Raw genomic sequence first — 144179 nt, 5'->3', positions numbered from 1 at the left:
AACGTTGCGCTGTCGCAAATTTGATCTGTATTTTGTTTTGTTTTTTTACAAAACATCCGCGACTAGCTTGTAGCCCGTAGCCCGCTAGCATCACCTACCGCTAGCCTTGTTTACGTTTCACATTTCTCTCTTACCGCTGTTCTGTTTTAAAAACAAAAACAAAAACAAATATGTCTGCTGTCTCTCCGGTTTTGAGTGCAGATGAGGACTCGCTTGAGCTTCACATGGTGCGGCTGGAACTGGAGGATGTGGAGAAGCAGATCCGCGGCCTACTCGACAAGCAGGCCCAGCTGCTGGAGCGACAAACTGCGCTGGAAACATCTTGTGCCTCTGCCCACATATCCAAGGTAAGCACACAGCGTGGTATTTCCACTCTCAGCCCCTCTACGCCGTGTGTTTCTCTGTGCAGGGACCGTGTACCTAGGACTTTCCCAGCCGTGGTCTCCGTCACGCCGGCGCCAACACACCGCGGGCCTTGGGTGAACCAGCGGCGAAAGGCGCGGGCTGGACCCTCTCCACCTCCAGTGTTCGAGATTCCAACCAGGAACCGCTTCGCCCCTCTCCGCCAGACCAGACCCAACGCTGTGATCGTCGGGGACTCCATTGTGCGGAACGTCCGTGTAGCCTCATCTAAAGGTAAGGTGCGCACACACTGTTTTTCTGGTGCTTGTGTCCTTGATGTCGCTGCGCAGGTATCCGGGATCCTGAAGAAGGACGAGCGCATTGGAGCGGTTGTGCTGCACGCGGGGACGAACGACACCAGGCTGCGGCAGACGGAGGTTCTGAAGAGGGACTTCTCCAGCCTGATCGAGACGGTACGAGGCAGATCACCCACCGCGAAGATCATCGTCTCTGGACCTCTTCCCACATACAGACGTGGAGCAGAAAAGTTCAGTAGACTTCTAGCATTAAATGATTGGTTAGTCTCTTGGTGTAATGAGCAGAATCTGGTGTTTGTCAATAACTGGAATCTGTTCTGGGAGCATCCTAGGTTGTTTCGTCCTGATGGCCTGCACCCCAGCAGCCTTGGAGCGGAACTGCTTTCAGACATCATTTCCAAGGCGCTACACTCCAAGTGACTGCCTACCGTAAGTACATCTTCCAATAATAACAACATTCAGTATAATCAATGTTCAACTAAAAATCCGGCAAAGGTAATACATACTATAGAGACTGTGTCTGTTCCCTGAGTTATACAAATATATAGAAAATCTCGGAAAGTCTATCTTCGTAACCTAATTAACATAAAATTAAATCATATTGAATGCACAGCCAGCACTTTTGATCTGAGGCTAGGACTATTAAACATTAGATCTCTTGCGTCTAAGGCTCTTATTGTTAACGACATCATTACTGATCAGGAATGTAATTTAATGTGTTTAACAGAAACTTGGATTAAACCAAACGAGTACATAGCATTAAATGAAGCCAGTCCTCCTGGATACAGTTATGTACATCAGCCTCGTTCAACTGGTAGAGGAGGAGGTGTTGGACTCATCCATAGTAAAAATCTAGTCGTCACACAAAAACCTAAGCATAAATTTAATTCTTTTGAAATTCTTTATACCAGTATAAGTTATGTAGCCACAAAAAATAAGTCAATTCCTCTAATTATTATTTACAGACCCCCAGGGCCATATACTGAATTTCTTAGTGAATTTGCAGACTTTGTCTCAAACCTGGTTGTGTCTGTAGATAAAGCATTAATTGTCGGAGACTTTAATATTCATTTTGATAACCTGGAAGACCCTCTAAGAATAGCGGTTGTGTCCATCTTAGATTCAGTAGGGATTAATCAGAATGTAATCGTGCCTACTCATAATGGTGGTCACACTCTTGACCTCATACTAACATACGGACTAAGTATAGAAAATATTATCATTTTTCCGCAGTCTGAAGTTGTCTCAGACCATTATCTTATCTCGTTCATAATACGTATTGATCATAATATTTCCACCTCGTCTCGCTACCGCGTAAAACGTACCTACACATCAGCTACTGCACCGAGCTTCATAAATAACCTCGCAGAAACATCAATTAGAGTTGGATCACCGTCAGATCACACAGAGCTCGATCAGGCGACTGAAAGCTTGGAGTCAACACTCCGCTACACGATAGATAGAGTGGCTCCACTCAAAAGGAAAATAGAGAAAAAAAATTAGCACCCTGGTATAACGATCAAACGCGAACCTTAAAACAGACAACTCGACAATTAGAACGTAAATGGCGTCAAACCAAACTGGTGATATTTCAAACAGCATGGAAGGAGAGCCTACTGAAATATAGGAAATCTCTTGGCGATGCTAGAAAAATCTATTTCTCCACCTTAATAGGAGACAACAAAAACAATTCTAGATTCCTTTTCAACACAGTAGCAAAATTAACTAGGAATAAAACCACTACAGAGAGAAACACTCAATCATTACATAGCAGTGAAGATTTCATGAAATTTTTCAATGATAAGGTTGAAAATATTAGACGTGAAATACAGGCCATTAAATTAAAATTGGACAGTACTGTAACAAACCCATTACATGACAATGTAGCAATATCAGATCAATGTTTTGTGTTTTGCTCCGCTTAGAGAGACCGAACTAGCTACATTAATCTCTTCAGCCAATTCATCAACTTGCATACTAGATCCCGTACCTACATGTTTATTTAAACAGATTGGTCCAGTAGTAATTGAACCATTTCTAAATATAATCAATTCTTAAATCACTTAAATTAGCAGTTATTAAACCCTTGATTAAAAAACCTGATCTTGACCCGTCTCAATTGTCCAACTATAGACCAATATCAAATCTCCCCTTCATCTCTAAGATTTTAGAAAAGGTTGTAGCAAAGCAGTTATGCTCGTACTTAGATAGGAATAACATTCATGAAATGTATCAGTCAGGATTTAGACCTCATCATAGCACAGAGACAGCGTTAGTTAAAGTAGTAAATGACCTTCTACTGACTTACGATCAGGGTTGTGTCTCGCTGCTTGTGTTACTCGACCTTAGTGCAGCTTTTGATACTATAGATCACACTATTCACCTTGATAGATTAGAAAATGTTGTTGGTATTAATGGAACAGTCCTCTCCTGGCTCAGGTCTTATCTGACCGATCGTTATCAGTTCGTAGATGTAAATGGTGATTTCTCCATGCGTACTGAGGTTACTTTTGAAGTTCCACAGGGTTCTGTTTTAGGCCCACTGCTTTTTACTTTATATATGCTACCCCTAGGTCAAATTATTCGTAAACATGGAATTAGCTTCCACTGTTATGCTGATGATACACAGCTGTATGTTTCAGCAAAGCCAGAGGACAGACAGAAGCTTGGTAAAGTTGAGGATTGTGTAAAGGACATTAGACGTTGGACGTTAATTAACTTCCTTCTACTTAATTCTGATAAAACAGAAATACTTTTATTAGGCCCACGTGTAGCTAGAAGAAATCTTTCTGATCACATGGTTACTCTGGATGGTCTTTCTGTTTCATCATGTACAGCAGTTAAAGACCTTGGCGTGATTATTGACTCCAGCCTATCATTTGATGCTCATGTAGATAATATTACTAGGATAGCTTTCTTTCATCTCAGAAATATTTCTAAAATAAGAAACATATTGTCACTACATGATGCGGAAATACTAGTTCATGCATTCGTCACCTCTAGATTAGATTACTATAATGCCTTACTGTCTGGATGTTCCAGTAGGAATATAAATAAGCTCCAGTTAGTCCAGAATGCAGCTGCTAGAGTCCTAACTAGAACTAGAAGATACGACCATATCACACCGATATTATCAATACTGCATTGGCTCCCAGTAAAATCTCGCATTAACTATAAAATACTTTTATTAACCTATAAAGCACTAAATGGTCTCGCGCCACAATATCTAAGCGACCTTTTGGTTTTATATGATCCGCCACGCCTACTTAGATCAAAAGATGCAGGCTATCTGACGGTACCTCGAATAGAGAAGGCTACAGCAGGGGGAAGAGCTCTTATAGAGCTCTTATAGAGCCCCACAGTTATGGAACAGTCTTCCAATTCGTGTTCGGGACTCAGACACAGTCTCAGTGTTTAAGTCTAGGCTTAAAACGTATTTGTTTACTCAAGCCTACCCTGACTAGATTCTGTTCTATTACTTCGCAGTCATAATTATCTTTTTTCTCCCTCTCTCCTTTCGCCGAGCCCCACACAAATTTATGGAGATACTACAGATCCAGATCCTTTCTGCCTCTGCATGGAGCTCAAATCTTCTCTAATTCCAGAATGCTGGGACTACGGCTGCTCCTAAGGCCATACAGACTTCATATAAATCCATAATGAACTTTTTCACACTAACTGTTGTTACCCAGATGAGGATGGGTTCCCTTCTGAGTCGGGTTCCTCTCAAGGTTTCTTCCTCTTAAAGCATCTTAGGGAGTTTTTCCTTGCCACCGTCGCCACTCAGTGCGGATAAATTTGCACCTTTAATATCTGTATACCATGTTGATATTTCTGTAAAGCTGCTTTGAGACAATGTCTATTGTAAAAAGCGCTATACAAATACAATTGAATTGAAATATGAGTTTGTTAGAAAAACCACTTTCCTTTGCTCCTAGCGCCTTCTTGTTCGCTGTATAGCGTTTTGAGCGGATAAAGAGCACAAGTGTGTAAGGGGACACAGGATGAATGGGAAGTAGTTTTGTTATTGCACTTTTGATGAAAAGTGACTTTCTAGACATAAATGTCACTTTTTTCACATTATGACACTTTAACACCAACTTTTACATTTTAATGTAAACAATCAAATTTCGTAATATTTTAGGTCAGAAACATTTCATAGTACTATATTATGTGTAAATATGTGAAAAATAGCATATTGGAGTAGGTCGGGCAATTGTTTATGAGTTTGTTAGAAAAACCACTTTCCGTTGCTCCTAGCGCCTTCTAAAGCACTGTATAGCGTTTTCAGCATATATGTTGTTATTCTGTGTTTCACATGTTTATGACTCAATATGTGAAACACAGCATAGTAACATATTAAGTCAGACACGTCAGACAGCTCATATTGTTTCATGAACCTATGAAACACATCATATTAAGAAATAAATGTCAGCCAACTCATATTGAGTCATGAACACGTGAAACACATCACAGTATCATATTAAATCATAAACAAGTCAGACATCTCATATTGAGTCAAACACATGTGAAACACATATCATGTGATAAACAAGTCAGCCATCTCATATTGAGTCATGAACACATCATAGTATCATAAGAAATAAACAAGTAAATCATATATTGAGTAATGAACATTTAAAACACCTCATAGTATCATAATATAAACAAGTCAGACATCTTATATTGAGTCATGGACAGCAATAGGACTGATTTATCACCCTTGGCCAGAACTATGGAAACTGTTGGTCTGGCCCCTGTGGGGCACCAGTTCATAGATTCTGGTCTTACAACTGAGGTTGTAGAGACTATGTTAAACGCTAGAGCACCATCCACAAGGAAATTGTATGCGATCAAGTGGCGGCTTTTTGTCTTGTGGTCTGAGGAACGTCAGCTAGACCCAGTAAACTGTGCAATAGCTACAGTCCTGGAGTTCTTACAAGGACGTTTCTCAGTAGGGTGGCTCCTGCTACAATCAGGGTTACGTAGCCGCTGTTTTGGCCAGCCACGCCCCTGTTGATGGAGCCTCTGTGGGGCAACATCCTCTAACTTTGAGGTTCATGCGTGGTGTCAGATGGCTGAGGCACTTCTGCAGGCCATGCATACCTTCCTGAGACCTTTCTGTGGTCTTGGAAGTTCTGTCAGGGGCCCCATTTGAGCCCTTAGAGTCAGTCTCTGAGAAGCTTCTGACTCTAAAGTTAGCTCTTTTACTGGCCCTGACATCTCTCAAGCGACTGGGAGGTCTGCAAGCTCTCTCTGTTGCCCCTTCCTGCCTTGACTTTACCCCTGGATTAGCCAAGGCCCTCCTGTATCCTAGGCCGGATTATATTTCTGAAGTGCCTACATTGGCTGCCCACCCTGTGGGGTTGCAGGCTTTCTGCCCTCCTCTGTTCCTCACACTGGAACAAGAGAGGATGCACCTGCTTTGTCCAGTAAGGGCTCTCTGTACTTATGTCCACCACTCCGGCCAGTGGCGTAAGTCGGAGCAGCTACTGGTCTGCTTTGGCAGTGACAGGAAAGGTGATGCTGTGTCAAAGCAGCGCATCTTGAATTGGATAGTGGAAGCAATCTCTAGGGCTTACGACACACGTGGTCTCGCCACGCCTCTGGGCATAATTCCACTAAGGCGGTCGCCTCCCAGAAGGCTTTGTCCAAAAGGGTATCCTTGCAGGATGTGTGTGCGGCTGCAGGGTGGTCTATGCCACACACATTCATTCGTTATTATAGCCTGGATATTCATTCCATCCCAGGCTTGAGTGTCTTGCAGTGACCCTCGGGCTTGGGTATTTTTGAACAGGCCGTACCCTCGGTATGATGGAGTGGGTATTCCCGTTCCCATACTGTTATGCTAAATGCAACGTCGAAGTTCCCTTTGAAAGGGAACGTTGTAACCCTGTTCCCTGATAAGAGAACGAGACGTTGCATAGCACTGTCATACAAGGGCAGGCCTGAAAATTGCGTCTTTGCTTCAGATAATAGAGGCTGGCGGCATGGTTCACAGGTGCCATATATATATATATATATATATATATATCATGCAACATGCTTAATTGCCACGTCACCTGGTCATGGCAGGTCTATAAGTAGAGGCATGATTTTACACAAGCTTCAGATACCAGTCACGCGCGCAAGGCGTTCCCATACTGTTATGCTAAATGCAACGTCTCATTCCCTTCTCAAGGAACAGGGTTACATGCGTAACCCTGACGTTTTCCAATAAAAATTCTATGATTTAAAAAAAAACAAGAAAGTCATCAGGTGTGGCGAGGAAAGACTAAAGTCTTGAAAGGTTCAGCGATGTGTCATTTAATCAAATGAAGACTAGGCTGGTTTAGTTTTTGCCAGACCGCTAACCCAAGATGGCCGTCACATCACCAGAGGAACTGCTGATATGAAATATTCTGTTTGATAGCCTACAAACCCTTTTTTATTATTTTTATTAAACGCAGAGAGATACTGATAACTCGGTGGTTATCGTTTTTAGGGATCCAAGCAGTGAACGTACTGTTCCTAATAAACTGCTATAACTGTTTCCGTTGGCAAGCACATTACCAAAGTTATCTGGAATTATGTGCATGCGTGGAGCCCGGTTTAATGTCAAATTTCACCTTAACACCAAGCCCAACTTTTTAATCGCGCTGCTTAACGAGTTTTAAATGAATTCTGTATCACCAAAACATCAGGAACGACCCGGCTAACCCCTCATACTCCTCTTCATCTTCCTCCACTGGCTTTCCTGTAGCCGCCTGCATCAAATTCAAGGCCTTGATGCTCACCTATAAGACCCTGTCTGGAACAGCACCCTCCTACCGCACCTCCCTCCTGAAGGCTTACGTTTCCTCATGCAATCTGCGATCAATTAGCGACCGGCACTTAGTAGTACCTTCTCAGTGTGGCTCAAGGTCCCTTTCAAGAACGTTCAAACTAAATGTGGTGGAATGAACTTCCAACCTCAATCCAGACCACAGAATCTCTCACCATCTTCAAAAAACAGCTAAAGATCAACTTCTTCCGTGAACACTAACCAACCCATTAAAAAAAAAAAAAAAAAATTCACGTACACCTCTACTCTGCACACTTTGCTTCATAAGGAACTCAATTAATGGATCTTGTATGGTAGGACTACTTGCATTGTGCTCTACTTGATATATCGCTTTGCATGTATTTTCTCATTTGTAAGTCGCTTTGGATAAAAGCGTCTGCTCAGTGAATAAATGTAAATGTATGTGTAATTTGTTGGCATTTACTGGCCCTGATCAGCATTGGGACAGCAGGGCTGACAATGTTTTTGCGGCCTTAAAATCCACCTTGTCAGCCTTTTTGGTCCAAAGGTAGAAAGTTGGATTTAATGGTTGCTGAAAGATTCTTGGCCCAGCTGAAGCAAAATTCCCCCAATGTTGACAAAGTGTATTTACATGCAGCCTTTCATGATCAGCATTTGTTGGCATTTACTGGTCCTGATCAGCATTTGTCTGCATTTACCGGCCATGATCAGCATTTGGTGGCATTTTTCCAGCCGTGATCAGCATTTGGCAGCATTTACTGGCCCTGATTAGCATTTGGCAGCATTTACCGGCCCTGATCAGCATTTGGCTGCATTTACCGGCCCTGATCAGCATTTGGCGGCATTTACCGGTCCTGATCAGCATTTGTCTGCATTTACCGACCATGATCAGCATTTGTCTGCGTTTACCAGCCCTGATCAGCATTTGGCGGCATTTTCCGGCCCTGATCAGCATTGGGACAGGACAGTTGATGATGTTTTTGCTGCCTTTAAATCCACCTTGTCTGCCTTTTTGGTCCAATGGTAGCAAGTTTTATTTAATGGTTGCTGAAAGATTGTTGGCCCAGATGAAGCAAAGTTCCCCCAATCAGCATTTGTCAGCATTTACTGGACGTGATTGGCAATTGGCGGCATTTACCGGCCCTGATCAGCATTTCTCTGCGTTTACCGGTCCTGATCAGCATTTTGTGGCATTTACAGGCCCTGATCAACATTTGGCGGCATTTACTGGCCCTGATCAGCTTTTGTCTGCATTTACCGGCCATGATCAGCATTTGGTGGCATTTTTCCAGCCATGATCAGCATTTGGCGGCATTTACTGGCCCTGATCAGCATTTGGCAGCATTTACCGACCGTGAATAGCATTTAGCGGCATTTACCGGCCCTGATCAGCATTTGGCGGCATTTACCGGCCCTGATCATCAGTGGGACAGCAGGGCTGACAATGTTTTTGCCATCTTTAAATACACCTTGTCGGCCTTTTTGGTCCAATGGTAGAAAGTTGGATTTAATGGTTGCTGAAAGATTGTTGGCCCAGCTGAAGCAACATTCCCCAAATGTTGACAAAGTGTATTTACAACCTTTCATGATCAGCATTTGTCTGCATTTACCCACCCTGATCAGCATTTGGCAACATTTACCGGCCCTGATCATCATTTCGTGCCATTTACCGGCCATGATCAGCATTTGCCTTCATTTACATGCCCTGATCTGCATTTGGCTGCATTTACCCACCCTGATCAGCATTTGGCGGAATTAACAGGCCCTGATCACCATTTGTTGGCATTTACCAGCCCTGGTCAGCATGTGTCTGTAATTTACAGGCCCTGATAAGCATTGGGACAGCAGGACTGACAATGTTTTTGCTGCCTTTAAATCCACCTTGTCTGCCTTTTTTGGCCCAATTATAGCAAGTTGGATTTAATGGTTGCTGAAAGATTGTTGGCCCAGCTGAAGCAAAGTTCCCCCAGTGTTGACAAAGATCAGCATTTGTCTGCATTTACTGGCCCTGATCAGCATTTGGCGGCATTTACTGGCCCTGATCAGCATTTGGCGGCATTTACCGGCCCTGATCAGCATTTGGGACAGCAGGGCTGACAATGTTTTTGCCGCTTTTAAATCCACCTTGTTTGTCTTTTTGGTCCAATGGTGGCAAGTTGTATTTAATCATTGCTGAAAGATTGTTGGCCAGGTGAGTGACAGACAAGAAGAGGGAGAGACAAGGAGGCAGACAAGGAAAGGGAGAGATTAAAAGAGGGGGAGAGACAAGAAGACAGGCAAGGTGAGGAACAGAGAAGGAGACAGACAAGGTGAGTGACAGACAAGGAGACAGATAAGGTGAGTGACAGACAAGGAGACAGGCAAGGAGAGGAACAGACAAGGAGAGTGAGACAAGGTGAGTGACAGACAAGGTGAATGACAGACAAGGAGAGGGAGAGATAAGGAGAGCGAGATACAAAGAGACAGACAGGGAGAGGGAGAGACAAGGAGACAGGCAAGGAGAGGAATAAACAAGGAGACAGACAAGGTGAGTGAGAAAGAGAGGGAGAGACAAGGTGAGTGACAGACAAGGAGAGGGAGAGACAAGGAGACAGACAAAAAGAGGAACAATCAAGGAGACAGACAAGGAGAGGGAGAGACAAGGAGACAGACAAGGTGAGTGACGGAGAGGGAGAGTCAAGGAGACAGACAAGGTGAGTGACAGGCAAGGTGAGGAGAGGGAGAGACATGGTGACAGACAAGGAGAGTGACAGACAAGGAGAGGGAGAGATAAGGAGCCACACAAGATGAGTCATAGACAAGGAGAGGGAGAGACAAGGTGAATGACAGACAAGGAGAGGGAGATACAAGGAGACAGACAAGGTGAGTGACAGACAAGGAGAGGGAGCCACACAAGATGACAAACAGACAGACAAGGAGAGTGACAGACAAGGAGAGGGAGAGATAAGGAGCCACACAAGATGAGTCATAGACAAGGAGAGTGAGATACAAGGAGACAGACAAGGAGAGTGACAGACAAGGAGAGGGAGAGTCAAGGAGACAGACAAGGTGAGTGACAGACAAGGAGAGGGAGCCACACAAGATGACAAACAGACAGACAAGGTGAGTGACAGACAAGGTGAGTGACATCAAGGAGACAGACAAGCAGAGGGAGAGATAAGGAGACAGACAAGGTGAGTGACGGACAAGGAGAGGGAGCGACAAGGTGAGTGACAGACAAGGAGAGGGAGAGTCAAGAAGACAGACAAGGTGAGTGACAGACAAGGAGAGGGAGAGACAAGGAGAGGAACAAACAAGGAGACAGACAAGGTGAGTAACAGACAAGGAGAGGGAGAGATAAGGAGAGTGAGATACAAAGAGACAAACAGGGAGAGAAAAAGGAGAAAAGGGGAGGGAGATACAAGGAGAGGAACAAACAAGGAGACAGAGAAGGTGAGTGACAGACAAGGAGAGACAGAGACAGGCAAGGAGAGGAACAGACAAGGAGACAGACAAAAAGAGGAACAATCAAGGAGACAGACAAGGTGAATGACAGACAAGGAGAGGGAGAGACAAGGAGACAGACAAGGTGAGTGACAGACAAGGAGAGGGAGAGACTAGGAGACAGACAAGGTGAGTGACAGACAAGGAGAGGGAGAGACAAGGAGACAGACAAGGTGAGTGAGAAGGAGAGGGAGAGACAAGGAGACAGACAAGGAGAGGGAGAGACTAGGAGACAGACAAGGTGAGTGACAGACAAGGAGAGGGAGAGACAAGCAGATGGAGAGACAAGGAGACAGACAAGGAGAGGAAGAAACAAGGAGAGAGACAAGGTTAGTGACAGACAAGGTGAGTGACATCAAGGAGACAGACAAGGAGAGGGAGAGATAAGGAGACAGACAAGGTGAGTGACGGACAAGGAGAGGGAGAGACAAGGTGAGTGACAGACAAGGAGAGGGAGTGACAAGGAGACAGACAAGGAGAGGGAGAGACAAGGAGACAGACAAGGAGAGGAACAAACAAGGAGACAGACAAGGTGACTAACAGACAAGGTGAGTGACAGACAAGGAAACAGACATGGTGACTGACAGACAAGGAGATAGACAAGGAGAGGCAGAGACAAGGAGACAGGCAAGGAGAGGAACAGACAAGAAGACAGACAAGGAGACGGACAAGGTGAGTGACAGACAAGGAGCGGGAGAGACAAGGAGACAGGCAAGGTGAGTGACAGACAAGCAGAGGGAGAGACAAGGAGACAGACAAGGTGAGTGACAGACAAGCAGAGGGAGAGACAAGGAGACAGGCAATGAGAGGAACAGACAAGGAGACAGATAAGCGGCCTTTGTCGGCATTTAGTGGCCCTGATCAGCATTTGTTGACATTTACCGGCCCTGATCAGCATTTGTCGGCATTTACCGGCCCTGATCAGCATTTGTCGGCATTTACCGGCCCTGATCAGCATTTGTCGGCATTGACCGACCGTGTACAGCATTGGGACAGGAGGGCTGACAATTTTTTGTCGCAATCCACCTTGTCTGCCTTTTGCCGAAAGGTAGCAAGTTAGATTTAATGGTTGCTGAAAGAACGTTGACCGAGCTGAAGCAACATTCTCTCAATGTTGGCAACATAGATTTACATGCAGCCTAACTTTGCCAATCGGAATTTCAGGGCAGGGGAAAATATGTCAGCCTTGATGGTCCAAAGGGTGGAAAATGAATTTAAAGGCTGGCCATCACCCCTTGGTCCTGCTGTCCACCCCTGCTTGACTGGTAAGCTGGACTTAAAGCTGGTGTAACATTTGGCAAGGTGGATTTTAAATGCATCTGGCCCAATGTTGAAAAGATGGATTTAAATGTGGCTGAATCTTTTTCAGCCCACCTGGCCAAATGTTGTATTGACATTGGCACAACACTGGCATTATTGGACACAAAATCTGTTGTCCCTGCTGGAATAAGGTTTGCCTAAGATTGTCAAAAGAATTTTTCCAACTTAGGCCAACGTTGTCCCAACAGGGCTAACAGACAATTCGTCACCATTAAGTCCACTTTGCCAATGTTACACCAGCAGAGCCTGAAATTCAAAGTGTCTGACAGTTTTGATGTACTTGGCATAAACCGGGACATGATCTCTACCTAAATGACACTGATCAACAGAACAAGGCCCAGTTTATTTTTAGAATACACTACAACCACTCCAAAATAGATACATCCCCAAACGATTGTTTGTTTTGGCGCCATAAGTCGTCACTGACTTGAAGCCGAAAGCCCTAGACAATTACCTACTCTGCCTATATGCAGCGCCAGCCCTGCTTATGGTCTATTAGATCCTGGTTGGTTTATTAGGATCCTATTTACCTACTAATCTAAGATATTTTCTCTTTTTTGGGGTTATTCTTTGGTATTAAAATTTCAATTAACTCTTTTATGCTCAGTCTAGGTCAATTAAATTTTATTTGTATAGTGCTTTTAACAATGGAAATTGTCTCAGAGCTGCTTTACAGAAACATTTAAACACAGGTTACAGATTTTAAGTGTGTGAATTTATCCCTTTTGAAAATATTTAAAATGATTTCTCAATCGGATACCTTCACTTCAGATAAATTTGAGTTTGGTTCAGCACCATTTAAGTTCAGATTCAAAACCCAATATCTTCTCTGAACTTGATTTTGCAGCAGTAATGTTTTGTACTTGCAGTATGTTTTGCAGAAAACTACTTTAACTGGCAAAATTGTAATTGCATGAAATTGTTTTGCACTGTCTTTCACAATGATGTTTGTTGGTAAATATGTCATTTTAGCTGTACCCATGTTCGACACATGAATCAAAGAGGGCTTTGGCTGACTGCTTGTTGTGATGTCATCACAATGCGCCATATGACGCCATTACATGACATGTCTTGGCCAAAATCTGTGGCAAATCTACTGTCATTTTGAGAAATTGCAAGCTCCTGCACATATTGTGGTGTTTTCTTGATTTTGCATTATTTTCTCTGATCGCAATACCAATAGTTTTGGTATCAAATCTCAGCTCAATTGTTCACCAATTTCAAAGCGTGAATAATATCCACTTTTCTCATGGATTGTAGCTAAAGATCTTTCAATATGATGAAATGACATTACAGTTCTGGGACATACGATGATTATTTGATCTACTCCAAGAATCCAGGGACAGGATTAATCCATCTGAATTGACAAAGTATCTATTTATCCTACCACTGTTGATATTTATCACTGAAGTAAGTCTCTTTCCTAAGTCACAGAAACTCCATAGGTTGACTCGCCAGTCCTGTCACAGCGTCAATATCCATGGATCACAGATGGGGACAATCTTCAATCCAGAATATTCACTGTGGAGGATAATCATCCAAGGAGAACAGGAATAAAAAAAACAAACAGAAAAGACAAGGAAAAGAAAACGTCGGGGTTATGCATGTAACCCTGTTCCCTGAGAAGGGAACTTCGATGTTGCATTTAGCATAACAGCATGGGAGCACCTTGTGCGCGTGACTGGTATCAGAAGCTTGTGTAAAATCATGCCTCTACTTATAGGCCTGCCGTGATCAGGTGACGTGGCAATTAAGTGCGTCACATGGCACCTGTGAACCACGCCGCCAGCCTCTATTATCTGAAGCGAAGACGCAATTAACAGGCCTGCCCTGGTTTGACAGTGCTATGCAACGTCTCGTTCTCTTATCAGGGAACAGGGTTACATGTGTAACCCCGACGTTCCCTTTCAAATGGAATTTCGACGTTGCATTTAGCATAACAGTATGGGAACAGGAATACCAACTCCGTCATACCGAGGGTGCAGCCTGTTCAAAAATACCCAAGCCCGAAGGTCACTGCAAGACACTCGAGCCCGGGGTGGAATGAATAGCCAGGCTGTAATAACGAATGAATGTGTGTGGTGTAGACCACCCTGCAGCCGCACACACATCCTGCAAGGATGTCTTTGGAGAAAGCCTTCTAGGAGGTGACCACCCTAGTGGAATGAGCTCTTATGCCCAGAGGCGTGGCGAGACCGCGCGCCTCATAAGCCATAGAGATTGCTTCCACTATCCAATTCGAGATGCACTGCTTTGACACAGCATCATCTTTACTACCAAAGCAGACCAGCAGCTGCTCCGACTTACCCCACTGGCCGGAGTGGTGGACGTAAGTACAGAGAGCCCTTACTGGACCCAGCAGGTGCATCCTCTCTTGTTCCAGTGTGAGGAACAGAGGAGGGCAGAAAGCCTGCAACCCCACAGGGTGGGCAGCCGATGAAGGCACTTTAGGAATATAATCCGGCCTAGGATACAGGAAGGCCTTGGCTGATCTAGGGGCAAAGTCAAGGCAGAAAGGGGCAGCAGAGAGAGCTTGTAGATCTCCCACTCGCTTGAGAGATGTCAGGGCCAGTAGGAGAGCTACCTTTAGAGTCAGAAGCTTCTCAGAGACTGACTCTAAGGCTCTAAGTCTGGCTCATTTGAGCAAATGGGGCCCCTGACAGACCTTCCAAGACCACAGAAAGGTCCCAGGAAGGTATGTGCAGCCTGCAGATGGGCCTCAGCCGTCTGACACCACACATGAACCTAGAGGATGTTGCCCCACAGAGGCTCCATCAACAGGGGCATGGCTGGCCGAAACAGGGGCCACGTAAACCCTGATTGTAGAAGTAGCCAAACCTGCTGTGAAACGTTCTTGTAAGAACTCCAGGACTGTAGCTATTGCACAGTTCACTGTGTCTAGCTGACATTCCTCACACCACAAGACAAAAAGTCGCCACTTGAGTGCATACAATTTCCTTGTGGACGGTGCTCTAGCATTTAACATGGTCTCTACAACCTCAGTTGTGAGACCAGAATCTATGAGCTGGTGCCCCTCAGGGGTCAGACCCACAGTTTCTATAGTTCTGGGCGAGGGTTATAAATCAGCCCTCCAGCTTGAGACAGTAGATCCACTCTAAGGCTCAAACGGGGCACCTGTCAAACCTTCCAGGACCACAGAAGATCCCAGGAAGGTATGCGCGGCCTGCAGAGGGGCCTCAGCCGCGTGACACCACGCATGAACCTCAAAGTTAGAGGATGTTGCCCCACAGAGGCTCCATCAACAGGGGCATGGCTGGCCGAAACGGCGGCCAAGTAAACCCTGATTGTAGAAGGAGCCCACCCCACTGAGAAACGTTCTTGTAAGAACTCCAGGACTGTAGCTATTGCACAGTTCACTGGGTCTACAGTGGATCCCTGCAGATGGGAATCTCCCAAGGAGTGCCATCTCGCAGGGATATTATGTCTCAGAACCATATTCGAGCTGGCCAATAAGTTGCTACTAGCAGCAGACATAGACTGTCTTGGCGAACTCTCACTAGAACTTGTGGGAGCAGAGCGATCGGGGGAACAGTGTACAGATGTGACCTCGGCCACATGTGCACCATTGCGTCCAGCCCTAATTGTGCGGGAGGAGTGAGGGCGAACCACAGCGGGCCATGTGTTGTCTCCTCGGAGGCGAACACATGCCATACCGCTTGGCCAAACCTTGCCGTATGGACTCCACTACTTGTGGATGGAGCCACCCTGCTCCAGATGAGGGCCACACCAGAGACCGTGAGCTGGAGAGCTGTCTAAGTCTGCGCTCCAACCCGTGAGGGAGGCGTCTCTCATTACCGTCTTGCGCTAATGAGACACCCCTAGAGTGTGACCCAAGGCTAGAAACCGGGGACACTCAAATTCTCAGAGCACGTAGGCATCGCCGCATGACACTGATTATTCTCAGAGGTTTTGTCCTTGGACAAAACCCTCAACTTCTCAGCCACCACTGAACGGTCTCCTGTGCAATAGGCCCATAAATGCCAATAGTCTCCCAAGATCCAGCTTTATCTTGCTCAGTGTTGATAGGATTGACCCTATGCATGTTGGGGATAGACATGCTCTCATCGTAGTAGAATCCTTATAACCCCTAGAAAAGTTGTCCACAGCACTGGGGAAAGCATACTTTTCTGAGATTCAACCTGAGCCCAAAGCTCTTCATGTGGGCGAGAACAACATCTTGATGTTGAACCGCCAATTCCCTGGCTCGTGCTAGAATTAACCAGTCATCCAGGTAGTTTGGTACACAGATGCCCTGGAGTCACAATGGAGCCAGAGTGACATCCATGCACTTCGTGAAGGTGCGAGGGGATAAAGTTAGCCATATTTCTATGTGGAAATATGCACCTTTTAGATCTATCGCCACAAATCAGTCCTCGAACTGAATCTGTGGCACGATAAGTTTGAGCGTCAGCATCTTGAACCTGTATGTCCGAAGAGTACGGTTCAAATGACGCAGATCTAAAATTGGCTGCATACTCCCATCTTTTTTGTGGACCAGGAAATAATGGCTGTAAAAACCTCCCTCCCTTAGGGAGTGGGGTACATTTTCTATGGCCCCATTGTCCAAAGGGGAACTTACTTCCTGCGCTAATGTCGGGGTCTGGTCTGTGCTGACTACTGTGGTGAGCACACCTCTGAACCGGGGGAGTCGAGCTATAAACTGGACCCGGTAACCCTTTTCTATGGTAGACGTAACCCATGGAGACACACTTGGCAGTTGTTTCCACATCTTTTAGTGACGTTAACTATTCCACATTTTATTGGAGGGAAAGCATTAAATTTTCGTTGCCCTGTGATAGCTCGCTGACCAGAGAACACTGAAAACTTTGGGACTGCCTTGGCTAGGGGAGGCCCTACAGTAGCACTGGGGACTACCTGCCCTAACAACCTCATGTCCCCTCAGGACCGCTCTTCTTTGCCTACTTGGCCTTTATGACCATTCTCAGATCAGGCCTAGTAGCAGGCCGTGACTGTGGCCACCTGGTTCCCCTGGCTGTGTGCGGGGGTTGGCGGGCTGCCATACTCGCCTTCTGGGCCTCCCTTGCACTAGTGAGCTCGAGACAACAGGGAAGGAACTGGCTTTTTTGAATGCTGCCATATGTCAAGCTCACTCAGCAGGTCTGCTTGGTAGGCCTGCAAAACTGTCATTGTCTGCAGTGACCCACAAGATAGACTACTACTGCGTAGCCTTGCCCACTAATGCCACATTGGCCTTATGCGGTGGTTTGGATGCAAAGCCGTCCCCCCAATTACCTGCCGTCGATGGAGAGAGGTAGCTCGCAAGCGCCTCCACCACCTTCAGCATAGCTAAATAGCCATGCCATTTATTTCCCACAATGGCTGAGTAATCCAACATTGTGGGGTTATAAATATGGCTTATGCATGGTTTTCCCCCCAGAAGCCTGATATTTTGTAATGCACTTCTGGAAGACAGGGGAGTTTCTGCAGTGTGACGATTTACTTTCACTGGTGAGAAAAAGGCTTAGCCAGCCTTAGTAATCACTTCAAGCAGCTCTTTATATGCTGCACTCAGTTTTTAGCACATCCTTCTGGCTCCTCAGAGTCAGAGAGAAATTATTACTCTTATTTGTGTGTGTGTGTGTGTGTGTGTGTGTGTGTGTGTGTGTGTTTCTTCCCCTTTTGGCTTTCCATAGCAGAAGGAGGAGTCACGACGTGAGCTCCAAAATCCAGTGGAGAGCCGAACCCGGAAGACAGAGCAAGAGAGAGAGAGCAGAGCTCATCTCCGGCTCCTCTTCGGATCCATAAAAGATCCCCCGAACCTGAGATGGCTAGCTGCCTCGGCAGCGGCCGGCCCAGATCCGCAAGGTTCAGAAACCCAACTCGCTTTGGCTTCCGGGAAGAGCGCGAGTCACGAGCCGAGCTGCTTAATGTAGGTGTTACCATGCTCAGCCTATAAGTAGAGGCATGATTTTACACAAGCTTCAGATACCAGTCACACACAAGGCGCTCCCATACTGTTATGCTAAATGCAACGTCGAAGTTCCCTTTGAAAGGGAACCCTGGCCTTACAAAACACATATCCAAAAGTACAATTAATTCTTGTTCTTGTATCAACATTAAAGCTCGTTATAATAATATTCAACTTATAATTCACTTAAACATTTCAGTCAACATGTAAATTTATTAACATTCACTTTGTACTCTATCATTCTAAATTAATACATACCATCCATAAAATATATTTTCATTGGTCATGGTCATTTTTCTTACTTTTTGTTTAAAATAAACCCTTTTAAATTTCATATATTGTGGATGTGGCCAATTTAGTATTTATTTGTTCACTTAGATCAGTGTATAACTCATCCCATGTGCCAATACAACACATACCTTTCCACTAGCAAAGCTAGCTTCCTTTAAAAAAAGCTAATCTAGAATATCCTTTAAAGTATCAATTTTCACAATTAAAATATTACTGTACCTAGTATTGTAAATATTCATAATCCAAAGCAGACATATGACTGCTCGGGTCCTCAATCCAGCGAGAAAGAGGAGAGTGCCTGCGCTTACACATTTGAGAGACAGAGGTGGAGCTAGGTTGCAAATACTCCAAATATAGTAGTTATTTCATTAAATTTCAGGGTACCTTGTACCTTAGTACCCTGGATACACAATGTTGGTCCAACACTGTGTAATGTTGGAAGATGAAAGTTTTCATCTTTCATCAGTTTTCATCTGTCCAAAGTCCGCAAAGGTAATTTAAAGGCTTGTCAAAGCCTCTTGACCCAGTTGCCCAACACTGCCCAAATAGTAAGGTGGACTTAAACGTGGCCTCACATTGGCAAGGTACATTTTATAGCAGCTTGCCCAATGTTGGCATGATGAATTTAAAAGCGGCTGAAAGTTTTTTTGCCAACTGGCCAAACATGGTGCCAACATTGGCCCAACATTGGCATGATGGAGCATAAAACTCTGTTGTCCCTACTGCCACAATCTTGGCCCAATCATGGTAAAGACGTTTTCAAGCTTGGGGCAACATAGAATTTACACCACCTTTTAATCTCTCTTGCTAACATTGGGCTAATGTTAGCCAAGCAGGCCGAACAGACTTTGAGCCGCATTTAAATCCACCTTGCCAAAAATCAGCCAATTTTGGGCCAGCAATTCTGATAGCCTCTTTGCCACCCTTAAATCCCCCTTTCCTACCCTGTGGCACAAAGTTGGCCCAATGTGAATGTCGGCCAAGAAGGATGATTTAATGGTGGCTAAAATACTACTGGGCCATTATGAAACATTTGCTCAATGTTGGCAAAGTGTATTTAAATGCAGCTCAACTTTGGCAAGAGGAATTTAAAAGTAGATGAAAGTCTGTCAGACTTTAAGGACCAACATTGGCAAAGTGGATTTAAAGACTGGCCAAAGCTTATTGGCCTTGCTGTTGAATGGTGCCCAAAAAGCAAGGTTTATTTAAAATTGGTCCAATCTGGATTTTAGTCTTTCGGCACTATTGGCCCAAATGGCCAAGAGTTGTGCTGATGTTTGCCCAGCATTGGCAAGTTTGGCAACATTGTTTTTAAGCATGAACCAATGTTGTGCCAAACGGGCTAGTTTTTCATCAACTTTAAAGCCACCTTGCCAATGTTATACCAGCAGGCCAATGTTATGCCAACAGACTTTCAGCCAACTTTATTTCACCCTGCCTACATTGAGCCAGCAGGTCAAACAAACTTTCCACCATCTTTAAAGCCACCTTGCCATCATTGGGCCAACATTCTTCAGGCAAGGTCAACAGACTTTCAGTCACCATTAAATCAAGCTTGCCAATATTCAGCGAATGTTGTATGTAATGTTAGTATGGTTGATTTTCAGGCAGCTGACTCAACATTTGCCCAACATTAAGAAGATGAATTTAAAGGCAGCGGAAAGTCTTTGTGCTATTATTGGGCCAGCAGGGCAGACAGAATTCAGTAACCTTCACATACCCCTTGCCATTGTTGGGCCAGTATAGGTGAGATATTCTGTAGCCTTTATTACCACCTTGCTAATGCTGGGCCAGCTTGGCTGACAAAATTTCAGCAGTCTTTAAACCCATCTTGCTAACATTGGGCCCATGTTGGGCAAACAGGAACAATAGACTTTCAGTCTCCTTTAAATCCACCCTGACAACTTTCAGCCATAGTTGGGCCAAAGCGGTTGAAAGACTTTATGCCGCTATCAAATGCACACTGGCCCAATGTTGAGAAGTGGATTTAATGGCAACTGAAATTCTAATGGCCCTGCCTTTCCAATTTTAGCTAAGTGTATTTGAAGGCAGACAAAAGTATGCTGATCATGCATCCCAACAATAGCCCAGAGTTGGCAATGTGGATAAAGATGGCTGAAAGACTGTTAGCCCTGTTGGCAAAATGTTGGTTAAACTTAGGCCAATGTTGTGCCAACAGGTCTGAAAGAATTTCAACCTTCTTTAAATCTACCGTTGGGCCAGTGTAAGTGGAACATTGGGCCAGCCTTTCAGCAACATTTAAATCCACCCTGCCAGTGTTGGGGCTGCAGTCAGCTTTACACCACCTCGTGAAAGTTGGGCCAATGTTGGACCAACTTTGGCAAACTGGATTTAAAGGCAACCCAGAGTCTGTTGATCCTACTAGCCCAGTGTTGGCAAGGTGAATTTGAATGTGGCTGAATGTCTATCTGCCCTGTTGGCCCAACATTCCCCAAACATTGGCCTAACATTTGTAAGGCAGATTTAATGTAAGCTGAAAGTCTTTCAGCATTTCTGGAAAAATACTAATCCAAAATTGGCCCAGCAAAATGATTTAAAGGTTAAAGGAAAATCGCATACTAAATTGTTTCAGAAATTAAAACAAAATTTAAGATAAAACAAAGGCAACCTGAGTAAACACAAATACAGTTTTTAATTGATAATGTTATTTATTGAAACAAAAAAGTTATTGAATACCCACTGGGCCTGTGTGAAAATGTATTTACCCCTGTAATGACTAATTCCACAAATCTATGAAACTGCATTCATAATGGAGTTCAGCCGTACTAGATGCAACCGGGCCTGATTACTGTAAACCCTGTTCAATCAAATCAACAGTTAAATAGAACTTTTTCCAACAGCATGAAATTGGTTAAAAGGTCTTACCCAGTAACACACTATGCCAAAGCTGAAAGAAATTCCAGAAATGATTAGGAAGAAGGTGATTGAAATACATCAGTCTGGAAAGGTAAAGCTATTTCAAAGCTATTTCAAAAGCTCGGGGACTCCAGAGGATCACAATGAGAGCCATTATCTCCAAATGGAAAAACTCAGCACAGTAGTGAACCCTCCCAGAAGTGGCCGACCTTCCAAAATTCCTCAAAGTGCACAGCAACCACTCATCCAGCAGGTCACAAAAGAGTCACGGACAACATCCAAGGACTTCTCTTGCATGAGTAAAGGTCACAGTCCATGACTCCACTATCAGAAAGTCACTGGGCAAAAATGGCATCCATGGAAGAGTGGTGAGGTGAAAACCACTGTTAACCCAGAAGAACATTAAGGCTCATCTGAATTTGGCCAAAACACATCTTGATGATCCTCAAACCTTTTGGGAGAATGTTCTGTGGACTGATAAGTCGAAAGTGGAACTGTTTAGAAGACAGGCATCCCGTTACATCTGGCATAAACCAAACACCGAATTCCACAAAAAGAGCATCATACCTACAGTCAAGCATGGTGGTGGCAGTGTGATGGTGTAGGTTCAGGGACTGGTGTGCTGCTTCAGGGCCTGAGCAACTTGCCATAATTGAGGGAAACATGAATTCTGCTCTCTACCACAAAATCCTAAAGGAGAATGTCCAATCTTCAGTCAGTACGTTGAAACTCAAGCACAACTGGATTATCCAGTAAGACAATGATCCGAAGAATAGTAAGTCCTAGTCCTAGAAGTAAGTGAAAGACTGATCTCCATTTATCGGAAGTGTTTGGCTGCAGTTACTGCTAAAGGTGGCAAAACCAGATTTTAAGTTTAAGGGGTCAATTAATTTTTCACATGGGTGATATGTGTTAGATAACTTTTTTGCTTCAATAAAAAAAATTTTAAAAATAAAAACTGTATTGTGTTTATTCAGGTTGCCTTTGATTTATGTTGTATTTCGTTTGAAGATCTAAAACTATTTACTATGAGATATGCACAAAAACAGAAGAAATCATGGCCAAGTCAAGACCTCAGCCCCATTGGGATGCTGTGGTGGGATTTTAAGAAAGCTGTACATAAGTGAATGCCCACAAACATCAAAAAACTAAAACAATGTTTAAATGGTGTGAGAGACTCCAACAGCAAATGTTTACTTCAGGTTATTGTTGCTAAAAGTAGTTCTAAATGTTACTAAATTATAAGGTGTACTTATTTTTTCCACATGGTTTCTGAGTGAGGGAAAAAACATATTGAAATATGTTGTGTTTTTGTTGTCATCTGATGTTATTTGTTTGTTCATAGAAGTTGGTGAGGACCACACAATTGTTATTTAGGACCTGATAAATAAAAACATAGAACTGAAGGAAGGTATACTTTCTTTTTCTCATGACCAGGTATATATGCTCTGTGTGTGTGTGTGTGTGTGTGTGTGTGTGTGTGTGTGTGTGTGTGTGTGTGTGTGTGTGTGTACACCATAGTATATTGCCGTTTAAATAAATTTGAGTAAGAGCTTTCATTTTAATTTTAGGGTACTTGCATTTAAATTGTGTGAATGGTGTAGGAGTTACAGCACTTTATACATGTCGTGTCCCCTCCTATTTCAGGGACCAAAAGTAATTGTACAAACTAATAATTATAAATTAAGTTTTCGTTTTTAATACTTGGTTGCAATCCACTTTATTTAAGGACACTTTCAAGAATTCACGAAAAGTTTTTAAATGCTTAGAGGTTTCTAAACTCATTTGCAGTCCCCTCTTCTCACTGTTAACTTCGTGCTTTTTGTCTGTTGTCATGACTATATATCATTCTGTAAATTAATCTGCTGCCATCATCAGGTGACAGCAAAAAGTGCAATGTGTTGGTGTGCCTCCTATCATACATTGTAAGAGAGAAGCCACAGGTCACATTTGGCCCTGGGGCAGGACTTTAGACACCCCTGCCATTTATCAGAACTGTAATTGCCAATAATGGCTTTGCAATAATGTGCTAATGTTGTTCAGTTGTGGTGTCTGAATACTATACACAAACAGAGACACACACACACACACACACACACACAGTCAAACTCTCATTCACACCTGGGGGAAATGTGGAGTAGCCAATACACATACACACACGTTTTTGGATGTTGGTAGGAAGCTGACAACCCGAGAGGGAACCAAAACCTATGCATTTGAAACACAAGTTTTTGTTTCACATTATTATTCTTTTTTTTAATCATAACATTCAGACTGATATTTCAGCTTATATAAATATACACTTTGGGCACTAATAACTTCCTCCGGAAAATTAAAAGAACCATTCCGGCATAAAACTAGAATTTAAAGTATTATTTGTTAAGGTATACAGTGTTCTATGTACATTTACATTCATGGCATTTGGCAGACGGCCTTACAGAAGTGTCTATCAAAAAAACATACCACACATAGGCTACCATGCAGTATATGGTATTGTATTGCTCAGTGTCGGAGTTTTAACAGAATTCATGCTTTTGTATCGATTTCCTGTTTTGTAATACCCAGCATGAAATGTGTAAATACATAGGCTACAGTAATAATTCATCAATTGGTAATTCCTACTATGCTCAACCATTCTTGTTTCCTCCCCCAGTCCAAAGACATGCATGGTAGGCTGATTGGCATGTCCAAAGTGTCCGTAGTGAATAAACAGGTGTGTGATTGAGTGTGTGAGTGTGCCCTGCGATGTATTGGCACCACGTCCAGGGTGTACCCCGCCTCGTGCCCCATGCTCCCTGGGATAGGCTCCAGGTTCCCCGCGACCTAATAGGATAAGTGATATAGAAAATGGATGGATGGATGAAATTCTCTAATATTCACGTGTGTAATATTTACACTGATGATTTGTCCGGCCCAATAAGTAATCTGATTAGTCTACTTTCTCTTGCGAATTTAAACTTTACGGGTCATTTTTTTATGCACAAATAATTATTGGCAAGATATTACCAATATTATAGACGTGTATACACAAACAAAAAACGTCCTCAGAAGCCACTGAAAGATGAGCGTTTTCAAGGCTTGGCCCATAGCTCATTTGTGGTTTTGGTTCTGAGGAAACCCCCCTGTTTAGGGATGTGTATATTAGCCAGTCCTAATCATTCGTGGTGTGAGCATTTCTCCAGATTAATCAGTACTGCGACTTGAGACAAAAATCGCATTGACTCCGCCTGAGTCAGCGTTTCGGCCCCGCCCCTTCAATGCCCCGCCCCCGGTAAGCTTTGTGCGTGCGTGTGTGGGTTTCGCGACCGTTCGCTGTCCGGCAGATCGCGGTGCTGAAATCACGGCGCACAACAACAATGTAACGGCGATGAAAGACACAAGAGTAGATTTACATCATGGACGATGACCTGTTCCAGCTTAGACAGCTGCCGTGAGTGTAAAGCGCAATTATTCCTGTTTTATTTGTGATTAATTAAACCTGGGCCATGTTGCAGGCTACACAGCCTTCTCGCCCTTCTCTCTGTTATTCATTTAACTCTAGCGTTTCAGAATCCATGAATGTAAATGCTACAGTACAACTGTATGCTACTGATAATATATTTTTGCTTTCATTTTCAGGGGTGTGTGAGAAAGAAAGAAAGAGAGAGAGAGAGAGAGAGAGAAAGAAAGAAAGAAAGAAAGAGAGAGAGAGAGAGCGCGCGCGAGCTTTGTAAACAGCGTAGGTTGGTTTCTAGCCTGTATGTATCACAGACATAGGGTTTGTTTGTTTGTTTGTTGTCCTTTCCTTGAGCCAGCCATTTTTTTTTTAAACAAAGTCAAAGACGTGTTGTTTATTTCATACACACATCACTCGAGGGTGTAAGCAGTACAAACACATAAAATGGAGACATTTTTGCACCGTGTTGTTGTTGAAAATCAGCCAGCTACGTCCACTGTATAGTCGCCTATTTCAGAACATATCCATGAAGAACCTGGCATGGTATTAGGCACACACACTGTTTAGTATGTTAGTAGGTATACAGCTGAGAACTGAGAACCATGGGTACCCAGAGAACGCGTACTATTCAATGGTGCACTGTGTAGTACGGATAGTATGAAACGTTAGATGTAGCCTGAGCATCATCACATTTTAATGGCTCAGTTCACGTGGTATCATATCCTGTTAGCTGTATTTACAGCTGTACTCATAGTTGAGTGCGAAAGTTGAGCACATATACAGTACACTAGCCTACAGGACAAATATATTTTAAAAAAATTATTTAAAAAAGACAGTGTTCATTGTCACTGTGAAAAAATACGCACTGTCCTGTACTTTTCCTTGTCAATGGGGTGGCACCATCACTGGTGCATGTTTTGCCCCTTTTGGTATTTATATTTTACCTTTAAAAATAATTTAAGGTACTTAATTAGTCCACAAGGACCACTACAGTAAAATAAAACATTTTAGCTCTTTGCTGAAAACAACAACAACCCCTAATAGAAGCTATCACAGAAATCGTAAGGGTTTCCACTACAAGTTCCATTAAAACCATTACCATTATTGGTCCTTTATGGTACGGTATGGTATTTATGGCCACTAGACATAACATGCCATCAATAGAAGGCAATAAATTACCAGTAGATACCCATGGGGACTGTTACAGTTTCCATTAAAACCAATGCAATTCCCATTATTACCATTGAAACATTACAAATTCTGTGAGGGTTCTATTGTTTTGAATTGTTTTTCAGCAGGGGTGTACCACATGTACTTTCCCAAGTACAAAATCATGCTCCCTTTATGGTACAACTGTACATCTTGAAGTTCAGCTTGGTGTGTGTATGTGTGATGGTCAGTGTATGTGTATGTGTAAGGTGTTATAGTGAAAAAATAATCTAGATCACTTTAATTCTCATAATAACTGATTTTTAAAAATTATTTTATGATTCTCTAAGTAAGCTTTTGAAATCTGTCATTTGTAATGTTCACAGGGTAAATTACAAAGTATGCAAACTTCTGCACCCTGCTGTACGTTAGCCTGCAAATACTCTATATCTACAGAGGATATAAAAATCTACACACCCCTGTTAAAATGGCAGGTTTTTTTGGTGTTAAAAAAAACATGTCCAAAACATTTTCACATTTATTGTGAAATTGCAACATATAAAAAAAGAAAAACAAGACACTTCCAATACCCAGCTTACATAACTGTGTATACCCTTTTATAATTGGGAATGTGGCAGTGTTCAGAAACAACCAGTCACATTCAAATTCATGTTAAATACTAATTAGTATACACCTACCATCAATTAAATGGACTGATTACGCCCAAATAAAGTCCAGCTTTTCCTATAGGATTTTCCTGACATGTTCTTGGTAACGTACAACTGGAAAAGCCACGGGCCACAAAGAGCTTACAAAGCAGGTACGGGAACTCAATGTTGAAAAATATCAGGAGAGGGTTACAAAAAATTTCCAAGGCACTGGATATACCATGGAACACTGTAAAGACAATAATCAATAAGTGGAGAAAATATGTCATGGCAGTGACACTACTAAGAACAGGACATTCCTCTAAAATTGATGAGAAGATCAGGAAAAAAGTGATCAGGGAGGCTGCCAAGAGGCCGACAGCAACATCAAAAGAATTGCAGCAAGTATTGGTAGCTCCCTTCACGTGACAACAATCTCCCCAATTGTTAAATTGCTGGGCTACAGGGTAGGGTGGCAAGACAGAAGTCTTTTTTAACCAAAAGAAAAATCCAAGCCAGGCTAAAGTTTGCACAAAAAAAATGCATCCAATCTCCCAAAACTATGTGAAATAATTGGTCATGGTATGATGAGACCAAAGTTGAACTTTTTGGCTATAATACCAAAATATATGTTTGGTACAAAAAAACTACAACAAAACCCACATCTCATCACTAAAAGTACACCATCTCCACAGTGAAATATGGTGGAGGCATCATCATGCCTTAGGGCTGCTTTTCTTCAGCTGGAACTGGGGCTTTAATCAGAGTGCAGGGAATAATGAATATCTCCAAATACCAGTCAATTTTGGCAACAAAAAAAAAAAAAAAAAATCCCTGCTAAAACACTTCAGATGAAGAGGAATTTTACCTTTCAGGATGACAAGAACCTGAAGCAACACCTCCAAATCAACAAAAGAATGGCTTCAGCAAAACAAGATCAGAGTTTTGGAATGGCCCAGCCAGAGTCCAGATCTAAATCCAACCGAAAATCTGTGGAGTGACCTGAAGAGGGCTGTGCATAGGAGATGCCCAGCCAATTTGCCAATTTAAAATTTTTTTGCAATGAAGAATGGCAAAATACTACAAGTCAGGATGTGCCAGATTGATTGACCTAAAAAGATTGAATGCTATGGTAAGATCTAAAGGTGCTTCAACTAAGTATTATTTTAGGGGTGTGAAGACTTATGCAGCCAGGTTATTGTACTTTTTTTTTTGCCTTAGAAAAGGCCTAACAATTACTAGGACCCATGTCACCAAAAAATCCACGATGGTAGCAGAAATCAATTACTTGATAGTTATGTTTGGTTGGTAACCAGGACAAAATTGAAGAAGCACATCTCATGCACAAAACATATCAGGGCTGACTGAGTACTTCTCTATTCCACTCATTAACCAAATGAATGGTTACCAAAGCTATCAAATTAAAACTTTAAAGAATTAAGTGTAGAAGCACTTCCCCATAATGCTTTTATTACTTGACTAGTTAGGCACAACTCTAGTGGTCAGGCCTTTGTTTAGGACCTGGTTTGGCCCTGAACATCAATTGGATACCATGAGACCCTCCTCCACAACACAGTGAGGAATGGAAATATTGCTGATGCTATTGGCGTCCTCTTTCTGCTCTCAGACTGTGACACTGGCATGGTGCCCAGATACTATCTGACCCAGCAGGGGTCAGGCATTCAGTGGTATTCAATCAGATCTCCAATATGGGAGATAAGATACTTAGCATTTTAGCAAGAAATAACAGGTGTGATCACAGATGTGTTGGGCATGTGAACCTTTTCTGTTCACAATAACTTGCTAGCTTTTAAGCTTAGATGAAAAAGCAGCTTTTTATATTCTTCATCACACAAATAAACTAAATAAACACAAAATGACTGTCAGTCAAAGCAGGTATCCCAGTGGGATCATTAACTTCTTGAAAGGTCTATCTATGGCCAAGTGTTTACCTCCTGGCAGAGGCACCCATATTTTGGGCTAAAATATTTCCATGAAATCCTTTTTTTTACTAATCCACACCTGTGTTCCCTTTCAAAGGGAAATTCGACGTTGCATTTAGCATAACACTATGGGAGCACTTCTCTTGCGTGACCGGCATCAGAAGCTTGTATAAAATCATGCCTATTTATAGGCCTACCATGATCAGGTGACGTGGCAATTAAGCGTGTCGCATGATATAAATATGGCACCTGTGAACCCCGCCAACAACCTTATTATCTTTAGCGAAGACTGCATGTCGGTTGTTTGGGTAAAGAAACAAAAAGATGCTTCATTTCTTCTCTATCTTTTCTCAAAATCTCTGGACTTTTCTATCCCTTTTAAAAAAGAGAAGGGGGAAAAAAAGGAATGAGCGAGAGAGAAAAATATGAGTGAGAGAATTCAGGAAGTGTGTTACGGCTTGCTCCCTTTTCATCACGGGAGTACTGCACCCTTTCTGGGTGACGTGTCTAAGGGTTGGAGCATGCGATGACAACCTTGAGAGGCTGCACTTGGTAATGCCTACATTAGGTAGCTCTGCTCGCGACTCGCTCTCTTCCTGGAAGCCGAAGCGAGTTGGGTTTCAGAGTCTCGCGGATCTGGGCTGGCCGCTGCCAAGGCAGCTAGCCGTCTCAGGTCCGGGGGACCTCTTATGGATCCGGAAGAAGAGCCGGACACGAGCACTGCTCTATCTCTTGCTCTGTCTCTGCTGGATTTTGGAGCTTGCATTGCGGCGACTCCTTCCGCTATGGAAAGCCAAAAGGGGAGGGAACCCCCCCCAAAAAAACCCAAAAAAACCACACAAACACACACAAAAATAATAGTAATAATTCCTCTCTGACACCGAGGAGCCAGAAGGATATGCTAAAAACTGAGAGCAGAATATAAAGAGCTGCTTGAAGTGATTACTAAGGCTGGATGAGCTTTTTTCTCCCCAGCGAAAGTAAATCCCTCACACTGCAGGAACCTCCCATATTTTCCAGAAGTGCATGACAAAAAATCAGGCTTCAGGGGGGAAACCATGCATAAGCCGTATCTATAACCCCATGAGGTTGGATTATTCGGCCATTGTGGGGAATGAATGGCATGGCTATTTAGCTATGCTCAGGGGACATGAGGTTTTTAGGGCAGTTAGCCCCCAGTGCTACTATAGGGCCTCCCCTAGCCAAGGCTGTCCCAAGTTTTCAGTGTTCTCTGGTCAGCGAGCTGTCACAGGGCAACGGAAATCTGATGCTTTCCCTCCAATAGAATGTGAAATAGTTAACGTCACTAAAAGACTGTCTGGCAGCGTGGAAACTACTGCCAAATGTGTTTCCATGCATTCTGTCTACTGTAGAAAATGGTTACCGGGTCCAGTTTAGAGCTCGACCACCCCGGTTCAGAGGTGTGCTCACCACAGTAGTCAGTACAGACCAGAGCCTGACATTAGCGCAGGAAGTAAGATCCCTCTTAGATATAGGGGCCATAGAGCATGTTCCCTGTTCCCTGAGGGAGGGAGGTTTTACAGCCGTTATTTCCTGGTCCGCAAAAAAATAGAGGAGTATGCGGCCAATTTTAGATCTGGATCATCTGAACTGTACTTTTCGGACATACAGGCTCAAGATGCTGACGCCCAAACTTATTGTTCCACAGATTCAGACTGAGGATTGGTTTGTGATGATAGATCTAAAAGGTGCATATTTCCACATAGAAATATTGCTAGCTTTATCCCCTTGCACCTTCACAAAGTGCATGGATGTCACTCTGGCTCCATTGTGACTCCAGGGCATCCGTGTACTAAACCAGGGGTTCCCAAACTTTTCCAGGGCAAGGCCCCCCAAATGTCATTAACATTTGAAAGAGGCCCCCCTTTTGCAAGATGTCTTTAAAACACATTAAAAATAAAGACTTCTGAATATATCCCCCTTTTTTTAAATTAATAATCACATCTTACATCTTTAAATTACATTACATTAGGAATTGATTGTGTGTGTGGTTGTCTGAGAGTGAGAAAGAGAAAACATACTAGTGGGAGGGATGGGCTTGGTGGCTCTGACCAAATTGTTGAGGCCCCCCGGGTGCCCCCTGGCAGCCCCCACTTTGAAAACCACTGTACTAAACTGCCTGAATGACTGGTTAACTCTAGCACGCTCCAGGGAACTGGTGGTTCATCATCGAGTTGTTGTTCTCGCCCACATGAAGAGCTTGGGGCTCAGGTTGAACCTCAGAAAAGTATGCTTTCTCCAGTGCAGTGGACAACTTTTCTAGGGGTTATCAGGATTCTACTATGATGAGGGCGTTTCTATCCCTAACATGTGTAGGGTCAAACCTATCAACACTGAGCAAGATAAAGCTAGATCTTGGGAGACTATTGGAGCTTATGGGCCTGTTGCACAGGAGACTGTTCAGTGGTGGCTGAGAAGTTGGGGGTTTCGTCCAATGACGAAACCTCTGAGAGTAATCAGTGTCACGTGGCAATGCATACGTGTCATGAGAATCTGAGTGTCCCTGGTTTCTAGCCTTGGGTCACACTCTAGGGGTGTCTCCTTAGCGCAAGACGGTAATGACAGACACCTCCCTCAAGGGCTTGAGCGCAGTCTTAGACAGCTGTCTAGCTCACGATTTCTGGAGTGGCCCTCATCTGGAGTGGCATATAAATTGCCTAGAAATGTGGGCCATATTTCTAACACTGAAATTCCTTCTTCCTCAATTGAGAGGTCACCATGTGTTTACAGACAATACACCGGTGGTCTCATATATTGACCACCAGGGAGAATTATGCCCCCTGTTCAGGCACGGGCAACTAATTCTACTCTGGGCAGAAGGAAAGTTTGTCAGTGAGTGCAATGTACATTCTGGGAATATGGGGGCAGACATCCTGTTGAGGCAGGGGCTGAGGCCCAGGAAATGGTGGCTCCATCCACAAGTGGTGGAGTCCATATGGTGAGGTTTGACCAAGCGGGACTGCATGTGTTTGCCTCAGAGGAGACAACACACGTCCTGCTGTGGTTCGCCCTCACTCCTCCCACACAATTAGGACTGGGCGCCATTGTGCACATGTGGCCGAGGTCACATCTGTACGCTTTTCCCCCGATCACTCTGTTCCCACAAGTTCTAGCTAGAGTTCGCCAAGACAGTCTATATCTGCTGCTAGTAGCAACTTATTGGCCAGCTCGAATATGGTTCTGAGAGATAAAATCCCTGCTAGATGGCACTCCTTGGGAGATTCCCATATGCAGGGATCCACTGTAGACCCAGTTAACTGCGCAATAGCTACAGTCCTGGAGTTCTTACAAGAACGTTTCTCAGCGGGGTGGGTTCCTTCTACAATCAGGGTTTACGTGGCTGCCATTTCGGCCAGCCACGCCCCTGTTGATGGAGCTTCTGTGGGGCAACATCCTCTAACTTTGAGGTCCATCTGCAGGCCGCGCATACCTTCCTGGGACCTTTCTGTGGTCCTAGAAGGTCTGTCGGGTGCCCCATTTGAGCCCTTAGAGTCAGCCTCTGAGAAGCTTCTGACTCTAAAGGTAGCTCTTCTGTTGGCCCTGACAACTCTCAAGTGAGTAGGAGATCTACAAACTCTTTCTGTTGCCCCTTCCTGCCTTGACTTTGCCCCTGGATTAGCCAAGGCCTTCCTGTATCCTATGCCGGATTATATTCCTAAAGTGCCTAATTCGGCTGCCCACCCTGTGGTGTTGCCGGCTTTTCGTCCTCCTTTCCCCACACCAGAACAAGAGAGAATGCACCTGCTGTGTCCAGTAAGGATTCTCTGTACTTACGTCCACCGCTCCGGCCAGTGGCGTAAGTCGGCACAGCTGCTGGTCTGCTTTGGCGGCAACAGTAGAGGTGATGCTGTGTCAAAGCAGCACATCTCTAATTGCATAGTGGAAGTAATCCCTAATGCTTATGAGGCACGGTCTCGCTATGCCTCTGGGCATAAGGGCTCATTTGACCAGGGCGGTCGCCTCCGCAAAGGCTTTGTCCAAAGGGGTATCCTTACAGGATGTGTGTGCTGCTGCAGGGTTGTCTACGCCACACACATTCATTCGCTATTGCAGCCTGGAAATTCATTCCACCCCGGGCTCAAGTGTCTTGCAGTGACCCTCGGGCTTGGGTCTTTTTGAACAGGCCGTACCCTCGGTTTGACGGAGTGGGTATTCTCGTTCCCATAGTGTTATGCTAAATGCATTGTCTAAGTTTCCTTTGAAAGGGAACGTCTGGTTTACGCATGTAACCCTGTTCCCTGAGAAGGGAACGAGACGTTGCGTAGCTTTGTCATACCAGTGCAGGCCTGTGAATTGCGTCTTCGATTCAGATAATAGAGGCTGATGGCGTAGTTCACAGATGCCATATTTATATCATGCGACGCGCTTAATTGCCACGTCACTTGATCATGGCAGGCCTATAAATAGGCATGATTTTACACAAGCTTCAGATGCCGGTCATGCACGAGAGGCACTCCCATAGCGTTGTGCTAAACGCAACATCTCGTTCCCTTCTCAGGGAACAGGGTTACATGCGTCGTATCTAAAACAACTAGGTTGCTGAATTTCCTCTACTTAGTCAATACAGTAATCTTCAATTTACTGATCAAAATGAAGCCACAAACAAGATAGATGAGAGAAGCAAAAGTCCAGTTTATCATTCAAAAAACATGAGATCCCTTCGTGAGACGTCCCAAAAGTGATCTGACTCTAATCACAGATTCAGTGCCCTATTTATACAGTCTTATATACAGATTAGACCCAATTATCTCATTCTTTTGGAATCCTAATATGCTTTATTAACGTCTTTTTCTGATTCTCCTTAAATCCAACTTTCCTCAATTTTGAAATACCATTAGAACAAGCTTTTCTCGTTCTGAAATCCTCTTAAAACACATTTTCAGTTATTGGATATCCCCTTATCTTCATGTTTTTCTTTTGGGGTATTTAAAACATTTTCCAAGGCCCTACTGCCATTCCCAATTCCGGTAATCGAGCTGGGCGCATCTCATCGCCCGTTGTCCTGAACAATTTGGATATTTTCATCATTTCTACATTATGGGTGAGATATGTTTTTATTATTGCTTAATGTTACACGTATTTTTCCTCTAATTCTAAGTATGTTTATGTTTTTTTGTGCTTCTTAGACATTCTGTGAGTATGTGTGTGTGTGTGTGTGTGTGTGTGTGTGTGTGTGTGTGTGTGCGCGCGTGTGTGTGTATGTGTGTTTCTCTTGAACATTTTTGTGAGTGTGTGGGTGTGTGTTTTTCTGAAAACATCGTATGAGTGTGTTTTTTTCCCCAGTTTTATGCTTTTTACATGTCATGTATTGATACCTGTTTCCTACATTCTTTGCATGTGCTTGTACATATATTTATGTGAATATATTTTAAGTGTTACCACTACTGTTTTATCTAATTTCCGTCCTTTCTGTCTGATCTCCGTCCAGCTGATCATCGCCCTCCTGCAGCTGGTCTTTCTCGCAGCTGCTCAATTTCACAGGCCTGGGTGGCCTGGGTGAATATATATGTCATCAGCTGGCTTATTTGGCCATTGATGTGACAGCTGTGCTGGAAAGTCTCTGCTCCTCACCTGCACCAACTGGGCCTCCCTATTCTCCCGCCTATCGTATCATTCCATCGGTGACCTATGTTCATGCTTCCACTCAAACTGAAGCTCAATTTCTTCCCATAACTTCTGTGGAGGGCCCGTTTATTATTTCCCCTGATGATGATAGTAGCTTTGCTACAAACACATCATATGACCTCTCGCCTACAAATTATTCTCCTACAAGCCCTATTAACTCCCCATTATGATAGTGATTCTCAATAAACTACATAATCTGTTACCCTTGTGTTTTCCTGTGTCTTAAATTTATTCCCACAGTAACCCAGACTTTTTATAGTATGTATGTTTTTTTCTAGTATACATTCTATTGTATTAATTAATTTGTTTGTTTGTTTGTTTACAAAACAAATGTATTACATATGTGTACAACCTCATATTTGGCAAAAGCAACGATAGAGTTTCAGGAGATGTTTTTATCACATAGACTTGTGCTTAAATCTGATGGGATTTATCCTAAAAGTGCTAGAAAACAAATGCTCATGGCGAGTCTAAATCTACCTAAAGCTCTCAGTGGTAATAGCAGGTACATCAGCAAGCACTGAACCCTATAGTCTCTACTCTAAGGGACTGTAAATGCAATAAGATGGAAATGGAGAAGGCATTTAGCAAAGAGCATGCTACTTTTCAGGATAATATAGGTATTTGCTCTAGTTGGTGGCATGGCTGTGAGAAACTGAAAATGTAGTTTAATAAAAACTAATTTATTACTGTAAAATGTTTCAATGGTGGAGAAACACAAAGAAATTAGCTGCATTACCAGAATCTTAGAGTCTTTGACCAATACATTATTCATATTAGGACAGGTAGTTGAAAAGTATTGACTTTGGCAGTGGTATAGCTTGTCTCTGTGGGCCACTTTAAGCAGATTTCTAGTTTTAAATTGAAATTTTAACATTTGAAAATTTTGCAGTGCATCTGAAAGATCTGGTTATCCATCACCCACCTGGACACAGTGCAGGTATTTTGATGAATTTAGGGAACGACCTTTGAGATTATTGAGATTATGATTAATTATGATTAAGCTTTAATTACTGAAGAGTTTCATATTCATCTGAATATGCTGTTGCTTTTACCAGATACATGTTGCAGGCTACACCACCATCTCAGCATTCTCTCTGTTATTCAATTAACTCTAGTGTTTCAGAATCCATTAATGTAAATAATACAGTATAAGAAGGTTTAATGCTAATGTTAATATATTTTTTCTTTTATTTCTTCAGAACAATGGTGTGTGTGTGTGTGTGTGTGTGTGTGTGTGTGTGTGTGTGTGTACTTTGCCACAGATGGAGTTTTTTCTGTGTTTTATTTTTCCTTTTACCATATACACTACGTGGCCAAATGTATGTGGACACCTGACCACCACAGCCTTAATGAGCATCCCATTCCAAAACTATGGGCATTAATTAATATGAACTTGGTTTCCCTTTGCTGCTTTAACAGACTACATTCTTCTGGAAAGGCTTTCCACTATATTTTGGAATATGGCTGTGGGGATCTCTGTGATTCTCTGTGATGAGAGCATTATTAATGTTGGTTGAGAAGGTCTGGCATGCAGTCAGAGTTCCAATGTATTCCAAAAGTGTTCAGTGGGGTTAAGTTAGGGTTTGGTGCAGGACAGTTGAGTTTGTCTACAATGATGGGGGCATTGTCATGCTGGAACAGGTTTGGGCACCTTAGTTCAAGTAAAGGGAAATCATAAGGCTACAGCATTCAAAGCTATTCTAGCCAATTGTGTGCTTCAGACTTTGTGGCAACAGTTTGAAAAAAGGCTGACATATGGTTGTGATGGTCAATGTCCACATACCTTTGGCCACATAGTGTATTAGATGTGCCAATGTCTGATCCATGTTGTGTCTTCTTTGAAATGGTAATCTGTACTAAGACATAAATTGGGCTAGTGCCAAGAAGTATCTTAATGCAAGTGACCTTCATCTGTCTCTACCTTCTCTCACAGCCTCTTCTTGCTAATTTCTTGCCAAGATTTTTTTAAATTCCGAAAAAAGAAAAGCAGAAAGGCAATAGAGTTGGACAGATAAAAAAAAAGATAAAAAAAACAAAAACTTATCTATGAAGGCAGTAGCAAAACTCTTACATCTCATGTAATTTATTTTCAGTTGATAGAAGCAATGTGTTTCTGAAACTGATAAAATTCCAGCTACTAGGAAAAAAAAGGCATGGTTTTTTTACTCCCGCTCCACAAAAAGCAATATGCCCCTTTTCATTTATTCATCACAAACCATTCAACAAAGTCATCATTCCTGAACTCCTCAGCTATCTTCCAGCTTCAGCTATCTTCCTATATTATCAGTTATCAGTGAATGTGTTCTGAGTATCGTGTTTTGATCACTACAGCATAGGATTTATACACACTGTCTGAAAAGAACCGTCATATGACTTAAAAAATGACTCACACTCACTCACTTTACAGTCTTTATCCTTGCCAGGGTTGTAGTGGATCAGAAGCCTTTCCTGGGCACAAGGCGGGACAAATCACGCCAAATGGGACACCAGCCCATTACAGGGCTAAATATATATATATATACACTTTCATGCACTCATTCATACCTAGTGGCAATCTACGCCAATCCAATCTGAGGAAACTGAGGAACTCAGTGAAGACCCGTAAGTTTGGAGACTAGAATAAAGGTCACATACAATAGGTATAAATTTATATCTTTCACTATCTCAAAGGCTCATGGTTGAAATTTGTTTCACAGTGACATAAATGTCTGTGTATAAATTAAATGAAAATGAGTAGTTTCTATTTAAAATAAAAGAATTTCCCCCAAATTAGCTGTTTAACAGTATGCTGTCAGTCCAGAAAGCAACCAATCTATTTTAAATGTTAATTTCTTTTATTTATTTTTTTCATTTTTCTTTAGATTTTAGCCATTGGGCTGACCTCTGGCAAAGGGTTAGATTGGTTTCGAACAGTAGATGGTTTAGCATTCGGTCACAAATACTATGTTGCAATGGATACTCGTGTTTCTACACACGGTCTTTCTTTTCAACACACAGACAGATGACAGATTAAGGCAATGGTCACTCCATTATGCTGCAGGGGGGGGCATTTCTTCTGACTGATCATGTGTGTTATGAAACATTTCTATCCTGATGGGCGTGGTCTCTTCTAGGATTTCTCCACCACTATACACAGGATGTGAGGGCTCACTTAATGGTTTGACGTGGATGAAAATGATGTAAATCATGTGCTATGGCCTTCACAGTCAACAGACCTCAATCCAGGTGAACACCAATGGGAGATTGGGGAATGACATGTTAAACAATGCTCTCCATTGAGGGAAAATCTTTTAGAAGAATAGTGTTCGTTACTCCAGTACAGTTCCAGTGACTTGTAGAATCTACACCAGGGAGCACTGAAGCTATTCTGGCAACTACACATTACTAGCATGTTATCTGTTTTTTTTCCTTTAGAAAGAATAGTTTCAACTAGTTAGACGTAACATGGTATGTCATATGTGGTTACCTAATCTGCTTAGTTTGTCAAAGTTGTATATATACACGCCTACAAAAAGAGGTTTCACCTAAAGCTTTCCCTATGTATCTATTCAAAACTACTTTAAAAAGCTAGAATGCTTAACCATCCAAAGAAACCTGGAGGCAATGCCAGTCATGATTGGTAATTTCTTTATACCATTGTTTAAACCCTTAATCATGCAATGCCTCTTCTGAATAGCAGGCATGGTGAGCAGAAAAGCAGCACTTGATGTTAGCCAGCTCTTTTTTTCAAATCATAAAAAACCTATGATTCTATGAATTGTCCCATTGTGGAATTTGTACTTTGATTGTACAAAGTGTGCTATGTCCATTTACTTGCTGCCACTGTTGGGCCCATGAGCAAGGCCCTTATCCCTCTCTGCTACAGGGGTGCCATATCATGGCTGACCCTGCTCTCTGACCCCAACTTCCTGACATGCTGGGGTATGCGAAGAAAAGAATTTCACCGTGCTGTGACCAATAAAGACTTTGAAGACATTACATTACATTAGTTCTATTTTCTCTTCCAAAAACTTTTTGTAAAACGAGTGATTGAGAAAGTGATCCACCTCGTTCCTGTTTATTACACGAGCCAGTGAACCTTCTCTATCTGGATATATCAGCAAGGAATATTCTGGATATAACAGCAAAGAATTTAACATCACCCTCAACAATATGTAAGAACCACAATTCTGCTCCAAAACGAGCCCCTTTCTGGAAGCTGCCAGTAAAATAAATGATATTTTGAAGTGTCCACATTAACAGTAGTAAGCCTGAGACACTATACAGAAGTACAAGTATACTGTTGCATTGTGTTTCTTTCTCCAGTCTTGTTCTGTGCTGTATTCAGATCATTGGTGAAGTAGCATTACCGGTTTGATGAAGGCCCTTTTGCTATTAGAGCCACTAAATGAAGGCTTCTGCTTAATTACACTGCCTGTCTCTGCATGAGTGCTTTGTTCGTCCATGATAAGACTGAGAGATGTGATTACAGTCATTAGGAACACTGGCAGTTCTCAGCACTCTCTCTTTATCTAACAGCTCTCAGATCAGTGCTCAGCAGTGGCCCCACACTTCACAGTGCTGAGTTGCAGTAAATAAAACCCAGGCTCCCTTTCGTGGACGTGTACCCGAATATGTTTGTATTTAAGCTTAATAAATTACAACAGTTTGGGGACTCTGGTTGGACAGTGATGACTTCCTATTCCTTCCACTTGTACTACTGTTATGACCACACGGGTGAGTTAGTCACCCTGTAAAAAGAACGTGCCAGGAAATGGAACCGGTATTCTGAATTTTGAACTTTTTTTTGTGCTTCATTGTTGTTAGTCTCCTGCAGGGAGAGGTATTTTCTCTAGTGAACTAGGAGGGTTTCAACTGTTGTAGTTACTAGGACTACTAACCAAGATCCTATGGCTAGTATTCCCCAGGTGTACTTTGTACTTGTTCTTACTTTCTGTACTTTGCTGATTATGCTGAAGTTGGAAGGGAGTTAGAGCAGATGTTTGATAGTTGTGCTTGAAGAAAAGGCAGAAATGTGCAAGGAGTTTAACCTCACAAACCAGATAGAGTGCCGTTATTCTGCCTTGGAGAAATGTGTGAAGAAAAAGGACTTTGAAAGAGCTGTGCAGGTTTCCGGACAATGACACTCCTTGCTCATGAATGAGCAACATGAGAAGATTTCTGCTCGGGTCTAAGAACGATCCAAATTGGCACAAGAATGTTCTAATCATAAACCTGCAGCAGTTTCTGCTCAAAACACCCCCTGAATGCTCTGTTGATGCCCTTCGAGTCAAACTTGAACAGCTTGACAAAGAAAATGTGGAGATAAAAAAGATGAAGTCAAAATTTCCTATGAAAAAGAGGATGCATCCTCTCCTTAAGGAGCTTAAGTCTTCATCCTCTGATAAGGAGATAGAGGATATGTGATGGGATCCTGCAGCAACTATATAGGTGCGGCTACCGTATAGGTGCATTCTTTGTGATGGATTCTAAGTTAAAAAGCAATGAATCAAAAGTAACCCTCAAACACAAACCTCTGAGTCCAGAACTGATAAATTGCTTGGCAAAAAAGTTCAAACATTCCAGTGAACAGGGTGTTGGCTCGTTTTTGACACTACTGACACATAAATTCGAGTTGTACTAGCTGCATTCTCTGAATGTGTTATGAAGTGCATATGCCAGATGATTTAGACAAAGTAAAGGCACAAAGTAAATGACTCATGGGGCGTACGGTGGCTTAGTAGTTAGCACGTTCGCCTCACACCTCCAGGGTCCGGGGTTCGAGTCCTGCCAGGGCCATGTGTGTGCGGAGTTAGTATGTTCTCCCTGTGCTGCGGGGGTTTCCTCCCCTAGTCCAAAGACATGCGTGGTAGGCTGATTGGGGTGTCTAAAGTGTCCGTAGTGTATGAATGGTTGTGTATGTGATTGTGCCCTGTGATGGATTGGCACCCTGTCCAGGGTGTACCCCGCCTTGTGCCTAATGCTTCCTGGGATAGGCTCCAGGTGACCCTGAAAAGGACTAAGTGGTAGAAGATGGATGGACTTCCTCATGATTATTTGCAACAGTGTGCATTCCACTGAATGCTGACATAAAGTTGTTGATTGTTACAAGAATAAGAATGGGTCAGTGGGACTTTGCCTTTTACTGAAGATTTTCTGTTGCATTGGGGTAGTTCATGTACCACTGTTGAAGACTTTTTTGGCATCTGTTAGTCAGTGGGCTAATGGTTTAAATATTGATTTGCATTAAGTGTTGCCTATTTTAAAGCCTACTTGGCTGAACTGCAACATATGATAGAGACACCACTGTGAAACTGGACATATCCACTGGGATACAGAGTGCTGGCAAATAATCAACAAACTCAGGGCAAAAGCTCTAACATTTCTAGTGATGAGTGCCAATGTTGTCATAAGCACTGGTACTTGGAGAAAATCAGCTGATCTTAAGCAGAATGGCATGAAATGTGCTCCAAATACCGGTGCGGCTGCTACAGCATGCTTCCCAATACTCAATCTTTCTTCCTCCTACCCGTCCACTCAAATAGAAATGTCCATTGTGAGAGCTTATTTGCAGCCGATCACACATCAATTAGACAACAGGTGGTATGTAAATATCTTGGTAAATGATCGTGAACCATTATGGCTTTAGCTAGCTGTTACTGCCTGTGCTTTAGGTGTATTATCACAACATCTCACTGTTTGTTGCCCTCATGCTGTAATTTACCTGTTGTCTTCAGCTCATGTGATGGATGTCACTACCCAGAGATGGATTAACTGGCTGGCTGCTCCCACAGCTCCTAACATTAGCCTTTAGCAGGCTAAAATCACAAATTCCTCATCGTTAATGATGACTGCAGTGTCTGATACTCAAGATGTGAGTGAAGGTGATCATGATTGTGTGGTGTTATCTCACGCACCACCTTCAGGAATTGACGAAAATCTGATTTTGTTTACAGAAGGCTCAGCACAGATTTTAAATGGATGCAAACATACTGGATGGGCTATCTGTTTGTCCCATGTGGTGGCTTAATGCTCATTGTTGTCTCTCTGTTAACTTCTCAGCCAAAGTCGCTGAACTTGTCACCCTGACTAAAGCCTGTGTTCTAGCATCAGGTCTCACTGTTACAATCTATCTGTCATGGACTTGATATGCTTTTGCATTTGTTAATGATTTTAGGCACATTTGACTTCGGTGTGCTTTTCTAAATGTTGCTGGTACACCGGTTAAACACACCTCCTTTATTTCCGATTTATTGTCAGCGTGTGAACTTCCAGTACAACTAGCTGTGGTTAAGGCCAGGGCACACTGTCCCTGAAATACAGATGAAGCTTGAGGTAGTGCAACTTCTCTGATGTGTTGATTGTAGTTAATAAACCTCTGATGATAGTGTTGATGTCCAGTAAGTATGCTCCTCATCCTGCAGAGGTACTCTGGTACTCCTACTTTAGAGGTCTGGTCCTGGATAGACCATGGTGCACTTTCGGATTCTGCTGGCGTCTGGAATAAAGGTGGCCTTTTATTGAGGCATTGTTGCCATATTTGGCTAAACAAATGCATAGTCTAGGACATGTGGGTGTCCAGAACATTTTCGTCAACTGGTGGAATTTGAATTTCCATGCTTGTGCATTTGATGTGATATAGTGTTGTATGTTGTGTCAAGCTAACAACAATTTCTCTATATCTGTTTCGCTGTGTTCTTCTCTGGCTGCCTGGCTTTGTTATTTTCACTTTATGATCTATCTCCAGCACTGTCCTCTCTCCTTCTTGTTCTCACTCCATGACTTTTTGGTAGTCTTTATTTCACCTCATCCAGTACTTCTTTCTTGATTTCTTCTTCTGCTCTGTGTATCTCTCTTTCTCTTTGTTTCTCACTTTTTCTTCATTGTCTGTCATTTTCTATCTCCCTTCAGTTGAATTTTTCTTCTTCTTTGAATGCTGTGGCCTTATGTTTTTTCCTACCTCTCCTTTTTCAAACATCTCTTCTTCTTTGGCTTGCTACTCTATTGTATTGTCTTCCTCCCCCTCTTTCTCTCTTAGGCTGGAGTTTTTATTCACTAAAATACTGTTTGTAATAAGCTGGATATGCATATTTGGTAAGAGCAGTGCACACAGCGATTGGTTTTTGTTTGTTTGTTGGTTTTATAAAAAGCTAAAATCCTATTAATACAAATACAATATAACATTTTTAATAAAGTGGGACATTCGTGAAGCATTTGTCTTAATGAGCGAGTTTGGGAATCTGGTTATCAGTTGGCAGTGTATTGTTTCCATTTTGTGTGATGTATTATTGTCAAGTTCTGATTGTTCAGAAGGTGTCGATTAATTTTCTATAACTACAGCTCTGACAACAGGTTTGACTGCAAGGCAAACCACAGGTTGATATTAATTTGCTCATTCTAATATGTTTTCTTTTCTATAATAACAGCTACTTAATTCACTGTGACGTGTATGGCGAATTTAAGTGTTTAACAAAGAACAATGCATAATCATTGAGATGGCAAAGTTTTCTGTAAGGAGACGTTTATTTAATATTCATGGAAGGGGTCTCCAGTGTCAGAGCTTTCTAACAGTTAGAGGTAAAGCTGTTCCTATAAGTGCACCATGGGGAAAGTCTTCAGCTTGTAGAACTTTGTATTTTCTAGATATCTTGTCTTGACAAGCTGAATTTTTTAATCTTATTAATTTCAGCAGAGGGAAAAAGGACAGGTTGGTCACAAATGACTGTTTATAGCTGCTAACAGGAACTAATTTGTTTCACTGATGTTCCACAGCATTAATTATAACTATAAACTATATAGCTATAATAAGTATGATGAGTCATTCTTTAATACAATATAAAATTATTGTAGCTAATATAAACAAATGTAGCTTAAATTGTGGCTAAAACACTTATAAACAAGACATACTTGTACAGCAAAATAATCAACTTTGGGGTGGCACCAGTAACTCTGACTTGTATCGGGCCACATCACACAACCTGTCATTGATTGTTTTCCTCTAACGGCACGCCCCCACATACAGTATAATTCCCTACTTCATCTCTCTTTAAGAGTTTATTCTTGATGTTAAATGATTTTCAAACAAAGGAGTTTTTCAAGTTAAAACACAGTTTGGTCAGACATGAAGTTCTCCTGTTGTCTTGGTAACACTCCGTTATACAGGACTTCTGTTGTTTCAGGATTATGTTTTGTCTGGTCAGCTTAATTCTGCCTGCAGGAGCGATGACTCATCAGCCACTGAACGCTGCAGTAATTCTCCTCTAAATAGTGACAGAATGCCTGTGTTACTGTACCCAACACCATGAGTTGAAAATAAATACGACTATGTCTTCGGAGATAACAGTTGATGTCTTTCTGTCTCCCCATCTGTCCTGCAGTGTTGTGAAGTTTCGGCGTACAGGTGATAGCACATATTCAGAGTATGAGTGTGGAACAAGGGATCAGATGGTGCAGGTCGAAGGTGGAACCATTGATGCAGGATCTGTGGCTCTGTCTGATGGAGCTCCAGTACCGCAAGAGTTTGCCAACCCCACTGACGGTACTACAGTATACACGTCTCCTACTACTGTTACTGGCTACAAAGAAACTGAACACAAATAAAACCAAACTTTTGTATTTATAAAGATGTTTTAGACATTTAGTATAATCTAAGTACACAATACACAAGTGAAAATATCTTGAATATAGACAGATTTATCCAAATATGTTTATTAAACCTATTTCTAGACTTTTTTTTTTTACTCATTTAAAACTTGAAGTAGTCTAGTTCCATATACACAATACACAACTGCACCACCAGGTACACAGAGCAGTTCAGTATGAAAAAGTTGTAGAAAACTACTTAATTTCCTTCGTGAGGGAACATAAGAAAGAAACCTTGAGAGGGACCAGACTCAATAGGAACTCATCCTCCTTTAGAGATTAAAGACAAACCATACTAAGTGTGTAGAAAGGATGTTCATGAGCAAATTGTAATTAAGAGTCCAGGGATGAGCACAGGGCAAGTTATTATGGACAAGTCTGGAGTATCCAGGTGAGATTATCCACTGAAGCATGGGTGATACTTTTTGGGAATTTGTAGGTGATTCACAGCAGCAGAAAGTGAGTCACAAGTGTATAGGTAAAGGATTAGCATTATCATTAGAACTAACAAGAGTAAGTGAACAACTAAGCACACCAGGGAGCATGGTTTAGAACTGCAGTGCTTAGCACATTGAAGACCTCCTGAAAAGAAGCAAACAAGACACAGGTGAGAAACTCTACACAGGTTCTAATAATAATCAGGGGAGATGACTGAAGCAGTTACTTGAGAAAAACAGACTTAATAAGAAGGTTACATTTATCTGGAACATAGCCATTGAGGCTGCTGACAATGATTGTTATTTAACTATAGTTTAAAAGGAAAGAAGGCCAATAATGTGCTCATCCAAATGTAATCAGTTAGTCAATATTAATAATCAAGATATGTTTGGTGTCTGAAGCTTGTTTCTTAAGTTTTGCATTAGAGCTACAAGGCTAATGTAGCTAACAAGAAAGAGACATACATAGCATTTAGCATTCATGAACAGACTTGTTTATGTGGTTTCTGACACACTGTTTATCTATCTCTCTATCTATCTATCAGCTGAATCAAATTTGATATATGAGTTTGATATTCGAAGTGATTTTGAAGATAAAGACATGTCTTTTACTTAAACAAGATACAGTATATTGAACAATGCTAAAATGGAGGCTATTAATTTCTATTATTAGAAGTAGCTACTAGATAGCTGCATTAGCCTAATAGCTCTAGGACATCTGTGATGAAGAAAACATGTTCCTCTGTCCACATTTCCATTATTCTCGTAAGTATTTTCAGATGGTAATTAAAACCATAGGCTATATAAAGGTTTCTGCAGAAAATTATTTTATACTTCTGCTAGATGTATGCTCATTCTTCATTTCTTCATCTGGCTGTAGATACCTTCATGGTGGAAGATGCTGTGGAAGCCATTGGCTTTGGTCCATTTCAGTGGAAGCTTTCTGTCCTCACAGGCCTTTCCTGGGTAAGGCTGGCTTCCTTGGCTCTTTTTGCTCCTAAAAACAACATTTCCAATGAGGTTTAATGTCAAATTAATGAGAACTCTTAACAGTAGTGGAGACTTTGTTGGACACAAAGTTCCAAAATGCAATGCATGTATATGTCAATGATCTACGAGATGACATGATGGTTTTGACTGCTGTATTAGCAAGGAAGTTGAATCTTTGCATGCTGATCTGTTTAATCAGAGTGTACACATAAGGAGACGTGAGGGCTGGCTAGGGCATTGCCTCCTTTAGGTAAAGATTAAGCAAGGGCTAATGCTGCATTCATTCAGCTTCCCAATGTGAACACGGTCGTCTGAAGTCAGAAATAGAGGTTCATTAAGGGGCTGTGTCCTCTCCTCATCTTTTGTCTTCTTTCAATGTCTATTAAAAATCTGTAATTAAAGTGTTGTTTCATTAGTGCTTAATTTATTTTCAAAGTGGATGTGACGATTCACTGTTAATAGTGCAGAAGTTTGCTATAAAAAAAACCTTGCATTGATTACTGAAATTGTTATTACCTGGTATTTAAGCAAATTTAAATATAAACAGAAACTCAAAAGCCTGTTAAATAACCTTAAATCATGCTGTTATTTCTTGTTCTTACTTTTCACTATGAGCATGTTGAAGTGACGTCACAGAATCGCAACTCTGAGAAATCAGAGCTCTCGAAAAACTTCCTGTGCAAACTTCAGTTTATGCAATTGAAAGCTTCCCAGTTCCCACTAGGTCAGGAATATAGCATAAATCCGACTGGCACCGCTATCAGCAGGTAGCTGAGCGGCACTGTGGGTAATCTAGGAAACTGTTACCCAAAGTGAAAACAGACCAACATGAAAATCTATATTAAGACATTAAGAAATTTCATTGCCACTGAAGACCGTTTTACTTATTTATTTATTTTTTTTAATGGCATTAGGCAGACGCTCTTATCCAGAGCGACTTACATGTATCTCATTTATACAATTGAGCAGTTGAGGGTTAAGGGCCTTGCTCAAGGGCTCAACAATGGTAGCTTGAACTCCTGACCTTCTGATCAGTAACCCGGAGCCTTTAACCACTGAACCACTACTGTTTTATATTTATAAATGTCAGTATGCAAGTTGTTCAAGATGGATTTTTCCTTCCCTGTTTGCAACTAGTGTTTCTATTGCAGCAGACTGTTTAAACAAATATGTATTTTAATGATAAACACAAACATCAGGGTAGTGTTCAGCCTGACTTGTTTAGTACTTTTCTTAGCAAAGAATTTGCAAACGCCCTTAAGTAGGAATGTACCTAGTGCCACCTTGTGTTACCTACTGTATTGCACCCCAATACAGCAATAATGGCATTTTCTTTCCCCCTGTTTTTTGTTCTAACCTGTCACGAATCAAGGATGGGCTCGGAAGCAATCGCAGTATATAACATTTATTTAAACAATCAAAAACAAAACAAAGACACTAAGACAACTAGGCAAAATACTGTGGCATGAAACAAAACACGGTAACATGCAACACGAAAGTCTAAGACAACGAAAGACAGAGAAACAGTGCAGACAATGGGTATATATACACAAGAGTGCTCATTAACAGAAATGTGAATCAGGTGCAGGTGGTCATGTGACATGTAGTGCAGTGGCTGATGGGAACTGGAGTCCAGCGTTTCCTGATACATGACATAACCTATGATTAATTGGACTGCTCTCAATTTTAATTGCTTAACTATTATAGTGTGACACTCCCATCAGGTCAAAGTTACACAAATATTATCACAATAGGGTGTCACACTGTAGTAGTGATTTTATGTAAAATTGTTTTGTTCATTTAACGCATATAACACATCAAATTGTGGAGTTGTGTATTCTGAGTATTTTCTGGACAAAGGCAGTAATGCAGGCCCGCTGAGTGGTCTAAAAGATTAGAATGGCTTAGAATGTACAGGTATGTCCAATAAACACCTCAATTTCCTTAAAAAAGTGGTTCAACATTGTAATGTATTTAATATTCATAATAATTATATTAATAATGTCATGGCCTAGTCTAGGTTAGGCCGCACAAACCAGCTCGGGATTCAAGGGAATTTGACCTTTAAATAAGGGAAGCCAGGAATAACACAACCAGGTTTTTGTTTAAAAAGTTGTGGTATATTGTAACAATTATATACATACATATTATATTTTATACACAATTATATACAAAGACCCAAACAAAAGACATACCTTCAGGGTGGGCCAAGGCCAAAATAATAAACAAAAGGATTCTTTTGTTAGGTAGCTAGCTTACCTAACAGGAAAATAACAGAAAATACAAGGATACTTCCCTAACTACCTAAGCCAAAAGGACCCTCAGAGAGGACCCACAGAGACAAAAGGACCCTCTCCCAAAAGAAATGGCAGCCACACCCCTACCGCCGGTGAACCAAGTGAATCATATATACAATGGAGAAGAATATACATAAACAGATACAGGGACAAACAAACTCAGTCAAAAACCAGGCAAGAGTCAAAACCAGAACAGCAGTCAGAATACAGAATTTTGATAGCCACAAGGGCAAGCACCATGAACCAAACAATCTCCTAACACCAGATCACACCATTCTCACTCCTCTTCCTCTTTAAATATTGTTGTCAATCAGTGATGTCATCCTGGGAGACTGGGAGCAAGGCAGGCTAGGGCAGGCTGGAAACTCTGGGAGGGAGTTCGGACCTGCACACAAAATATGGCGCAGCACACAAAAAAACTTCCCATTCTAAAGATTAGTGGGTTGTAACAATAAGTTTAATACTAATTATACTTTTCTTCTAGATTTCATAGTGATATTTTAGTGGTGGAAATACTCACAGTGGTTCTTAAAGTGGGGATGTATGGACTGAGGGTCAGTGATTTTTAAAAATATTGTTACAGTGGTGGAAGAAAACGTTTTTTGCTAAAGTGGTTGTACCGCTTTAATAGGAACAAATGTATCCCTGTCCATTCATGTAATTATGCTGTTATAAAATAACAGTCAATCATGTTGTTGCAGCAGCAAACAGTCATGCAGATACAGGCCAAAAGGTTCAGTTAATGTTCATATCAGACATCAGAATGAGGAAAAAAAAATTCCTCAGTGAATTTTACCGTGGAATGGTTGTCGGTGCCAGACGAACTGGTTTGAGTATTTCATAATCTGCTGATCTGGGATTTTCACACAATATTTTCTAGAGTTTACACGCAATGGTGCAAAAATCCAGTGGTGTGTACTATGTGTTTTTTTTTCTTTTTTCTTTTTCGTGTGTGTAGATGGCAGATGCTATGGAGATGATGATCCTCAGTATCTTGGCCCCTCAGCTGCACTGTGAGTGGAGGCTCCCCAACTGGGAGGTAGCACTGCTCACTTCGGTAATTATAATGATGACGATGAATGAAGGAGGAGGGTGTGTGTGTGTGTGTGTGTGTGTGTGTGTGTGTGTGTGTGTGTGTGTGTGTGTATTTTCTGCCCTCTTATTTAATTCTATTTATATTATTCTCTAGTGGCAGCTTGTTTTTTTTCTTTCTCTGCCTGCCTCCATCCTCTTCATCTTCTGTATTTCTTCCCTTCATATTTCTTCCCGCCTCCCTCCCTCTTCGTTTTCCTCTTTATCTTTTGTAGGGAATTTAGCCTGCAGAAGGTAGAGCACAGACACACAGGAGGCCATTTTAGTGTGGTTCGTGGAGGGATCTTTATTTAAGACAGACGGTGAGGGGAGTGCGGGTGCGTGTATGTGTTGAAGTGCGATTGGGCGGTGAGGGTCTCAGCCGTCAGCAGTTACAGCCCCGCCGCCACGTGCCCTCTGGCCATCCAAAACATTGGTGGCGCTGAAGCAGAACTGTCTCTTCAGCGCCACCACGGCAGTCGCGGGAGGAGCGATCTTTGTTCCCTGTGCGCCGGCCGTCGGCCTGTCGCCACAGTACCCCCCCCAGCTCCGAGCCCACTGCCATTGTGTGTTGGGCCCACAGTGCATCCTGTCGCGAGAGGCTATCTGCATTCCCATGGTGGGTCCCCACCCAGTGATGGACCTGGAAAGAGAAATCCTGCAATCAGAGGAACCATCGGGTTACACTGGCAGTGGGGCGTGGTCTGTCACCAGGACGAAGTGCCAACTGGCCCGGTAGTATCACAGTTCTTCGATGGCCCACTTTATCGCTAGGGCCTCTCTTTCCATGGCCGCATACTTGCTCTCAGCTGGGGACAACTTTCGACTGATGTAGAGGAATGGGTGTTCCTCTCCACTGAAGGTCTGCAAGAGAACAGCACCCAGCCCGGTCTCGGCGGCATCTTTGTGTATGGTGAATGGGAGAGCGAAGTCTGGGTTGCGTAGCACTGGGGCACTGGTGAGGGCCTCCTTTAGGGCTTGGAACACCTGCTCTGCTGCCGCATACCATTTCACCTGGTCCGGTTGGCCCTTCTTCATAAGGTCTGAGAGGGGGGAAGCTATAGAGGAGAAGTTAGGCACGAACCTGCGGTAGTACCCCACCAACCCCAAGAAGGCACATACCTGTTTCTTTGATGTGGGCCGGGGTAGTCCTTCATGGCCTCGATTTTCTTCGGCTGTGGTTTCAGCATATCCCGGCCAATACGGTAGCCCAGGTACTGTGCCTCGTTCAGCCCTAGGTGGCATTTCTTGAGGTTGGCTGTCAGCCTGGCCTTCCGGAGTTCCTTTAGAACCTCCCCCAGGTGGAACACGTGGTCCGACCAAGTGGAGGAGTGGATAACTACGTCGTCTAGGTAGGCAGCTGCGAACATATGGTGGGGTCGCAGGACTATGTCCATCAGCCGCTGGAACATTGCGGGCGCCCGGTGTAGCCCGAAGGGGAGAACCCGGTGCTGCCAGTGACCGGTGGCCGTCTCTGGTCTCGCGTCCGGTGCCGTCTCCAGTCTCGCGTCCGGTGCCAGTGCGACTTGCCAGTAGCCTATTGTTAGGTCCAGGGTAGATATGAACCGGGCCTTTTTGCTCGAGGACTGTGTACGGGCCTTGCCACTGGGCCAGGAACTTGCAGGAGCTGCTGGGCACTAGTAGGAGCATCCGATCACCCGGTTGGAACTCCCGAGGCTGCGTGGGATGGTTGTACACCCTTTTTTGTTTTTCCTGGGCAGCTCGCATGTGTTCCTGAACTATCAGTCGATGACTGAGCGGAATGGGGACGGTTGCTCCTCCCACGCTTAGCGGGCCACGTCCAGCAGTCCTCAAGGTCGCCGTCCGAAGAGGAGCTTGAAGGGGGTGAAGCCCGTGGACGCCTGGGGCACTCCCGGACGGCAAAGAGCACATAGGGAAGGAGGAGGTCCCAGTTCCTTCCTTGCTTGTCTACCACCCGGCGTAACATTTGTTTTAGCGTCTGGTTGAATCTCTCAACCAGTCCATCGGTTTGCAGGTGGTCGACAGACATCTTGAGGTGTTTCACCTGTAACAGCCAACACAGAGGAGACATTAGTTTGGAACCAAAAGGCATACCTTGGTCGGTCAGAATGTTCTTTGGGATCCCACACGACTGAACAGGAGTACCAGTTCTCTGGCGATGTTGCGGGAGGTGGCTTTGCGCAGTGGCACCGCCTCGGGGTACCGGGTGGCATAGTCCACGATGACGAGTATGTACTCGTGGCCCCGGGTGGACTTGGGGAGTGGCCCTACGAGGTCCATGCCATTCCTTTCGAAGGGGACGCTGATGATGGGAAGTGGGATCAGGGGCACTGGCGGGGGTTTTCTGGGGCAGTACGCTGACACTGAGGGCACTGTTGACAAAAGGCCCGGAACTCTGTGTCCATCCCCGGCCACATGAAGCAGTCCTTCAGTTTTTCTCCGGTGTTTCGGGCCCCAAGGTGGCCCCCGAGCGGATGGGTATGGGCCAGGTGCAACAGTGTTTGGGTTCGGGTCTTGGGGAGTGCCAGGAGGTCCACGTTTTCCTCTCTGCGCTGGGTTCGGTGGTATAGAAGACCTCCCCTGACTAGAAATTAGGAGGTGGGTAGCCTGTGTTCTGGGTTTGGATGACCCCGTCAATCTGCTGCACCTGGGCCCAGCAATGCTTCAGGCGGTCATCCTCTTTCTGCACCCGGCCGAAGTTCCCCTGCAGGCTCACATGTTGAAATACAGAGGAGAGTGGGTTAGGGTGTGTGTGTGACTTACCTTCGGCCGGGGTGTTCTTCTTGCCCTGGGCCAGGTAGGCCGGCTGGGCTGGGGCTTCCTTCCTTCGCTGGGCTGGTTTCGGTGGGTCTGGAGTGTGGGGGCCCCCTCCAGCAGGCCCGGAGTCTTGAGCCTCCTTCGGCGTCCCCGATCCAGTTTCATCGGCCTGGACTCCTCCTGGGGTGTCCCGTAGGCGGGGCGCTTTCGGATGACCTCTTTTCCTTTGACAGTGCGCTGGCAGTCGGGCTGATGTGGCGGCCCTCTTCTGGGCGGGTGTGTTTGCGTGTGTGTCTGTGGGGAAGTGCGATCGGGCGGTGAGGGTCTTAGCCGTCTGCGGTTACAGCCAGGGGGCGGGGCCTGCACTCGTGTCGGACTCGTCTGAAAACCAGAGAAACACACAACAGCGATTAGCGAACATGCACGTGTCATAACAATTGCCTAACACATGACAGATACTTGTGCACATGTTCGGAGATTCTTCTTTCCTCCCTTGCGACTGGAATATCGCCCTTTTATATTCTCCCCTTGCTTGCTGGATGGTGGAATTCTTCCGTGCGGTGCACCATTCACAAGCCGTGGGTGTGTCGGTGGCCCCGCCCCACCGCCAAGTGCCCTCTGGCAGTCCAAAATATTGGTGGCGCTGACGCAGAGCTGTGTCTTCATCACCACCGCGGCAGTTGCAGGAGGAGCGATCTCTGTTTCCTGTGCGTCGGCCACTGGCCTGTCACCACACTTTGTATATCTCTCTTTTCATTTCCCTTCTTTTACTTTGTCATTTTCTCCCTATCTTCTCTAGATCTGCTTTTCATTCTTTTTCATTCATTATATCTCCATTTTCTCCAACTTCGTTCCTCTCCTAATCCTTTTCATCAATCTATGTGTCTTGTTTGTGTGTCTGTCTTTTTCTTCACTATTTATATCTCCTCTCTCTCTCTCTCTCTCTCTCTCTCTCTCTCTCTCTCTCTCTCTCTCTCCCTGTGTGTGTCTGCTCTAGGTGGTATTTATTGGCATGATGATCAGCTCTTCATTATGGGGAAACATATCTGATAAATATGGGCGAAAAACAGTGAGTATCATTAGTATATTACATATAATATAATATTTTAACCAAATGTAAATAATCGTCATTTGCAGGGATTCTCAGTCAAGTACACTGTTTAGGGTCATGTTTAGAATGATATTGCCTCAAAATATTTATGCCTCAAAAGGTTTTTCTTTCCTTTATTTCTTCATGCCTTTTATCTATTTTATGCCTTTTGTCCTATTATAATATGGAGCTGAAATCTGGAAGGACAGTTTCACAGTTGGTCACCACCTGCCTTTCAGCCTACCTGTTATGTGGTCAAGGTGGTTTAGTCCTGCTAGGTTTGAAGTGTCAAAGAAATTTTGTACAGTTAATGCCAATAAGTCATTTCAGGTAACTAGGAGTGGAAAAAACACTGAAAATGTAAGAGAATTCATGTCAGATTTTAAGAACACAAAAAGGCAGCTGTTTATTTTTTTGAAGAGATGGAGGCTGATGTCATAGGTTTGAAATTTTAGTTAAAGAAAGAACAGAATTTATCAAGTGCTCATAGAGCTCATCTCTCTTGTCTGAATCAAAACTAAACTGGCTTTTCTGTTCCCCATGCACTTTCAATCAGGGTGCTAGTGGTTAACGTCCTCCGACTTTGAGGGATTTTTCTAATCTGGCCTGGCCAGGTATCATGATGGGAATTCCAGCTCTTTTCCATCTGGCTAAACTCTCCAATAAGATCTGACTCTTTTGCTACCAAACTGCTCATTGCCCTTTTACAAAAAACAACCAAACATACAAACAAAAAAACTGGACATTACAGAACCTTGAATAAGTATCCTCCACTAAAATGAACTTACTTTGGATATATATCATGAATCTACACAAACTGTAAAATCAAAATAGTTTGCAAAATTGTGCCTGCACAAGTATTCACCTCTGTTGCGATGAAATCCCTAAAATAGTTCTGGTGCAAGCCATCAGAAGGTACAAAATAAGTTGAACCAAGTCGTCCTGTGTGCAGTTATAGTGTCTCAATATAAATTCCCCTGTTCCTGTTTGGTGGAGAACATACCTAAACAAACAGCATTATGAAGACCAAACGTGGAAGAGACATTTAAATACCTGGTTATGTTGCCTTTGCTATGCATTCCTTACAGTATGCTGTTTGTGTATGTGATTGGATGTGGAATTGTCCATGTCATGTTTGTCAGTTTATTTCGGAGGACTAAATGAATTTTTATGTCCCAAACCTGAGAATTTGATGCTACAGCCCTGTCCATTAAAGTGCTGATGGGTTTACAATAGTTTTCTATATAAATACAATTTTCATATGTCATGCATGTGTGTGTGTGTGTGTGTGTGTGTGTGTGTGTGTGTGTGTGTGTTTCTGTTTCAGGGTCTGAAGATGAGTGTTCTGTGGACTTTGTTCTATGGCATCCTCAGTGCATTCGCCCCTATTTATGGCTGGATTTTGTTCGTCCGAGCTCTGGTCGGTTTCGGTATCGGAGGAGCTCCTCAGTCGTAAGTTTCCATCACAGTCGTGATGTCAAAACACAGTATTTACTGGAGTGCTGCGATGCAGTGGCTGGCTTTGTGTGTCTCAGAGGAAGCACATGCTAGCCCTCACCCTCTCTGGTTGGTAGCTGTCGCGTGCTAGGAGAAGTAGCTAGTGGGTGAAAATTGGCCAAATTACCAAATTTGTTTTTGATAAGAGCATTTCTGACTGTAGCTTCAGCAAATCACAGGTTTACATGAATAAACTTGTTCTAATAGCTTCCTAGTTTTACAGTAACAAATTCCACAGGGACTTGTATGGCAGTATGCACCACACAACAATTTTTAAAAAAATGAAAAATGTGGTGTTACTCAACAAATAAAAACATTTAATTGCTGTTATTGTGATATTTTCTGTAAGGAGACATGTATTTAGCATTTATGCATGGAGTCTCCAATGTGGATTTTCAGTTTTTAAGTTTTGTTGTCTCTTTGCAGTGTGGACTCTCCATGATTTACTGCTGTTTTTATTAAATATGAACACACTTTCCTTGTAGTAGTGAATACTGGGCATTGTACCTTTTCTTTCCCTTCTGTTTATCATCTTTATTTTTATTTTATTTTTTACATCAGAATTTCTAATACTTATACACTTTAAATAATTCAAGCTGGAATAAGGAGGACCTGTCTCTAGAAGTGGAGATATTTGAAAACATTTTGGACTTATCTGCTGCATTATTTATTTATTCATTTATTGCAATGCAATATAATATTTACAGCAAGATAACCAATTTTTTTTTCTTTCTCTCTTTTTCAGAGTGACACTGTATGCGGAGTTTCTGCCCATGCGCTCCAGAGCTACATGCATTCTGCTCATTGAGGTGTCATCGTTTTATATTGCCCTTAACCTTATACTGTATCTGTCCCATTAGGACATGTATGTGTTATGTACATTATTCAAAATTTCAGTATTTTCAATTCAGTTTTAACTGCAGAGAAATCTTATATGAACTTGTCCCATTTATTTTTAAGTAAATCTACACTTTATTATAAATTCAAATGGTAACTCGTGTACGTGCCTAACACACAACAATCAGCATTAATTGCTGTCTTAATACTTTTAGACTCTGGCTTTTGGCCTTCTATACAAGTTTGTGTGTGTATGTGTGTGTGTGTGCAGGTGTTCTGGGCCCTGGGCACAGTGTTTGAGGTGTTGCTGGCGATCTTGGTCATGCCGACGTTGGGCTGGCGCTGGCTACTCGCTCTGTCCACAATCCCACTCTTCATCTTCGCCATCCTCTGCTTTGTATGTTCTGCTACTGCACTGCCAAAAGCACACACCATAAGAGGGCACCGTATTTCATGTGTGTGTGTGTGTGTGTGTGTGTGTGTGTGTGTGTGTGTGTGTGTGTGTGTACGTAATCTGCAGTGGCTGCCCGAGAGTGCCCGCTATGATGTTCTGTCTGGAAACCAAGAGAAAGCTCTGAACACACTCAAACGCATCGCTACAGAGAATAACGTCCCCATGCCACTGGGCAAACTCATAGTGGCACGCCAGGTAACTAAACACATCAACTCTATCCTTATCTATCATGTTCAATTCTATACTGTTCTGCCATATGCATTTCTATTCAGTCATATTCATTCCATCCTATTGCTTATTATACTGCCATAATCGGTTCTATATTATTGTAATGTTCAATTTTATACTGTTTTATCATAATTCTATACTTTTCTGCATTATTCTTTTCTATTTGGTCAGATTAATTTGATCCTATTGCCATAATTAGTTTTTTTTATTGTCATATTCAATTCTGTCATGCTCTGCCATAATCTGTTCTATACTGTTCTGTCGTCTTCAGTTCTACAGTATATTTCTTTGTCATGTTCAATTCTATACTGTTCTTTCATCCATATTGTCAGTCATATAGTGCTCTGCAATCATCGAACCTTTATTGTTCTGTCATCTGAATTCTATTCGATTCTGTCATTGTTTTTTTTCATTCCGTCACATTCATTCTGTTCTACCTTCATTAATTTATTCTGTCATGTTCAATTCTATACTGCTCTATATTCAGTTCTATACGAACATGTCATATTCAATTAATTATATGCTATTTTGTCATTGTGTTCCATTATACTCTCTTTCTTCACTGCTAGGATTTTATAACATTCTGTCATTATCAATTCTATGCCACCACCAGGATCAATTCTATACTAGTGTCATATTCTATTCTTAAAAGTGTAAAAGCAACCATGTCTCAGACAGTACGATGCACTGTTTTCGAGTAAGACTGCACCCATAAGAATATTAGTATGGGGGTGTAAAGTTTATTAGTGTTTTTATTTATTTAGTTATTTATTTTTAAAGCAGATACAGAGAATCCAGGCAATTATTTAAGCACCTTATGTGGCTACACCATCATTTCCATATGTACTGTTCTGCTCAGTATTGTTTTAAGTTCATGCCAGTTCCTTACACCTCCTTACACTTTGTATGTCAGATGTCAGCATTTGTGTGTTCTCCCTCTGTCACCATGCTGTTGTAGATCTGCTTTTTAATCTTTCTAATCTTTATCTCCTCATCAGGAAGACAGAGGGAAGATTAAGGATCTATTTTTGCCTCATTTCCGCTGGACTACAGTTCTCCTCTGGTTCATATGGTGTGAAATGCATTACACACATCCTTGCACATCCTCACTGTAATTAGAGTATGAAAAGCTCACAGCTCTTCTACTATAAGTCTTTGTACAATTACTGTGACTTTCTGTGTTTATATGAAACAACAAAATACTTTTTTCCCCATTTGTTATTGTACATTCCTTTATAAGACAACAGGAAAATAAAATTGGAATGAACTGCTGTATTATGAAAGAAGGAGAGGGAGAAAGAAATAGAGAGAAAGGCAACTGTGAATGTGTACACATTTGTACATGCCCAGGCTTAGTGCAATGATTTTAATTGCCAGTGTGAATAGTTCGCTGAACTATACCTTTTTATTGTTTTCTTTGTCTAATTAGTATATAATTAGTCATGTGACTGAGCTTCAAGGTTTTTATTTAAAGCTATGGAGATCTTTTTGATTGTTTAATTATTTATTACTAAATAATGAAAGTCTGTGTGTGTGTGTGTGTGTGTGTGTGTGTGTGTGTGTATATATATATATATATATATATATATATATATATATATATATATATATATATATATATATACACACAATGTACACATACATATATATATATATAATTTTTCATTTTAAAATAAGACTGTGTCTTAACAACATCACTTAAAGCTAAAGTGGGTTCCATGAAATTGCAGAGCCCTTTTGTTAAAGTGCCTAAATAGTTTTACAGTTAAAAAGGGTTGCTGACTAGAAAATGATTGTGAACCCCTGACGTAAAAGAAGTATATGAACATTTGACAAGATTTGGACATGTAACTATATTATGACATGCAGCTTTAAAACAAAATGTACTATATGTTTCAGGTTCTCTAATGCGTTCTCCTACTATGGCCTTGTACTACTGACCACAGAGCTTTTCCAGGAAGGCGGTGCCTGTGGACGTGAGTCCTGATTTCTCATGATTGACAGCTGACCAACGTCTATTTTTCATCAATATTCATTCATATTATTAAGGACTTTTGTACTGATAATCCAGATCAAGCAACAACAAACTGAGCTTTGAATATTAAATGCAGTTCTTTGCCTCCCCCTAGAGACTAACGGCAGTAAAACAGAGCTGAGGTGTAATCTGGAGTGCAAGTACTTGAACTCCGATGATTACAAAGACCTGTTGTGGACAACGCTTTCAGAATTCCCAGGTAAATCTGGGAATGTTCTGCTGGAATTTATGGCCCTGTCATCATTTCCTTCTGAAAGTTCCTCAGCATTGATGAATCACAGACAGACTACTAAAATAAGATGTACCTTTATTGATCCCCCGTAGGGGAAATTCAAGAAAAGGTACCATCCATGTAGAGATGCTGGGGATTGAACCCAGGGACTCGTACATGCAAAGCATGCACTCGACCACTGACCTACATCCTTGATAAAATTTACTGGCAAATAATCTGTCCCAGTGTCCATGATAACAGTATTACATGCAATTGATATCATGGTTTATATCATAGTGCTGTGGAATTCTCTGTTCTTATTGGTCAGAAGGTATTGATCACTTTTTTGTAAAAGCAACCCTGACAGTAGTACCAGCTGTAAGGCAAATCACAGGCTTATATTACTGGATTTTTGATTACTGGCACATGCCAGTGTAAAGCCTACACTGCACTGAAGGCGATTCACTCATAATTAATGTGTTTCAGGTCTTCTGGTGACATTGTGGGCGATCGATAGGCTGGGTAGGAGGAAGACCATGGCACTGTGCTTCCTCGTCTTCTCACTCTGCATCGTGCCGCTCTATGCCTGCGTGGGCAGGTACATACCACACACACTTATTTTTCTTTATTTCTTTCTGTCCATTCAACTCATCTAGTCCTTATGATTGGATTGGCAAGAATTGCAATTATGGCTAATTAAGAAATGTAAACTGTTGGCTGTATTAAATGTAAAGTCCAACTGTTTTTGGTTAAATCTCAGATTTTTTTTTTTTAAATGTAGGAGGACGGCCAACATTTTTCACAATCTCTGAGTGTATTTACATTTACTGCATTTAGATAACAAATATAATATTGCTTTGAAATGGCTTCAATGCCTGTCATGACTAGCGAAGGAGGTGTGGGCTCTGTGACTGAGAGTCCATCAATCCCAGACAATATTCTAAATTTGTTTCATTTTATAGGACTTTTAGCATTGGACATTGTCACAAAGCAGCTTTACAGAAAGCAAGATGTATATATACACAGTTTCAATAAAAAAAAATTTCAACCCCAATGCAAATCAAGTTTACTGTCAAAATTTACAGACTTTCAGCTGTTTGCAACGAACAAATCAAACAAAAGCAATTCAAATAGTTCAACAAAATGAATGACATGGTTTCCCCAAATTCAACTTAAAATGCAACTTATAATGACTTATAATGTCTCAAAATAATTTCAGTCTCCAAATAATAAGTCTCCAGTGGAATAGTTTTGAGACTGGAGAAGTCATTATAAGTTTGTGTGTTTCAATTCATTGTGTTTCAATTGCTTTTGTTTGATTTGTTCATTGCAAACAGTTGAAAGTCTGTGTGTAATAAATAAATAAATACATAAATAAATAAGCTTTCACTGCAATCACATGACTTGGGCTGAAATGTTGGGATTTAATATTTAACAAGGACTCCACGTTTTTGGATTTCTAAAACTGATCCATTTTCAACGATTTGGGCTTTTAATGTTTGTTTAAACACACTCGAATACTAGTTACACCCCCTATTAAAACTAGGACAGCAGTTCAAAGCAGCAATGAAACAGTTCTGGTTGTGTGTGTGTGCTGCAGGACGTCTTTAACAGTGCTGATCTTTATTGCGAGGGCATTTATTGCTGGAGGTTTCCAGGCAGCCTACGTTTACACACCTGAGGTACGTTTTGTCACACACAATTCACACTCCTCATGTCCTCATATTTCCATTATCAAACTTTAACATTTCACTGAGCTTTATCCTGATGTTGAACTATGACCCGAGTTCATTCAGCTCTGCTGTAAAAGCCAACAGGGTTGAATATTGGCTAATATGAGTGCAGTCTGGCTTTTATAACTGCAGACCCAGATCAAGTTATTGTAGGTGTGTAAATGGATTACACACAGATATATTTAGCTAGACCAAGATTTTTCAGTTGCACTTTATACCCACAAAATCATTGTTTGTGCCTTTTTGCTTTCTAAATCTTCTAAATGTATATACTGTACACTATTTGGCCAAAAGTATGTGGAAACCCGACCATCATAACCATATGTGCTTTGTGAACATCCCATTCTAACAATGGTCCCTCCTTTGCTGTTATAACCTCCACTCTTCTGAGAAGGCTTTCTGCTAGATTTTGGAACGTGGCTGTGAGGATCTGTGTTCATTCAGCTATAAGAGAAAAGTGAAAAGGGAGAAATTTGCATTCAAAGATTTCGCTCCAGTTCCACTGACACACCAATGTATTGTCTAAATACAACTACTATTTATTTATCTCATGTTATTTAATTTAATATGCAACAAATAAGATATACAAATAAATAATATTTTATGTTAAAAATTGTTAAAAATGACCAAAAAAATTATTGCTTTATGATGGGAAGTGAGTTCTTAACCAGGTCTCATTGTGTGAGGAAATCACACTTACTGTAGATCTTAAGATTTTAGACATCTTAAGGTAGACTGATTTTTAAAAAATTTTATTTTTTTTTTTTTACCACCACTTTAAAGAGGCTCTTTAACCATTCTGTACAAACAATAGGCAAGCTATAAATAAATAAATAAAAACTTTTCCACATCTTTTTAGTGAAATTTGGACAAAACCCCAAATTCTTGTGAAAACAATTTTTTTTTTCCTCCAGAATTTGTCTAGACTTTTCCCAGACCTTCACACAAATAGAATAGTAGACTGCCATTTATTTTGTATTTGGAAATACAAATACTTTTAAATTGGAAATATTATAGATGGATAATTGCGGTATAATACTTATTACGTAGTTAATTCAGTCTGTAAAGTGTGTTAAATAAGATGGGTGATTCTAGACTTTTTAACAGTTATGTAATTGTATATTTATATATCCATCACTACTAATGTTAATAGCCCCAGCTGGAATACTGCTGCCAGGATATTGTCTCCTGCTGATAATGATATTGGCAGACAATAATTAGAGTCTCTCTCTCTCTCTCTCTCTGTAGGTGTATCCAACAGCGACGCGGGCTCTAGGTCTGGGCATGAGCAGTGGCATGGCCCGTGTTGGGGCTCTCATCACACCCTTTGTGGCTCAGGTGCCCTAATATGATCTCATAGTTCACACTGGGCCAGCATAATTGGCTCATTATGTTGTCTGATTCACAGATCCTGAATGTCAGATGATGGCATATAACTTTGTTTAAAGCTGTCAGCTCAGGCTAATCAATAATTACAGAAACAGTGCTACAATGCAATCATGCACTAAAAGACACATTTGACACATTTGCTGTATGCTTGTTCTTACTATATTTAATTCAAGTTTTACATTAGTCACATCTTTAAGTAGAAGCTTTAAGTAGAATAGTGCCATCCAACATGGTTACTTTTCATTGATGGACAGGGTAGAGTGGGGCTCTGGAAATTCTGTATAGCAGCAGATGAGCTACAGTTATTATGTGTACACCTACAAAGTAATCTGTATGCGAGATGTACCTGATTAAATGGCCTGTGAATGCCTAATGAACTAGGAAGTGAATGCATATTTAATTATTTAATTCCCTTGCAATACAGTTGAGCTGAATCCCATATGACGTCCTATTCAGTATGTTCAATAAGTAGGTATCACATAGCATTGAAAGGCCTATGTAGTGCATTATGTGGCTAATAGAGCACTTATTCAAATGTGGTGCCAATAACTACATTTCAGAAACTCTTGAATACTTGCATGACATTTAAGAAAAATTTAATTGAATTAATTTTAAAACGTGAAAGTAACGCTTATCAAAAGGCATTTAAAGGCCTAGTGAGTCATTTCACCATCCTAAAATGTTATGAAAATCTGCAAAACTGACTAATATTATAAAAGTGACTGTATAAGACCTAATGTAGGGTGTGTGTGTGTGTGTGTGTGTGTGTGTGTGTGTGTGTGTGTGTGTGTGTGTGTGTGTGTGTGTTCAGGTGATGCTGGAGTGGTCAGTGTACCTGACTCTGTCGGTATACTGCTGCTGCTGCCTGCTGGCCGCCGTGGCATCGTGTGCTTTACCCATAGAGACGACGGGCCGAGGCCTCCAGGAGTCCAGCCACAGAGAGTGGGGCCAGGAGATGAAGGGCCGAGACTCCATCCCTCGCTCTAACTCCTCATCCACCTCCCAGCAATGAGAGAGGAGGAGAGAGGGTAGGACAGGATAAAGTTTGAAACGTGAGATAATGTTGTTGTGGGAAAATAAGGACAGATGAAGAAAATGGGGGAAAAGACAGAGGAGTCAGTACAAAGATTGAGGGAAGGAAATAATGAAGGGAAAAGTTAAAAAAGTAATGCAGAAGAAAGAGACTGACAGAGGAGGGAGAAAGAGAAGTTTATTTGTATAATGTATGAAGAAAATGGGAGTCAAGCACCAAAGCCTGAAATATGAATCACATGATTCATGTAGTCACATGAGACTACTTGATTCAGCAAGTCAGTGATTCAGTGGGACAAATGCTTGGTGGACTTGCAAAGAAGACAGTCTGTATTCTCTCATATACTGGAACAGTGTGTATCCCATCTGCCGAAAGCAGACACGCACATCAGGAGCTGCTTGATGACTGTAATCACACTAAGTCACCTGTGTTAAATATTATCTCCGACAAAAGCTTGATAATGGTCACTGTGGATGATGTTCACCATTCAGTGGATGCTTCACGCAGATATTAATCATTAGCACTGCTGATAAGGAAATGGTGGCCAGTATGAGCCTCACTTTTGCACGATGCAAATGAGGTTGTGCGAACAGATCTCTGCTACTTTGCTTTTGTTGTTGACTGCCTTTTTATTTTTTTAAGAGTAAAATATCTCAAACAAAAGAATAAAACAAAAATGAGACGTAGACAATTTTACACTCATCCCAAACGTTGCCTATTAGTTAAGACATGTTTGGTGTCTGTAGATTGCTTCTTTCGTTACGATGTTAATGTAGCTAAGAAGTAATAGAAGCTTCTAGAATATAGCACTGTGCAAACTGCACGACGTCTGACACCAGACAACCCCATGACTATTCAAAAACGTTCTTACTTAGCTGTCTTTTTTTATATAGTTAAAGCAAAAGTTGATTCAGGATGTTGCTATTTTTAAAAATATTTTATTAGTCTAGTTAAATGCTGATTAAAAAAAATCTACAAACACATTAAACGGCTTTAATGCTTTTTAGGCTATGCTGTTCTCCAAGAAAATAAATAAATCCGTGCAATAATGTGCCAAACAATAAATCTGTGTTAAGGATGAACCAATTCTTAAAATTCACTCGTGTAGATGACTTGGCAGTGCAGCTGAAATCGTTGATTCTGAAACTGAGTGTGTGCAACGTGGAAGCTCGTGTCCATCAATGGAGCCCTATTTATAGCTCGATGTCTGGCCTGCTTTGGATGTTATGTCAACAGCAGTTTCAGGGATATTTTCCGAAGTTGATAATGACTTAGGAGTTGAAACTTCATGTTCAACTTCAGCCTCAGTAGCCTGAATACGCTCTTTTGCACAGTGCTGGTCATCACGATGGAATGCACCATGACACAGTGCACGGGTTTTACTTCAAAATTTACTTGGCAATAGTAACTCCAAGACCTGCTGGGATTGCTCAGAACTCCATTGGGCAGGATGGAAAAAAAAAAACATCGAACCTCCACCCTTGAACAACAAAAAAAATCTGATATGAAACTAACAATACTCCATTAAAGCAATAGAAATCAATTTTAAAGTCTCAGTGTAGTCTCACACATTGTGCAGTTGACTGTAGAATTGGAAGCTTCGTCTAAACAGAAATATTTTCTTTAGTGCCTGCATCTCTGACATTTTTTTCCACCACCCCAACTAATCAGCAGCTCCCCCACAGCGGAGTTAACTAGACATTAGTAGTGTAAGCAAGCCCAAGTCTGGCACTGTATGACACACTATTATCTTATCCTGATTTCTTCTGTTTTTGTGTATATCTCATACCATATAGTTTTGGAACTTCAAACGAAATACAACATAAAACAAAGGCAACCTAAGTAAACACACAATACGGTTTATATGTTTTATATATATATATATATATATATATATATATATATATATATATATATATATATATATATATATATATATGTGTGTGTATATATATATATATATATATATATATATATATATATATATATATATATATATATATATATATATATATATGTATGTGTGCGTGCGTGTATATATATATATATATATATATATATATATATATATATATATATATATATATATATATATATATATAGAAGCAAAAAAGTTATCCATCACCGATCACCCGTGTGACAAACTAATTGCCCCCTTAAACTTAAAATTTGTTTGTGCCACCTTTAGCAGCAATAATTGTAACCAAACGCTTCTGATAACTGGAGATCTTTCACTGTAGTGGAATTTTGGCCCACTTTTCTTTGCAGAACTACTTTAGTTCAGCCACATTGGAGGGTTTTCATGCATGAGCTGTCCATTTAAGGTCCTGCCACAGCATCTTAATTGGTTCAAGTCAGGACTTTGACTAGGCCTCTCCAAAACTTTCATTTTCCTTTTTTTTGAACCATTCACAGGTGGACTAACTCCTATGATTTGGATCCATCATCTTGCTGGATAATCTAGTTGCAATTGAGATTCCGAAGACCGGATTTTCTGGTAGAGAGCAGAATTCATGTTTCCCTCAAGTATTGCAAGTTGCCCAGGCTCTGAAGCAGAAAAGCATCCCCACACCATCACACTGCCACCTCCATGCTTGATCATAGTAATGAAGTTCTTTTTGTGGAATTCTGTGTTTGGTTTACGCAAGATGTAACGGGACCCCTGTCTTCCAAACAGTACCACTTTGGACTCCTCAGTCCACAGAACATTCTCACAAAAGGTTTGAGGCTTATCAAGGCATGTTTTGGCAAAATTCAGACAAGCCTTACTGTTCTTCTGGGTTAGCAGTGGTTTTCACCTGGCCACTCTTCCATGGATGTCATTTTTGCGCAGTGTCTTTCTAATAGTGGAGTCATGAACAGTGACCTTTATTGATGCAAGAGAGGCCTGTTGGTCCTTTGATGTACTTGACTGTTTTGTGAATTGCTGGAGGAGTAGTTGTTGTGCTCTTGGAGGAATTTTGGAAGGTCGGCCACTTCTGGGAAGGTTCACTACTGTGCCATTTTCCATTTGGAGATAATGGCTCTCAATGTGTTTCTTTGGAGTCCCAAACTTTAAATGAAGTAACCCTTCCCAGCCTGATGTATTTCACCTTCTTACTTATCAATTCTTTAATTTCTTTCAATTGTGGAGTAGTGTGTTACTGGGTAAGACCTTTTAACCAACTTCGTGCTATTGAAAAAGTTCTATTTAAGTGTTGATTTGATCGAACAGGGTTTGCAGTAATCAGGCCTGGTCAGGTTTAGTCCAGGTGAACCCCATTATCAATGTAGTTTCATAGATTTGGGGAATTACGGTAGTAACTACGGGGGCAAATACATTTTCACACAGGCCCAGCTGGTATTGGATAACTTTTTTGCCTCAATAAATAACATTTTCATTTTAAAACTGTATTTTGTGTTTACTCAGCTTGCCTTTGTTTTATCTTAGATTTTATTTTATTACATTTTTCTGAAACAATTAAGTACGAGATCTATGCAAAAACAGAAGAAATCAGTTTTTTTCACAGCACTGCATAGGTTGATATGTACATTATATTTTTAAGAAAGTGTTCATGCACAAATATTATTACAGAACCCTAAGATTTGCACAGTGCTAAACTGGTATCTATACGCTTCCTTAATTTGTAGCGCTATTCCAAAAAAGAAGAAGCAAATTTTAGACACCAAACCTCTTGGCTGACTGATTATAACTGGGTCAACAGGTAAAATAGTATATTTTGTTTTTGACTTTTAAAAGGAGAACTCCATAAAATAACTAAATCATTTTTATTCACCTCCAACATGGTAGTGTATATAAATGAGTTATGTGTGTAAGTGTGTTACTGGGTGGAAAAAAAGAAAGATTGGTATATAAATGAATCATGTGCTGCAGGTTCCAAACAGCGTCAGCAATTTGAGGGACATGAAAACTAGTGAGACGGAAGCTGGTGATCTCCATTATGGAGTTTAGTGGCAGTGGATTAATGTGGCATGTGCCTGTGTGTGTGTTAAGATTAATGAAAGTGAAATGCTTTTAGAACAGTTAAGAAGGAATTTGTGAGTTTATTTTACTACAAAATCAAGTCTTTCAGTGGTGATGTAACAGACAGCAAGGGGGGGCAGGGGGGCCTCATTCACCACCAATAATTGTGTGGAATGAAAATGTGTTGTGCACAGCAAAGCTGTTATTTTTAACCACCAAGTCACATGAGCGTTTCTCTAAATGTCATTTGCTGGCATTTAGCGAGTCCAAACACATTCCCGTTTAGCAGAATGCCACTCCCCATCACGTCAATAATGTATTAGATATGAACACACTCACTGCTATATCGAAAGCCTGCCTTTCTCAAATGTTCTTGAATACAGTTAAGACTTCAATCTGGCAACTGAACACGCATCATACAAATACAGTCTAAACACAACTAAATAACATTTGTTTTATGATCATTTATTAACAGTGGTAAATGTCGCTCATCAAACTTGGCTTGTCTTCGAAGGAAAAATAAATCGGTTTGTTTTGATTGTTTTGAGGTGTTTTTTTTTTTTTTGCTAAATATTACATAAAATGCTCATCAACAGTTTTAGTTTTCTCGTTATATCTACTGTCGGTATATTGTACTGTATTTTGCAAAGAGACTTTGGGTTTGTTACATATGTAACTAAGCTTTACAATTAACGCTTTTCACTTCTTACCTGTACAGCGATTGCATTCATGATTTATTAATGATTCGTTTAAATCACCTCATCGAAATGATAGCTGATGGGTTTACACCCGGCTTTGGTGCCCAGTGAAGTCCTGTGTGCGTTCACCCGGTGAAAGGTCTCTCTCCTACATGCCTGCCTTTGCGATTTAGTGCTGAGTTTAGTGTCTGTGTGTGTGCAGATATCCTATGCCACACTGGCTCCACATGTGTATCTACAATAAACTAAATTTCAAATGGAAAAAAAAAAAATTTAAAAACGGTGTGTAATTCTATTTATTGCATTATTAGAGTTTTGTTTGTTTGTTTCCTTTGGTTAATCATTGGATAGGATTGGTATAAATTGAGTTAAACAATCTTTTAAAATGATATTTTTGTATTTCTGCTACCGCTGCTGATTTATGAGTTTCCACTAGCAGATTTACATTTAAATTACAGACTGATATGGATCATTGTTTATGGATGAATTAGTTCGAATAGGCGAGTAATATCTTTTATATAACAGTTGAATTAGAGTCGAGGTTTAGCCTTGGCTTGCTGCTGCAAGATCTCGCCAAAAAGACGGGCAGCTTCTTCAGCACAGCCACGATGGATCGTCAGCCCGTAGCCCCCATGACCGTAGTTATGGATTACCTGGTTGAGTAGACAAGGGAAAACATAATACACATTGTGTTGTCTGTTTAAGTAACATTATCAGAGCCAGTATTAACTCAGTTTCATTACTTGTGCTTCTAATATTTACTGGACAACATATTGCAAAGATATTTCTGTCATGACGTATTACAGTTTTACATGCTAACATGATATGATTGATTAGGGGCTTATAGATTTTACTCATCTTGTTTTTTTTTTTATTATAAGTGAATGTTTGTAAAACATGTTGCGATATGCTATTAAAGAAAAAATAATCATCCTTGTGGTGGTAACAGTGGATTCACTTTTACCACAACAAGCATGATTATTTTTCCTATAACAGCATGTCCAAAAGTGTTTTATTCCGCTTATATCACACCACTTTTGCCAACAAGTTATTAATGAACAACACCACATCATACTTTTTTATCCATTTATAGTTGCATTTAATGACTGTCCGTGAGCCAGGTTAGTTCCTGTTATAACCTACATCATTGTAGCTATGAACATTTGTTCCCTCACTAGTCTCTCTATTTTTCTCTCTCTGAGTCAATAAGACAAAAATACACAGCTCATCATCATACAGAAAAACAAAACAGAAAGAGCAAACTCTTTCTGTCCTGAAGACTTTCCTGTAGCAGAAAATATCTGGATTGTTGCATAGCACGGACATTAGACACCCCTTCCATTAAAAAAATAAAAATAAAAAAATAAATAAATAAACGCTTTACAGAAAATGACACACAAATTAATATATTTTTCTTTGTTAAATAACATTTTTGTGTCCTTTTGTTATTTGCCTTAGGTTATGTGGAGCGAGCTGTTACTAAAGAAACAGAGACGTATTAGAATGAGTGTATTAATATAAAACTGTGATCTGGACTACAGCCGGGACTACGTACTGTCAGAGCTGCTGCTACAGAGAATAAATCAACACCTTCTGACTAATCTGAATTCAGTAGCCCTATGTTATAATACAGTTTAAAACGGAGCAGGAAAATATTGGAACATACTGCCAGTCTATTATTAATTCTTTTTTTTTTTTTTTTAACCCACCCTTGGTCAAGGTATTTAAGGTGACAAAATCTGGAGTCATACCTTTTCTGTTAAAAAGAAGCAAGTTCATGTCTCAAACCTATGGGCTGAAGCAAACTTGAAAAAAGCTCTGATAATGAATGACAAGAGTTTCTGGAACAGCCCGAAATAAATTCAATTACATTTCACTACTTCTGCATCTCGGGTGTGCTAGTTAGTGTGCGGCTGTGCTACAGAAGCTCACCTCAATCACACTGGGTCCGTATGGGATGGTCTCTCTCTCCAGCCTGACTTTACTGCGTACAGGTCTGAGACCCGTCCAGTCCTCCACTATGCGAGCATGCTGACAGAAAGAAAACATACACAAATGTCCTCATCCATTTATTATTCAAACCTGATATTATTATTCAAACTGGTCCGACTATTTGAGTAGATCACAATGCAAGTTGAACCGAATTTGAATGAACTGGAACATATTTGAGTTCATGAGAAACCTGGAAAGATTTCAACAAGAATTGGAAACAAGTTAAGTCAAGAAAGTCTAATGAGGATATTCCTGTTAATATCTTGTATCTGATGCTATTAACCTCAGGATTCGTCTCACTTTATGAAATTTATTTTAAAAAGTTAGTCACTCAGTGATGGGTTGGTACCCCATCCTGGGTGTCCCCTGCCTTGTGTCCCGAGTCACCCGGAATAGGCTCCAGGCTCCCCCATGACCCTGTGTAGGATAAGTGGTACAGAAAATGGATGAATGGATGGAAGTTAGTCATTTAGAGCGTATAATTCAGTTACTGTTAAAAACTGTTTAAAAAAACCCAAAAAAACTCATCCTTACCAGACACAATTCTAAATTTAAACACTACAACTTATCAATGAAATAAAAAGTATGGAATGAGATATATGGATCTGTAATGGGATTTAAAAGGATGGATATAGGGCAACTAACGACTGTGTTGATAATCAATCTTAATAATTTGTGGATTATTTTTCTTGAATAAACAATTGTTTGGATTATTTAAAAATAAAAAAAGACACCAAATACCAAAAAATATATAGTACTTTTTTTTGCCTCCTAGCATTTCAATGAATCAACTAATACTAGTGCAGAAATTCTAAGTCACTAACTACAATACAATATTACTGGCATTTATCAGACAATCTGTGATAACTTTCTTTCAAACCAAACACCAAAACAAACATAAGGTCACTGTATTCTAGACTTTTTTTTTTTAATGCTTCTGCAAATTTTTTTTGCCTCAGTGGTACAAAAGAGAGTCTGGGGGAGAGTCTTTCCTGCATTTCAAAACCTGGTTTGTACAATTTCCAATCAAATTCAAAATAAAGGCCAATATCCACTGGTGTATTTGCACAAGGCAAATCATTTCACATGTGTGGAATTGACTCCAAACCTTTGGGGTTGATTCTTAGTTTATAATGATGGAATCAGATGCTCATTCGATGGGAACCAAAAGCAGGATGGTGACTTGATGACTTGTATGATGACATACAACGTATGTTCAAAAGATACTGGTTATATTAAGAAAATTAAAGGATGCAGCTTTTATCAACATAAAATAATGATAATGAGCCTTTATTGATCAGATATACATTACAACACAGTGAAATTCTTTTCTTCGCATACCTCAGCATGTCAGGAAGTTGGGGTCAGAGCACAGGGTCAGCCATGATACAGCGCCCCTGGAGCAGAGAGGGTTAAGGGCCTGTTGCTCAAGGGCCCAACAGTGGCAGCTTGTCTGTGCTGGGGCTTGAACCCCTGACCTTCCGATCAGTAACCCAGAGCCTTAAATGCCAAGCCACCTCCCCAAGCCACCACTGCCCCTCCCCAAGCCACCACTGCCCCTCCCCAAGCCACCACTGCCCCTCCCCAAGCCACCACTGCCCCTCCCCAAGCCACCACTGCCCCTCCCCAAGCCACCACTGCCCCTCCAGTTGATGCAGTTTAACCACTTATAAGCAAATTTATTCAAATAGCTTAAACATAAATAAAATGCCACACAACACGCTTCAAAGACAGACCAACTAATCTATAATAAAATTCACTGGCTGCTATTTTAATTATTGAATTGTAGCAAATTTGTCGATTAGTTGCTGAATCCCTAGATGGATAAATGGGAGTGGATTAGATTTTATGGATTGTGATGGATGGATCAACTGCATGGGTGGACTGAAGGGCAGAACACATTAGCATAATATAATTATCTTACTTTTAAGCTTGGCTCCAATGCACAGGCTCTCTCCCAAATGCCTTTGTGGTCGATGGAATTGTTCTGTTCAGTCCAGTTTCCCACTTGGAAAATTCCCCCAACTGTCACTAGACGACTCCTGAAGAAGCAGAACAGGCTTATATTCAAATCAATGTAGTATTGCTGGGTTGGGTCCGTGAGGTTAGTGTTCAATACCAGAAAGAGTTATACTTGGTACAGGTCCAAGCATAATCTATTTTGATCAGATCTCTATGCAAACTAAGCCAGTTCTGCAGAACTAAACAATTCAGGTACACAAAAAATGTGTTTATACAAGTAAACAGCACTTGTTCCATTTCTGCTCATACATGACAGGTCTTGATCATTAGCAGAAATAATGAAGCAACAAAAAGACAAAAAAAAGTTTTCAAACCAGTAACACCATCCAATTTACAAATGTTTGCATACTCCATTATGTTTAACTTGGTTTGCATGTTCTAATTAACAACTTCTTGTTTGCAGTGGATTCCAGACATTGTCCTAGTTGTTTATTTATCACATTAATCACTACAAACTTGATTTAATAATATGGCTTCCACTCTCGCTATTCAGAAGCTTATAAAATAGCACTTGATCCAGCACATCCTATTATTTTGCTATTTATGTTATTTTATTATATAATGCTCCAACAGTTACTCATGCATGCAACTTAAAAAAGCCAAGAGATAAATCGTGGTCATGAAACTGTAATGTGTGCAGGAGGATATATATTTTATATATATATTTCTTCCGTATAAAAAACATGTAGTATTAGTATTTATCGTATTTATGTATTAAACATTGGCCTCAAATGCATTCCAGAATTTTTAAAAAATGTATTTACAGTCCAAGACTAACTTAAAATTCCAATATTTATATATTTATTGTGTATAGTTTATATATCAGACTGTCAGACAGTGGCACTGAACTTAATATAGGGCCTAGCTCAAGCTTATATCTTGCAAGACATATGTTCAATTGTGCAATTTTAGTATTAAATCTTCAATGAGTAACTCAACTCTGAATACAGGTATCTGCCAAGTGACGAATATATATACACAAATTGTTTTCATTGTATACAAGTATTATTTTATTGGACATTAGCAAAATGATAAGTCTCAAATTTTAAAAGCATTAATTAGTATATGTATTTTAGGAGATATCCACTCAGATATGATTGGAGTAAATGTAGACTAGGCTACATGTTAGGGACTCATTAGACATGCAAAGAGAAAATATGCTCAGAAGACATAGATTAAATAAATTATAATTTTTTAAAAACATTTTATTTAGTTTTTCTGTAGACAACATACATTTTGGTGTATTTGACAGGGCACCTACTATAACACCATCAGTTGTTTGTAGTTATAGGACATTTTGTTATGAGAGACACAAGTTCTCCATTAGAGGAAAGCTAGCACCGTTACATGTTTGTGTCAAGAGACGTGTGAACAGCTTGGGAAACATGGAGTTGGTTAATAATAATATGCTCAGAATTATGCAATAAATAAATAAATAAATAAATAAATAAATAAATAAATAAACACACACACACACACACACACACACACACACACACACTATATATATATATATATATATATATATATATATATATATATCTCAGTACATTATGCATTATCTACATTAATATTTTAGATCCCTAGTTTTATTAAGCCATCAAGAAAACTCACCCTGGGATGATGTACGGTGAACTGTAAACGCCTGATGTGAAATTGTGTGTCAGAATAAAGTGCTTTATCCAAGGAGCATCGACCTAATGGAGCAGAACAGGTAAAGGCAGATGGAACCACATTTTTAAATCATGGCACTCCGGATTATATCAGTGTTCTCATTTTGGCTATGAGTAACTGGGCGACCTTTGATCTCTGACCTTGATGATCTGTCCTCTGCCTGGAGTGAGCTCAGGATCAGGTTGGAGGTCACCTGATCGAACACCTGAGCAGTTGACGACAATGTCCGCTCCACTCTCTGCCAACTACAACATGTGACAAATGTTAACAATGTTGTCTGAATCCAGAACCAAAAGAAACTGTTTTACTTCCTCAGCTTTAAAAATTTATTCATAAATGACATTTCTCAAATCAGATGAAGCAAATAGTGTGAGGATGAGTGAACTCATAACGGTTTTTGATGAGCCTTTAAATAAAAACAGTTCTTGATCGACTTTTAGGCAGACAGGAGATTTTGATGTATGTCTTGATGGAAAGTTACTATACAGGATTTGTTAAAGATAGTACTTTAACACAAAGGACAGAATACTGAAAAGGATCAGTGTAAAACAATGGCAGAACTGAGAGAAAGTTCCTTAATTGGAAATTGGTCTAATGCATTATCTTACTGTATATCGACTCATACTAGTCATATTTGAATACATAAAACGGCAATTTAAACAATTTTAAGTATCTACTGTGTATATGCTATAATCACAAAATTAGCCTGACCTCTTGAAATGAATGGATCTTTCTGTGGTGAAATGTCACGCCTCTTTTTGCCAACCTGAGTAAAGGAAAAGAATGGCTATTAAAATCCAATAAAATTACCCCTTGTTTGTTTGACTTTTCTTACGAGTTTTAGGTTAGGAGCCAGTCACATTGATGACTCATTGTGTTTTACTCCTCACTTATTAACTGCACTCACTGCTTTTGCTTAGCTAGGTCAATAAAAAGTGAACACTGGTGTCAACCTGGTAAAACATTGATCAAGGGGACATAAATTTTTTTTTTTTTTTTTTTTATACAGGATAAATTTTGTTTAAACAGCACTGAGATAAAGCCTGAGCTCTCACCAGTTCATGAGCCAGGGCAGATACGTCTTCCCTTCCAGCATTATAGCAGTGTTAAACCAACCCAAACTGAGAACAACATAACAATAAAGAAAACAGTGAAACCTGAGCATGGAAAACAGCTACATATACACATTCAAAGCTACATTTATTGACCTTTAAGTAATGATATTCTGAATAATTATCTAAGACTATAATCATAGGCAGACTGAATTAGACCATTTGCCAGAGCAGAATAAAAACAGCAACAGCTTTACTACCTTAAAAGTACATAATTACACAGAAAACTGAAGAGCTGTGAAGGCTGCAGTTTTAACCCTCAAGTTTACGGCCCAAATAAAAATAAATTTTTAGACAAATGTTTTACATTTTTACTAAATGTTTAACAATAATAAAATGCTAAGAAACAAAAACAAAGAAAGCATTCCCCACACCATTACACCACCACCACCAATTGTGGTAATCAAAATGATTATCCAGAATAAAGTTTCCAGGATTAAATGTTACAGTGTTTATTCTGTTATCATAATGTCTTAATATAATGCTAATTTTAGTTGATTTAACTGTGTGTACCTATATCCAGGAAACATATCAAGTTCACGCTGGGTGAGTTCCCGAAAACCCAACACAATATCTTTAAACGATGGCTCCTGCAGAGAAAGAGACAACACTGAAGTCATTTTCTTCAAATGATCAAATCTCACTTCTGACATAGTGTGGGGGAAGTCATTGGACTATGATACAATTTTTGTTGTTCCTGTTCTCCTGTTAAAATTAAACAAGGACAATGAAGCTGAACAGAAATCACTGTGCTATACAGTAAATACAGTAGCTCACAAAAGCGAGTACACCCCTCACATTTTTGTAAATATTTGATGATATCTTTTCATGTGACAACACTGAAGAAATGACACTTTGCTACAATGTAAAGTAGTGAGTGTACAGCTTGTGTAACAGTGTAAATTTGCTGTTCCCTCAAAATAACTCAACACACAGCCATTAATGTCTAAACCGCTGGCTAAAAAAGTGAGTACACCCCTAAGTGAAAATGTCCAAATTGGGCCCAAAGTGTCAATATTTTGTGTGTCCACCATTATTTTCCAGCACTGCCTTAACCCTCTTGGGCATGGAGTTCACCAGAGCTTCACAGGTTGCCACTGAAGTCCTCTTCCACTCTTTCATGACATCATCACGGTGCTGGTGGATGTTAGAGGCCTTGTGCTCCTCCACCTTCCATTTGAGGATGCTCCACAGATGCTCAATAGGGTTTAGGTCTGGAGACATGCTTGGCCAATCCATCACCTTCACCCTCAGCTTCTTTAGCAAGGCAGTGGTCGTTATCATGCTGGAATACTGCCCTGCGGCCAAGTCTCCGAAGGGAGGGGATCATGCTCTGCTTCAGTATGTCACAATACATGTTGGCATTCATGGTTCCCTCAATGACTGTAGGTCCCCAGTGCCTGCAGCACTCATGCAGCCCCAGACCATGACACTCCCACCACCATGCTTGACTGTAGGCAAGACACACTTGTCTTTGTACTCCTCACCTGGTTGCCGCCACACACGCTTGACACCATCTGAACCAAATAAGTTTATCTTATCATCAGACCACAGGACATGGTTCCAGTAATCCATGTCCTTAGTCTGCTTGTCTTCAGCAAACTGTTTGTTTGCGGGCTTTCTTGTGCATCATCTTTAGAAGAGGCTTCCTTCTGGGACGACAGCCATGCAGACCAATTTGATGCAGTGTGCGGCGTATGGTCTGAGCACTGACAGGCTGACCCCCCACCCCTTCAACCTCTGCAGCAATGCTGGTAGCACTCATACGTCTATTTCCCAAAGACAACCTCTGGATATGACGCTGAGCACGTGCACTCAACTTCTTTGGTCGACCATGGCGAGGCCTGTTCTGAGTGGAACCTGTCCTGTTAAACCGGTGTATGGTCTTGGCCACCGTGCTGCAGCTCCGTGTCAGGGTCTTGGCAATCTTCTTATAGCCTAGGCCATCTCAGAGAGTTCTTTGCTATGAGGTGCCATGTTGAACTTCCAGTGACTAGTATGAGGGAGTATGAGAGCGATGACACCAAATTTAACACACCTGCTCTCCATCCACACCTGAGACCTTGTAACACTAACAAGTCACATGATACCGGGGAGGGAAAATGGATAATTGGGCCCAATTTGGACATTTTCACTTAGGGGTATACTCACTTTTGTTGCCAGCGGTTTAGACATTAATGGCTGTGTGTTGAGTTATTTCGAGGGGACAGCAAATTTACACTGTTATACAAGCTGCACACTCACTACTTTACATTGTAGCAAAGTGTCATTTCTTCAGTGTTGTCACATGAAAAGATATAATCAAATATTTACAAAAATGTGAGGGGTGTACTCAATTTTGTGAGATACTGTATGTAGTAGGGATTTAACTGAATACAAATACAGTTTTTCAGAATAAACAGATGACGTGTTCTTAACAGATAAAAACGCAAATAGGTTATGACTATGAGGAGCACTATTCTTTTTTTTTTTTTTTTTTTAAATTAAGCAAGCTTGCCAGAAAAGTTCATGTGGCATCTGGTTAAGACTAGAGGTGTGAATTTAAATCACTAGTGAGTGCTCCGAAAACAGACAACTGTGACCCACATTTATATAAACAACTGAAAATCGGTCCCACATGTACACCCTCATGACTGCACTTCCCAAAGAATTTAAAATATGAAATACTTTGTAATAAAGTATTCCAAATAAGATACCACTTGTACTGTTAAATTCTCATTTCTGATTGGTCAGAAGGAGATAATTTTTTTTTTATATCAGCAGCTCTGACATTAGTTCTACCTACAATACAAATCACAGCTTTATATTAATGCACTCGTTCTAATATGTTACCGTTTCTATGGTAACAGGGACTTGTATGGCTGAGGTGCCACATTATCTAAACCTAATACCCAGATTTAAAACATTTTATTTAACTAAGAAAAGTATATAATCGATAATGAAGCTTTCTCTAAGGAATCATTTTTGGAAGGAGTATTAGCTCTTTGTAACAGTCAGAGGAAAAGGTGTAACTTTAGGTTTTGTAACATGGGAAAGTCTTCAGGATGGAGGGCTTTCCTGTTTTCTGAAAAATATAAAGCTGTGTTTCATTTGTCTTATAAACTTTAAGTAAGATGGGAAAAAAACTGGTGAGGAAATGACAGTTTGTAGCTACTACAATATAACAGCAACTAACTTGTTCCACTAACATTAATTGTAACTATGAACATATGAAAAGGGACACCCCTTCATTTTATTTCTTAACATGTTAATGTTTTCATTATTATTATGAAATAGCAGAAAATATATAGTAAAAATAAAGAAAAGAAAAGAAAAGAAAAGAAAAGAAAAGCCTTCTACTAGTAGCTGTGTCCAAACTTTTGATTGGTAGTGTACATATGGATGCTGGATGAACTGATTAATTACAGTGTATTTTTAACCTAGCAAATTTTTTATGTTAATTAAGTTAAGTAAACATAAATTTTAATGTTAATTTGTCCAACCAATTTCGGTCCCCTGATATAAAAGTACCGGTGAGTGCTGCATGGGTCATCCAATGTACAGGATATAAATACCTTTAAATTAAAAATTAATGCTGCCATTCTCCAGCTAACATTATAGCTGTGTAACATTTTAACATTTATAAACCGTTTAACATTATAAACTGTTTAATTTCAAAGTAAGTCTGCTGAAAAGAAGAATATGAACTACTCTGTATATCAATGGGGGGGGGGGGGGGGGGGGTGTTTCAGTTTGAATTGTATTCCTCTAGCTGAGATTTATTCTTATAAAGGAACTACTGTATATATGTCAAAAACAAACCTTCAAAAACACAAGAAAGTAATTTTTACCGGGGCATGCTGGGTGCACAGGTTGTAGCCCGACTGCAGGAATATTCCCATTGTAACAGATTCGGGAGAACTGAGGAAACTCAGAAGGTAATCAAATGTTTCTTTGTTCCATTTTCTGGAAAAGGAATGAAAACAACCGGCATCAAGTGGCTGCATCGCTTATAACCAATCACATACAGACAAAGAATCTAAGCAGTGCAGAATTTAAAAAATAATAATTAAGTAACATTTTTATTCATTAATTCTATCACATACAACAATCAATGTCATTCATTTTCACTAATTACATATGTAGAACCTGACTGAACCCCTCTCATATCTAGTGTCTGGCGTTCCCTTTGCTATTGAGGTATGTGGTGTCATCATGCCAAGATCTAAAGAGTTCTGTAAGGCCTTCAGAAAAAAGGTTCTGGATGCCTATGAGTCTGGCAAGGGATTTAAAATGATCTCCAAATGATTTGAAATACATTATTCCACTGTAAGGAAAACAATCTACGAATGGTGCAGATTTCAAATGACTGCCAATTTGTCCAGGACTGTCCGTCCCATCAAATTCAGCCCAAGAGCAGACCGTTTGATGCAAAAAGAAGTCTGAAAGAACTCCAAAATAAATTTAATGACAGGATCTACTAGTAAGTCTTACAACTGTTGGTGTCAAAGTGCATGCTTCCACAATCAGAAAGAGATTGCACAAATTTGACCTGCAAGGGAGGCGAGCCAGGAAAAAGTCTTTGCAAGACTACAGTTTGCCAACGAGCACATAGGCAAAGACCAGGTTTTTGGAATAATGTTCTTGAATCAAAGATAGAGTTGTTTGGCCACAGTAACAGCAGACATGTTTGGCGCAGACCAAAGACAGATTTTCAGGAGAAGCACCTTATACCAACTCTGAAGCATGATGGTGGAAATGTTATGGTTTGGTGTTGCTTTGCTGCCTCAGGAACTGGACAGCTTGCATTCATTGATTCAACTATGAATTCTGCATCATATCAAAGAGTGCTTGAAGATAATACGAGGCCATCTGTCCAAAAGTTGAAGGTGAACTGAAAGGACCTTTCAACAGGATAATGATCCTAAGCACACTAGCAAATCCACCAAGGAATGACTATCCTTGTTCCAAGACCAGGCTTAATCTTTCTCTGAAAAACCATCCTCAGGACAAATAAGCAGCGTTTGATGACCTTTATAATATATTTCTATTAAGGTAATTAGTTATCTAGCTAAGCAGTAGCTGTGTGTTTGGCCCCCTGTGACTGGAATTTGACCCAGATCCACTCATCTCTGCCCTTACGTTTCGTGGATATTGCCCTTATCATAGAGGTATGGTTGCCACAGTCCTGCTGCTCCATCGCTGGTGGTCAAAGGAGTAAAGACGTCTGCGTAGACATCTATATTCAAGGGACTGATTTTGTCATGGTAATGCTCGTAAATACTCTGGGCTGTGGAAAGGCCAATAACCCCAGCTCCGATGATCGCTACACGCATGGCTGCAAAGAGACAATATCACATAAACATTCTGAAAGTAACTTTCAGTATTAACTGAGGTCATCCAAAGGTATTTACACACATGTTTACATACACATAGGTGATAAAGATCTGTTGTTACAATTATAAAAGCCACCATGCTTTTTGACTTCCATTTATGTCAATACTGGTCTTATCCTTCTGTATAGATAGAAATATTACATTTTATTTAGAAAACTCAGTAAAAAATTATACTTTTCAGCAGCATATAAAAACAATTTTGACAGTTATTTTCTTCAAAAAGGCTAAATTTTAAAAATTTATTCATATTATTTATAACGAGATTCCACAGTCAGCTACTGTGATGAACAGAGATTACAATAAGTTTATGAGCCCTCAGAGAGGTTTATGCGTCTATGGTTTAATGGTGCCCTAAAATGGCGGCCACGCTGGATCTGGCCAATGGTACACACAATTCGTGTAACTGCATCCACTTAAGGGCATACAACACCTGTCTGCTTGCTCAATTCACGCTTCGTTCCAAGGGGCTGGACCTATAGGCAGAAGTGGTTGGCTGGCTGAGGGTGCCAAACTTCTCCATCCATTTGGAACAGCAGATGGTGAGAAAGCCACCAGGGACTAGCAAAAAGCAACAGTAGAAACCAAGGTCTTTGCAGCTATCTCAGGACCAGGAGGAGGACTATGTGGCCTAGTTGCTGAATTCTGTACAATTTTCTAAGAAGTGGTGGTAGAGGAGCAAAAGCATGTGATAGACGCTGAGGCCAGTTGTGGGCCAACACATCCTGTTCCAGTAGATTATTTGGCTCTGCCAGGGAGAACCACAATCAGTTTACTTGTCATTGGCAGATAAGTAAAACTTTGGAAGGCTAAACCAATAAAATATCTCTGTTCTGAGGCAATGGGTGCATGAAATGAAGTGCTTAGCAAGTCCACTGAATCAGACTTGTACTACATCTGACAGCCAACTCATCCAAAAAGGGACGGTCTTTAAGAACTGGTTCAACTAAAAATCTAATTTTTGTATGTAATCTCTCCATGTCCTTCATTGGAAGGTGTGACCTGTGGGGTCTACCTTTTTTTTGGACAGCTCTGTCCAAAAAGAAAATGAACTTCTTGGATCAATGCAATCATTTTGTTGGAGTCTGATACTGACAAAGCCTTGAAATGGTTGGGGACCTGGTGTCAGAACCGAAATTTATATCCCAGTGACACTGTCATTAGGACCCACTGATCTGATGTAGTTGCTGTCCAATGTGCAAAGATTTAATCCATAAAATGTTTAATTGTCAGACTTTACACTTCAGGGATGTGCACTCCTGGACTCTTTGCTGCTTAGGACAGGGACATTTTGGCACCTTTAAGGGTCTGTCCATCAGGGTGGATAGGAGGCACTTAGAGGCCTACCATGGGTCTGAGGACGCGACTCTCTCTGACTAAGTTTGGCACAAGGCAGGCAAGACTGATTTAATTGCTGTATAAAATTGATAGATATTTATTTTATATTAAGTCTCCAAAATACTATTTTGCATATATGGATCTGTTAAGGTTAAAGAACCCAAACCCAAAGATAACCACATTGCTAGAACGTGTATATTCTTAACTTTAACATTTTCAACTTTACTTCTTTAACTACACAGATTAAAAACAATCTGTTTCAGACTAATATCAGTCGAGGGTTATCAGTAGTCAGTATGATTGGTGATGTCAGCCACTTTACGATGCTGAAAGTCTTCTTCAACCATTTCCAGTTTTTCTGTTTTTTGCCCCACAACTCCACCACTGATTCCTTGCTAGAGGAAAGTACATACAGGCAGTACTGTAGAATAATCTCTAGCAATCCAACTCCTGCCATGTTCACAGGTGGTAGACTTCCCTCACATCAACTAAATAAGCTGATAATACACAAAAACACCAGATGGCCAGTTGCAGGTTGCTGTCAGTTAAAACAGTATTGTTTTTTGAGGTACGATCACAGAAAAGTGAAGTACTCTTAGTTATTCTGTCTTTTTGACATCTAAAATAAGTAGGCAATATAATTTTAAAATCCCCTTAAATTAGATTTCTCATGAGGGGTGAAAAATACTAAATGCTTTTTTTTTAAGGTTATATATCTGATTAATATGTCTGTCTTTTAGAGGCACTGGAGTTGGAATTGAATCAACTTCTACAAGGTCACTGCATTTGTGCAAGATGTCTTAAAATGCATGGAATTTGGTACAAATATGTTTTATGTAATGTCACACAACCAGAACACAGACCAACTGCTTGACATTTTAAACAACACCATATGCTACAGTTGCTGCTGTTGCAATAATAATAATAATAATAATATTAATAATAATAATAATAATAATATACATCTAAAAAAAAAAAAGGTCTACATGACCCATGCTGCTTAGTTCTGTTCTGGTTCAACCCTGGTGTCACAGTTTACAAACATCATGCATTATGCTGGTTAATGCAAAACAATGCAGTCTCGATATTAAATAATATTTGATAAAACCAGCTGATTCCAACAAAACCAGCATTGTAGAATTACATGGTTTCTACTCTGACATGAGACAGCCCATTATTTTCCTCGAAATCTGCAGGACATAAACTGAAACTCATTTTTTAAATTAATCAGTACATGCAAGAGAACTTCTATAAGATGTGACATCAATTTGGAGATCGCAGATACTGAAATTAGTGGAAACAGATGGACTTACCAGAGTTTTGGTTGTGCTTCCACTCTTCTCAGCAAACTCTTCTCAGCAAACTAACATGCAGCAGCAGTGTTATGTAACACTGTACAAAGTACTGTCCCACTGTGCTACCTTCAAGAGCTCCAAACTCAAACTCACAGTCCTTACAGAGGCCAAGTTCACTACACTCCAGTCAACTTTATTGCCATTCTCCAATACAGAACTGAGGTCAGAACTGCTATCGGCCTGGAGTTGACTTTTTATATTTATTTATTTATTTACATTTTATATATTCCTTTTATGAGTCTATCATGAGATGTATCTTTTTTGCATCTGAAGAGATTTTTAAAGATGCAGTTCTGAATTTTTGCCTCTCTATCGCCATCTCTGTGTGAAACATAAAATTGCAAGCTACTTGCTGAGTTTTTTTTAAATTTATTTTTATATATAGGTTGGAATGTATCTGATGGTTCGAGATATAAGTATGTATTGTATATTAGCTCCAATACTTCACAGCGGAGGTGGCAGCGGGTATGGTTTTCTTGGCGTTTAGGTGAATTGCTTTCTCTCATAGTTAGCAGAAAATAAGTGCAGTTTACCACACTGACCATAGCGAAACAAAAAAACAACATAGGAAACTCAATACCTAGCTGAATCAAGTGAACATGTGTGCTAATGTTTGCTATCTACCTACTAAGCCACTGAACTGTCATTACTTGTTCAGCAGAAAAAAAAAACATCTCTGCGTCAGTCTTCAGGGTCGTCACCATTTCTCAAAAGCCACGCCGATATTTATTCTTGGTTTAGCACGGGCTATGTCGCTTTCCCTTTTTTGGCTGCAGGCTCTCCACAATTCGAGACTTCTTGGTTTTGACAACAGCTGATTTAGAACTATCCAGAATAAAGCAGCCATCTACTGTAGATGACAAGTTTAAATTCTAAGCAACTCTTGTAAGAACAAGCTACAAACATAGCACCATCCTCATCCCACCCCCCAATATATTAGTAGCCGGCTCTTCTTCTTTCTGTTTACGGACGTGATGTCAAAGGTCACGCAAATGACGTCAAACTGACTCTTCCCAGTAAATCGACAGCTTAAATTATAAATCAATATTACAAGCTTTCCATTGCAAAACTGGGTAAGGTAAGGAGACAGTTTTGAACACTGATTTTTTTTTTATGTAGTAGCTCAATAATTGATTTTTGTTCATTTTCAACAAAAAAAAAGTTTGATACTGCAGCTTTAATAGCTTGTGTAATGTCTCATAAAGGTGTTTACAGGGGAAAAGTAATACGAATGGGAACATATGGTTCTAAACTACAAAACTCAGAAAAATTCAGAAAAAAATTTACAAAAAAAAAATTATAAATTCACCCACTTAAAAAAAATTTTATTGGCCAAAAATTACATTAGTAAATGTATTGTATAATTTTAAAGAATATTTGGTGATATGAATATGAAACTGGTCGCTTTAGGAAGAACATCTTACAGCTGCCGCTGCAATCCATCAGCATGGGCTACAAGTAGGAGAAGACCAGGCTAGTGTTGAAGCTGAGAGAGAGTCTAATGACCAGGCAGTACAGAGTACAAATGTCCAGGTCCACATGGGCTACAAGTGGAAAGCCCATACTATGTCCATCTGGCAATTAACAGGCTGCAACACAAAGAGATCATCAGCAGAGTCCAGACAGGAAGGACAAGTCTTGGGTGGGGAGAAGCTGCACGGGTATGGTCCATAGCCAGCAGGAAAGAGAGGAAAGGACTGGTAGTGTCTAAGGTGACAAGGATGGAGGACGAGCGCTGTAAGATCAAGGCAGAACAACGTGGGAAGGCATTGTCAACAGAAACATCAGCATGGCGGACCTGTGGAAACTCCCACAGACAAGGCTTGGTTTTCTTATCAGGGCAACATACAACACACTCCCCTGACAACTGAACCTGCACCAGTGGTGTGGCCATGAAGAATGTTGTCCCCTCTGTAGCAGTCCTAATGCAAGTCTCCAGCACATCTCATCAAGCTGCAAGGTTGCATTCTCCCAAGGATGGTGGTGACAAGACCAAGTCCTGAGCAGATTGGCCAAGGTGCTGGAGGAGCGTAGACAGGTCATCCTCCTCCAGGATGTCAGCACATCCGATTTATTAGAGAAGGAGGGGGTAACACAAGCACCATACCAACAGTTCCATGAAGTAAAGTTCCTTTCATCTAGGACTGGAGAATTAGAGTCGATCTTGGCAGGAAGCTTCAGTTTGCTGAGGAGATCACCAACACAAGTCTCCGTCCTGATACTGTGATGTGGTCCAGTGGCGCCACGAAGGTCCTCCTCATCGAGCTAACTGTCCCTTGGGAGGAAGGAACAGAAGCTGCCTTTGAGAGGAAGAGGCTGAAGTACTCTGATCTCATCGCTGAGTGTAAGGAGGCTGGCTGGAGAACCATCATCTACCTGGTGGAAGTGGGATGCCATGGCTTTGTTGGAACATCAACTGTTCGACTCCTGATGGATATGGAAGTAACTGGAGCAAACCAGCAGAAGGCCCTGAAAGACCTGGCTGAAGAGGCAGAGAAAAGCAGATTTTGGCTCTGAGTGAGGAGAAAAGAGAAGTGTTGGGATAGTAACACCTAACCCAAGGTGTGCAGGGGATATCAGGGAGATGTTCCTGCCACTGCTCTGCCATGAGGAGACATTCCAGGGTTAAAGAAGTGAAACTTTGTTGAGTGGTGGTACCCAACTGACAAACCTGAAGCTGACCTATGTCATATGGAACCAGTGACACTGAGCATGCATTAATGATGCAAGTGGGGCTTGTTACAACCTTAGTCACTGGGAAGGCCTGTATGGCTTTGGTTGTGTTAGGCAAACATGCCTGAGTGGTATTAGGTGCAACAGAAGGAAACCTTATGTAACCAGTGGCACTGAGCATGCATTAACGGTGCCAATAGGGCATGCTACAGCTGTAGTCACAGGGGAGGCCTGTATGGTTTTCGTTGCATTCAATGTTCTTCAGTGACCTTTGTGATGTGGTAGAACAGGAGATTCGCAGCTTGAAAGTACACCTGAAAAATCTGCAGAAATTGCGTGATGCAATCATGTCAGCATGGACCAGAATCTCAAAGGAATGTTTCTAACATCTTATGGAATCCATGCCATGAGAAACTGAGGCTGTTTTGAGAGCACAGGGAGGCCCTACCCCGTATTAGTATAGTGTTCCCTATAAAGTGTTGGGTGAGTGTATAAAACTTTATTTAACATAATCTGCTTTGTAACATACATATAACTTGGCACCAAGAAGTCATATTAGGTTGTACATTTTTTCATAAGAGAAATAGCCTGCAGTATGCTTGAGAGCACAGTCATGGTTAAGGTAGGCAAATATACATGATCTGATATACAGCTTCAATGGCACTCACACATATTGGGGAAACTTTAAAAAAAAAAAAAAACTTCCCAGTGTCCAGCAATGGAAATATGGCAATAATACACATACGATTCCCATTTATTTACACTTGTTACTTACCCAGGATTCTTTGACATGACAATTGTAAATAAATAATAATTTTTTTTTTTTTAAATTACTGTGGTATAAAAGAACACTTTGGGATGTGCTGTTGGTTCTAACTGTAACTCCATTTTACATCAGACTGCATCACACCACTCTGTTGTTGATTATTTTCCTATCACAGCATCATATAATACAATGTAATTCATATAATAACCCTGACCAGTAGGCATGTGGTATGGGGAAGGTATAAATGTTATAAGGTTCTAAAAATGTTAACAGTTAGACTAAAATATCAAAGTGTGCATGCTTAGTGGGAGCTTTTTTGTGTTCCCCAAAGTGAGACCTTCCATATGAACTGGTTAATCGTCTGTCTTATTATTGTTTCATGCTGTATTCCGCATGTGTGTGTGTGTGGGGGGGGGGGGGGGTCACATGGCTGTAACTGATAACCTGCATGAAAAAATGGCCCTCTGGGTTAGAAAAAAATCTGCCCCAGTCCCAGACCACCGTTGCTGTTGCCAGTGGCATGTTAACCACAAGGCACGTTTGCCTTGCACCTCTGGCGATTGGGGTGCGATTCCTGCCTCCACCCTGCATGTGCATGTTCTCTCCATGCTTCGGGGGTTTCCTCCCCCAGTCCAAAGACATGCGTTGTACACTGATTGGCCTTTCCGCATTGTTTGTAGTGTGTGAATGAGTGTGTGATTGTGCCCACCTGGTCCCCTGGGATAGGGTTCAGGATTCCCGTGACCCTGGGATAGAATAAGCGGTATAGAAAATGGATGGATGCACTTGCTTTCACAAAAATCCAAACTGTTTGTATTGACATGCACGTTAAGATGTTCACAGTAAACAATCTCATGTATACATCTCACAATGTTGTGTATTTGCACTTTATGTAGTCTGTTACGTGTTGCATCCATGCTCCTGGAAAAACAACATTCCGCTGTAATGTATACAGGCTATATAGAGGAATGACAGTAAAAATCCACTTGTAAATTGTATACCAGCCACCACTGATGCTGTCATAGAAAAATATCTTAGTGTTAGTTTGCCACTGCCATTGTTAGTTGTAAACCCCTGACAGCCAATAGCATCACCATGATGTCTGCATTTTCTCACATGTCCTGATGCTGTAGTGTGTGTATGAGAGAGAGAGAGTGAGAGTGAGTGAGAGACAGACAGAGAGATAGAGTGTGTGTGTGAGAGAGAGAGACAGTCAGAGGGAGAGAGATAGAGAGTGTGTGTGAGAGAGAGAGAGAGAGAGAGACAGTCAGAGGGAGAGAGATAGTGTGTGTGTGTGAGAGAGAGATCAGCCGCTCCTACACTCATCATGAACACTCTGTAGGAGTCAGATTCAGCCGCCGATTCCGATCCAGTACAGAAACACTGTTATCTAAGGCGAATATTTCAGAAATTTTATGACATGTAAGAAGTTTAAGCGGCTCGTCTTTCCGACCAAAATCAGGCGAGGCTTCATGCAAAGCGCCACCGTGATCACATCCCAGCCGCCGGAGATGCCAAGAGCTGCTTGGGGCAATTTTTACCCGCAGTTAAAGACCTGAGCCACCTTTCTGGACAGTTTTGGGCTCGTTTTTGGATTATTAGAGGCTTTACAGCATGGCTTTGGTAACGCTGCAGCGATCTCCGACCCCGAGCACGGCCAGCGCCAGCACCGCCAACGCCGAGACGGTAAGCCGGGAAACAGGAACAGGAAAGGCAGGGTTTAGCGGGACGCGAGGATGTGTAGGAGGCCTGAGTGTGTGTGTGTGAGAGAGAGAGAGAGAGAGTGAAAGAGAGAGTGTATGTTTGTTTTTTCTGCCGGTCTGTCGCTTAGAACATGTGCTCATTAGATTTATTAGAAACGCACCGGGATCAACACCAATAACAAAACAACAGCAAGCTCAAAACCATCTGTTTGTAATAAAAGCCAGCTCGTTCTCTCTGGTTAATCATTGGCTAGCCAGCTAGCGTCTGCGTGTTAACAACACGTCGCTGTTAACTAAATGACTAAAACGACACTGAATCAGTTTTAGACTGCCCCTTTTAACATTTCAGCAGTGGGGGAAAAACTATGAGCACGCTTATTATTTACTGTTCAGCCATCATATTTGTTATGGTGAATGAACTAGCCGGTAAGCTAGCACAGCGCCCTACCTGTCAGTCCTATCCGCTCACACACCTCAGCTAGCCGGCGTAATGATGGCGCAAACTGCTATTTTTATGAAATATAATATAAAAGAAATATTTCAGATTGTCTAATGATCCACATGTTCAGAATTGACACCATATTTGTGATTTCGTGTTAAATAAAGGATGTGTGTTTGCATGCACGTAATATAGCAGGAAAGGCACGTTCAGGATACACCTTTTCTAAACAAAACAGGAGATGGAAAACATTTTATCTTTCTTTGTGGCTGTCTACTGACAAATTCAGGATCAAAACATATATACAGTTAATATTTTCTTCAATAACTGAGTAAAGGCATGCCACAAATGTAATTTATTCTGTCGATAAGACTATAATATAATGGGTATATGAGCTGAAACCTTATGATCATTACATCTGAAGGAAAAACCAAACCATAATATAAAATATGCTGTAAACTATCAAAATATAGTATAAATTCTGAGGTAAAATCTAAATATAGTATAAAATCTGGTGGTAACATCTAAATATTGTATCAAATCTGGGGTAAAATCAAAATATAGTATAAAATCTGTGGTAAAAGGTAAATATTGTATAAAATCTAAATATAGTATACAATCTTGGGGTAAAATCAAGATATAGTATAAAATCTGGGGGTCAAATCAAGATATAGTATAAAATCTGGGGGTAAAATCATGATATAGTATAAAATCTGAGGGTTAAATCAAAATACAATATAAAATCTGGGGGTAAAATCAGAATATCTGGTTGTCAAATCAAGATATAGTATAAAATCTGGGGTAAAATCAAGATATAGTATAAAATCTGGGGGTAAAATCAAGATATAGTATAAAATCTGGGTGTAAAATCATGATATAGTATAAAATCTGAGGGTTAAATCAAAATATAGTATAAAATCTGGGGGTAAAATCAAAATATATCATAAAATCTGGTGGTAAAGTCAAGATATTGTATACAATCTGGGGGTAAAATATTGTATAAAATCTGGGGATCAAATCAAGATATAGTATAAAACCCGGGGGTAAAATCAAAACATGGTATAAAATCTGGGGGTAAAATCAAAATATAGTATAAAATCTGGGGATCAAATCAAGATATAGTGTAAAATCAAGATATAGTATAAATTCCCGGGGTAAAATCAAAACATAGTGTAAAATCTAACTATAGTTTGCCTAAATTTAAAACACTTTTTGTATAATTGGCAAATTTAATTCTTATTTACATTTGAAAATTACATGGATAGAGGAAGATATCGTATTACTGTGTTACTTTTATTTATTTTAATGTGTTGATGAATGCAGGCAGATTGGCGTGCGTTTTATTTATTTATCTGGATTTCACAGACACCCACAAAAAAACAAAACATCATGACATGCTTTAGAATGTCATATTTTTTTTAGCAGATAGATCAATTATGACAACAACAATACATGATTAATTTCAAGAATAAAATTTAGACATGAAGAGCTTTTAAGAACAAGCCCAAGATGAGAAAATTAAACAAACAAAAAAATCACATAAGTCTTTTGCTTCTATCTTGCCATCTTCACAGCAGAAATGTGCATGTAATGAAATTTCCCATAGATTATATAACTGTTAACTGTTGCCTTCTTCAACAGAACACCATCTTTCATTTCTAACCGCTTGTATTACAACATGAAATAGTTTCAGTGTGAATAAATCTTAATACGAAGCTGGTGACTTGTTTGGGATTGTATTTATTATCCTGCTTTGTAGGATTGTACACGTCTTGTAGGTGTATCAATAATGGCCTATATGATATTTTGTGATATTATGTTAAATAGACATAAAAATGTCTTAGCTGTTGAGTTTTATGATATATACTATACCTGATGATCAGGACATTTTGAAAGTGGACTTGTCAGAGCAGAAGGTTTGGTCATGTTACCACAACTATTTCATGTTATACACACATGCAAACCTTTTATTTGCTAGTACAATGACCCACTGACTTTAAATATCCACCTGACATTGTCCTGTGTAATGAACCATTAACCTCATACACACACATAATACACTGATGACACGTTGTCTCCTAAGGTTTGATTTGTAACACAACCTACGTCATGCCCTATAACAATGTGTTTCATCCATTTCTCATTCGATTAACTATAAACATGACACCGTTTAGCCTGTAACACAAATGATTCTCTGAGGAGTGCCGGGCATCCATTTGGGAAGAGATTAAAGCTGCACAGGCGCAAAACGGCTCAGGTTGCGTCTCAGTGGCATCACATGACCTTTTTAGAGAAGCGTGTCAACAGCGTCCATTCACCATTAGAGAGGACTCGAATACGGATGCAGTGCTCCATTGATATCAGTAACAAAGTAAGGGATTTGTTAATTAACAATGTTACATGTTGTGTATAGTAATTTTAAAAATCTTTCTATGACGTCATTGGGACATTTTGCTGCAGAATGTGAGTTTCATCAGTAGAGGGCACAAGCGACACACACTTACATCAAACTGCAGTGTAAACAAAGCCAGCAGACGCAATTTTACATTCGGAAGTCCTTCACGGATTTCATGGTCTCCAGTTATTATGTAAAATATTGCATTCATGAGTATGCCATGCTGGTTTCTACTTTCTGGTACTGGGCTGTAGTTTAAGGTGTGTAACAGGTTGTGCAAGAATCACTGATTGGGAATCACTGCTTCATTAGATCATCAGAAACAAATGTTCCATTTGGGCTCTATGGAAGATTATGTTGCTGCACTAATGACGTCATTATACCCTAAGTGACTCTAGTACTGTTTGGAGGGGGTTTACTCCCTCAAAATGAATGACATGGTCTGTCCTTGGTGAGGGTGGGGCTGCTCCATCATCTTACTATTAACACACACACACAAACACACATTTGGATTTTGCAGAATAACCCATCCAATAGAGGGACACAGCTGCAGTGATGTCATCTCTTCACACCATTTTAGAGAGAGAGAGAGAGAGAGGGAGAGAAAGTGAGAGTTGGGGATGAATAGAGAGGTTGCAAAGTATTCAAGGAATGGATGGAGCATCAGAAAGGGAAAATTAAGAAAACATGAAGATTATATGAGAGACAGCTGGGTGATATAACGATGTAATATTGATATCATGGTAAATGATAAACCACTTGAAGCATCCGTTGTGTTGAACTATTTCAATTGCTTTTGTTTGACTTGTTCATTGCAAACAGTTGAAATTCTGTAAATTTTGACAATAAACCTGATTTGCAATGCGGGTTGAATCATTTTTCTTCCAACTGTATACTTCTGAATGTTACAAAACACTGACACTGGAGACTCCTTCCAAACATGCTAATGATAAACGTCTACTTACAGTAAACCTCACTTTAACAATGATTACACACATTTTGAAACCGTTTATGAGGAGTGTCTGCCATACAAGTCCATAATGTATTAGAATATGCAATAGAACTGTTATAGAAAATTAATCAACACCCTCTGTTTAGTCAGAATCGAGCATTCAGATGCATTGTGGTACACAATAATTTGTTACTGTAAGTAAATTTTAATTGTCACCACCCCTTCAGTCCATTCAGACAGTTGTCCTCTAAGCTGTCTTATTTCGTCCAAATTTGAAGACAGCTATGTATGTATCCCTCTCAGCAAAGTCAATACCATAACTGGTTATATTCGAACTGAACCAGAATCGACCGTTTGTGAATACAGTGCTGTGAAAGTATTTGCCCCATCCTGAGTTCTGTTTTTGCATATATCTCATAATAAATTGCTTCAGAAATGAAAACAAAATCTAAGATAAAACAAAGGAAACCTGAGTAAACACAAAATACAGTTTCTAAGTGATACTGTTATTTATAGATGCAAAATAGTTATGTAATACCAACTGGGCCTGTATGAAAATGTATTTGCCCCTGTAGTTACTAATTCTCCAAATCTATGAAACTGCATTTATAATGGGGTTCAGCTGGACTAGACACAACCAGGCCTGATTACTGCAAACCCTGTTTAATCACATCAACACTTAAATAGAACTTTTTCAACAGCATGAAGTTGGGTAAACACACTATGTCAAAGTTGAAAGAAATTCCAGAAATGATGATGAAGAAGGTGATTGAAATGCATCAGGCTGGGAAGGGTTTCAAAGCTATTTAAAAGGCTGTGGGACTCCAAAGAACCAAGTACAACACCAAAGGACATACAGGTCTCTCTTGCATCAGTAAAGGTCACTGTTCATGACTCGACTATCATAAAGGCACTGAGCAAAAATGGCATCCATGGAAGAGTAGTGAGGTGAAAACCACTGCTAACCCAGAAGAACATTAAGACTAGTCTGAATTTTCTGAAAATTCTGAACAGTCAAGCATGGTGGTGGTGGAAGTGTGCTGGTGTGGGGATGCTTTGCTGCTTCAGCACCTTTGTGCTGGAATAATTGAGGAAAACATGACTTCTTCTCTCTACCATAAAATCGTAAAGGAGAATGTCCGTTCTTCATTTCCTATGTTGAAACTCAAGGGCAACTGGATTATGCAGTAAGAAAATGATTCAAAGCATTGCTGCACAGTCATATTTGTGTTTGTAGATTGTTAGAAATATAGCTAATTAATGTAAGATGACCAGACTGTGTATAAAGCTTGTTAGATAGCTTTCCATAGCTACATTGGTTAGATTGCACGAACCAAACCTTTTTACAAATGCTTAACATGAAACTAAAGTTTAAAAATTATACTTATGCAGTGTGACCTACTTTGTAAGTAAAATTATGTATTTGGGACGGGAATAATGTAAGGTGGTTCTATGGTTTTTTACACAGCATTTGATTGGCTGTTGACAACAAAACATGAAGTCAGATGTAGACACTAGCCATGTGCGAAGGACTATTTGTCTCCCACAACACCATTGTCACACACATTAGCGGAGGGGTCGACAGCAATCCTGCAAGTGTTGCTGCTTAGTAGTCAGTATAGTGCTACTGAAGTGTGAGCTGACTCTGCATTTCCTGTTCCATGAGAGCTGGGTGTGGGGGAGGGAAAGGTGAAACATTCTGATTATTATTATTTTTTTTAAAAACCTTCCTGGGGGTACACTTTGAGATGATCAAAAATAAGAAGCCATTTACAGGTAGCGAGGAAGATTACAGACAAGGAAGAATTTTGTCTTTTAAGTGATTAGTCCAGATGTTATGACCAGATGTGCAGTCTGAAGGTCAGTTTTGATTTCTCTTTAAGCTGAGAAGTTAGTCACAGAATGTGAGTCAACAAATTATATGACCAAAAGGTTTGGCAATTATTATAACGTTAGAATTGAACCTTGGCACATGCCTGTAAGATATGATTTATTATCTTTAGGTCATTTATTACCACGGTCCTCCTTAAGGCCAGTGGTGTTTCAGCTTGTAGACAGAGTGAGACGGAAAGCTGCATTGTGTGAAAGTGTCTCCTGAGGGCAGTTTCGGGCTAAACTGAGTCGTTTCCTCTTCAGGTGTGGGACGGCTGTTCCTAGTCGGACTACCTGGGTTTCTTATTGTTCCCCATTGTGGTTTGTAACCTAATCACCAGTGTTCTGCCCTCCCCACACATTGAGGAACTATTTTTAAAGCATTTATTGTTATGATGAAACCTTGTTTGTGTGGTCAGGAACCATGTTCTCTTCCCTGCCCCTTTCCATTTCTGCCCTCAGAAAGAGGAATAGGAGCTGCAGACTTCCCTGTAGTATAGGTTTACACTGTTATAAGTTAATCAGATAAGTTTTATGCTATTCTAGTAGTAATTTATTTAAAGTAAAAGTAGTGATCAAGAAAAAAGTAAGAATAAATAAGGTATTTGGTGAAAAATTACTTGATTTACAAATGATTTTTATAAGTCAACAGTAGGATTGGGATGTCTGATGATAGTGTCGGGAAATGTCGATAGATTCCATCATGTCAGGTGATTTACATCTGATGGACAACATGGTGTCTGTAGCTTTAAGATAGACAAAAATAAAGTGTGTTGTGTCTCATAAAATGTTTCCTTTTCGCCCATATTGCAGAAAACATGAAGCAAATCTGAGATGGTCAGTCGGGAGGCCTCCGGTGATTTCACATGTATTGCCCCCTCAGCGTGTCGGAGGCAATATATTAACATATATAACATAGAACTTAAAATATATACAGTAATCGTATTAGTCAGTGCGTCAGTTCCTTCTGTCATGTTTCTCAAACTTTCAGGACAATTATGATATTTCCTTCACATGCAATGTTACCTTCAAATTTGTTCTAAGGAATCAACCTTAGATGTTGATGTCGCCCTGCAACGTCCTGGAATGCAGAAGTGCTTTAAAGTGTCCACGATAACACATATCTTGTAATTATCAGCACATTCCTAGTTTGGCACCAGTTTTATCTGAGACCATATGATCAGATATACATTTGGATTCACCTGCTTGTGTACTTTATGTTTTTCTTCATACATTCAGGCAGATTTCTTGAGACACGAACTGGTGATTCATCATGTCATTTTATGAGACACGTCGTGTCCTTTCCTGTTTCATAAATACGGATTAATGGCTGTGTTTTTCCTCATTATGAATCTTTAAATTGTATTTCTATTTCTGTCTTTCTGATTCAGGATTTCGGGAGTGAGGATGACCGAAGGCTGAACCAGAGGTAAGACATCTGAATGTCTTGTATGTGAATATTGTGTTCAGGTAAAGTCCCCAAGTGGAAGAAGCTACAGTTCATTACAATACTGATAATTTCTTTAATTTACCCTTTATTGACACACACATCCGTGATTCTCCTTCATTAAACCTGTAGCTGTCATGTTCATAATGACGACGGTTTGTTCATCCTTCATAAGAAGTTTTATACTTTCCAGAAATCACTGTAATCACAGTGAGAGGGGTTCAGGTACAGGTGAGGGTCCGAGTGCACCGCTTTCGACAGTCTCTCATCAAACGCACTCAATTCTTTAGCAATCTTAGCGCCTTTAAACTTACTCCAACGTGGCATTTAGACATGTCTGTTACAGAAAACTACCTTCTTTCTCACTTTCATCTAATGTCACCTTCTCTTTGGAGTCCCACATGTAGGTGTATGTGCAGTTACCGATATCAGGTGGCTTATTTACCATGTTTTACTGACTACAGAAGTTTTTCTTTTCGTGACATTATACAGTGCATTGTATTTTTTTGTACTAGCCAAATTGTTGTCTGTTTGTTTTTATAATGCACAAAGTGAATACAGGAAATGAAATCATGCAATTTGTGCACTTTATAGTATAAATTAACAAACTGTAGAGTCTTTCCTTCAATCGAGTGACTTTTGACTTTGTAATTTAAAAAAAAATCTGAAGAAGTTCCCATTTTTTATCTTTCTATCACAAATAGGATATGTTCAACTATCAGAATTAGATAGTGGTCCAGCTCAGGCCATTAAATCCTAATAGTTATGGCCAAATTGTTCACACACGAAGTATCGCAAATGTCCACCCTGTTACGGGACAGATGTATAACTATTAGAAATGTTTTTAATGCATGTTTATGACCATGTTCACATTTTCTATTAAATCAAGCATCCCCCTTCTAAACCATACTAATTTATGCTCATCAAAGTTATTTTAAACAATTATTATGAAGGAAAATGCATTTTCTCTATAATAATGGCAAGCCATTTGTACCATATTTTTCTGTAATAACCGTAAATATAATTAGAATTTGGTTGCAGTATTTAGAATGTGTTGTTTATGTTAACATGCAGAGAAAGTATATTTAGTGATATTGTTCAATTATAGTTAAATATTTAATACGTAACAGGGTGGACATCACAGTAATAACTCATCAAATATTTTATCAAAGAAAGGCATTTTATTAACATAAAAATTCAAACAGGAACACAGATCAAACATGGAAATATTGAGACCCTATAACTTTGAATTAATACTTTTTAATTGCATTAACATTAATATAATGTAGTATATTAATATATTAATATACTATTATATATTATGTATATATGTATAATGTACCATTCTATTTTACAAATTCAATCAATACAGTCAATTATCTATCAACCTTAAAACATAGTGATCACAAGGACTCCTTTATATCATCTGTTTAATTTCATTTCATTTAATGAATCTTAACAGTTCTAACAGTTGCATAATGTTCAGTATAATCTTCCAAGTCCTTGTTCTGCCTCACTCTTTAGCTATGTGCTCCTCTATGAACCTCCAGACTGATCTTTTGACCTGGACAGGCCTTTTGTTTAATGCATGTGGCTCTGGGATAAGGCATAGAATCTGGTCATCAGCATACCAGTTAATGTCATTGCGTGGGCTTGGCCAGAAGAATTTATTAATTCCATTTCTGTGCATGCATTTCACTTTCACATTTGACACTGGTGCATAATAACCTGTGAAAATGAGCCATACCCAGGAGTCATACTGCAAACTCAGGAGAACAATGTGTTGTGAGTCTATTACTTCTGGCCACCATGGAGTTGGGTCAGTGACAGCTGTGTCTTCATTGGCAGTTGTAGTGCTTCTTTCCTGTCCCAGGATCTTTAAGGTCATAACATGGACAATCCAAAACACCTTCAGCTGCTTTACAAAGGCAAGTTATGTCCCGTATACTTGATGCATCTTCGTTGTCCCCTTCACTGCTACTAAAGGAGGTGCTTCCAGCATTTCCTCAACCTTTTTCTCAACTTCATTCTCCCCAACAAAGAACAGTTTTGCAGACGAATCTAACCCCTTCAGTTTCTGGAACATGGCTTCTGCATTAGGGATATCTTCTACAAGCCTGACTAACTTGACAGCTGACATTTTCAGTGTCCCACCAACACCATCGGGGCACCTTTGTGTGGCTGGCTTCAAAGAAATGTCAAATAATGTATTTGAAGCCTTTCTTGTATAGCTCTTTGGAGAGGAGGAAGAAGTTACCCTTTTGTTTGTATTGCGTAGCAGGACCATCACTGAAGAGATGAAGGCGGTTGATAAGTGGATAGTTCTCCTTAACCATGTCTAGAATAGGGTCAAGTTGGGCCCAGATAGCTTGAGGATCATGCCTTATGGAAGGTGAGATGGAGAAGAAAGGGACTGGAGACTGATCTGCTGCAGTGTATAGTACCCCAGTGTGCAGGGTTGCCTATTGATGCGAGCCACCAAAATGGACAGACTGAATTTCTTGTGAATATTTAGTAAAAGTGTAATTTTCACTAAAACTACATGAATCAAGCATTCATTACTTCCCAGATTTTCATCACTGTTGTCTTTACAGTGGTGGTTGTACTCTTCCCAGGCACTTTGTCTTCCATTGACCACTGGGTAAGGGCTATCTCTGTATTTGAATGGGGTTTCAACGTGGCATGTGTTATGTAAATGCACCCTTTACACTCACCGTATGCGTATAGTTTTGATTTTTGGTGGCACATTGTTGCATCAACAATTTCCTCAGGATTTTTTTGAAGCCAACAGCCCATTTATGTACAGGCCATGAATTGCAAGTTTTTGTGAGTTTTACGTTGGCAGGCTTCTTGATCAACCTAAAATGGCCAAAGGGAACAGAAAAAGCAATAAGAGACCTGACTCTGATGTTCAGTAAATTCTGTAGTTTGTCAGTCTGCAGGTATTTTTGCTTTTTTCTTGTTTCATGTAACTTTGTTTTCATCCTGTTGTCATTGAGCTCACATCATCCCTTATGAAGAAGGCTTCCCCTTTGTCCACAGCAGTAGATCTTTTCCCCTTCTTTCTCATAAAGGAACATGGTTCTTCATCTATTTTCTGCCAACGCTTCTTTGAGAAACCCAGAGCTTCTTGGAAAAATTTTTGCAGGCGGTACTTTTTAATTATTTTTCCAGTTACAATTTTGGCAATGATCTGCCTTTCTTTTTTCTTGATTAGAAGAATTACATGTGTAGTCAGTTCGTTAATTATTATTAAAAAGATAGAAATATTTTGGATTTTGTAAGTTCTATTTCTAACTGAATGTGATTGATAATGGTTGGGGAGCCATTATGTTAGCCTATGTACAAAGCTTTCCCCTGATCCGTTTGTCTCTCCTTCTTTGGAATTATAATAGCTAGAGATCGACCGATTGATCGTTTTTTGCTGATTAACACTGATCATTTTCCCCGGGTTGCGTCCGTTGCGGGAGCGGTTGAGAAGAGTACGCTGTCGTCTTACTGGACAAGTCTCTAGAGGCCAAATAAAAACTATCTCTGACCAATTTTGTTGTGTTATTTGAAATGTTTTTTTTATTCATTTTGGAAATCTCTATTTTTTTTTTGTTATTTGGAGTGCTATGTTTCGTTTCAGTTTGGATGTATATTTTTTAATTTACTTTAATATTTATTAATAGCTTATATGTATTAATATTTATATATTATTTCATTTTTTAAAAGTACAGTACATTTTCATGGTACAGTCAGTACTGTTTATTTTTGTAATAAAGTTTTTATTGTTTTACTGTGAGTGTTATGTTTTCATCCAGTATTGATTTTAAAAACGGTCGATTAATCAGTTATCGGCAGGTTCTGCCCGACTTATTTATCTGTATCGGTAAAATCCACCATTGGTCGACCTCTAATAACAGCTCTTCAGTGGAACTTGGTTTCAACTGGGTTGATCTCTACACACTATTACACCAGACTGTTATCGCATGACTTGTGTGGTTGCAGGTCAGAATTCACATGAGTTCATGATTGTGCAAAGTTTTGTCTTGTAAATGTCACACTGGATACCATTTTAAAATGGTAGAAAATATTCCAGTGCTGTGAATGTGAGGGAACTAGGGCATATGAGAACGATAAGCCATTGCTTAGAGACTCTCAAACAAGTTCCCGTGTCCTCTGGGAGAGCACTAGTCAAAGTCAGTGCTCCAAAAAAAATGTCCTTTCAGAACCTGAATGTGGGTCAGCGACATAAACATTCTTAAGTTTTGCAGTTTGCCGGTGCAGTTTGAAGTACACAATATAATTTACTGATGTATCCTGTCTGAAAATAGGACATTAAAAACAGGCTTACATGTGAAAGAAGGGTATGGGGATGACACAGATGTTCTTAGCAGATTTGGGTACTCTTCACTCATTTGTGTTTGGTAGTGTATCACTAGCAGCACAGTACTATCAGTACATCTCAGATCACTGGTTGGACTGCCAGAGGAAGTGATAGCCTGTAGAGGTTGGGGGGACAGTGGTGGCTTGGCGGTTAAGGCTCTGGTTTACTGATCGGAAGTTCGGGGGTTCAAGCCCCAGCACTGCCAAGCTGCCACTGTTGGGTCCTTGAGCAAGGCCCTTAACTCTGCACTCTCTGCTCTACGGGTGCCGTATCATGGCTGACCCTGTGCTCTAACCCCAGCTTCCTGACGTGCTGCGAATGTGAATGCGGATGTGCGAAGAAAAGAATTTCACTGTGCATATGTATATGTAATAAATAAAGACTTTATCATTATCATTATAGCTCAATTGCCAAGGCCAAGGACAGATTCCTGGGGAGGAAGTGTGTATTATGTTGCTAGCATTCCCTGGGGATTGTACACATGGGAATTGTATTATAGACATTATAGACCTGGGGTATTCAACTAAAATTTCTGAAGGTTCTGTTACCTTGAACTCCGTAATGATTAGCAACTAACATGACTGAATGGCAACAACCCTTACATTTTATTAGTATATGGATATAAATAAGACTAGGGATGCCTACCGTTTTTTTCCAGCTAATAGACTCGATCTTTATAATGTTAGTTAGTTGATTTTAAACGAAGTGCATTAGCGAGCTATATTAGTTACGTTGGATCGAGTCGGGTTTTTGTTTCACTCCAGAAAAGTACATAAAGTACGTTTCATAGTCATTCATTCATTGCATTGAAATCCCTCCTTGTCAATGGCCAATAGCAGCTGATTGTCAAGAACAACATACTGGGTAAGCGCTGATATTTTTGCTCACCTAGCATTGACTGTTGGTTGGTTGCTGCTCTGTGCTGCTAGTAATGAACTCTTTGTGTTAATGTTTCATCAAGTTTGTGTTTTGTAGGAAGATGATGTAGATACTTCTCTTGATAAAATACTTCCAGATCAGAGTTATTTTGTGTTGTACGTTAGCATGACAACTTTATGCCCCGTTTGACAAAAATTTGTAAAAAACCAAAGAAAACATCCCCTCAACTTGGAAATCCTACTCTGGAATTCAGGACAATCTCCTCAACCCAGAGTTCAGCAAGTGACGTCAAATCAACGTGGCTGCGCATAGCAGCACACAGTAGCACTCCTTATCTTTAAATTCGTTGTACTTCATATGCAAGTGTTTGCTTTAGATCAGTCATCATGTAGACATACTCACAACAGTAACTCTGTAATTCCACAGACGTTCTAACTTCCCATTTCTGAGGTAAGTCGAATGTATTTAGAATGAGTAAATGAGCACAGCATAGCAGTATTAGTATTGATGCATCCCTAAATAAGCATAGCACATGTCTTTATTTCTCATTCTTTATTTTATTTCCTGATTTTATTTGATTTATTTTCCACCATATCTGCCTATGCTAATGTTTCCACCAGTTCTGGAAGGTGAGGGAGAAATAATTATCAGCCATAATGAAGTTTCTAGGAAGCAGAAGACCACCTACAGATTCCTCTTCTCCTATCTGCGGCTCCTTATTGTGCCATAATGTCCTGTTATTGACCATAAAATAAGGTCATCCGGAAAGCAAAAGAAGGATTGTTCTCTCTGAGCACTACACACCCCCGTACTTCTCTTTCTTTCCATCTTTCTCATTTCTCTCATGGGTCAGAAAATCACTGCTTTTTTTTTGTCCACTTTTCTCAAAAACAGGATGTTGGAAAAGAGGTCAGCGATTCTTGCGCTGGTGAGGCTCAGGACAAAGCCAGCAGTGTCTGGCTCTATGTCCTCTGTGGCTCTGGAATAGGGTTTGGCGTAGAGTTGTTAGGGTGTCACAGTTTCTCATTTAGACACGGTGTATTAGTGGATTACCTCACTAATGACTTTTTCAGAATACTGATTCAAATGCATTTATTTTTTTAATATATTTTTTTTTGTTCAGTCTGCCGATTTTCCTTTTGCAGTCATAAAGTGATAAATACTGAGATTTTATGACGTTCTCAAAATGATCTTTCTAACGTTCTTTTTGGATTGGGAGGTGGGTAAATGTAATTATTACCAAATATTGTAGTCCCGTCCAAATCCAGCATGTCGGTTATTTTTACGGACCGAGTGTGAGAATTGTACTTCTATATGTTGATGAAAGACCAGCACCCATTATATCAGTATGACTGCATAACGATAAACGTACAAATTTGAAGGTGGATTTAATTTCATACGGTAAAGGTGTAAGAAATGGTATGAATGTGAACCCTGACCAATTTGTGAACCAATTTGTGATTAGTTTGTGTTTCCAATCTGATCTTCAGATGTCTCTACCTGTATCTTCTATTGTTTGTTCCAGTTTTTGATTTTGCTCCAGATTTTGATCGATTGATTGATTGATGTGCGGTTAGTAAACAGTGTTAACAGCCAAATTCCGCTTGGTTAATACAATTGGCTCATATGCATGCCTGCAGAACTAGAGATGTGCATGGCTGGTCCTGACCTGCCCTCTGCTGATCTCATCGATCCCTGAAGGTACTGCTTGGAATTACACAATGATAAAAATGGTTGAACCCTCATGAATTCCATTGTGCTTACATAACCTGAAATGGAAAGTGGAATAATTAGATTATTGTAAAAACGTCACAGGACACTGTGTTCTGAAGGTAAGGTTGGTATCGAGAAAACTCTGACTGAAGACTGAAGGTAGTTACACAAGAACTTTTCATTTTTGCAAAATACAGTGTCGGACGGCATGTACAAATGACTGTGTTGGATTGTTACTTTATGACACTACGAGATTTTACTAGAACCAATGTTGAGACCCCAGATATTGACAGGATTTTATCCTTCAATAATCAAACTCCCACACTGATATTTGCCCTGAATAAAATGCCACACACTTTTATGACGTTGTAAAATCCAGTCCAGTGAACCTGACTCTCAGGAACCGGAATCTCACAGAATTTCAGGAACGAATGTTCAAAATGAATACAGGAGATAACAGTTCAGCTTGGCTGCCTTTGGTTATTGGATATTGAGCTGTAGGTATTTTACATGTTTAATATTTTAGATCAGGGCAGCAGCGACTAGGGGTGTTAATGTTGGACATTTTCACCATGTGATAACCTAGTCTACAAATATCACAGTTTCAAGGTATCTCAGTATTTAATAACCCATTTTAAAACATTAAAGGATAGAAACAATGGGTGAAATTCAACTTATGATTTGCGTCATTGGTTGCTTGATCACTGTCAGTCACACATTTAGGCCAAAAATGTATAAAGTTCAATGCATAGTTGATTGATCCTCTCATCTCTATCAAATTCTATATTAAAATGAACTGCATATATGGAGTTGTGAATTTATACAGGGATCAACTCATCCCATGAGAATTGATCGTAATTACTACCAATATGCTCTGGCAGCATTACTTAATCAACATACGCGATATGGCCAAATGTTTGTGGACAACTGACCATCATACCTATATGTTGTTGTTGAACGTCCCATTACAGATTTGCTGTTATAAGAACCTCCACTCTTCTGGGAAGGCTTTCCACTAGATTTTGGAGCATGGCTGTGGGGATTTGTGTTCATTCAGTCTCATGAGCATTAGTGAGATCAGACACTGACATAATGTGAGGAGGTCTGGGGTGCATCCGGTGTTCCAGTTCATCCCAAAGGTGTTCACTGTGGTTGAGGTCAGCGCTCTGTGCAGGACACTCGAGTTCTTTCACTCCAACCTTGGCAAGCCATGTCTTCATGGTGCTCACTTTGTGTACAGAGTTCGGGCCTCTTAGTTCCAGTGAAGGGAAATTGTAATGTTACAATACAGCATTCAAAGACATTCTATACAATTATGTGCCTCCATCTTTGTGGCAGCAGTTTGGGGAAGAACCCCATATGGGTGTGATGGTCAGATGTCCACATGCTTTTATCAATATAATGTATTTTCTTTCATTTTCACCACTGGTGTTTTTTTTTTTTTTAATGGCCACTTAATAACTTGATACTGTGACACCATTTTTAGACTAAAATAATATACAATGAAAAAATTTCAAACCGTAACACTCCTACTAACAACTCCAAATCTAATACCAACTGTAATGTTACAGTTTAACCAAAATGCTAATGAGTAATGACAAAACACGATTTTAATTTTTTTTCCAGAGCACATTTAAAACAGCTGAAGCTGACCTAAAACTACCTCTGCTGAGATGAAAAAGGCACATCAACGTTATAGCACATGGCATGCTAACATAAAACAAAAACACACTGAAAGATAATGAAATATACAAAGCATAGATCCCCTTAATAAAGTGACTAAGTGCACACATGGCATAAAATACCAAGGGTTAGATATAGTCATAAGCCAAGGAGAAGCTTGATTTCAACAAAATGCCACCATGGTTAATGAAAAAGGGGAGCCCCAGTTTGGCCTTGTATTGTGGTGCAGCCCAATTTCCCTGTTAAAACACACCTTATTTATCTATAGCAAAATTCTGTAGAAAATTACCATACTTACTCGACTCCAGACATGCAGTAGGTTCCTGTGGTATCCTTATACACATGATGTCATGCTAACTGGTTCTGACTAGCCTTTGTTATTTTTCTGATAGGCTTAACCTTTCCTTTTTTTTCTTTTTTTTTTTTAGTTAACCGTACATGAAAGTGTTCAAGCAAGAATGTCTGTTTGGGTTCTACACTATGATATCAGTTAGTTCTCCATGCCTTTGAGCCTGGCAGTGATTTCACCATGTGGGTATAGCGACTGGAGCAGCCAAGCACAGCTATCTGTGTTTTTGTTTGGGTGCTCGCTCATATTGGAGCGTGTGTGTGTGTGTGTGTCGTGGGTGCGTGAGGACTTTTGGCATTGTGCCGGAATGCATTTTGTGCAGCTGTTGCATAATTGCAAGAGGGAAAATGTGATTGAATTACAGAGGGTCTCATGCTTCTGTTTAATTTTTTAGGCCTAGTGGTGTTTTATGAGAACATAGTTTTTGTCTTCTTGTCCTCTTTTTTTTTTTTTTTTGGTCCTGAGATTGTGTTTATGATGAGTTTTTCATATCCGTTAGCAGAAAGGCTTTAATTAGAGATAGAAATGATTGTGCTGTTTCATCCCTATTTAAGGATGAAAAATGTTAATATAAAAGCAAATTCTCTCTGGTTTATGGATTGGAGCAGGCTATTCCGTCATTGAGGAAAGTGACTGTGATGCGCCTCAGTAATGGGACATCTAATACATTCACACATCCATAATAAGAGCATATTTAAAAATGAACAGTATTACACAAGCAGTAACTCTGGCTGCTGATTTGCCCACCAGTTTAGGTTCTTGATTTGGTTTGCAGTGCAGTCTGGGATATCGGCTAAGTGCGGTTTCACAACTCCACTTCTGGATTTTTCCATGATCTTAAAGCGACTAATCCAACACATCATCTCATTATCAAATGCTTCATGAGCTGGATCAACTGGGCTGGGATTAGAGAAACCTGAAGCAGTCTGGGGTCATTGAGCGTTAGGGAAGAGTGTAGGTGAGAGATGCAGTGTAGGGTGTTACTACAGAGTAAACTTTGTAGTGCTTCAATTTCTACATTACACTTTTGGGCTCAAGAATCTGTATTGTTGGTACTGTTCTTGGTACATTTAGTATGCATTTTTCACTTAGAAATGTGTCCAAGGAGCTCCATCTTTGCAGTCATCTCAGCTACGTAGCTAACGCTCATATTATTGAAGTTGGCTTGCTAATTAAGAATTAACAGGCTAAGCTAAGTTACCTTGCTTAATTTAGTATATTGCTTTAACAAACCTATGTAACTCACCTAAAAACTAGATAGTTAATGACACATAACTGGGTCACATTCTTACTGAGAAATTGCCTATAATAGATACGTTAATCTAGCTAAAACTTTCTTGGACTTTATTTTATCTGTTTGTGGAGCACCATGAGTTTTAGGGCCACAATGTCCTTGACGTTGTAATCGTAAAACATTGCGTCTTGAATTTGCAATCATGAAGAGGCCTTCAATTTCTCTCTGACAGGATGCCAAGCCATAAGGATCATCTAGATTTGAAAGTGTCTTTCAGTCATTTGTTTTGATTTGGTGCAAAGCTAGCTATTTTAAACACTCTACTGTATTTACCCCATTTCATAGGTTCCACACACGGATTTAGCCATATTATTTAAAGATGTTATGCAGGTGCTGGATTCTCAGAGTGGACCAGACTGTCGCATCTTACAGCAATCTGTACTGGCCCTAGATTTTTCGCTGTCAGGGCTTTGCTTATCAGATGAATAAAACGGCTTCTAGTTTTCTGTGCACTGTGGCTTGTGGAGGCCTGTTTTCTCTGATTACTAACGTCTGTTATTGTTATGACTAAAACGGTATCCTGAACAGTTCAGACCTGATGTGAGCTTAAGAGGAGGAAGTAGTTGGGAATCATATCAGACAGTGGATGTTTAGATACTAGGGGTGTAACAGTACACTCCGGTCATGATTCGATTCGATTCATGAGACCGACTTCACAATTTTATTCAATTAAATTCTCTGAACAAAATTTGAATCAAGAAAAATTACTGAAAAGACTCTTTTCTTTTTTTTATTTCTGAATCATAAACAGTGCAAAAGAAACAGTGCAATTTTGTCTGTATAAAACTAAAGAAAGAAAAATTGCTATGAACAGAGGTTTAATCCTGTAAACAAAATGCATTTCCCCATATCTTAAAAATAACTACATATATAAATTCTCCCAAAAAATCTCTGACCCACGGAAAGTACCTGAGGTGTCATTTTAACTGAAAACAGAGCTCCAAAGTCGGCTAAAATGCTCGTCTTCTGCAGCCTGTTTTCTCGGGCACTGTAGATTGCAGTGGGGCTGGTGTTGTTTGAAAGTTACTGAAGAGCTATTTTTAGCAATTCTAGCATGGTTGTGTATCCACATAACCTATAATGCATGTTGGCCATTTTGTTTCAGAGCTATTGGTCTCATCACGAGTGCAGATGATTCCTGGTAATCTCGTAGGCTGTCCATGACCGGATGTGATCATGTGACCAGCGAGCTCTCTAAACATTTTAACTCTTCTCTTTGGGTTGTGCAGATTGGGACCCCTGGTGTTCAAGCGGTACAGTTGCATAGGATGTTAGATATTGTGTACCCTGTTAGATACACAAAAATAAAAAAGTGAAAATGTTTGCTAAATATGGAATAATTAATGACAAGATGTGATGGGGTAAGTTACTGCTTCAAGTTGATTTTAACCCCAATAACATCACATCCTAAAGTGTTTTATTCCTTTTTTTTTTAAATAACAATTTGCCATCTAATGCAGTATTTATTTGTTAAATAACACATTGTACTTTAATGTTTTGGAACATCTGCAAAACAAGTTAGTTCCTGTTATACAAAATGTTGACACTAGTGACTCCTCTCAGAAAATGTAACCTTATTAACAATTACGCACATTTTAAATCCGTTCAAGTCCCTTTATATGAGCTGTTACTATGGAAATGATAACATTTTAGGAGAAACACATTAATATGATCCTCTGATTTGCAGCTGCACTACTGTCTGAGCTGCTGTTATAGAAAATGAATGAACACCACCTGAATCATCCAATCAGAATTGAGAATTCACAAGAGCTACGGTATAAAAATGTTTTACTTTGCTTTGCAGGTGAAAAATTATTACAAAATGCTCAGGATGTGAAGGTTTGTTGAGTCATAACCCTCAGACGTAATGCAGTTCTGTGTCGATGATATTGACCCTGACCCCTGAACTGGAGTTTAAAAATAATTTAGAAAAATCGCTCTGTGAATGAAAACCTGCTGATGTCCTTAAAAAGGGTCTTGGTCACTTTTACATCCGTCACTCTCGGAACTCCGCCTGATTGGACTGAGATGATAGTGCTGTGTTTTTTCTTTCCTTCCATCGTTCATCTCTCCGTCCGTCAGCACCAGCGCTGTGTTGTGTAACACAAGGATGCTGTGTGTGCAGGAATGTGTCCCAGTATCTCAGTATGTGTGTGTGTAGTCTACTCAGAGCATCGCCATTGGACAGATTTGTTGTGTTAATCCTGAGTCACGAGTCGGTTTACTGCATCCAGGTTAATCTGAATATCCAGCAACATTTATTTATACCCCATCACACACACAAACCCAACACTCCTTGGATATGATATGGGCAATTCCCAGTGATAAAGTCAGGGTGGACGCTGTCTAGACACAAATAGTATCTTTTTGGTGAGATGCGAGGATACAACTTCCTGGCAATTATAATGTTATAATTATTTGTTAGTGTTTAGTAGTCTGTACTAATGCACTTATTTATCAAACTAACTCACCATATTTCATTACATTGCGTTAGCTACCACAATACATTACCCTCTTCAATTAAGTTTCTGGACAACCAAAACACAGGACTACGTGGCTCCCGCTGAAAAAAAAAACATAGTATCAACATTCTGGAGTTTTGGAGGGTCACATTTTCTTGTTAGTATAAAATTAACAAGCTTTAAGTAAAATATCATCTTTCATATATGGAATGCAACTCAAAGTGCTTCTTGGTGGGTTTTTTACATTTTTTAAAAGAACCCATGTCACGCCCCTCTTCATCTCCCTGCACTGGCTTCCTGTAGCCACCCGTATTAAATTCGAGGCCTTGATGCTCACTTACAAGACTTTGTCTGGAGCAGCACCCTCCTACCTCAACTCTCTCCTGAAGGCTTACGTTCCCTCACGCAATCTGCGATCGGTTAATGACTGACACTTTGTAGTGCATTCTCAGTGTGGCTCAAGTTCCCTTTCCAGGACCTTCACACTATCTGTCCCTCAGTGGTGGATGAACTTCCAACCTCAATCCGGACAGCAGAATCTCTCAATATCTTTAAAAAACAGCTAAAGACCCACCTCTTCCATGAGCACGTAACTAACCCCTAAAACACCAACCCACACATTATCCTAAAAAACAAAACAATTTACACACCTCTACTCTGCGCACTTTGCTTCCCTAGAACTCGATTATAAATCCTGTGTGGTAGCACTACTTGTATTGTTCTCCGCTTGATATATCGCTTTGCTTGTATTTCCTCATTTATAATTCGCTTTGTATAAAAGCATCTGCTAAATGAATAAATGTAAATTTAAGTTGTATAAGCTTTATAAAAAGGCAGTGTAGGACAAGCTAGTGTTTGTCCTTGGTTAACACCTTATTCAGCTCTTGAATTATGTCACATTAACAGAGCAGGTTAGTAGTTAGTTCATTAATTCTGCCCCAAACATCTGTATATCTAGTATCTCTGCATGAAATAGTACGAAAGTAATGAGACACTTGGGGGCATGCAATATGGGAGAATAATCGATGACATAAAGTTACTGTTACTAATGCAAGATTACATGATGTATTATTTTCCGATAACAGCAGCGTTTTATTTCTTATCCCACAGCAATCTGCCAACAGTTACACTTCCTTTATAAATTAAAGAACAACACGTCATACTTTTTATCTGTTTATAGTTACATTTAATGTTGTAGAACTTCCAAGAAACAGGTTAGTTCCTGTTATCACTTGCATTATAGCAGCTATACAGCAATTAGTTATTCCCTCACTAAAACTAAAGAAAACAAAAATGGCTATGAAGAGGTTTAATATTGCAAAATGCATTTCCGCATATCCATTTTAGCTGGAAACAGGGCTCCAAAGTCGGCTAAAATGCCCCCCCTTCTGCAACCTCTTTCTCGGGCACTGTAGATTGCAGCGGCATGGGGCTGGTGTCGTTTGAAAGTTACCGATGAGCTATTTTTAGCAATTCTAACATGGTTGTGTATCCATATAAACAATAATGCGTGTTGGTCATTTTCCTTTTCAGAGCCATCGGTCTCATCACAAGTGCAGATGATTCCTGTTAATCTCATAGGCTGTCCATGACCGAACGTGATCATGTGACCAGTGTGCTCTGTAAATACTTTAACTCTATGGGTTGCGTAGATTGGGACTCCTGGTGTTCAAGCACTACAATTCTTGGACACCGGTGACTCCTTCCAAAAATGCTTAATAAAAGTCTCACCATATCCGTAATTACACAAGCTTGTTTTTTTCTATTTATAATATAAAGTCTATTTAATATGGCGCGTCCACCATACAATTTCCTGTGCAGGTTGTTATTATTAGTATTAGCTTCTGTATATTAATATTGATATCAATAATTCAAAGTGCAGCTGGATGATTAATCACCATCTTCTGACTAATAAAAATAGAGAAATATGAAACATTTTGGAATAAGTTACCGGTAATACGTGAAGGCTTGTGTGTAGCATATTTATTTTGGCACTGCGTTTAGTGTAGTAGCACGCGATTTGGAATGAAACCTCAGTAAACCGTGAATGTTATGATACCTGACAGGTGAGCCGAGTTGTGACGTGTGCTAGTGCTCACACCGTGATCCTGTCAGAACTCGTGCATCGTGCACCTGCCCTTAGGTTACAACAAGCCAGGAACGGTTATACTGAGCAGGAACGCAAAAAAAACAGAACATCATCTTGCTTGCGTAGCAGAAAGTAATAAAATCGAGGTCATTACGCGGCGGTCACAGACACAGTAGCAATGTGCTTTGTCCTGCGAGTCGTTGGGGAGTAAATCCACCTCCAACCTCTGAGTTAATAGTCACAGGGTCGTGCACGATTAGAATCCTGATGCGTTCTGATCATAATGGAAGATAGGGGTTTATATTTATCACACACATTTTTGTGTTTATGAATTTCACTTCACCTTGAAGTGGTCACTTTATATATGGAGTACATGTGGAACCGAGAGTTGTGAGCAGTCACTGGATTATGAAGAATCTGTCTCTCACTGTGACCTCTGAACATTTAAACACTTGCCTCAGATGCGTGCCGCTGCAAAGCATTATGGGCTTTTACTGCCAGAGACTTTGTCAGTCCGTTCACGATTTCTCTGAGGTGGTTTATTTTTTTTTTGTTGCGCCCAAAAATGCTTGATTTTTCCGTGGCTTTGAAAAACAAATTTCCGATGCAACTTTCAGATTTTTTTGCAGGAAAACCACTCGAATTAGCCAAATTGCAATCGCACGAAATAGTTTTGCACGGTCTTCACAGTGAGGTTTGTTGGTAAACGAGACCTGTTTGACACACGTGAATCGAAGAGGGCTTCGACTAAATGCGTGCGGTGATTGTCACATGACACGTCTTGGTACAAACCTGCAGAAAATGTTGAAAAATTGCAAGCTCCTTCAAATATTGTGGAGTTCGCTTGACCTTGCGTTCGTTTTTTGAGGGACTGTTTTCCAGGAGGCATAGAAAGCTGTAAAGGTTACTTTCTCGATTTGTTGCCGTTCTGTTATTTCCTCTAGTGCTGTCTGTCTCTCTTATAGGCTTAACTCTTAACTCCGCCCCAAAATGCACATTCCTATACAATATGCAGTAATATAAGGAATGAAACACGTCAGTGACGGAACGGAGTTACTCTGACAGTTGATTCATTTTCTATAACGGCATGTTTTATTCCGCTTTTCCCACAGCAATTTGCCCTCTGCAACAATTCCCATCCTTTTATTAATTCAAGCGCAACACATTATACTTTTTATCCGTTTGCGTTTACGTTTAATGTTTTCGCTGACATTATAGCAGCTATAAATGTTCTTTCCTCCAACTCTGTCCTTCTTTCTTAGTTCTGCTTTTCTTCAGTGCAGCCTTATCAGCTTTAAGATATCTGTGTGTGTGTGTGTGTGTGTGTGTGTGTGTGTGTGTGTGTGTGTATGTGTGTGTGTGTGAGCAAGAGCAGCGGGACAGAGCTTTCCTGTCTGCTGACAAGCAAAAAAAAAAACATTTCTTTCACGACTCATTTGTCTTCCTCATTCATTCTGATAATCTCCTCCCATGTCTTTGTGCCCTAGCGAGATTTAGTGGCACCTGTAGTCTGGACACGAGAAGGAGGCAGTAAGCCAGACATCTCATGTCCTCTGCGGCTGAGAAAATCATTAAAGAATTATTTCAGTTGGCCGGTTATTTTGTTTTTTTTTCCCCCCCTTCGTCTGGGTTACGTGAGCTCAGAAGAGTGCAGGACAATGTTCTTCTCTCGGTAAATCCAGGAAGTCTCCGTATTTGGACGTCTCACTTGGAAAAACTCTGAGAACCGTATTGGATTTTTATTTATTTATTTATTTACACTGCCAGATCAGCACTCAGTGGCCCACCTCAGGCTTCGGGGTGGAGTTTCCACTAGTCAGTCGGGCTGAGGACAGCAAAGCAGGTTTATCTTCTTACCCTGCTATCGAGAGAGAGAGAGAGAGGGAGAGAGAGAGAGAGGGAGAGGGAGAGAGAGGGAGAGGGAGAGAGGGAGGCGTGTCAACACATTCCCAGCCTACAAGGAACTTGCTCAAGGAGGAACACATTCATTCTGCCGGGATCCACTCTCTCTCTCTCTCACACACACACACACACACACACACACACACACACACACACACACACACACACACACACACACACACACGGTCTGTTTCTGATGCTCGTGTCCATTTCTCGCCGTGCTGTGGACTGAGTGTTTCGAGCTGCGGCGGTCCAGCAGGATGCACCTGGAGCTGGACTGGCACCGGCGGGTCACACTCACCACCATGCTGCCGTACTTCGTTGAGAACGCCGTGCTCACGCAGCGCGAGATCTACCGCATGTGAGTCAAGAGATGTCCGAGCACCGTGCAAAGCTCTTATGCACCCTTGTTGTTGTCTACAAATTTTGCCTTTGTTGTTTATTAATACAGTTACTAGTCCTCATCAAATGGAACTACAACACACCACTGTTGCAGTTTTATTCATAACTCTGGTTTGTAGAAATGTTTCTTTTTTTTTGTTATTGTGCAGAATTTCTTTACATGCGCCTACACAAGAGCGTTGTACAGTACTGGGAACGCTGGGTGAGAGGTGGGCGTACACCCTGGGTGAGATGTGAATTGATTGGCGGGCACCATGCACTCACTCACACACACAAACACACGCATACGTTCACACACTCCTTCACACCTATGGGCAGGTTAGTATAGCCAGTTCACCTATACAGTGGTGCTTGAAAGTTTGTGAACCCTTTAGAATTTTCTCCTTATCTGCATAAATATGACCTAAAGACTGAAAAGTAGACAAAGAGATCCCGATTGAACAAATGAGGCAAAAATGTTATACTCTGTTGTTTATTTAATGAGGAAAATGATCAAATGTTACCATCTGTGAGTGGCAGAAGTATGTGAACCTCTAGGATTAGGCCACGAGTAAACCAGGAACTCTGGAGAATTAGAAGTAGAGGCAAGCGTGCAGAGAAAGTGTTGCGCATGAGTGGGTTTCGGATGTGCAAGCACTGAGGCACGTATACCACCTTTTCCCTCGCTCGTATGGTCTTCACTTCATGTTTGAAACTTTTGGGGCGGTGGCGATAAGGAGTACGCTGTAACGGCTGTGATTGGTCACTCACAACCTATACGCTTTCTCGTGGAAACAGATCTTGTTGTTGTTTATATTTCCCAAAATGGCAGCGATGAAAGCGAACTTCGACTGAGCTAAGTACGTAGCAAACATGAGCAAGTAAGGCCATGGGGTTTATTTGGTGGCAGTGGTGGTTTAGCGGTTAAGGCTCTGGGTTACTGAGCGGAAGGTTGGGGATTCAAGCCCCAGCACTGCCAAGCTGCCACTATTGGGCCCTTGAGTAAGGCCCTTAATCCTCTCTGCTCCAGCAGCGCTGTATCATGGCTGAACCTGCGCTCTGACCCCCAACTTCCTGGTATGCTGGGGTATGCTAAGAAAAGAATTTCACTGTGCTGTAATATATACGTGACCAATCTGTCCTTTGGCTCAGTTTAGCTGCAGCTCAAAAATTCACGTCGTGTTTGGTGCACTTCTTGCAGTTGAGTCGATTCAGAGTCAAAACACAGTAGAGTTCACTTTGACGTAGACTGAGGTCACTCTGCTCAGACGCTCTTGGTCCAGTTTAATCTAATCGCTGTGTACAGGCCTCCCGAAAGAACCGCATTGAAGAGGTCAAAGCATCAGGGTTCTATTCAAATGGACTACGCTGTGCATGAGCAAAAGCATCTTTCAATTCATAGGTAGCTGATTGACATGACGATACAGCTGCGTCATTGCCTCGTTAAGCCATGTTGTCTTTATAAATGAATGTATACAGAAGGGTTGGGCAGAATCAAGTGCACAGTCATATATTGTGAAGAATAAAAAAAAAAACGACTTGCACGTCAACACTACAAACACACATTTGAAATCTCTCTGAGGAGAAAGTTTCTAACCCATGGCGTGCTTTGTGAGCAAGCTGCGTTGAGAATGAGGGCATTGTGAACCGAAGCCGGGCATTTACCACATCAGAAAGCGTTCATTGTGAGAATACTTTGTGCCGTTTTAATAGCAGTGATGCTTTCAGTGGTGTTTGGCGGAACATCGGTCCTGCTGACTGTGAGGTCTCGTTGTAGCGGGGGTCAGAGTTTTGGTGCAAGATGTGGCTGTGAATCATCCAAAAAATAACTTACTTCCTGTTATTACTTGCATTAAAAAAAGCTATCAAATGTTCCCCCACAAGCCTTGTTTCTATCTTTCTGAGAAAACTGATGTCAGATCCCAGGGTCCTCAGAAAGTCTCAATTGGGGCCTTGAGCAAAGCGCCCAAATAATGATAATAATGTTAATGAGTCTTTATTGATCACATATACATATGCACAGTGAAATTCTGTTCTTTGCATACTCCAGCATGTCAGAAAGCGCAGGGTTAGCCATGATGGAGCACCCCTGGAGCAGAGAGGGTTAAGGGCCTTGCTCAAGGGCCCAATAGTGGTAGCTTGGCAGTGCTGGGGCTTGAACCCCTGACCTTCTGTTCAGTAAGCCAGAGATTTAACCGCCAATCCACCACCAAACACCACAAAAAAACTCACATGTAAGTCACTTTAAAGTATAATATAAATGTAAATAATGTTGATTTAGGAAAAATTAAATATCAAGTGCCCAGAAATTGAATGAAATTCTCATAGAAGCGTAATACGTTATAGTTGTTGCCGCACCTAAAGGCCTGACCGTAAGCCTGAAGTGTTTTTGCGGCTTACTATCATTAGTTCAGCTTTCCTTTACCGATCCGTCATAACACGTCTGTCTAATTGACACGTAATCCACCTGCAATTAGTGCATAAATTAGCATGAGTAGCTCAGGTACCTGTAAAAGCTTTTTGGTGTGTGTGTGTGTGTGTCAGTGAGTGCACGCACACACATGCTTGACGTTCTCGTTTTTCGCGATAGTGAGTGTATTTTTAGTTCGCTGTAGATCACGGCGTGTGTGATAGCAGCCTCTCGTGACTTTTTTTTTTTTTTTTGCATAAAGTGAATGTCCCCTTTATGTGCTCTGGTTGTTTTGAAAACCGAACAGAGTAAACTAGTAATGCCAGAGTGAGAAAAAACAACAACCGTCGCTCTTCGTATCTGTGGCTTGAATCGAATCTTGGCCAGATCAAAGCTACCTCTCGGGTGGTGTTGCGCAAGCTCCAGTGTGGTTCAGATGCAGTGAGAAAGCAGTCTGCACCTGAATCTACCAAACTGAAGGATGTAATCCAGAGAGACTGTGTATTTTGCATTGGTGGTTGTGTTTATGGTTTTTTTGTTGCTGAAGTGACGCACATAAAGCCAAGGTTCAGAGATACAAAAATACCATGTTTATATAGAATAAAGATCATACTAAATAAAGAATAGGGTGCACAAAATGTTACTGGTTATTTATGTATTTTGTCCCTGATTTGGTCGTTTTGGACTCAAGCGCCTGTGATCGGTGCGTATGGGACACGGGAATTTCCGATTATTCATGGTGAACTTCCCACTCAACACTTGAGTGCAAACGTTAATGTAAAACGAGCGTCACGCGCCGCTTGCCTTGAGGCAGAATGACTGTGCGGTATCGTCCACAGAGACCAAACTGAGCATGTAAGGATTGTCGCATGAAAAGTACAACAGATTCTCAGCCTGTGTATCCGGCGATGGCTAGTCCTGATGTTATTATACCTGAGGGAGAATAAAAATGATCGGTTTGCAAATAACGTTTGCTTTTGGACCTAGAATTAAAAAAAGAAGCGCTATAGTGTCGATGGCCAGAATGTTATGGGTATAGGTTTAAATGAAGAGCTCGATGTGGATTCTCGAGTGGGGTTGTGAGAGAAACGCGCATACATAATTCAAAATAATATTACAAAATCAGAGATGAATTTTACGTGCTAATGTTTTTAAATGTTACCGGGACCTTTCCCATAGTAGGATACGCAAGGTTCGGCAAAAAATACGGACCATCAGGTTTTAAAAACCTCTCATGTGGCTTCAAACCTTCCGAAAGGTGTGCTTTGCGTACCAGCGTTCTAGATTTTTTCCAGATTCGTAAATATGAATTCGAACACAAGTTCAAGGAGTTGTCGATTTCAGACGCAGCTCATGTAGACAATCACAACAACGAAGGTTTTAAAAGAGTTTTTAAAGAGATTATTTTCCTATAAAACCACAACACTTCCCACTACATTGGTGCATCAAGGAATTTTCAGGATTTTCTGTACAGGATTTCAGGGAGTTTTATTTTTTTGTGTGATTGTCACGGCAGGCTGCGGGCTTTTGCAAAATTTGCGATGCAGTTTGTGGAATTTTTTTTGTGCTTTACTTATTTATTTTTGTACAAAATTACTCGAATTGCCGAAATTGCAATCGCACGAGACCGGCCAAACTGCTCTTTCGCAGTGATGTTTGTTGGTAAACAAGACCTTTTTAGTTGTACTCGTGTTCGATGTACGTGAATCGACGAGGGCTTCGGCTGAACGACGTCACACGACGCGCCTTGTCCCAAATCTGCAGAAAATTTTGAAACACTGCTAATTCTTCATTCATTTCTGCGATCCTGGAGGAACTGAATATTACTTTGGGTTTTTAGTATTTTACGTTACACACGTACGCTGTTGACATTAAAAAGTGTATCGTTTATCTGGAATTTTTTTAAAAATGTAGGTTGCTCAAGGCTCAGATTTGCAGAAAATTCATGTCCATTTGGGAATCTGCGCAGTTTACTCTAATGTTCATAAACGTGGAATATTTTTTTTGTCCCCCATATCTGACCACCCACATGAAGGTTAAACCCACCCCCACTCACGCAGGATCCCAGTCCTGATGCACACATCTACATCGAGAAATGAGCCACACGTCTGTCCGGATAGTGTCGAATCCCGCAGGAGATGTTTTCGCATGTCATCGTCGTGATCAGTAAACAATAGCGTCCCTCGCTTACGCAACACAAAACAACGATTTCGGTCTCGCTGCAAAACTGTTAACATAATTACAGCCTTGGGTGCGAGTGCGGTCTGTTCTGCTCGTCGTTTTCTCCTCTCTCTACGTGTTTTGGTTTCTTGTCACATCCATCACTCTTGCCCCCCCGCCAGGTCCTCACATAGTGGCATCGTTCTCAGAAAACAGCGGATTAAAAGAGAGAAAGGAGAAAAGGCATGAAACAAAAGCCCCTGTAATCCACTGACATGCCTACATCTTTGTACAGAGCGCAACTTTGTCTTTTGAGCTAGGGCTGAGATTGAAGGACAGAGACGAAAACAGAAGGAGAGAGGGATAGAGGGAGAGTCGGAGGAGGAGGAGGGCTTGACGCATAACTCCTTGCACAAAGCTGCTTCTGTTGGTTTCTTCTTCTTCTCTGCCGGCTGCTGTGGTCAGGGTTTCTCAGGACATCCAGTCCAGTTAAAGCGAGACAATGGCTTAAAAATGGAACAGCTTGACTCAGCGCAGGGTCACGACCACAAAAAAAAAGAACAAGCATGACCTCGGAATATCTCAGCCCCCGATGTTCAGGTCTCGTTCTAGTCACACGCGAAGCCTCATTTACGAACGATGGATCACATTCCTTATTATTCCTCTCGAAAGAAGAAAAGCGTTCACAAAACAGATAAACAGTGACATAGTGATGAACGATTTTGATTCGATTCACTTGAGGTTCCTCCAACCCAAACCGACATATGATGAGTGTTTACCTTCTGTGACCTTTTTTCGACTGACCGCCTTCTCGCCTCACCTGTCTCTGCTCTGGAAAGCTCTGAAAATACAACCTGTTACTTTTGAAGGCACGACTCACGCTCGCTCCTGTGTTGTGTCGTGCCTTTGTCTTCGTCAAACCACCGCCTCGCACGAAGACTCTGGAATTTGCAGCACGCGGGACGGCGCCCGGTAACCTTACAGACGATAATTAAAACCCCAGTGTTTCAGAGTTCCAGCGCTGACTCAGTGCTGGATTTCCCCCTTCTGACCTTTTCTGAGCATGCTCAGTGCAGTCGGTGTGGCACAAGGCATTTTAGTGTGTGTGTGTGTGTGTGTGTGTGTTAGGGATGTCACGAGAACTGATACTTCGGTACTAAGTCGGTACCAACATTCTTAAAATGTGACTGTACTTGTTTTTCTGCACTAGCATTGGAACCGATTCTAATGAGGGTACCAAAGTTGCAATCCGGACCTGATGGGGGCAGCAAATACGAGCAAAATTAGCTTAGCTTAACCCCGACTCGGAGGAAAAGAGAGGAAAGCTAGTATCGGTTTCCGGTGTGCAACCGATGCTATCGTTCATCTCAAACAAAGCGAGGAAACACCTGGAGTTTGGCGAAGCACCTGAAAGACGGTCCTATATTATGTTTGTTTGAGGCAGCTGGCATTGTTGCCGTGAAACCAGCTAAAGTTATGCTCCATACTGCAATGCTAACGCATTGCAATGTTATAAACTACCTCCTAATGGTCCACCGTGCATCGCCATTCAGCCCGTGTCCTGTCAGCTAAATGTAGCGTAATGTCACTAATAATTATTCACCTGTTCATGCTTTTAATAAATCTTTTTATCCTGACACCATATCAGTGAATTTAAACTAATGCTTGCATTCAGAGTATAAGGTGTGTGTGCGCACGCGCGTGTTTAGGAGTGCAGCTCCACTCATTGTCAGACAGTGTTTGATAACTAAAATACCCCCACCCCCCTCTCTCTCTGCCAGTATCAGCCAGAGGAGGATGTCCTCCAGGAGAGTTTTTAATAAAAAAATTGTATTTTATTTTTATACCACACCGTGGTGTCGACTTTGGTATTGAGTATTGTGTACTTTTGATGGAATCGGTACCGACTACTTGATTTTTGGTATCGTGACATCCCTAGTGTGTGTGTCAGGGCTTTTTTTTTTGCTTGGCGTTTGAAGAAGACCGAGACAAAAAAGTATCCAATCTGTGTAGGTTCAAAACGTGTTTGTCTCTGTGTCTCTCTCTGTTCCAGTCTGAGCGAGAGCTTTTTAATGGTGAAGGGAGCTGCGTTGTTCCTGCAGCAGGGCAGCAGTGCACAGGGTCAGAGGACTCACTCCCACCACAAACATGCAGGTAAGCGCGCACACACACACACACACACACACACACACACACACACACACACGCACACACACACACACATTCATGAATCCAGCCACGAACATACAGGTGAGCTCCTGCACAGATTTGTGTGAGAGATTTCCTTTCACTTCCCCAGAGTGAAAGGAAATCTCTCACACAGATTCGACTCTCACTCTCTCTCAGCCAATCACAACGGAGCAAAGCGCTCGGAATAGGGTTAGGCGTGAATACTTGCAAAAGACGGCTGATGGACAGAATGAAGCAATTTGAGGAGTGCCAGTGTACGTGTAGGACTGGACGTACTCTTACCACCTCGAAGTGAATTATTATTTTTTGACAATTCGCCAACAATTAAAAATGTAAACAAGTTCCCATGGTCACTTACATTCTAGCGGCTGGAAACGGTCGCTCCTTCGCCATCCTCGCTTTTGTCACCGTCCTCACCTTAATAAGACCAACTTGTCACGTTACTGAGAAACACAACGCCCCGAAGACATTGCTGACGTGAATGAACACCACCTGACCAATCAGAATCGAGAGTTCAGCAGCGATGTCATACGATACGCTGTAATGCAGCGTAACAAGCGCATGAATGAAATGAACATGACGTTTTTGTCGGACCACGAAACGGATATGGGAGACAGGCACACGCTATATATATTTAGCGAATTTAAACGAGAGCCGTAGTGCCTCTGTGCGTTCATGTAGTGGTTTTTGTTTTATCGTGCATGTAAGAGTCAATCGAGTCGATATATAAAGTAAGGCTGGGCGTTACGGTGGAATAACATCGATACTGCGATATATTACATCACTGTTTTTTTCTGAGATATTGTGATATGTTTTCTTATTCATTTTGAATGTAAAAAAAACAGGAGTCACAAACAGACTATAAGCAGCTGATTTGGTCTCGAAAATTTTTATGTAATCTTTAAAAAAAAAAAAAATTTGCTCATTTTTTATAAACAAAAATGTCTCTTTTTCATAACTATAAAAAAAAATTAAATAGTTTTTCTAGACATTAGATAAATTATCGTCAGTTTTTTTTTAATGTATACATCCAACACTACTGTTTTTTCTGGCAAACATATACTGTGTATCGTGATACATACTGTGTATCATAGACATGAGACTCGTGATGTGATATTTTTGGCATATCACCCACCTCTATATACAGAAAGAAAGAAAATATATCCAATAGTGCTTTTATTGCGGATTTTCATCTCTGTTCCTCTATCACGTTTTTGTTTGTGGTTGAATCCTAATTAATAGAGATCAAGAGATTATTTTTTTATTTGTTTATTTCTCAGTCCAAGGATTTCACCATTGCAGAAATGAATGCAAAATCAAGGAAACGTTTTATTTTTTTTTACATTTTTTTAATCTTTTGTATAAAAAACGTGCATATGCGTTTGTGGGGATGAGTCAGATGAGCGGTTTAGCGGCACTTACACAAGGAGACGCAAGTCGAGTGCTTCTGTTCTGTGTCCATAATAAAGGGATTCTGGGACGTGAGAATACTTTTTGAATTTGTTTCAAAAACGCTGCTCTATAAAAAGCTCTTCATTTATCGCATTTATACATCTGAGCAGTTGAGGGTTAAGGGCCTTGCTTAAGGGCCCAGCAGTGGCAGCTTGGCAGTGCTGGGGTTTGAACTCATGACCTTCCGATCAGTAACCCAAAGTCTTAACCACTAAGTCACCACTGCTGGTAAATATGCCGTCCTGCTCTTCGGATGTCTCGGCGTTCCCTTTCGCTGTCAGTTTTAGCTTCGATATTCCTTCAGGATGTTTTTTCTCCTTTACGCCGCTTACCTCGTCTGATGTTATCTGTGTGCCTTATGCGGCTGCTCCCACGTGATTCGCTGTTGCGGGTCGCCGGTGTTCAATTTTACACGTCGGCTTTGAATCCGCGACCGTTCTGTTTTCAGAGACGTAAGACGGGGAGACGGGGACGTGAGGGGCAAATGTAGAGGGAGATGGAGGGAGGCGTGTGTTTCTCCTGACAGTCAGTATGTTTACATGGACAGGATTACGATATTAACCCGATTAAGACGATACTCTGATTAAGAAACTAGCATGTAAACAGCGATTATTGATGACCTTAATCCAACTAAAGTCATACTCGAAGTAAACACAAATGGAATTAAGACGTGTGGAGTATTCCTGTTTTAGTCGCATTATCAACGTGCGTCACAGACACGTACACACCTTAATCACACTATTAACGACGTGTGGGAGTTTTCACTGCATTGTGCGACAGGACACGTATACACACGGCAGCGCTCAACTGTTTGACCACAAACAAAAGAGCACGGCTGCCTCCAAAACCGCGTACTTACCTGCTATATAGTAGGTAAGTATGTAGTTTGGTACGCAGCACACGGCTTCAAGCAGTCGTCTATTTGCACGTATAGCACAATAAATAATTAACTGCAGTTGAAGTTTTCGTAAAATTAAAAATGAAACACCCAAAACTGTATACGGTACCATAATGAAGATGAACTGTATACCGATACATGAAATTCTGGAGGGAACGTCGGACGGCGTGGCGTGGGGACGTAATGACTTAATCCATCTATGTTCTATAACATGTAAAACAAAAACATGAAAGGAATATTCTAAAAGCAACTCATGTAAACACCTTAATCACAATATTGTCTTATTCAGAATAAGGTCAATAATTAGATTACTGCTGTCCATGTAAACGTAGTCAGTAAAAAATTTTCAGATGTACATCAGATGCTGTGAACTCGTTGTTCAGTGGCTCTGTGTACTTGTTCATATTAACGTGATGAAGTGTGATTCATTACGTTTTATTGTTTAAAGCCAGTTGGAACAAGCGAGTTGACTGAATGTGTTACAACTCGCATACAAAAACCTCTTTAGTATTTATGTAGCATTTTTCATATATATTCTATTATTTCATATATTCACGCCCTTTAAAATGCAGCTCAAATTTTAATGTAGAATGTGTGTTAAAAAAAAACTAGAATAAAAGCACAATGATTAAAACAAAGTGAATTTTTCTTTTTTTTAAAGCTGAGATGTGGAGGTTACTCTTCCCCAGCACTCGCAGAGACTCGTAGTTTAATTTTCGCTCTATTAATGTTGCCGCTGTTCAGGTTTGTACAGTTCCCTGAGCTTTGCTACAAAGCTGAATCCCTTCCCGTAACAACTGGACTACATACATTCACGGCCATTTTAATAGGAACGCCCGTACCCCAGCTCATTCGTTCAGCCAATCACATGGCTGCAGCGCATAAAATCATGCACATGCAGGTCAAGGGCTTCAGTTCACGTGAAACGTCAGAATGAGGGAAACGTGAACTCCGACTGTGGTCAGTATTTCAGGAACTGATTTTTTTTCTTCATACAGTCTAAATGACAAACATTCACAGTTCTGTGAGTGGATACGCCTTGTTGATGTGAGAGGTCAGAGGAGAATGGCCAGCCTGGTTCAACTGACAGGAAGGCTACAGTAAACTCAAATAAGCACTATTTACAACCGTGGTGAACAGAAAATCATCACAGATTGTACAACACATTGAACTTTGGGTGGATTTTGCTATAACAGCAAAAGGCCACACCTGATTCCACTCCTGTCACCACTCCTGGACACGGACTCACCCAAACTGGTCTTTTTCCCCCAGTCAGTCTGTTTGTGTTTGCATTCATACTAAAAATACAAAATATAACTGAAAACGTCTGTTTAATACTTAAATATATTATCTATTAATTTGCCAACCTTTTATACACCTATAGGAATGATGCAATTGTATACAGTAATTACAAAAGCTTTGTTATTCTGGTTTGTTTGTATTATAATTATCTATAATTATCTAAACGAAACTCCCTGAAGTAAGAACCAGAGTGACGGGCTGTGACCATCTCTAATCTTTTCTAAAATGGTGTATAAGGTGATCACTGCCACTGCGTTCATGTAGTAGATCGTATAGGGGGAACCTTTCCTCAGCTCCCAGGTTGTTCCAGCTTTCAGCTGTTCTACACTTTCCATATTTAGACCCTTCAGCTACACCCTGATTTCTAATGCTCAAACTGACTTCAGTTCTTCTTCTTCTTCTTCTTCCTCTTATTATTATTCTTATTATTCTTATAATAATAATAATAATAATAATAATAATAATAGGGGCAGTGGTGGCTTGGTAGTTAAGGCTCTGGGTTACTGATCAGAAGGTCAGGGGTTCAAGCCCCATCGTTGCCACTGTTGGGCCCTTAAGCAAGGCCCTTAACCCTCTCTGCTCCAGGGACGCTGTATCATGGCTGACCCTGCACTCTGACCCCAACTTCCTAACATTACTGATTTATTTGGGGTTTTTTATGTCCCTGTAAAATTTTCACATTGTCACATTTTCCCTCGTAAATGCGCTCAAACAGACTCTAGGTTGTCAGGCTTCGCGAGTGTGGCGTCGCATGCGCTTTTGCCACAACCCGAGGTTAAAGGTCAGACGTCAAAGGTCAGGGAGTGACTGGGGGATCAGGCTGGTGCTTGATCAGCAGAAAAGCGTCTTTGATCCAGAGCTGCATTGCAGACCTGCAGGTGGAATGTTTGCTTCTCTTTTCCTTTTTAAAGACGTGGAACAGCAAATCAAATGTCCTGTTATAAAGGTCAAAGCTTTCACTCACGACGAAGGGACAATTTTAGAACGTGTTCCGAGTACCGATGTATGCTTACGTCATTAGGTTTATAGCATGGGTGTGCAATCTTATCCGGGAAGGGCCGGTGTGGGTGCAGGTTTTCATTCAAACCAAGCAGAAGCCACATCTGAGTAAAGCCAACATAAACTGATTAAACAGGTGGAATCAGGTTTGGCTCCTGCTTGGTTGGAATGAAAACCTGCACCCTCACCAGCCCTTCCCGGATAAGATCGGACACCTCTGGCTTATAGGGTGCCTAAAAAAAAATTTTTTAGAAAGCAAGAACCAGCTGTAGATGTGCATTCCTACTAGCACGTTAGGCCAAACCTGAAACCAGGCATCTTTCCACTTCCTTAAATCCTGGTTCTATTCAGATACGGGGCTTTGTCTTTAGACTTTCTTTTTTTCTCAGACATGCATTCTCACCATGCCAACGGTGGCAGCGTGACTCACCCCTGCAATGATGGATCATCACTCCAGTTACCTGAAGTGTTGCCAGAAAAACAGAAAGCAGGAACAATAGCCACAGAGGCAGAGTGTAAAACACCATCTGACCAAGTGCTGAACTGATAATTAACGTTGACGGCGGTTTAGATTTACAAGCTCGTCTGGCCGCCATCTCTCTCTCTCTCTCTCTCTCTCCCTCTCTCAATCACTCTCTCTCTCACACACTCACTCTCTCTCTCAATCACTCTCTCTCTCACACACTCTCTCTATCTCTCTGACACTCTCTCTCTCTCTCTCTCTCTCAGACCTGTGCAGACTGGGGCCGTGCCACACATCCACAACATCCAAACAAAATGTAAAAATGGTCATTGTTTAGAGAAACTGGTTTTCCAAAGAGCTTGTTTTGCGTCTCAGGTTTTGTTGGAGGTAAGGTCAAGGTTGGTTTTGTTTTTGCTTTTTAAAATTTATTATTTAAAACCTCTTAGCAGACTCAATTCTGGACTCAAAAGGTGGTGGTTTTGGGTGGTAACTCGCGTCAAAACTCTTTATGCTAAGGTTCAAAAGGTTAAATAGTCTTTAGGTTATGCCTCGTAGACAAGAAAAGCAGAGCAATTTGCCAAGCATTACAAGTCCAATGACAAACTTTTTTTATCAATTTATTGTTATGTCATGGAACATCTGCAAAATAGTAATTGTATTCACACACGTTATAAAGCATCTATAAACATCCATTCCCACACAAGCATCCTATCTTATTTTTTTGTTTGTTTGTTTTTTTTCACTCTTGAAGTTAAAAATAAATACAGCTTGTTATCTGGAACAAGAGAAACCAGAAAGGAAAAACAACTCTTCCGTCCTGAAGACACCGGAGACATTTCCTCCCAAAAAAAACTTCACTGTATCAACAGTTATGTCAGCCAATTATGCGACACCTGCGTTGGCCGTTACTATAGAAACGATAACATATTAGGAGCACCAGATTAATATAATGTTTGTACAAACTATTGTTAGAGCTTCTCTTGTAGAAAATGAATCCACACTTACTGACCAATCAGAATCAAGAAACGGAAGACAACCAATCAGAAATGATCGTTTCCCATGGCCGTGGTGTAACTGTTTTTATTCTTTGTATAACATGTTGATACTCAGTCTGTACGTCTTGTACTCTGTGATTTTTAATAGATTTAGATTCTGATCCCTAGAGCAGCGTTATCTGTGGAAACTTCACATTGCATTATAGTGTGTGTGTGTGTGTGTGTGTGTGTGCATGGCTTTACATACTTGTGAGGACCAGAGTTAGATTGAAGAAAAACAAATATAAGCCTTGGGTCCTCAGCGTTGTAGTAATCTAAATTTGAACACGTGTACGGACGCTGCGCAGTGCTCTGAGAGCTGGCTGGCTCCGTCCTGTCGTCCTCACTCATCGAGATGTGAATCATTCGTTCCTCCCCGTTCCTGTTGTGTCTCAACTCCATAAATCTTGCGCTGGTTTTATTGCCATTATGCTTGTGTTGATTTACCACACACGGTATCAAGCAAGATGAGCCGGATTTTTTTGTTTTTTTTAAAGAGGTCGAGTCATCAGAGTTGTGTTTTAACAGCGTATTTTCCTATTTCGACAGGAGATTTACCTCAGCACCTACAGGTGATGATCAACATTCTTCGCTCCGAGGACCGAATCAAACTGGTGAGCACATGCAAGCATGTCTGAATGCGTTTTATTGACAGCTGTAGGCCGTGTCCCACTTTGTCTCATCCATTAACCAATGAGAACATGTTCAAGTGTATGTGCATTATTGTGTGTGTGTGTGTGTGTGTGTGTGTGTGTGTGTGTGTGGGGTTGGTTGGAGAGTATTTCATGGTCCTGTTTGTTAGTGTGTACGGAGATGCACGCCGAGGTTATTTTCCTCGTATTACATTAGTATGAAGATCAGACACAGTCCTGATTAGTGGGGACTTTTTTTTTTTGGCCCTGTTTACACAAATTTTCAGTGACCTGAGCATAATCTCATTGCATTTCTCCACAGCAATAAAACAGGTGTTAACCATACGCATATATATATAATATACATACATACATACACACACACTTAAACGATGCTGACAATTCTGTGCGCGGTTGTCATGAGGCCATGTGGATGCATTACTGGTGCTCCTTCTCCATTCTGGAATATAAATGGGTGTCTATGGATGTAGGGCTGAGAGATATGGACAAAGTCTTATATCACAATATGAATAATTTCATGTCTTGAAACGATACGCATCATCGTGATTACCTTTTCTCTAAACTCGATGCAAAATTGATCTGTCGAGAAGTGGTTTTTGAGACATTGCCGTTATAGACTATATAGGAAAACGTCTATAAAATAGACTTTTTCTATCGTCCTACAGTTTGAAGCGCCATATTGCGCAGCCCTGTATGGATATAATACATAAAAATCACATTTCCAAAATATCAGCTGTAACAAAACTGGATTGTAGTGGGAAAATGTTACATATCGATGCAGAAATTTTTATTTAATTGCTTTATTTATGTTATTTTCTGTATTTAAATCAAGAAACGTTCCTTTATTTTTTCCACACATCATGAGCGTCGTCTTTGGCCGTGTGTAGATGGATGTATCTGGATGTACTGCTGAAACATGTGGTCTCTAGGCTCATTTTTCCCCAGGTAGCTGGAAAACCTTGGATATTCGATCTTTTTAACCAAACTGTAATGACGGACCACTGTGTGGTACCTCACTTGAATAATCTGCACCAGAGCGACCTCTGGGGGTAAAAAAACAATCAAGGGTTTTAAAATTCACGCAAAGTGCCACATGGTAAACTTCACACTTCGTTCTTTCGGTAGTTTCAGCGTGTCATCGAGGATTTAATAATGCATTACATCTCACAGAATCTCCCAGTGTGAACAAAGCGCAAGATCAGATCTTTCGCTATCTAGATATCGCTAATGGGATGTTTGTCGCTCACTGTTTGCTGTCTGCTTACATAAGTGATTGTGTGTGTCAGGCGGTGCGGTTGGAGAGTGCTTGGTCAGATCGTGTGCGGTACATGGTGGTGGTTTACACCAGCGGCAGACAGGACACTGAAGAAAACATTCTGCTTGGGATGGACTTCAACAATAACGACAGGTAAACACACACACACACACACACACACACACACACACACACACACACACACACACACACACTACAGTAGTTTGCCTAATATTATATTATATTTATTGGACCAGGGCCCTCTTCTTTCTACTTTGCTTAAGGTGGCTTATTTATTTATTTATATTTCTTGAGCACTTTTCTGTTCTTCTATTGGCCAATTGAGTCACTACTGAAAAAAAAAATCAATCAATGGCTGTCTTGGGTTAGTTCATCATCAAGGTCAGTGTCAAGTTTTTCCCACCATCAATACCTTTTTCCCCCCACAGGGTCAAAATGCCCTCACTGCAAAGCAAACACCCTATAAATATACAGTTAATATACACACACAGGTGTAACCACTCACTCATTACCCGCTTGTACACTGCGAATCCTCTGCATGTTCACAGCCGGTGCTTGACTACTACGTTTCTTGCAGTGATCTAAACATTTGTGTAACTCTGTGGATGAGGAGGTTTTGTACCCATGCTGTAGTTTTGGAAACTGAGAGAAAACAGAGAATTTGAGCTCTTTTTTGCGACTTGGCTGAATCTCCTAAAAATGGATTACAAAACTGGAATAATGACAAAGTATTTTCAATTTGACATGTCGTATATCTTCTTATATTTGCTCCTCTGTTCATGTACACTATGCTGGAACAAAAAAAAAAAAAACCTAGCACAAGTACTTTATATTTTTGAAACATTCCCTTAGGATTACATTGAAAACATGCACTGATGGCAAGTATGAAACAAATCCAAGACGTTGATGCATGACTTCTCAAGCTCAACTTTGACCCTAGCTTTAGAGGCCAAATACCAAAGCCTAATCAAACTGCGAGATAGGAAAAAGGCTTAGCATAAGCATAGTTTTGCTTAACTAATAATGAATACAAAAGTCAAACTCATTAGCTACCAAAAACCAAGACCTAATGAATAAACAACTTTACCCTTTGCTAGCAAGCTGATTATTGTAATTTCTCTTATCCCGCACTAGCTCAGCGAAGGTGTATCTCAGACCTGACTGAAATCAGAAACATGACCCTGGTGGTTTGAGTTAGGTTCGGTTAGACAGATCAGCCAAGCTTTACGACACTGCATTAATCTCTGTGGTTAAGCACTCATCAAGACGCTCTGCGTCAGCATGATGGGCTGCTCGAGCCAACGGTGTGAACAGCTGCAGTAATAGACCAGTAGCAAGACTTCACATGATTCAATTCAGCTGAAGTCATGAGGATTCAAGTGAAGGAAATCATGATGGAGAAGAGTATAGCTCTACTGGACTGGTTGCCCCAAATGTGAAGAAAGAATACTTTAAATTCCACATTGTATCATTTCTCAAATGTTAGGATTTACTAAACATCTCTTGCATACAAAGCATGCTTTTTGTCTTGGATTTACAGTTTTGGTTGGTGCCAAAAAAAAACCCCAATTAGTCAAATATAGTCGATCAGCCTTGACATGTTTGACGTTTACATCATTAGTTTTGCACTGGAGCTACAAAGATAATGTAACTAACAAGTAAGCTACCAGTTTAACCTGTTAAACATGACTTCATCATTTTTCAAGTTGCATTGCATCTATAACGTCTTCTGTTATACTGTAGTGACAAAATATCAAAACATTTCCTTTTGCTCACTTAGCAATTTTGAATAAGGCTTTACGCTCCGCCCACTTCACATTATAAATCTTACGAACCACACAGTAAGCCACATTTGTATTTGTAAAACTGTTTTTCCTTAAATTTATTTGTTCTCTTTATCCAAATCCAAAAGATTCCCAAAATGTTGATTATTATTTGATTGACGTTGGATTTTATACTGAAACTGGCTTCAAATATTTTTTTGACAACAGCTCATGTTTTCTTGATTAAACAAAGTAACACAAAGTAATCGCATTCCAACAAACCGTTCTGTAAAAGTCTTTCTGTTGAGAGTGAACGTGCATTTGAAATAATTTCGTTGATTTTAATTAACGTTAATTCTAATTATTAAATTTTTGGTTTTATTAAGAATGCAAACTTATGCATATTTAATTAGACAATTTGCATAAATAAATAAATGTAAAAAATTCCAATATAGACAATCTTTGCCAAAGATTATCTGATGTTTAAAAAAAAAAACCTGTTAATAATGCTTTGAATCATCACACACTCGCTACAAACAGGTGTGTCGAGTTGCTCAAAAAGGTTTGTGTATACGGTTTCTGATAGCGTATGGCGCTCTGACTTATAGAAATGGACAAAAGGACGTCATGGAGCTAAATACAGAGCGAAAGCTGAATTACTTTCTCAGTCAGGAGGCGTTGCCCAAAGACTGAACGTGTAATTGTAATTGCATGTTAGAGATCGTGATAGTCAAAGTGATAATATAATATTATTTGTGATGTCAGGTTTGTGCAATGCTGTAGTCTATAGACTAAAAACATGTCATATGTTACATGCTAGCTCAATTAGCCTCAAGAAGTGTGGCACCCGGCAAAAGTCTCAGGTGGTTTTTACTTTTATGCTGTCAGATATGAAGCTTGCAGGACAAAAAAACCCACAAAAACATTAGTACGTTTAGTAACTTGGGAGTAACTGCTCTATCTTTATATATCTATATTTTGGAAAACAGAATCTACAAAGTTTGTTAGAAAATAGCGTGAGCAGTTACGAACTAAAATAGTGGGCGTGATTGCGATTTTTTTGTGTGTAAATTACTGTACAATGTTCACGTAGGATATTTGTAGAGTTGGATAACAGTGTTGTGTGTCCTTTCCTCCACCCCCCCCCCCCCCCCCCCCCCCTTCACCATAAAAGCTGCTCTGTAGGGATGGTTCTGCCTCTCTGGAGCGACACAAAGATCCATTTGGACGGAGACGGGTGAGTGCATCCTCCCCTACTGGTCAAAACACGCAAATGCAGCCTCGGCGTTTGTGAATGTTGTAGTATTCATCACCGAATGTTAAAAACACTTTTCAAAAACGGTTGTTCTCCCATCTAGATGTTATAGCACCAGCAGTGTTTTAATGTGTATTTTGTTTGTAATGGCGTATGTGGCATCTCAGTGATTTTGAAACATATTCCGCGACTGGTGTTTGAGCAGGATATTCAGGTTCAGAGCTCTGATTTATAAAATATTAATGATTATAATGATGGTTATAAATTTGGGTAAAAACTGTGTATTAGTTTCTCAATTCCAGACAGATTTGAGATCATATATTATCGTAATATCACTCATATTCTTACTGGTATAATATACATGGCAGCCTAGTGCGTAGAGTTGAAGTATTTTGTAACGTATTCTCCATGTTTCTTTACTGCTATGTTGTGTATACAGCTCATTTAAGGTGTTTAGGAAGAGAATGTAAAACGTCCATGAATTGTACTGCATGCGAAAGGCCAAACAGGAAGTCAAAACCATTTATTCCATTTCCAATCATTAAAGAGGAAGCATTAAGCTTTCTGAGTGGATGCCTCGGTTGACCATTTGCGTTGTCATCTGCAGGGGTTTTAGCGTGACAACGGCAGGACGCACACACATCTTTAAACCTGTGTCGGTTCAGGCCATGTGGTAAGTCGCACACGACTGTGCATCTATCAGTGTGGGCTCTTACTGTCCACTTAATGGAACAGTTCTGTCAGAAATAAAATGTATAATACTGTATGTTTCCGCTGATCACCAGTGGTAGTTGCTAACGGAGACATGTTTAATGTCCAAAGATTGTTTGTAGTTTTGTATCAGAATAAGTACGTTTAAAAAAAACAACAGCAATGGAACTAAAATGGCAAATGTGGTATAAAAGAAATAAAACGCATTGGGATGTGGGGTGGTGTGGTAGAACTCAGGATGAAGTGGAGTTACTGTTACCTCCCTGAAATCGATTATATTGATATAATAATCCAGTATGATTATATTATCAGATACATTTCTGCCTTCAGACCAACCTGAGTATGATGCTGGTGCTAAGGAAGATTGCGATTCCTTTTCTTACGATGGGAACCGCAACTGTTTTTAACTCTGTGATGTCATTTTGTGCATTTTTTATAGAAAACAGTGTGTCATACAGTGTCAGAAACCGCAACCGGTTTTGTACAACTCAACACAGCATGTTTGCAGACATGCTAAATTGGTAGCTATAAGCTTCCTTTACTTGTTAGCCACGTTAGGTTTTTAATTCTAGTGCAAAACTAGGAGGAAGCTAACTTTGGACTACAATTGGGGTAAGGGGAAAATTAGGGAAAGCATTCCTTTAACCCTTATATCGTTGCAAATATTCAAAGATCAACAGGAAAGTCGAAAGCTGCTCCTACTAGAGCAGCATTTTTGTCTTCCATTTTGAATCTGTCATTTTATTTGAATAAAACAATGAAAGGTGATACCACATGACACAGAAACGTTGTTTTGAGAAGCTCCAGGTATCACTCCATGACCAGAGTGTGAATAACTCGTCTCATGAAGATAGGAAAAGGAAATGATGGCGATAGATAAGCGTGGGTGCTTCCAGACGATTGTGGTCATACAGAAGGCCTTGGCCTTGTTCAGGTGGCTGGGCGTGGTCAGCAGCTTTACTTCTGAGCACAAGCTGCTTGTTCACACTGATGATCAGATGCACTGGGACATTCGCCCAACTCGGTCGTCGGCTGCCGCCTGCTGGTGGATGTGTGTAACTGACAAGGCATACTAATGAGATTATTTTTTATGCACTTCACATTTTCCTCTGCGTTTCGGGCTGATAGAATAGAATAGCAGAAACATGTATTTCTGTCATGCTTTACAGACAGTGCGTTTACCCTAGTGATTTATGCCAGTGTATGATTCTTCAAGTCCGTTTTGTTGTCACAGACAGGCATTGCATGTCATAAAATAATACTACGTGCGTCTTAGAGTGCGTAATGTGACTATCAGCCAGTTCAGTGTGAAAGACAGTCGGCGACAAAGTTCTGGCAATGTGTCAGAAATGTTTGATTAAAATCCCAGAATGCTGTTACAACACTGATCTAAAAGCCACCAATAGGACAGTTTGTACAGGATTTTGTACAGTTTTTTGTGATTGTTACAGCCAAAAATGCTTGATTTTGCAGCGTCTTTTTCCAAATTTGAGATGCAATTCGAGTGAGTTGGAGAAATTACAATCGCACAGTCTTTCGCCGTGATGTTTGTTGCTAAACAAGACCTTTTAGCTGTACTCGTGTTCGACGCACATGAGTCGAAGAGCAGTTTGGCTGAATGCGTGTTACAATGACGTGACACATTTTGACACGTTACAATGACGTCTTGGCTCGAATCTGCGGAAAATCTGCTGTAATTTTGGAAAAATTTCGAGGTCCTCTGAATATTGTGGAGTTTGCTAGATTTGGCGTTCGTTTCTGCGATCGCAAAATCCTGGAGGGACTGTTAGGAGGACGGCATAGGGCAAAAATGACAACGGCAAAACGTAAACGAAACGTGTTAATGGACGGAAAACCTTTCCTTATTTTACGAATGTTTTGCTTGTCTCCGTTTTCTCCTCGGACTGATGGCGTAAGCAGAAATGTCCTTTAATCGCAGGGCTGTTGATCTTCGTCGTATAATGTAAAACGTCGACATGGAGAACATGCGTTAACATCCAGTCTGCCAAGAACGATACGATTCTTTTGCGCTATGGACAAAAGAAATCTGGAGAGGACTCAATGGGAGGTTCAGTTTTACTCTGGCCCGGTACTGTGGAACTATTATTTTTATCTGATAGTCAAGGAATTCATGTTTATATTGAGTTAAGTATTAAACAAATACTTTTAATAGTATGCGTTTAATAGATTGGCCATCGTCGGGTGCAGGTATGAGCGAGCGGTCCAGTTTCAGGTCTCTCACTCCTGACCTTTGCCCTGTTACCAGGTCGGCTTTGCAGGTTCTGCACAAAGCGTGTGAGGTGTCGAGGCGATATAACTACTTCCCTGGTGGAATTGCACTCATCTGGACGGGCTACTATGAGAGCTGCATCTCCTCTGAGCAGAGCTGCATCAACGAGTGGAACGCCATGCAGGACCTGGAGACGCTGCGGCCCGACTCGCCCGCCATGTTCGGAGACAAGTGAGTTCTTCATCTCACTTTCATTTTTTGCTTTTCACATTTTTCAGTAACGTGTCTAGTGTCTTTGACGCAGACATGTCAAATGACATGAATAAGCATAAAACTCCCAAAACAAATCCCGAATCGATTATTCGTTACCCGGAACATGTATGCCGCTTCGTTCTGTGAATATCAAGTAGTTAGCGGCTTTTGTCATGGCTCACACCGAAGCTCTTCTGTGGTTTAACCTTCATCTGGTGTTCGCTCCAGGCCGACGGAGAGAGAGCGAACCGAATGCCTCATCAAAACCAAACTCAGGAGCATCATGATGCTGCAGGACCTGGAGAATGTCACGTCTAAGGAGGTGAAAAACAAACCTGTCGTGTGTAGACCTGTAATGTCCGAATGAAACTCCTAGAATGTACCAAATGCTACACGTTCCTCTTAAAGCACTGTGCCAATCAGAGTACAGTACCTTCTGACCAATCAGAATTGAGAATTTAATGGCAGTGTGGTATAAGGTTAATTAATGGTAGAAGCAAAAAAAAAAAAACATGTACTCATGATTAAAATGTCTAGCTATTACCGCTCTAGTGTCTAATATGTTCCCTCACTGTTATTTTTTTCCCCCCACACCTCTATCAGATCCGTAATGAGCTCGAGCAGCACATGAACTGCAATCTGAAGGAGTACAAAGAGTTTATTGACAACGAGATTCTGCTGATCCTGGGTCAGATGGATAAAGCCACGCTCATATTCGACCACCTCTACCTGGTTAGTGGAACAATTAAAAGTCTTAATGGCTTGTTTTACTTTTAGTTTTAGTAAATTAGTACTAAAAAATAAGAATAATGCTGGAAATGATGCGTGTTATGTAAATCCTGTGTTTTTTTTCAAATGTATTTTAGGGATCTGAATGGAACGCTTCCAATCTAGAGGAGCTACAGGAGACAGGGTGAGTTAAACTGTATAGATAGATAGAAGAGACTTTTAACGCTGTCTGCATCTGCTATGATAGCTGTCTTGGATTCTTCTGTTAACCAAAGATTTTAGTATGGATACGTTATGCAATATGAGAGACTCCAAATGAGACACTATAACGTTTTGTTCTTAGTGTGGGCTACATCCTAAATGTCACGCGGGAGATCGATAACTTTTTCCCGGGGACTTTTTGTTACCACAACGTGCGCGTGTATGACGAAGAGACCACGGACCTGCTGGCTCACTGGAACGACACGTACAACTTCATTGTTAAGGCTAAGTAAGATGCACACGGCAGTCTGTAACGTTTTTTATTTTTGTTGCTGTTGTTTTACAAAATTTTATTTCTCAAACAAGTTGACCAAATCTTCACTCTGTTACATTGTTTGCTAAAAATGCAGTAGGGTCAGTAGCAGAATCTGCATAGAGCGCGACAGTAATGGAGTCTGGTATTGGTCATTATGATCCAAAAAGAGTTAATACGGTGTTACTGTTTGAATTCGTTGTATGTTGGCAGAATAGTTAGAAAAAAATTTAATAACTTTAAAACTCTAAGAGTTTTAAAAATTTAAAACTCTGGTTTACTGATGGAAAGGTCGGGGTTCAAGCCCAGCACTGCCAAGCTGCCACTGTTGGGCCCTTGAGCAAGGCCCTTAACCCTCTCTTCTCCAGGGGCGCTGTATCATGGCTGACCCTGCGCTCTGACATGCTGGGGTATCAATAAAGACTCATTATCATTATATACTTCAAATTATTACTGTGGTGGTTGTGTGAGCGGGGGCGTGGTCGAGCATCAGCTGCGGACAGAGAGGAGGCAGGTAGCGCGTGATGATTCTCACCTGTGTCTTATTACCGCTAGGCTACTTATTTGTGTTCTTTGTGATTTCAGTGTCTCCCGTAACCAGCAAAAGAGAGAGAGAGTGTGAGATATAGCTGGCAGAGCTTGCGAGACACACACATGCACACACACCCATACACACGCCAAGGAGCGTGAACGTGAACTTGACGGAGCAAAAGCCATGAGTCCGTGACGGACTCTTTCTGTTCATTTGTCCTTTTTTATGTTGAGTTTGTAAAAGCGCAGACTGAATAAACGCGAACCTAACATTCCACCTGCCTCCCGAGTCTTCCTCTGCACCCTCGCACACACTGGGTTCTGCAGTGCTATAATCACATTTAACACAGATGCAGAATCAGTCATTGGAAAGGTTTTGGAGGCTACCGCGATAATTCCTCGGTTTTACACTTTCTCACCTCTCCGACTTTTCAGGAAGAACCAGTCCAAGTGTCTGGTCCACTGTAAGATGGGCGTAAGCCGCTCCGCATCCACTGTCATAGCCTACGCCATGAAAGAGTACGGGTGGACCCTGGAGAAGGCCTACAACTTCGTCAAACAGAAACGCAGCATCACACGGCCTAACGATAGCTTCATGAGACAGCTGGCCGAATACGAGGGCATTCTGGACGCAAGGTAAGCATCTGCTTTATAAATTTCACTATTCAAAATATACTTCTGTTAATACCAAAGATACCAAACAGGGTGTGGGTGTTGGACTGCAATTAGACAATTGCATTAGTTGGGTTTTTTTGGCAGACGTGTGACTTAATAAAATATGATTGTAAAGTAAGTTTCTCAGACTAACACAAGTCACTGTTATAAGCCAAGTTTGAAAATGTCCTTCCACTATCATTAACCAATAATCAATAACTATTTGCCCAATATTTAAAAAATCATTCTACTATATATACTTTTGTAAATACTCTACAGCAAGCAACGTCACAATCGGCTGTGGCATCCAGACTCTGAATGTGATCACCCTGATTGCCAGCGTCCGGCAGCACCCTGCTGCGCTGACCCCTCATCCCCAGGAGCCGGTCCCTCCTGCTGCGAGGCTGCTGCTCACTCCTCACCCCTTGCTTTGGAACTTGACCCATCTAACCCCCAAAACTACAACTACTACTTCCGGCGTCTGTCTGACTCGGCGCTGGACAGCGAACCTTCAACACCGGTGCGTATGCCGCCGCCTCTGCTGGATGTGGATCGCGTCTACATTGAGATAGAGGATGTGGAGCGTGATGCCCTGCTGGATGATGAGGCATTTGAGACACCCCGCTTCACCGCACCTGCTGGAGAGGGCACAGCGGCACAGACTTGCACCCGTGGTGCCGAACCTCTGGAGGAGCTGCGCCTGCGCCTTGAATTCAGCACTGTAGAAGAAGAAGATGAGGAGGAGGCAAAGAAAGAACAGGAGGAGATGCAGGCACTGGCCGAGGGGGGTAGGAGAGAGAGAGAAGGAGGTGTCGGGGATGAGAGTGGCATCAGTCTTGGTAACATGAATCACATGTGCAACGAGAACTCCAACAACAACAATCACCTCAGAACGCGAAACAATCTTGCCGTGAGTAAAAGCTTTGCTGACGTCTTTGGTTTGTTGTTCTCTGACTGCTGTATGTCCTGGTTGTAGCTGTTTAACATAAAATTTGACAGAATTATAGGTAAAAAAAATAGTAAATATTATTTCTATCATAGAAGCTCCTCTGCACAGACATTGTTCTGAAAGTCTTTTGTTTTAAAGACTAATTACTACAGACTGACTTTGTATATATCTTTTCTTCAGTAATGTTCTGTTGTCTGGTCTTTCTGTATAGGAGAGTACCCTTAAGAAACAGACATCTATACCCAGACCAGTATTAAGCTCTCTCACAACTCCCAGTACTGTCTCTAATGCCAGTGGACATGGCCTAGCCCCATTACCCTTCTGTGGTATGCCTAGTATCTCTGTCGAAGCGCCAGCTTGCACCAGCGTTGTGGTCAAGGCCATCACACCAACAGGAGTATGGCCTTGTAGCCCAAACTGCAAGTGCACCAAGTGCAACAAGACAGCTTCAGAGTCGTGCATCTCAGCCATCCCACACTTGGTGCATAAGGACAAGTCCGGAAGCCAGTCACAGAAACCTGATCTTCAGCAAACAATGGATACAGCACTGGGGCAAGTGGTCAAAGGGAATGAAGGTTCAACAGGCAAGGACAAGGCAGAAGAGAGGTCTCCAGGTCTACCTAGAGAGGTGAGCTCACAGCAACAGCAGGAGACACTAGACCAGCTACAAAGGTCTGGCCTGGTCAGGCGGCGAGCTGAGAGGCTGGAGAAACTTTCAGGTATGTTCCAGGAACGTTTCCGCGAACACGCAGGAAATGCTGCACGAGGCTCCTCAGAGACACCAGAGCGTCCTTCCGCGTCTAAAGACACTTCGTCTGGAATGTTCGGTACTCAAGCAGACTTTTGGACCTCGGTGCCACCTGCAGTTGAAGACTCTGGAGTCCTGACGCCGGTCTCATCCCCACACGGCTCCACTCTGACGCGCAGCTCGAGCAGCGACAGCATCCGCAGTATTCGCGGAAAGCCGGGTCTGGTGCGCCAGCGGGCACAGGAGATAGAAATGAGGATGCGCCTGGCCGGACTCACGGTGCCTTCCCGTCTAAAGCGCTCCAACTCACTAGCCAAGCTCGGCAGTCTCACCTTCTCCACAGAAGACCTGTGCTCCTCAGCATGCTCTTCTGACGCTGGCACTCTTCTTCTTCTCACACTCTCCCCAGAGCTGGAAGGCACTATCAGTCCAGATTGGGATCGTGCCAATCGCTGCTCTGCCACTACAGCCATGGAACTCTTCAGTCCAGGAGCAACGGGGACAACTGAGCCCAGGAGCTGACAATAAGTGAGGGGGATTTGTGCAAGATGATGTTGTACTTGGACAAAGATTCCCTTCCTGAAAACCTCCTTCTCTTAAATTGGAGGATTGGCCATCCGCGAATCAGTACCCAGGTTGGGCGTTTGCAGTAAAAAGATCTCTTTAAATGGGTGGCTTGGAAAAGGCCTTGCTGAAGTTCCTACAGCTTGTGCGGAAGCACTGTGCTTTAGCCAAATTAAAATGTAGAGTTGGGGGGAAAAACAGGGTTTGCAACACAAAAACTGCTATCCCAAAAGCCGTTCCTCTTATTTGAGAGGGTTTATCATCTACAAATGCCATCAAAGGGAACATCCTGCTGAGATTCTTAGGACTTGCATGGAAGGACTGCGCAGTAGATGAAGTAACAAATAGAGTTGGGAATCAACAGACCTTTTAAATGCTGTGAATATTAAAAAATATGCTACTCAAGGAAACAGGATATCCAAATATTTCGAGAAGGCTCTTGTGGGTTTTAAGGATTTTGTTGCATGGAACTGACGCTAAAAATGCGTGATATAAACAACTTGTACACCGAGTGCTCTTCAGCCAAGCGTCCAAGGAAACCATTGCTTCGGTTCCCCTTCCTGCTGAGCTGCCATATTTCACAAGAAATTGCTACCTGTTGTCTGTTCGTCTACACGTCTAAGTCTGGTTCGGTGTGAAGCCCATCTTCCTGCTTGCTCACGTTTTGATGACAGTCTGGATACTTCTGAACACAAAGGGAAAAGGATTTCCATATCACTGCTGATTACTTCGTGCGTGCTGAGAGGTTTCTAGAATGAAAGAACAAGATTCTGTTTCAATCTCTCTGCTGTTCACTCTGCTCTATATATCAACAGTTGCTGGAGATACCTAGCTGTATTTTGCTCTGGTTTGAATTCCATCGTCAATTTTACCACTGAATGTTAACACTGGGCACATGATGGCGGTTAGGACTTATTGAAATATTATATTGAAGACATTAAGACATGTTTGTGTCTGTGTGTGGGAGAAGACTTTGAAGTCTTCCTAAGGTGTTTTGGAGAAACAGTGGTTGATATTTTGTCTCAGACCCTCGTAGTGATGATTACATCAAATGCTTTAATATGGAAGGTATCATTTTAGCACCTTAGGGACGTTTTTGCTATTTGTCAAAAATGTGATGCAATGAGAACGATGCATTTTGGGGGCTATGTAAATCATTACGGTCATTTACCCCAGTTTTGGGAAACTAATGCTGGTTATGATGTAATGTCCGGAGATATATTTTACAGAACTCTACAAGGGCAGCTCCTGTCAACCCTTAACTTGGCACACACTTCTTGTGTTCACAGGTCTACTGGGTTATAGCACAAAATTACCACTAATATCCACAAATCTCCACAAGCACGCCTATGACAAACCAGCGGTGCATATCAGTGGATGCTAAAACATCCTGTGAACGTAGCATAAGGGTGCTTTTGGAACATCTGGCCCTGATAACATTCTGAAGCAATCACAGTTACTCTGCGTTCACACTAGCAAGCAAAAATGCAGCAGGCAATCTGTTCATCAACTCATGTAAACACCTTAATCACAATATTATATGTCTTATTCAGAATAAGGTCAATAATTAGATTAATGCTGTCCATGTAAACGTAGTCATTGCTTGCCACTTGAAAATTAAAATAGAAACTACCTTATTATGGCATTAAAATGTGTTTTAAACACAAGACGAACATGACGTTTTCTTATTAACGTCATATACATTATAGTGTATAAATTATACACTAGAGCGTATCATATACACTTTGGTTGCTAACAATAATCCAAGTAATAAAACATGACCTGGTGATGATGCGTAGATTATTTTCCTATTATTTTCCTATAGTCTTCTTATATCACAGCAACTTGCTGTGACCATTTTTAATCCCTGTATAGTTGCATTTAAAGTTACATACATGAAACAAGGTTGTTCCTTGTTATCACTTATGTTACAGCAGCGATAAAAAGTGAGTAATTCCCTCACTTTCTCTTGAAGTTAATAAGAAAAAAAACACAGCTTGTCATCTAACCTAGAAACATCCTCTGTCCCATGGTGGAAAACCTGATGACTGTTACAATGTGCTGACACTGGAGACTCCTTCCAAAAAAAATTAAATAAAAATCTCCTTACAGAAAACTTCACCACATCAACAATTCAAAATTTTTTCTTTGTTAAATAGCAACAGTTTATTGTTAGATTTAGATTCTTGCGTGTCTGCCATCCAAGTTTCTGTGACACAGCCATGACTATGAAAATAATAACGTATTGGAACAAGCGCGTTAATATAAATCCGTGATTTGCCTTGCGGACCGAACTACTCCCAGAGCTGCTGCTACATAAAATTAGTCCATGGCTTCTGACCAATCAGAATTGAGAATTCAGCAGCATTGTGGTAGAAGGGAATTTCTAAAACCCTGAACAGATAATAATTGCAAGTGATAACAGTTGCCACAAAAACATGGAAACCGCGGAGCAGGCGCGACCTCAGTGACGTGTCAGCTGCTAGTATGAACGCAGGGTAAGATCGTAAAGATTCTCTCCTTTGTAATGTTGTACATTACACTTTTAAAAGTTGTAGATGTAGAAAGCCATGTTCTAGTTAACGATTGGTTTCCCCAGATATTTGCCTTGATCAAGTAAGAGCCAGAAGGGTAGAGATCAAAAAGAAATGAGGTCTGTTTTCTCCTACTGAACAAATATGAATTCAAATTTCTATATAATTATTACAATTTTTTTTAAAGAGAATATGATTTGATCAAATGTGTTTTTGAAATACATTTCAGACTGAAAAATCATAGACACACAAACACAACTGTGTGCGTGTGTGCCATTTGTCTGTATAATTCCATTTCAACATGACTTTGAGTTTGTTGATCTCTACCAAGATCATGTGACGTGTATCTGTCGTATGTGGGTGTGTGCTGTCCTGAGGGTCTCAATAGTCCTGTGCACAAGATCTACAGCCACACACACACAGTTACTCACTTACAAAACTCCATGTTCTAGCACACTCATCCACCCATATCAGCAGTGCCCACACTGTGTCACTCTCATGTCAGGTTTGTTCCCTTGATTTCAAATCACTCGACGAGTTTCAATAAGTACTTGAGTTATTTTTTATTATGCAAAAGAACTTTTGTTTTTTATCTTATTTTGTACATCTAACAATGCTGTTATGTTGAATGCGTGTTTCTGACTGAAGTGTGTCTTGTGTATATTATACCTTTTGCATGCGAGAGTGAGTGACGTCCCACACCATGAACCGTGCGATTACTGTGAAATAATATTTATGAGAGACAGAAAAGAGAAAAGGAAAAAAAAAACAACCTTCCGAGTGTGTGAGTGCACGTTAGTATTTATCCATGAGCAGGCTCATACGATACACACATGCTCCAGTCGAATGCACAATGCATCACAATGCACTGTATGTAAATACGTTTGTAGGTGACAAAATGGCCGGGACTTGCGTCCCCATAGCAACTCTGAAGGAAGACCTTTGGTTTTTGGCTTGAATAAGGCACTATTGTACACCTGCACAACAATCTGATATCTGAATTTTACTTCCAAATCCTGATATCGTACTGTTTAAAAAAAAGTCTTGGGTTTCCTGAGACCAGTGGCAAGGTCGGGCTCGGATTCACTGAGGAAATGTCAAGTCTACACGTCATCTGTGTTGCTGATCAAAAAGAAAAGCTAGCGATTTTAACATTACCCATGTACACAGATTTGCAATCAACAAATTTGAACAAAGTTTAGTTGTTCGCTTACATCGTAATTCCAAAGAATTCAAATTCCTGTGTTTTTTTTTTTTGTTTTTTTTTTAATATAAATATAGATCTGAAGCATTTTAATGTTTATTTTCATTTTTTTCAAAGATTCAATCGTAGCCTGTGTGATTTTACAGCATATTACGCTCCACACTGTTGAACAATTTCAGATTGCTCATGTTAGGGAGGAACTGCTTTGACGCAGGGTGCTTGGCCCCATTTTACTCATACGCACAAACAGAACCACTAGCGAGAACTGCTAGTTACTGCCCATGATTTAAATTTTTTATTATTATTATTATTATTTTAAATCACTGCGCTGTTGTGTCAACTGGTTATTATTATTATTATTATTAGAAATGCAATCTGACATTTCAGCGACAACTCTGTGAATTCTGTTTACAAGGTTTTATGATAATGTTTTACATGAAGGTTCCCTTAACTGGCATAATTTAACACATGAACAAATGCAGCATTAACACAGCATCAGTAAGATTAACAAAGTAGCTAACACTTGTATTAATTGATCAACAAAATAAGCCAAATATTCACCTGCATTAAATAGTGTTCATGAAAGGAAGCCCACAGTGAATAACACCTTACTGAACACATCAGTGTCTGAAAAGCAAGCTCCTTACGCTAACAATAGGACACCGGGAACATGCTGTAATTTAAATCTTTTTAATCAGTGCAGGTGTATTTCATTAACGATTTAGACGAATGTCGTTGTAGTCGAGTAACATTACTTACAGTTTATTAATGCTGACGTTTAAGACTCGTTAATGTTTACTAACGGAACCCTAATGTTAAGGATCATCAGGTTTTGGTTTGTTCATGTTTTTTTTTTTTCCTAAATGTACAGCGTATTTTAGCATATGAGCTGTCTGTCATAATCATCATTTGGTTCCCAGGTCTGAGGGATGCAGTGATCCAAAGATTCGTTTCCATCCATCTTTCAGGAGCAGCTGCAAATCTATCGATCTGTGATTAGTAAAAGTGTTGAGGAACATTATGGGATCTGTTTTGGATTGGGGAACCTGAGTTTGATTTTCCTGTACTTTTGTGTTTTGCATTTTAACATTCTTGCCAATCCCGTTCCACTGAGTGACAATTCATGCCAAGAGTGTCCCTGAACCCTCTTCACCCTCACACAAGCCATTGGCACTTTGCCGTTGATGCCACTCAAATGAGTTGCTGGTTCATGACTTTCACATTAGTGTTGCGTTGTTAGTTATTAATGTTAAAGTGCCTTATAGTGAAACACCAGAGGCATGGTTCAGTCTATATCTTCCCTTCTGTTATGTTGCCAACATTTTTATTATAAATCTGTTCTCTTACATTTTTGAGTTTTTATACCATTTAGGCTTGATTATCTGACTTAAAAAAAAATAATAAAAAATTCTGGAAGAGAAAAAATGAATGGCAAAACTAGAAAAAAGAAGTAGAGTTGCCAAGTTCTCCTCACTCCAAACAGAGAACATTTTCAGCACATATTTTGGTTCAGCCATAACCAAAGTTAAATGAAATGTTCAATGCCAGTCAGTCAGTCAGTCAGTCAGTATAGACTTTGTTCCATGAGGAAGCTGGTTTAGCATGCTCAGCTGATGCCACTTTTACAGCACCTTTGGGAAGAGTGGTTTGAGTGAAAGAGAGAGATTTCATCAATACATGAATTCATACGTAAAGTTGTGATGTATCTGGGCCACCACTAAAGCAGCCATATCGTCGCTAAGGCCCTTCGAGCAAATAGGAAGAGGTTGTGATGTGTACGCAATTCTCTTATTCACTACTGTTGCCATTAGTTTTGTTTTATATTTAAGTATGCAGTAATTTTGTCTTTTGTACCGCAAGATTTGCTGTAGTTCTGACGCATATTGCACTTTGTACATTTTGTGGAAATGATGTACTGTGTGTATATTATGGAAATAAACTTTTTTTTCCCCATTCAGCTCTGTTCAAGTTTCTTTTTCTTTTTCTTTTTTTTTTTTTTTGGCTAAACGTCACTGGACAACTGTTCACCAACCTGATCTTTAAATTTTCTTCTACGAATTTTCTTTTAAGCCGCTGCTCTTTCAAACAACTGCACTCACGCACGGTGCTCGGCCCCCTTTTTACTCATCTCTACAATGAGTATCAATAAGGAGAGCTGCTAGGCAATGCCCATGATTAAAATCTCATTAGTAAACCAAATAAGATGATAATCACATGCCACTGTTCACACTATCAGTGAGTACAATAAAGCTCACGATGACCAACATGAACAATGGCTTAATGAACATTTCTGTGGTCATTAACAGGTTAAAATTCAGAACTGAATTGTAATATTTACACCAGACAGCAGTATAAATTATCAACATTTTGGAAAATATTTAATTTGATTATTGCTAATTGATGGATTATTAGTGTTTTAGTCCTGTCCAGGTTTCTTTCATGGCACATATTTAGATTCAAGAATTGAGCTACATTGAGTTATCTGAAAGCCGGGGAATAAATTTAAAGCATGATCCAGTACTCGATGTGTGTAGCCTCAGATTGGAGTTTCTAAATTACTTGAATAGAAGCAGATGGGGTTTTTTTTTTCTCTCATTCAGATACAACAGCTCTTTTTATTATATTGTCCTCTTTCAGTCATCTGTTGAATATTCCGATTTGATAGAAATTGTTAACAATTTCCTGATGCTGAATGTACAATCAGCTTCAAATTTTGCTAACCATTTGGATGGAAACACTTTCTGAGAGGAAAGTCTGCACCCTGGCGCCACTTACTGCTTCTCCAGGTCTGATTGGTTGGCTGGAGAAACCGCTTTTCTTCTCTCTGATTGGCTGACTGAGTTGGCATGCTTGGCATGGCAGAGTGGTTGAGCTCAGCTCAGCTCATGCAGCCACCGGCCACTGGCATTAATTAGCATGACATCAGTGTGGAAAAGCTTGTTTTTCCCACATAATACTGTGTTCAGGGGAGATTAATGAACAGTGACTACATGGAATGTATGTATGGAGGCAGTGCTTTGGTTTAGCTTGGGCAGCTCTTACAGTCAATCAGCATTAGAATTGTTGAAAAGTAGCATCATGGGTTCCTGCAAAAATATTTACCTCTCATGAATTGTTATTCAAAAAAATAAAATAAATAAATAACCCACTGAATTGGACCACGCTGTTACGCGCCTAGAACTGAGAGGAACAGTGAGAGAGCTCTGCTTCCGTGGCGATAGTGAGACAATCTGCTGGAAAACAGGAAATAAGAGTGTGTAATGTCATCGTTGGCACGAGGCTCACTATGGAGTCTGTCCCTCTCTCAGATAATTGAATGGTCAGACAGAAATGAATCACTTTCAACACAAATGCAGTACAGCCTGATATGAGGTTGTGCCTAGTTTATATTCCCTGAAGGCCAACACATTTAAATGATGTCATTTCCTTTTTAACCCTCTCTCTCCTCTCCAGTTTGCGATGCCTCAAGTGGAGCTGTACATGTGTTTGTGATCACTACTAATAATATAAGTAAGGATTAAACACATCGGAATGTGCTTTTATAGAAAAATATTCAACGACATGCTGACGTGATGCAGCCTGACACGAAACCGAGAAAACTAACCAATTACAACCGCCAAGCTGATTACTGTGAACTTTTCTCTCATACTATTTATGTTTATAGTTACATTTACTGTTGTGGAACATCTGCGAAACAAGTTATTACCTATTATCACTTATAACTGCTATAAACAGTTGTTCCCTCATGTCTCTCTCCCTCACTCACTCTCACTCTCTCTCTCCCTCACTCTCTCTCTCACACTCTCTTTCTCCCTCACTCACCCCCTCTCTCTCTCTCTCTCTCTCTCTCTCTCTCTCCCCTTCACTCACTCTCTCTCTCTCCCTCACTAACACACTCTCACTCACTCTCTCTCTCACACACTCTCTCCCTCACTCACACACTCTCTCTCTCTCTC

General features: G+C 40.7%; 3 protein-coding genes and 1 long non-coding RNA gene across 9 annotated transcripts; 3 read left to right on the top strand and 1 right to left on the bottom strand.

Annotated features, from left to right (window-relative positions):
- The first annotated feature begins 24662 nt into the window (after positions 1 to 24662).
- Positions 24663 to 68616, top strand: svopa (SV2 related protein a). 3 transcript variants are annotated; one of them, XM_017452464.3, is made up of 17 exons: positions 24663 to 24794; positions 43545 to 43705; positions 45127 to 45212; positions 48492 to 48590; positions 52341 to 52412; positions 53761 to 53885; positions 54676 to 54739; positions 55039 to 55164; positions 55288 to 55416; positions 56448 to 56521; positions 57349 to 57425; positions 57579 to 57683; positions 58182 to 58293; positions 59296 to 59377; positions 60677 to 60766; positions 61629 to 61845; positions 67971 to 68616. In XM_017452464.3, the coding sequence occupies exons 1-16, from the start codon at positions 24760 to 24762 to the stop codon at positions 61827 to 61829; spliced, it is 1638 nt and encodes a 545-aa protein (XP_017307953.1). In that variant the 5' UTR covers positions 24663 to 24759; the 3' UTR covers positions 61830 to 61845; positions 67971 to 68616. The 3 variants fall into 3 exon arrangements, with proteins under 3 accessions (XP_017307953.1, XP_017307952.1, XP_017307951.1); XM_017452463.3 differs by lacking the exon at positions 67971 to 68616 and adding an exon at positions 64266 to 66733; XM_017452462.3 differs by lacking the exon at positions 67971 to 68616 and having other exon boundaries at positions 61629 to 63061.
- Positions 33523 to 34387, top strand: LOC108256013 (uncharacterized). Its single transcript, XR_001810205.3, has 2 exons — positions 33523 to 33601; positions 33989 to 34387. It is a non-coding gene; the product is annotated as an uncharacterized LOC108256013 (long non-coding RNA).
- On the bottom strand, positions 66791 to 82337 carry LOC108256012 (D-amino-acid oxidase). Of its 2 annotated transcripts, none has more exons than XM_017452466.3 (11): positions 81336 to 82337; positions 78434 to 78629; positions 77143 to 77257; positions 73826 to 73902; positions 73256 to 73321; positions 72912 to 72966; positions 72341 to 72445; positions 72141 to 72223; positions 70429 to 70546; positions 68445 to 68543; positions 66791 to 67165 (listed from the first exon to the last, which is right to left on the bottom strand). In XM_017452466.3, exons 2-11 carry the CDS (start codon positions 78625 to 78627, stop codon positions 67043 to 67045), a joined length of 1035 nt encoding a protein of 344 aa, XP_017307955.1. In that variant the 5' UTR covers positions 78628 to 78629; positions 81336 to 82337; the 3' UTR covers positions 66791 to 67042. The 2 variants fall into 2 exon arrangements, with proteins under 2 accessions (XP_017307955.1, XP_047005766.1); XM_047149810.2 differs by lacking the exon at positions 81336 to 82337 and adding an exon at positions 79118 to 79410.
- Positions 82338 to 86074: 3737 nt separating this feature from the next.
- Positions 86075 to 142180, top strand: ssh1a (slingshot protein phosphatase 1a). Of its 3 annotated transcripts, XM_017452138.3 has the most exons (15): positions 86075 to 86502; positions 93569 to 93606; positions 117372 to 117472; positions 124206 to 124270; positions 125596 to 125717; positions 128523 to 128585; positions 129211 to 129276; positions 131581 to 131775; positions 132025 to 132118; positions 132400 to 132528; positions 132663 to 132709; positions 132869 to 133015; positions 134006 to 134206; positions 134504 to 135134; positions 135385 to 142180. In XM_017452138.3, exons 1-15 carry the CDS (start codon positions 86431 to 86433, stop codon positions 136441 to 136443), a joined length of 3030 nt encoding a protein of 1009 aa, XP_017307627.1. In that variant the 5' UTR covers positions 86075 to 86430; the 3' UTR covers positions 136444 to 142180. The 3 variants fall into 3 exon arrangements, with proteins under 3 accessions (XP_017307627.1, XP_017307628.1, XP_017307629.1); XM_017452139.3 differs by lacking the exons at positions 86075 to 86502; positions 93569 to 93606 and adding an exon at positions 110419 to 110728; XM_017452140.3 differs by lacking the exons at positions 86075 to 86502; positions 93569 to 93606; positions 117372 to 117472 and adding an exon at positions 122916 to 123009.
- Positions 142181 to 144179: the final 1999 nt, after the last annotated feature.

The sequence above is a fragment of the Ictalurus punctatus genome, chromosome 22 (genome assembly GCF_001660625.3).
Source record: "Ictalurus punctatus breed USDA103 chromosome 22, Coco_2.0, whole genome shotgun sequence".
In the NCBI taxonomy this organism is placed as follows: Eukaryota; Metazoa; Chordata; class Actinopteri; order Siluriformes; family Ictaluridae; genus Ictalurus; species Ictalurus punctatus.
Note: the sequence above shows the minus strand (reverse complement) of the source record. Positions and strands in the feature narration are given on the sequence as shown.

What these genes read in the sequence shown, in the direction of transcription:
- svopa (XM_017452464.3), top strand. Translation starts at nt 24,760, where the DNA reads ATGGACGATGACCTGTTCCAGCTTAGACAGCTGCC. An exon ending in GTTCTCCTCTGGTTCATATG is followed by an intron (nt 56,522 to 57,348) that starts GTGTGAAATGCA and finishes TATATGTTTCAG; the next exon opens with GTTCTCTAATGCGTTCTCCT. An exon ending in TCACACCCTTTGTGGCTCAG is followed by an intron (nt 60,767 to 61,628) that starts GTGCCCTAATAT and finishes GTGTGTGTTCAG; the next exon opens with GTGATGCTGGAGTGGTCAGT.
- LOC108256012 (XM_017452466.3), bottom strand. Translation starts at nt 78,627, where the DNA reads ATGCGTGTAGCGATCATCGGAGCTGGGGTTATTGGCCTTTCCACAGCC. An exon ending in TGTGCACCCAGCATGCCCCG is followed by an intron (nt 73,903 to 77,142) that starts GTAAAAATTACT and finishes CTTTCTCTGCAG; the next exon opens with GAGCCATCGTTTAAAGATAT. An exon ending in ACGGACCCAGTGTGATTGAG is followed by an intron (nt 67,166 to 68,444) that starts GTGAGCTTCTGT and finishes CTACTCAACCAG; the next exon opens with GTAATCCATAACTACGGTCA.
- ssh1a (XM_017452138.3), top strand. Translation starts at nt 86,431, where the DNA reads ATGGCTTTGGTAACGCTGCAGCGATCTCCGACCCCGAGCACGGCCAGC. An exon ending in CTCCCACCACAAACATGCAG is followed by an intron (nt 117,473 to 124,205) that starts GTAAGCGCGCAC and finishes CTATTTCGACAG; the next exon opens with GAGATTTACCTCAGCACCTA. An exon ending in ATCCATTTGGACGGAGACGG is followed by an intron (nt 128,586 to 129,210) that starts GTGAGTGCATCC and finishes TGTCATCTGCAG; the next exon opens with GGGTTTTAGCGTGACAACGG.